Source organism: Aedes albopictus, chromosome 1 (genome assembly GCF_035046485.1).
Source record: "Aedes albopictus strain Foshan chromosome 1, AalbF5, whole genome shotgun sequence".
NCBI classification, from domain to species: Eukaryota; Metazoa; Arthropoda; class Insecta; order Diptera; family Culicidae; genus Aedes; species Aedes albopictus.
Genome location: NC_085136.1, coordinates 25,912,073 through 26,055,573, shown reverse-complemented (window position 1 = coordinate 26,055,573; position 143,501 = coordinate 25,912,073). Strand labels below are relative to the sequence as shown.

The window sequence follows — 143,501 nt, the reverse complement described above, 5'->3', positions numbered from 1 at the left end:
CTCTCAGGATTTGGAGATGAATTCTCTCAAGATTCGGAGACGAATCCTCTCAGAATTCCGAGACGAATCCTCTCAGGATTCGGAGACGAATCCTCTCAGGATACGGAGACAAATACTCTCAGGATTCGGTGTCGAACTCTCTCAGAATTCAAAGTCGAATCCTCTCAGGATTCGGAGACAAATCCGCTCAGGATTCTGAGACAAAACCTCTCAGGATTCGGAATCGAATTCTCTCTAGATTCGGAGTCGAATTCTCTCAGGATTCGGAGACAAAACCTCTCAGAATTCGGAATCGAATTCTCTCTAGATTCGGAGTGGAATTCTCTCAGGATTCGGAGACGAATCCTCTTAGGATTCGGAGACGAATTTTCTCAGGATTCACTCGCAAATTAATTTAAAAAAATCGTACACATTGAAACCAAAAATGCCTATGCTCAATTTACAGAAATTATCATTTCGATTTTTTTTTTCAAACCTATGAGGTGTGTGAACACACCTTGAAAACCCCGGTCCATAGCCGCAAACGCAGCAATGGGGAAATGTGTGCTGCTGCAGAGAGTTCACGGCAAAATCGAACCGAACAAAAAAATCGGATAGACGGAACCAGTTTCTATTTGGGCGGCTGCCCGCGTAGTTACACGGCTATACAACTTATGCGAGTACTGTGCAAGCCGCTGTTTTTTCTCATATTTCGGCGGATGACCGCAACCTAGTTAAAAACGCACAACGACTTGGTAGATATCTCTTTCGTCGGCTTGTCGAATCTTGTGGCTTGTCCATGATGATGGAGCGGACGAGGTAGGCCGGTTACGGCAGATTTTCAGTCGTCGTGTCGTCGCCACACTACCATGTCCACTATCGTCCACCAACACCCGATTATGCTCAAGGACAGTTGGAGCAACGACGACGACGCGATGGACGGACGACAATCGATGGACAAACGAAGGAAAAAACTTGAATTTTAATCTAACGTATAAAATAAACATTGGCTTGTCACACGCCGCACCGGGCCGTCATGGCGGAACCTGCAGGCCGCCAACCAAACTGGTCAACGATGTGTGACATTGGTTCGAATTTGAGTGCTAAAAAATGATGATCTTTTTTGCTGCTGCTGCTGCTAAGTGTCAAGTGTCGAACCGATCAACCGACCGATGTTCTTCAATGATCTTTATCGGCGGATGAATATTCAAACTGAAACATGAGCGTGAGCTCGTGTGTGCTATTTTCGGGCCAAGAAAATCGGAAATCGGCGGAGCCTTGAAGGGTTATTGTGATCGGGCGATACTACTCCCGTTTTTGGGAAAAATCCAGTGGCCATCGATAACCTGACCAATCAATGTCAATGCTATAGCGATAGCGGTTGCTTCCTGTTTTGGTCTGAGTTTTTGAATCGATTCAGAAAAATGGGGTATAAATTCTTTAGTGTGATACTAACGTGCACTTTAATGGCGCAGGTGTCGCCACACATTGTTGGGGCTGGGGTATCGAATTTATTAAAAGCCCGCAGGGAACCTGTTCTAGAATAACTACTTCGAAGTTAGTTCGTCTGATGGTCCCAAAGTAGTCAAACATTATTTGCTTTAGATGTTTCATGTAGATCTATCGAGAATAACGGTCTCCAGTTAGCCTAGTGGTTAAGGCTATGGATCGCCAATCCGGAGAGGGCGGGTTCGATTCCCGTTCCGGTCGGGAATTTTTTTTCTTTTTAATAATTTCAAGTTTAGTCGCACTTTTTTCGAAGCTCATCGTATGAGTCATAAACGCTCAAAATTTCATTGCATTCGGATCATTGAATCTGGAGATATAACAGTTCAAAGTTGGATATCGTATAATTATGACTTTTTCTAGAATCTATATTAGGGAATCGCGCTACTTGGGCGGTGGCTTCTATATTCGTCTGTTTTCCACTATAACTCAGTCAATCTTGAACCAATTGACACAATTCTTGGAATGCGGTGAGATAGGTATAGTATCTACCCGTGTACAAAATTTCAAGTCAATCGGTTCAAAATTGACCGAGTTACAGTGGAAAACAGACGAAAATAACAGACGAAGAAAACCACCGCCCAAGTAGCGCGATACCCTACTTCATGTAGAATAGCCCGATCTTTCCCAAATTTTGACCATTGATACACAACTAGTTGATCAACTTCCAGTAAAAATTTTAGATTTTTGTTTGAAAGTAAATTGGTAAGATTTAGTGTGAAAGTAAATTGGTGAGCTCGTTCCACATTATTATTTGTAGAAATCGAACAGCTTTCCATGTTTCAAATTAAAAATTATTTAAGGCGAAGAGCTCATACTCGAAAAGGAAAGTAATAAGCCGCAACTTGAGAATGAAGCCAAGTTTTGAAAAGATTCTAGAAGTATGACAGACATCGTGTGTACTGATTTTCTAGTAGATTGGGCAAAGTTTTTTAATGAAAATGTGACTCAAACGTTGATAGAACGGCTACCAAAACAAGAAAGTAATCAAACCCGACAAGAAAAAAAACTCAGCCTGCTGCATCGTCATGCAGGGATCGGGGGGGGGCATCCCTTCCTTTACATGATGTAGACAACTGTTGAATGAGTCCTAACTCCTAACTCAAAGTGTCATACCCGGAAGACGTTTGCGAAAGGGCAAAATCTGGGTTCAAACTTTTTCTTTCAAACACTTGAAAAAAAAACAGATGAAAGCTGGAAACAATTTAATTAAAAGTGGGTGATGACTCCTTTTAAAGTTTAAAATACACATAAGTAAAAACAAAAAAAACTGGAAATTATGAACAAAAGACTCAATTGATGATGAGAAATCAGTCAGTGCAGTTACGCTCATATGACAATAAACACAAGAAATTGTTCCAGAAATATCGACAAAATGTCTTTTATAATCTTTGCTCTACAATCTTCTAACACATCTTCGAAGAGCTCTGTTATAGAAATCTGGAGTCATTTAAATATTTGAGAGTTTATATCTATCGACGAGTACAAGATACACAATTCTACTAGAGCAGTGTTGCCAGTTGATTGAATATGACTACTTCTTGTAACGATAGATGACATTTGACGACCTATTTAGCTTAACATACCATGATAGGGTTACCTTACCACACGGAACCAGAAATCAACCCAAATATAGCTTCTTTTCACTCATATCGGCTCTTCCGTGCGAGAACCCAAATTTGGCTATACCGCGTTAAAGCTCTGAGTGGGTAGTTTCCGTTTAATGCCGGCAGAAAATTGCAACCCATCGCAAAGTTCTTTCTACCTAGCGTTAACTTTCGAAGTTCCCTAGTGGGTTGAAATAAACCCACTTTTGGGTAAACGGCAAAAAACCCAAATTTGGCTTCTCGCACGGACATTATCGGCTAGGTAGCTGCTTCTCGCTTTGTTTTTGACAACAATGCGAGCGGGAGAGCGAGGAAACAACCCACTGCTGGGTAAAAAGTTCAAGCGGTATACTTATTTTTGCGTTCTTTAAACGTATTTTTTAGGTAATCTGTTTTTTCCGTGCATAGAACCCTAATACAGCGGGGACTCGCTGCAGCTGACAAAACCGTGTGATCTTGATGAAATAAATCTCAATAGAGTTGATTCGCTCGTTGAGGACTTGCTGTTCCGGAAATCTTGATACTTGGGTATTTGCTGGTTGCTGTATGACCCAACTAAAATGTTTTCGAATGCCAATATCCGATGGCAATGACCGTTGTTGTCGCAAAGAACTGGCCGTCACAATGGCTGCCTTACAAATATCGAAATCTCAGATCTCGCTATCCAAACCATAGAGAACTGGAAATGCTACACGATGTTTGCTCACTCATAGTGAACATAGAGTAGTGTTTTCAGCTTCGTGCGTATTGTGGATGACAAGATCCGTGTTCTTGGAAATCCCTTGTGACCTATACATTAACCTCCTTAAGGCTCAAGCATTCGTCATCATATTTCGGAAAATAAAAAGCAGTTTTCTCGCTGTAAATCAAAACGTTGACCATGAAAATATATTCACTGCATTCTATTCCTCATGTAGAGTACAGTGAATATATTTTCTTAGCATAGACCTTTGTTTTGAACGCAAAAACTGCTTTCAAATGTTTGATGATGACGATGATTTCAATGACGAATTGTTGAACGTTAACCCCATGTCTCCACTAAACAGAAATGTCTCGTCATTTTGCAGCCAGAAAGAGAAAACATTACAGAAATATTCAACACCGTTGCTCTTCTTGCAAACAGCGAGAGAACATGACAACTGACTCATGACACATCTGTCCGAAAAACGGCATTTGGTACCCACTCAAACCACTTAAACTGTGTTGAACATCGTTTCCGTTATTATTCAATTCAATTATTCAAAATTGTAATTATATTCTGAACAGACTCGATTCGAGAGACCACAATGTTGTGATGGGGATCCCATACTATCGACGCGGTTTCTACAAGAGACGAACGAGTATTAGGTCCAGAGACGAACTATTTGGGGATGCTGAGTTTCATCTGGTTTGCTTGACATCAACTTGCAAACATCTCAAGCAAAATTTGGAGCCTGTTTTCTAGCAGTATGGAGTGATCTACCTTGTTGTATGTTGCCTTCAAATCGGTGTATATGGCGTCTATTTTCCGACCTTTCCGATGTTGCACAGACAAAAAGATACAAATTCGCACACATTCTTCGAGATACTTCTTCCAAGGAAAATCCATACTGGCTCGTAGAAATGTAATGCTTTGTCTGGCAAAACAAGCACTCTGAAACAATAGTTTTTTAACCCTCGAGCGATCGCGCTGTTGTATTTTGTACAACACGTTGAAAAAATCTCGCTTTTTGTGCTCAGCATTAGCGGGGTGCTGACGGATGTGGCCAGCCGCGCGAGTTACGGAACACAGATCGAAAAGATAGTGTAAATTTCTGTGACATATAATGCACATGTTTGGAGCGTGGGATTTCACAGAAGTTTACATGACATGTAATGTAAATCTCATAAAATATCATGTAAACTTCCGTTATATGTTATGTAATTCAGCATGACTCAGAGTTTTTACATGACATATAACACAAATTTACATGATATGTCATGTAAATCACCATAACAGGAAGTTTACATGACCATAATGAAGTTTACATGACGTGTAAACCCCATTATTTTTATCTGTGAAGGTTAAAAAAAAAGTTTTAAAGTCACAAAGCGTTGTGATTCCTCGGTTACTTCGCACGTCATTTTAGCTGCTTCTGTTAGGTACCGGGAACTTGTACGATGTTTTCCAGCGCGTAGAGTAGGCAGAGTTGCTCAAAGAAAGGTTGAGCATGTATTGGAGAGATTGAAATAACGTCCACACATCCAGCAGGAGTACGTTCCAGCACAGCCTCAGTACTGTTGGCTTGGCACTACAGGAGCTCGAATCGAACACTGAACTTAAGGACGAAGCGAAAAGTTCGCACTTTTTTATCTCACAACGTATAGGCCCGTTTTACCCTTCTTACACCCATAAGAAGGGTATAAATATCGCTCGAAAAACCGACTTTCGATCCGAGGCCCGGAGGGCCGAGTCTCATATACCAATGAACTCAGCTCGACGACTTGAGCAAATATCTGTATGTGTGTGTGTATGTGTGTGTGTGTATGTGTGTGTGTATGTGCGTTACAAAAAAAGTCACGCACGTTTCTCAGCCGTCTGTCAACCGATTTGAGTTCTCTTGGAAGCAAATGAAAGCTATAACATCCTAGTAAAACGCTATTGATTTTTTTTCGATTGGACGTTTGGTTACCGAGACATCTCTCGAAGAGTACTTATGAGTCATACATCTAAACTTTTTAAGATTTTTGACCAAGTGTATCATAATAAATGTTTCGGCCGTTTGTCAATCGATTTGGGTTCTCTTGGCACCAAATGAAAGCTACAGCATCCTAGTAGATCGCCCAGAAATTTTATTTCGATTGGACATTTGGTTACAGAGATATCTTTCGAAGAGTACTTAGGATTTATACAACTAAACAGTTTGAGATTTTTTCCAAGTGTATCATAATAAATATCTTAGCCGTCTGTCAACAGAATTCGGTTCTCCTGGCACCAAATGAAAGCTACAACATTCTAATAGAACCCTATACAATTTCATTAGGATTGGACATTTGGTTACCGAGATATCTTTCAAAGAGTACTTGGGAGTAATACAGGTTAACTTGAGAGATTTTTGACCAAGGGTACCATAATAAATATATCAGCCGTCTGTCAACCAATTTGCGTTCTTTAAGCACCAAATAAAAGCTACAATATCCTTGTAAAAGGCCCTGAAATTTTATTTCGATTCGACATTTGATTACTGAAATATCTTACGAAGAGTATTTCAATAAATTCTTTTTTTTTATTTTTATATTCACTTGTTATCTTGCATTAGTTTATGACCAGTCTATGGGAATTTATTTTTCAATAAATAATGCTGACCTCATACAAAGTGTTTACTAGCAGGTTATTGTTTTCAACAAAATTATAAATAACAAATTACAAATACACAGGAATTCTATGAAAATTAACAATATGTTAAATGAAAGCTTTGAATCTATATATTGTGGGAAAAATGCAAGAACCGGGCAGCCAAAATAACTAGCTAATGCCAAAACTGATTAACTTAGTAGATATATCATTTTTGTCCTTTCTACACCATAACCATGAATACCAAGTACTTCGGACCTAATTTAATCGACTGATTAAGAGATATTAGACAAAGTGTATCTTGCTGACTTTCTTACCCATTTGTTAATCGATTCAAGATCTTTTGGCAGTTAACGAAATATACAATACTCCAGAATATGTGAGTTATTTTTTAAGAATTCCATACAGGGTTCTAGGAGATGCTTGGCATTTCTGGCAGTTTAGTCCATGGTCCATGATGATATTTTGGAAACCAATCCACTAGATGCCAAATCCACAATATTTTCTAGAACTTTTGGTCAATTACACAAAATAAATATGTTAAATACAAATATTACAACAATAATTTTATTAAGTGTAAGAAGGGTTCTGTTCACCATAGGTGGATTAAATCGGGTTTTTTTTAATCAATAGATGACAGCAGTCCAGTCTCTTTACGTTCAGACTTCACGAAGTTCCAGTAGCTTTTTTAGGGTTATATGTTAGATTACGATGCTCTTTCTTTATAGATGGCATGTCGACGATACAATCTGCTATTAAAGCTCCAATATTGGCGGCTAGCAAACTGGAACGATAACTTGTTCGTTGCTGTGCGATTCCTGCAATAGGTTCTTCTTGCTGTATTACAGTGCCTTCTCAGGCGATGTTGTTCAATATTAGACCAAGGTGGATTTTGAAAAGACGTCGCGATAAAACAAACGAAGTAAAAGCATTTTGAAGTATACTCGTGAAGTTCTCAACGGCATCGCCCAGATTCGTACACTACTCTGTCCTAGTTGACCAATCAATCAGTGACAAGCGCCGACGCAATCCATCGAAATCTTTTGTTATGTGTTCAATGCAACGGCATTCGACTCGTCAATATATTTTCAAGCAGAGGAGGCACACGAGAAAGGCTGATGACAGACGCCGATTGGAAAGATAGGTGCTACAACATCTTCATTTGTGGATTCATCCACCAGATCTTCATTGACGAATAACAAATCCAACGTATTTTCAGAGCGATTCTTCATGTGGTTCAATTGACGCATGTTGTTCGAACCCATGCCGTCAACCAATAATGCCGCGTTTGATTGTGTCGAGAATAAAGCTCCACAAAACAGGAGTGCTCCTAATTTGTTATCCAACGAAGCCCTGGTCGGCTGTAGTCACCAAACACAGCAACCGCGTTATATCCGAGATAAGGAGAAGAGATAACAGATTCCATGCTGGAGTACATTCGACACTGTGGAGTTTGGTATTTCACTGGGATGGAATCACCCCTCACGTGCAGCACACACAACTTACCCAGGCTGACGTCGGTTCGCAAGTGGCAAGAGTGAACGCGGTTGGGTGACGCCTGGAGTTGTTGCTACGCAAGCAGGGATGCTAACATTGTCCGCTTGACAGTTCGCATCATATTCAAATGCGCTATATCGCCTGCTGTGATCAATCTCCTTTCCACAGCTTTATGCAGTACATCTTATATCTCACAGACACGTTATCTGATGGAACATACACGGCTCCAATAGCAATAGAACACATTGCGTCATGCTCAAGAACACCCAAATGTGCTCGATGCCGTCTTCATTACTCGGGTTCCCAACACACGTTTATTCAGCACGCCTTAAAAAGCAGGCTTAAACTCAGTTGGAACGTTACGTCAGAATGACGAAAAGGTTTATCAAGCGAAGCTAAAACCATTAAAAAATTGTGGATTAAACAGAACTTCACTGAATATTTAGTTTTCTGACGCACATTTTGCATTTTTTTTATAAATTTTATATTCTAGCTATAAGGGCCCATATAGCCGAGGCGGTAAACGCACGGGTATTCAGCATGACCATGCTGAGGGTGACGGGTTCGATTCCCGGTCGGTCCAGGATCTTTTCGTTAAGGAAATTTCCTTGACTTCCTTGGGCATAGAGTATCTTCGTGCCTGCCACACGATATACACATGCAAAAAAGGTCATTGGCAGAGGAAGCTCTCAGTTAAAAACTGTGGAAGTGCTCATTGAACACTAAGCTGAGAAGCAGGCTCTGTCCCAGTGAGGACGTTACGCCAAGAAGAAGAAGATATTCTAGCTGAAATGATCAGAACCCAGCCAGCAATTTGGTTGCTATATCGAAATTGCAACTGAAATAGTCACACATATATAGCACCAAAGAAATCGTATTCAATGCACGAAACAGGCATATACATACTAAAGTGGAGGCCATATCGAAACATATATACGATTACTGCGATTTCGTCCAACATAATTTACGATTTCTCGAAAAATTTCTACGATTTCGCCGATTTTATCCGTCTAAATATACGATTATGCATGATCTTATTACGATTGAGAGTACCAATATACGACTCAAGATTTTCAAATAAAAAAAACAATTGGTGTTCAGTGGGAATCGAACTTAGGTCCTTTGATTGAGAACTGCGCGTTATCTCTATTGGCTATATTGCCAAGTTGAAAATAGAGAGTTCAAAGTGAATGGCATGAAACGAATGAAAATTAGCATGATACGGTGCGAGACTTGTGGTGGGAGCGTTGTTGTTATGCATTGAGTGGCACCAAAAGTGGTGCCGTGCAAGAGGCCCGGAATTTACATCGGTGTTGGGATCTATACATCACTTATTGTAAGTCATCTGCTAGTATGAAAACCCATAAATTTGATTGAAATTATTGCTACCATGGTTAGAATGTATCAACAACAACAAAAATACAAATTTGTCATGAATACCAATTTTTCTTTTTCCCCATCATACAAATATGTAAACAAAACCATATACGATTTCCGAGATTAAGATTCAACTATTGAAAGTGCAGTAACAATCATATGCGACTGTAAAAATGAATATACGATTTCTACGATTTCATTCACTTCGTATACGACGCAAGTGTGACGCAAACGATCAATATACAACATTGTTATAGTTGTATACGATTTCACCGATTTTCATCATACCTTTAGGTAGCAAGCTCGATTTAGCAGATTCATATACGATGTGAAGCGACGATTTCCACGATTCAACGAAATCATATATACGATGCTAGCGAACTTGCAGCTTGACACTAAGAATGTATGTTGTTTTTCACGATTCTATCCGATTCTGTGCGATCCTACCGATAGTATCTCGCACCTTTTATGATCGGAGACGACTATATGAAACAAAATCGCAAATGAAATTTAATTTGGCATGAAATGCGATTATACGCAATCATTGTCAACAAATATACATATTAATATACAATTCTGATTCAATATATGAAAATATACGATTTTTTCCACACAATGATTTACGATATGTGGTTGGCTGGGAAACCGTTTCCCGGTCGGTCAAGGATCTTTTCGTTTAGGCCTGTCTAAAAACTACGTAAACGTTGTATGGACAAAAGTCTTCGAAAGGGGAGGGGGTTTGATATGACCAAAAAAGGGTCTCCGTAGTTTATGGACAGCGACTAATGGAAATGTTACTGACTTTCTCGGGGATGGAGTATCTTAGTATCAGCCACACGATAAACAAACCCAAGTAACAAAATTAATTTTATAATGCTTTTGAAGTATTCTTCAACACCTGTGCTTTAAAACCATGCATGAACCAAATTGCTCTACAAAACAACATCAACTCAACCATAAACCTACCATAAGACCAAAGAGGCCCATCCTAAGACGCTCTTGGAGAGTTGTTTTTAAATTTCTCTTGAAACTTGTTGTACTTTCCAAGTTGTCCTCAGGGCGAATTGCTCTCTCCTTGTAGAATTCTTCAAGTGCACGATAAAACGATAATAAATTTGTCAGTGTTGATGCAGCTTTTATGTCGACAGAAAAGTTTGATGAAATAAATTGAAAAAAAACAATGAAAATGCCACATTATTGTAATTGGGATTAATTTATAACATAAATTGGAAATATTTCCGTGGTGTAACAAGGATGCCAAATGCCAAGCAAAATTCATCGTATATATGTTGCAAGATACTTCCAAAAATTGCAACGCGCTTCCATTATAATGCACTAATAAAATATTTAAACATATTATTCCTGGTCATGAGAACATTGTTCATGAGCTTTCTCAACATGGCTTCCATTGAAATCTAGGCCGGTGGTCGGTCCAATATCGATGGTTTTAATCAACATCACCATAAGATCGTCTTAAACTTCTTTCAACTCATGCCAGAGCTAAAAGCATAACTCAAGAATACTAGGATTTATAGCGTTCTCAATGCAGCCTGGTTGGTCTCCATCAAGAATGTCTTAAATTTATTTCATCTTATGCAAGGTTAAGAAGTATTACTCAAGAGTACTCAGGTTTATAACGTTCTTGATGTAGGTTTATGCAAACTCCGCCGAGAACGTAATAAATCATGTACGCCACATTGTAAACAAACAATAAATTATCGCACCGCGGTGGATTTTGTGAATCTCGTCCGATGATTTTAATCATCAGCCCGGAACCGTTGCCAACCAGGCAGACCTTTTTCGATAACCGGCCTTGATGCGGTACGGTGCATCATTCCTCCGGTCAGCATTTCCAACACGTAAGTAGGTAGTTGTTGATTTTAAAGATCGATGATTGGAACCCGAATTGCACGGGAATCGACGTCCTGGATGACCAAACCCACCTCATTTCGGATGCTGCAACCGGAGGAACTTGGCACTGCACCGCACCGCGTCGCGGTTGGGTTTCCGGGAAGGTGTTCTTGATTGGCAACAATAATGGAACGATGAGAATCAAAATCTGATGCTTGAGTTTTTTATTGTATTTTTCATGTACCAAACTGTTCTTATGCGAGAACAGTTGCTGTTGATCAAGAACGGATGATTGAAGTTAACTACAAGAGCCTTATAAAACTGAAAAGAAGTTCAACAGTTCTTGTTGTGTTTATGGTTTTATGAACTGAACCTCAAGTATTCTTGGAGGTGTTTTTAAAACCTCATATTGACGAAGAATAGTTGTGCTCAGCTGAAACTCCGATAAGATCAACTAGAATATGCAATGTTCCGATAAAACTATCATAAAAACAAATAAAACCAAATAGAATCAAGATTGTTACTTGGGAATGCTAAACTAAACTGATCAATAGGAGACAATCAATGAAGTACTAGATTTGTAGTAATGAACTGAATTTTTGTATGGTGAGAAGGTTAGTTCTTCGTTTCTGCAATGAAATGATGCAACAACCGTGGGTGTTATGATTTCTTGTCTAATTTGATGCTGTTTGAGCAAAACTTTGGATAACTATGTTGTTTACGTTACAAGAAATGGAGAAAACAACAATACAGTTACAAAAGCTTTGTTCAAACAGCATTAAATTAGGCTAGGAATCATATAATACCCACGCATTTTGCATCATTTCATTTCAGCAACGGAGAACTAACCTTCTCACCATACAAAAATTCAGCTCATTACTACAAATCTAGTACTGGCAAATTAAGCCTTCAGTGGAGCGCCTTTGTATTGGGTTTCTCATTAATGTTTAGACCACTGTGATAATTTGAGAATCCACTGAATCATCATTTCCCAGCGAAATTTCACACTAATCAAACTTATTTTGTTTACCTGTTGTGCATCCGACGCCCTGTCTTGAACTCAACCGAACTTGTGCATGCCAGCCGCTGCGAAGTCGTGTGCGAAATTCGACTGTGATGATAATGAATTTCGGCCGAGTCTAAATGGGTGCAAATGTCGTAATAATACATGTATCGCATCCCTGTGAACGAACTGTGGCCTTTTCGGGCTCGTTTGGCAGTTAACCATCCAATGTTAACTTCTTTTCCCGGTCAGCCTAGATAGCTGTGTAGTGTCGGTAGCGGTTGTCTCAATTGGCTAAGAATAACACTACGGACCGCCTGATCCAGTGGTAAGAGTCCACTAAATAGGTGACCTCTAATTCATGGTGTTATGCGGCTTTATGCGTACCGTGCCAAGGAATGAATGGTTAGGGGGGGTCTAATAAAAACCTAACCACAAACGGAGCCTGTGTAGAATCCACAGTATTACGCCCTTACTGCGCTAACCGGAGCACTAGTGCAGTGGACCTTGCGTTTCTCCGAGACAATCAGTTGCCCTTCTTAAGTCTCAAATTTGAGGCTAAATAAGGGCGGGATTATTCAAGTGCTGTAAATTAGCTTACATTACTACCTATATGGGTTCGCTTAATGCGTTTTCGCCATTGGCGTTTTTAAATTGACACCGATTTGGTTTGTCGTTGATGATTCCTTTTTGAGCTGTGATTGTGAAGAGTGTAATCCTGTCTAGTTTGGGTAGTGGCTACGGCTAGGAAACCTCATATCAATTTTCAGCGTAAAAAGCGTGCGTAGCCCAAGTGGCTGTACTTCAAAAAGTTAATTATCGTAGGGTAACTTCTGTATAGGTTACCTTGTGAACTCAGTTTTGCGTTTTTCATTATAAATGAAGTGTCGTGCCTCGAGCATGCTATATCTTAGAATAACGTTAACAGTATGTTTCAACCTTTCCTTATGGGTGCCTTCAAGCAAACTCTTGTATTCAGCATCTTTTCGCTGATATTTGGCAGTATTGCTACAATGATTACATCATCTGAAGTAGCTCAAACATTAATTTGAGATGCTTCAGTTTGATGGATTACTTAGGTAGTACAGTTCATGGATAACTTAACATAGAATTGCACCTAACCCAACTATGCATGAGAAGAATTTGTCATGAATTGACTGATTAGCATGTGTCAGATGAGGAGTCTTCATTTGACCTTCTTTGCACTTTTAAGTGTTCCTTCACATACTTTGCGTATCCAGGCGTCCCTGCTAAAAAATGGGGGAACCTGTACTATTGCTTTGAAAGAAGCTTGTCCTCTGCGGTCTTTGCGGATCACAAGAGGTATTCCTGAATGGAACTATGATCTGTTAGTTCAAAATTTCTTCGGATAAACCATTCTGTTGTATAGTTACGAATCTCTAGCATCCGCCCGGCAGTTATAGCTATATAATCGACTTAGTGGGCCCTAAAAAGCTCTGCTTACATCAAATCTCCAGGAGCAAATGGGGGTTTGTCCTATTTTTCTCCAAAAGGATTTGAGTATTTCAAACATGTTTTGAACTCTTGTAGTTTTCTATTGGGTATTTTCATGGCGTGAAATTGCTTGATAGTTTTTTTACCCCGAAAGGGTGCGTGCGATGTATAAAGAAGGGATGAGTTCCTGATTACCTCGTTTGTTCTAAAATGTTTGAAACGCATTGTCGATAATCACATCTGTAATGTTCGTCTGGCTGACATGCCTATTCATGTGAACTCACACGCCTCCTAATTTGGGATGTCCACAGTGACTCTTTTACACAAAGTTGTATACGTTTTCAAGAAAGTACTCGCTCAAACGTAGTTTTTGCATGGGTGATTTCTTGAATATTGAGGATGCTTTCGATGACGTGCCTTTCAATGTTATATTGAAAGTTGCATGGCGTCACAAGCTACCTCCAATCAGCTATAGGCTCTCTTTACGCTTATGCGTTTTACAGTGTCCTTTTCAAGGCACTGATTAAACCCGTTGTGGACACATTCCACGCACTTCTACACCGCGGTTTTTGAACTTCGTTGCACGATATTTCAGCGCTCCAGCTGTCAATTTTGATTCTTTTTGCACCAAAATGAAGATAATTACTTATATTATTCGAATAGTATTTAAAACTTTGAAAAATGTTTCGTGAAAGTAGCTAATTTCTTGGCGTTAAGCTAAAATTTGTCGTTTTTTACGATGGTGTCCCGTTACGCTCTATTTATCGATATTTCTTTAAGTTAAATGTTCAAATTTTCATTTACAATGCATGAAATGAATCTTCTAATCAAATCTGATCGTTTGATATACTGGTTGGCATGTATTTAACAACATAACCATTTTTGGAAGCAAAAGTTTGATTCTCGCGCAAAACGTAACGCGTGGAATGTGTCTGTGGTATGGGCTATGAGCTCTCGTTGCGCTTATGCGTTCATTCCCTCTTCTAGGGCACCCCTTCCTATTTCATCACTTTTCCCTTTCCTAATCCTATTCCATCCCTTGTCCCATTCTTCCTCAGGTAAATGATGAAATAGGCTTTTATGTATGGCGATGGCACAATTGTCCCAAATGGAGGATAACGTGCCTCTGGAGCCGGCCTTCTGATACCTGATAACCTTCTCACCATACAAAAATTCAGCTCATTACTACAAATCTAGTACTGGCAAATTAAGCCTTCAGTGGAGCGCCTTAATTGTTACACATGTATCGCATCCCTGTGAACGCACTGTAATGAGAAACATCACACCTCACACCAGCCAAATTCGGCAATCATCAGCTCTCTTTGCCTGCGTGATTCGACCCAGTAAGAGCTTCCCCACCTTTCTCCAAGTGCGAGAAAACCAGCCAGCGATAATGGCACTAAGCATCCCCGCGCGTGTAGTGTAAGAGGCCCCCCTAAAGAAGGGGCTTCCACAGATACACTCACACCCAAGCCAAATCCTGACATCAGTGGCTCAGCCAGTCGGTGCCAGTGGTTTGTTGTTATTCTCCTCCGCCGATCAATCCGATCGATCGATGATCGCCTTGCCTCGCCTCGCGGTATTGACCGGTGCGTTTCTTCGGGGCCGCCGCAGCAACAACCAGGAAAAAAAGTTGCTTATTGAGGTCACGCCACCTAGTTTTTAGAGTTTGATTTTTCACTCCTCGCTTCTCTGCGGCAGCAGCACCCTGATCTCTGCTTGGTCGCTCGCTATCGCTCGACTCGACGACGCAGCAGCAGCAACAAGCAACGATTTCTCACCTCTTCGGGCGACGGCCACGCAGCGCTGCACCCCACCCAGCAACCTAACCCGCTATTTCGCGCTTGACCATCGCAACGCTCTCTCTTTCTCTTATTGGCGTAACGTCCTCATTGGGACAAAGCCTGCTTCTCAGCTTAGTGTTCTATGAGCACTTCCACAGTTATTAACTGAGAGCTTCCTCTGCCAATGACCATTTTGCATGCGTATATCGTGTGGCAGGCACGAAGATACTCTATGCCCAAGGAAGTCAAGGAAATTTCCTTTACGAAAAGATCCTGGAACGCAACGCGCAACCCCAAAAAGTGAGATTGCTGCGCTGCTGAGTTGCGGGTCGATCGGTTGTTCCGCAGTCGCGGCCGTCTCTCCCTATCGTCGTTGCTGTGGCTGGCTGCTACGGGGTTTTATCAGTGTCGTCTATTAGGTTGAGTGGTTCTCAGAAATATTGGGTACGGATCATTTGAATATGATCCGTAAATATCTTGTTTATGAGGTTCTCTCTCATACGGTGGTTAAGTTAGTCTAATAATGATTTCATGATAAGACAATATTTAAAAGTATTTGTCGGATTTCAAGATATCTTTTTCCTTCTCTAAAACTTCTTTCAGTTTTTGACGGTTTTTGTACACAATCTTTGATATTGGGATTTTCATTCGAAATTCCTTTAGTTTTTTCTATGAACTTGTTGTTTATCTGATGTAAATTCAACTGGAATTCTTATTTATGAAATCTAAAGATATTCGTCACAGTTCTTTAAACATCGTAATATAGAATGTGTAAAAAGATTGGTAAAATTTAATTTGAGAAATCCCCCTGGAATCTCTATCAGGGATCACTAAATCTCTTACGGGGATTCCTCGAACAAATCCTTCCGGAGACTCTAGGAGAAATTGGTTTTGGCATTTTCCCAGAAAGTTCTTATGAAATTCGTTCACATATTCATTCAAGTATTCCTCCAGAAGTTCTGTCCAGGATTCCTTCGTGAACTTCTTCTGGGATTCCTCTAGAATTTTCTTCATGGATGCCGTCAAGTGTTCTTGCAGAGGTTAGCTCTAGAAAAGTTTCTTGGCACGACAGAAAATAGGGTAACCAACATAATTTGGACCCCCATATATGTTGGTGGGTCGTATTATCATAACTTTCTCAGATTTAATGAGGAGATGACGAAAATGTTTAGAATCATACGCTCAATTAGATCGCTCTGCACGAGCAGCAATCATTTCCTCACTGGAAACATCAATGTTTGCCTTGAAATTACTTTTTGTCAATCCTGTCATCCATGTAAGTGTCGCAACATGTTTACGAAAAGAGAATGTGGTGCTGGGGAAACTTGCAGATGTAAACAAAAACGTTTATCATTCTAGCGCATTAATTTCGCAATGTTCGTCTAATCAGCCATTGTCAATCAAGTGATTAGGATGTGATCCAGCATATCCAAGTGACAGATTCTTCAAAAATTATTTTACATATAAAATATTGTACTATGTATGACGTAAAACGATAATTTCAAAAAATATGGTAACATACGTTTACTAAAGTTCAAACTTTTCCTTATTTTCACGCACCTCAACATATACATATAACCCTTTAACTCGACTTGAGTCGATGCAAGCACATAGTTGGAGTTAAACGGAACAATATGCAACTACATTTTTATTTACTTACATATCACGCCCAGGTTTGCTCCTCCTAATCTTAAGGTGAAGCTCCCTGCAAATCATAACAAACATTCTGTCTCCCTTCGAATCACCCTCCCAACCACCCACTCAAGCAAAACAAACCAAGCGGTGCACAGGTAGTGTAGGGTGGCCAAAAACACGAAAGAGAATCTCGGCTAAATTCATTTTGATCAATTACCTAATATTTATTTTTTATATTAGATGTTTTACGTACGTTATATTGACTTCGTGGGCTCATTTGCATAACTGATCACGACCGGGTTCACAAAAATATTTTCTAATTTTTGTTGTGGTCCAGTATTCAACGCACTTTATCGCACTGTGCGCCGTTTTATTTACATGTTTTGACAATCCTGATTTCTCTCTTGCTGCGTTTCTCTCGAACCGTTCTACCGTGATACGGGGGGATATTGATCAATGCAAAAATTAATGCACAAACAGCAAACTAACTGTTCTTCTCCAATTTTACAACGTGCTCGCGTGTACTTTGAACGTAATATTCAAAATACATGCAATCATTGGCAAAAATAGCTGTTTTATCTGAAATACGTTGACATCGAACGGATACATTTCATGCAGCGTTGAACAACGACACTTAGTTCTACGGTACGCTTTTCAGTTCGCTCGTGTTGCTTTTCTTACCGCGATCGAAATGGAATTGGTTTTCGACCACGAAAGTGAAAAAATAACCGATTTCGGGCGACAAATTGTATGTCAAATGAAAAAGGAAAGAGTTTTCAGTATTCCATTAGTTTCTTTAAGTGCTAGTGTATTTAGAAGTGCATTTAAGCATCATTTGAATCAAATGCAGTACGCGCCCGTGGGCGAAAATAGTGCTTTGAGTGCTACGTTTCTACACGAATCTGTGAAATAATAGTTAATATTGAAATGAAGATTTACTTATTGAAGAAGAAAATTATTTATATACCACCAGTAGCAATTGCATTGCATTTTATACAGGTAAGTTCAGGGTTGTTACGAGAAGCGTGGAAAAAAATCCGCGCCAAATCCGCGCGAGCAAAATTTGAATCCGCGCCAAATCCGCGCGATTGTGAAATTAAATTCGCGCCAAATCCGCGAGAGTGTGGAAGTAAAGTTTCATTTTTCTACATTACGTATATATTGAACATAAAATTTGAACAATCTACAATAGTGTATAAAGGAAAGGCACTTTCAACTTGAATGGATTAATTGAGTGCCGGTGGGAGTTGAACTGTTGATTCGTAAATTAACGCAGTTCATCTTAAATGTTCTAAGCTTTCTGCAAATTGAAGAAGTTTTGTCACAACTCTATTTCATGTTTTTTTTTTCAGCAATATTCCTTCAGTAACTTTTAGTAAAATCGCTGTAGCAATCTACAGAGCGTTCTTAAAGATATCTGCCAGAGTCCGACATTCAGAAGAATATACCAAAAGATTTGTGAAGAAATTTCTAGCAAAGAAAATATTGGAAAAATTTAAAAAATAATCATGGAGCTATCCCTTAAAAATCCTTGAAAAAACCTGAATGAAACGAAAGGAATTTCTGAAGTTTTTATTAACAGTACCTAATACAAACATTTTCGAGAAATTCTTAAAATAATGAGCATGAATTTGAGTAGGACAATGTGAGGGTAATTCTAAGAAATTTGAAAAAATAGGAATGTCTGGAGAATCCCAATGAGACATTATAGAAAGAAACTTAAACTTTAGATAAGTATTGTCCAGGGAGAATACGTTAGAGCTCGTCAACGAATTATTGTAGACTGTTAGGAAGCGGAGGTGGCCTGGTCAAAATCTACGCTTCATACTAATTTCGAAAGTTTTGTATGGACAGGACAAAGTCTATGAGGGTGGTTCTGAAATGATCAAAAATAAGTCTACGTAGTTTATGAACAGCGTCTAGAGGAAATACTGAAGAAATTTCAAATGAACACATGGGGAGATGCTTGTACAAACAGAAAATACCTTCCTCCGCAGTTAAAATACTAAAAAATCCCTACTGAAATCATTGGAGGAAATTCTGGGAAAATTCCTGAAAGACATTTTTTAAAGATTTTCTTGCTGGTTTAAAATTCCTTCAGGATTTTTTCTAAATTTTTTCCAGGTACTTGTCCAGTTATTTATCCTTGAATTCCTTTAAAGATTCCCCAGGGTTTTTCTCCAAAGTTTTCATTATTAATTCTCATAGGGATTTATATGTTTTTTTATAAATTTCCTTCATAGTGCCACGACAGTTGTTCTAAAATGATCGAAAGATTTCTACTACAAATAGCGTTATGCTGGGGCCCGTGGCGTAGTTGGTCACACGTTCGCTTCATATGCGGATGGTCATGGGTTTGATTCCCAGCCCCGGCACTTGCAATTTTTCGTCAGTTGCTTTTCCCCGAGAGCAACTGACACTGACCCTCTTCTGAGCCCCATGGCTCAAACGGACCCGGATACCTGGACATCGGCGAACTGCTACTCATAATGGACCCCCAATCGGACTGGAAAGGAACAACGTCCATCCATCATCATCCTTGTGCTCATCATTCTACTAGGAATAAAGTAGAAAAAGTGAAAGCAGCAGAAAGGCATCCAGTTCGATAAAGTAGAATAGAATCTAGGCGCTGTACAAAAATGTAAGTGCAGCTGTCAATTGAAATTGCTCACGTAGTGCCCCGGTGGACAATAGAGCTGTAAATTAGGTTAAGTGATGAAGAATAAAAAAAAAATAGCGTTATAACTATGCGGTGTACCACTCTGAAAATTCCAACGGTAAATCTATTGTTACGGGAGCTCTCTAGTGGATGGATGGATGGATTACTCCAGCCATGGATTCCTGAGAAATATTTGTAATGAAATTCCTAGAATCATTTTTCAAAAGATCAACCAATCCATGCGCGTAGGGAATTTGTCCCCTCTGTTCCAATGCCGTGCGCGCTTGTTATACACTACAGCCAGCGTGCACGACTTTGGAACTAAAAAGTCTTACAGTTGTGTCAGAAACTCTTTCGAGAATAATCTTCTTTCGATATTTTTAAAGGATTTATTTACAGAAAAAAATCAGGCATTGCGAAACAAATCACTCGAGAATTTTATAGATGAAGCTGAATCTTTAACCCAAAAAAAAATCATTCAAAAAGATCAACAAGAAAGGAAAAATATCAGAAAAGATCTATAGAGGAATTCCGTGGATACACCTGATTACTTGGATTTTGTTATAGAATTTCTAGGAAGTATTCGGAGTAGAGCTCGAAGTTTAGTTTATTCATCTAAATCCAATAGATAATATGTTGTGTCGGATGATCATTTTTAAAGATGAGAGAGTGCTAGCATGTTTTACTTAAATACCTATGTTGTAATAACTAATTATGCAAAATGAAGATAATTGCTACGACAATAAACTACATAGATGTAATGTAACTAACCTAGTTTAGTTCAGACTTCAGAGCTTTCTAGACCATTTTCGTATTGAATTATTTATGAAACATACTGTCCAAAGGCTCTAGGATTCATACCAACGGGAATTAAAGTTTTTATAAGCACTAAAAGGGCTTAACTATCAGTATTTTCATATACAAGATTCACAGAATAATGTTCGTCGAAGGGATTCGTCAAGCGCTGGTTGATAGATCAAAAGAAGGCAATCTCACACAAAAAACTATGATGCAAATCAGAGTAAAATCATGTACAAAATTTGCATGACGGAACAGCAAAACCAATTCCGCGCCAAATCCGCGCGAGGGCCGAATTCCAGGGGAAAATCCGCGCCAAATCCGCGAAAATCGCGAAATCCGCGCTGTTGTAACAACCCTGTAAGTTAGCTGAATCTAATGCATTTGTTCATCGACATCCGTACTCGTTCAAGGTTAGGGCTAGGGGAAGAAGGAAGGCAGGAGCAAGTGGGCGCCATACCGCCTGCCATTTTGTAACTCTAGCAACCTCGTCCTTAAACAATCTGTGAATTCTATCAACGGTTACGTAAGGGTTTATGGGAGAAAGGGGAAGGGGGGTTGAAAATCTTAGGCCCAATAAGAAGTCTTTCTGGAGAATGGTATCGAGAAATCAAGAAAATTACTGTATACGTAATAAATGGACAGTCCTATCCGTTCTGAATCATAACAAAGCTCTTCTCCTGACGTCCCTCTCAGCTGCGAAGCACGTGTTCTCACGGGGTCTCAACTAACAGGAACACAACCACCCACCACCCACTTTTGGTCGCTCGCAAACAAACGTTCTGTTCTGACAGACGCTGCAGACGGGAGAACCTCCCGTCGTCATCGACGTTGGAAAAAGAGAACGCGCACCCGCGTTCTCGTTCTCATTCAATCATCGATGCAGTGAAAGGCACTCACTGACGGACTAACTGCGAGGTGAGATTTGACAATCCATTTCGTTCTCACGTCCTCGCATACGGACGGGGTGCAATCAGCTGATTTTGACAAATTCAGCTGTTTACCGCCGCCGCTCTCTCTCGCATACACTGAATGTGATTACGCCATCATTACCCTGTGGATTAACTTTGGTTATCCAAAGGTTCTAACCGACGCGACGCCACCATCATTCGAATGCGGAAACTTTTGCGGTTCCATTTAAAACGAAATACCGTGCCAGACAAAATTACTTCCTCTCTTGCCCCGCGACCACGCGTATGTTTTGTAGAAACAACTCTCGCTTTTCGTGGCCCCGGGGCACACACCGCACAACCCCGAAAACTCGCCCCCGGATAGCCGCCGAAAGGGGTCCGGTCCGGTTCGGTTAGAGGTCCAGTCTTCAACAGTCGTCAGTCCGTCGGTCGATCGGTGGCAAACCAAACACCCGTCCGTCCCTACGATCAGGTTGTTGTTGCGTACCAAACCAACCGACCGCACGCCGCACACACTTGCAATCAGCAGCGTGCTGTCCGCTGGTGGTAAGTGGCCAAGTGGCCACCACACACCACAGAGGTCTCGCACTCGCACACACCACCACCAGTGCCGACGAAGGCATGTTTTCTGTTTTCTCGTTTGCCCATTTATTAATTTTCAATGAAAGTTGATTAAACAAGTTATTCGCTCTGGCCTGTGCCAGTGGCACTTTCTGGCACTGCGCAGCGCTGCCGAGTGCCGGACTGTGGGACTGGACTGGTATGGTGGTTGTCGATCGGCATTAGACTGGTTCAAATTTTCCAATTTGCGATCAGAAAAACGGTTCGCTTCAATTTCACTGCGAAAGATTGGCTTTAGTCCAAGAACCTTACTTTGGTAAAAGGAATTTCTATCTAAGTAACCTGTGGACCCCGTGTTTGCTACTTTCAGTAAAAAAAAACTGGAAAACTCGCGTTTTATGCCTCGAGCATGTGTATTTGTCAATAACGTAATCTTTCCTTTTTTCGTCTGGGGCTGTCCATAAACTACGTAGACTTATTTTTGGCCCCAAACTCTCCTCTTGTCCCTCGTAGATTTTTGTACTTTACATTTTTTTGAAATTTGTATGGAACGTAGACTTTGACCAATCACCCCTTTTTCCCATGGAAATTCATTCCAATCTAGTTTTCCAAGTTATAATTTAACGACTTCCACCTCAAAACTTTAAATTTGTTCGAAGATACACATCTGTTCTGTGCTAAGAGTCTACTTTGTTTATGGATAAACCCTCTCAAAGAAGTATGTGCTGTAATAATTGATGTATACCGTATTACACCGCTAATTCGACACTGACTGTTGTAAGCATTTAAGTCGACAAACTGATCACCCTACACCACGTTGCTCTTTGAAATTTGGCAACTCTATTTTTGTTTTTGTTTTGATTTCCGGATTTGTTATGAAACGCAATTTTAACAGATATTGCAGTGGTGCGAATGAAATGCTCGTTCTTTCTACGATGGTTGCCTTTCGCAGTTCATTCCGGTTGGTCTCCACAATTTCCAGGCGGTTTGAGTGTCGAATAGCACCAACTCAGAACTGCCGGAATTAGAACTTCCGGAACTGCTGCGAGTGCGAGTATAAGCCCAATATTAAACTGTTTTGCATTTACAGTGTACACCGCTGTGACATTTGAATACTTTTAATTCGACATACGTCAAATAAGCGGGGTACGAATTAAAAAGTGTCATATTAAAACACGTCGAACCAGCGGGGTACGACGGTATGTTGGAAACCTCAAGATAAAACACGTCTATTGTTCCATGGTGAATCACTCCATGGGGCACTGCATGCCGCGGTTGCTAAGGTAAATAATTATTCTTCTGAGTCTTTGACGTTTCGTGACCTAGTTGTTTGCGATGCCGACTTAGAGAAATTTGGTTCGCGCTCTCTGAGAAGTGGGCTAATTTATAAGTTATGACGTGCTGATGAGACTCCTCCGTTCTATTGAACTCATCCACATAGATCGAAAAAATAGTGTAAATTTCTGTGACATATAATGCACATAATTGGAGCATGAGATTTCACAGAAGTTTACATGTGTATTGACGCAATAGTTGTTGACAACAATCAAGCCAGTTGTCAACATGCAAGATGGCCACTTGCACAGTTCGTCCAGTTTGTGCCGTGAATGTTTATATTTCATTTTATGTACAATTTTAATCTATAAATATGAATAGTGTAAATAAATCGTTTTAGCATGTTCGTTTGTAATTCGTATATTACGCGTTTTGCAAGTATGCAACACTTTAGGATTTCGGAATGGTTCCATGAATTCCTCTAGGTTTCTTCTGGGAACTTTCAAGGAGTCCCTTCTAGGATTTCTCGAAAAATTCTTTCTGCATCCAAGAAATTTTGTATTCATGAAATTTTTCCGGAATTCCTTCAAAAGCTTCTTCCGGGATTCCTCCGTTAACTCCTTCCAGGATGCTTCCAGGCAGTGGCGTCTCGTAACCTCATTTTTTACCTGTTCAACGATCCTAAAACTAGAATTTACAGAGGATTCAGTATCAGAACCAAATTGCACAAAATTGTCATTTTCTACAAACTATAAGCCAATTTGTTGACAAAATCCAAGTATTTACATTCGTTGAACAGGTAGATTTCAGGAACTCTTTCACGGGTTTCTCCCATAGACTTCAGAAGACGTTTCTTCTGAGATTACTCCAGGAATTTCACCGCGATTTCTTCCGGGATCCCTCCAGAAGTTGCTTCCGCAATTTGTCCAGAGGTTTGCTTCTGGAGGGGATTGTTTCAATAATTCTTTACGGTGCTTCTTAAGGAATTCTCTAGCAGTTCCATCTGAGATTCCTCCAAGAACACCGTGTGGGGTTCCTCCAGGAGCCGCTTTCAGGTTTCCTTAATCAGCTTACGGAATTCAGTATCAGGCAGATATTCCCAATGGAAACTTTCCGGAATTGATTGCGAAATCTTTCGAAAAGGTTTTTTTTAAGGAATTCATTTCGAAATTATTCCAGGAAATGCGTATGAAATTATTCCATAAGCTCCTTATAAAATTCCTGCAGGAGTTCTTTGAGCCATCCCTCTTAAAATTTCTTAAGGAATTCTGGGTTTTCTCAAAAAGTTCCTTCGGGAATAACATTTCCCCAGGAATTCCTTGTGGGAATCTCAGGAAGAACAACTGCTAAAGACATTCCAAAACGAGAACTTGAAGAATCTTAGAATATACTCCAACAGACATCCCTGAAGTAACTCCTGGAAGAATCTAGGAAAAAGTTTCTGGAAAAAACTCGTAACAAAAACCCGGAGAATATAGGAATCTGGAAACTCCCGGAGGAATCCCAGAAGGAATCTCTGTAGGAACTCCATGAGGAAGCGCTGCAGAAATCTTGGAAAGCACTATTGGAAGAATCTCAGACGGAACCCCTTTCGGTATCTTATCAACGAAACTTCTGAAGGAATCCCAAACAAACCTCTGGACGAATCTCGGAAGAAGCACCCTGAGAAAACCCAGAAAAATCTCCTGTAGGAATCCTGTGATAAATTTCTGGAGAAAACACGGAAGAGTCCTGAACTCTTGGGGGTATTCAAGATGGAGTTCTTGGAGGACTCCTGGAAAGAACTGTTGGAGGAACCTCAGTTGGAACCATTTTAAGGAATCTCAGAAGAGGCAGAATCTCGAGGGAACTTTTGAAGGAATCCTAAGGGAGATCAGAGGAAACTAATGGAGGAATTCAGGAAAACATTTTTGGCGAAATCGCAAATGGAATTCCTGACAGAACCTTAAAATAAATTTCAGAAGAAATACATATCTCCACCATACATATTAAATCGCACTACCTATGGAATTGGAAACAATAAGGTCATAAACGTCAGACCTTAGTCATTGAAGAACAACGAAAATAACAGCAGTCCTAAATTGCCCCCCTGCGGTACGCCGGAAGTTGGAAGAAACGGAATTGATTCGGCAGCTCTCGCTTTCACACAAAGATTTCGATTGCTCAGATAAGATTTAAGCCAATCACACATTCTCGCTTACACAGCAAGTCGAAGGAGTTTAACAAGTAGGATATCGAGGTTGAGAGTATCAAAAGCAGCCTTGATATCGATGTATACCCTTATCAATTTGCGCTTGCCCATAGTTGTCCGTTGTCCATTGACGCAAGTCAATATAAATTTGCAAAGATTGCTTTCAACCAAACGCTTTGGACGCTAAGAATCCGAATTAGTTGAGTAAGACTAATATAGGAGCAACTTGAAGCGAACATGACACTGTTCACAATAGTCTTCAAACATTTGGAGCCTGCTGAAAAGGAGGTTATTCCGCGGTAGTTGACAATGTGCGTCTTGTCCTCCTTTTTGTAGACAGGCTGCATTTTCCCTGGAGCAAGGGCCGACATTTTTCAGATGGTTGGAAACTTTTGTTGCTGCGGCAATTGGTTGAAAATAGCTGTAAGTGGAGCTACTAGTACATGACCATAGGACATCTTAAGCTTATGGAGTACATCACTTACGGCTGCATCGGTTTCATCTACCGTTGTTGGACAAAAATCCATCCTCCGCACTGCTTGCTGTAATATCTTTCAGATGCAGACCATTCTCCATTGTCTTTGAATTCACAAAATTCGAAAAAAAAAATTCAGGTTTCGGCGTATATTATCCTGTTGTCTGTTGTGCTTTTGTTGCGTCTCTTTTTCCGCAAATCCGGCTCTGAGAGCTCCCATTACTTCATTGTTAAGCTTCGGATTTATTCCTTGGCTGCAATTCAGCACAAATAACACTGGAATAATTTGGAAACATGTCGCCAAACAAAACTGTATTGTACTGAACCATCTGTTTTGATGGAAACTAATCTCTTTAAGCAGTCAAAGCTGGTCAAAGCAACTTCTTATCATTTGATATGGAACTGTTTCCGAGTACTTGATCAACGCTTATTAAGCAAAACTGTCTGTAGAATCCTGAATCTTCAGTATATTATGTTGATCTTATCTAGCTGTGTTAAGGAACTATGCTCTTTTCACACTTTATGCGTAAAGGTACAGCTAGATTTGAGTTTAGGGAATCTCCAATGACACTTACATATTTTGTATATGTATATATTTGTCTATGCTCGAGAACTTCTCTCGATTTCCTGAATACATTGTATCATTATGTTTGCCACAAAAGATACAAACCCTTGTAGGCAAATCAAAGCCACTGGTACAGCTACTCATAAGAACACTTGATAACAGAAGCCAAGTTTCCCAGAAAAGTGATCCAAACGCAATCGACTAAGAAAATCAATGTCACTGTCCTTAGATAAGACATTGTCGACCTTGAGATTACAACGACACAACCACCTGTTGCCGCCACATTCTCCTGGACCAGTCTAGTGCGCCCCTAGTGCTCCACAACAGTTGTGTGTCTTTCGTTTTCTTTCGAGCGCGGCGAACCCCGCTCGTCGGTTGTTGCTTTTTCGCTGCGCGCGAGTGTGATGGCTCTTTTCGTGTTTCGCTCGTTTCTCTTTTTTCGAACCAAATCACATATACACTTTTATTACGTCTCCTCGACTTTCTAAGTTAGTTTTTTTTACTACTTTTTTCAGTTTTCGTAATGATTTTTCAATCATTCCCCGCTCGCGCACAACGGTATGCAGCCAGGGCCAGGCCAGGCCAGACCAGACCAGGCGCGCGCGCGATTCAACACTATACGCGGCAGCATTTTTTGGAGTTCGACTCTTCTCTCCTCGCACTCACGCTGCTGATTTCCCCCGTGCGTGCGCTGCGCTGCATTCGCCACCCGATAACCGAAAAATGGGTTAACGGGACACGACGGTGGTTCCCTCTTCAGCAGCAGCGGTCAGTCCAGTCAGTCGAACGAATGAATGAACAAAAATCCTTCCGTTCGCCTGCTTTCTGGCTCTTATTTTTGCTTTCTTCGGTGTGGCGAGCCAGCCATCAGAGCAGGCTCGTCGCTGCTGAATTTCTCTTTCGGAAAGGTCACCGCCTGCTTCGTTCGACGACGCACACTGTCATTCTTCAATCCATCCCGTTGGGATTGGGGTTTTTAATCCTGCGCATCACAATGTCATTTCAGCACTGTCGTCGCTCCAGCGTTGACTCGACCACTATCAGTCAGAGTAGGCTGTTGTGTGCGAGGTGTGTGTTAAGAGCAGAGGTAATTGCGCGAAAATGACGAACACAAAAAAATACCTCAAAGTGAGAGCCACCCCGAATTATGTAACCCTCGCGCGCGCGCCCAGCTCGAAAGTGAGCTTCACTATCTTTGAAAAATTTCTCTTTTACCGTCCGACGTCGTTGTCGTCACACATAAGTAATACGGCACAGCACACCACACCAACCACTTGTTGCAACACACAAGCACGCAATTTCGCGCATCATCAATGCCACATCGAATGCTACCCCAGGTCTCCAGGGTCTCTTGCTGTGTAGTCTCGTTGTCGGAGGTCGTCATCTAGTAGTCCATTGTTCCAATATGCACAAAAATCCTGTAGAAATCGTTCTATTCAGTCGATTTTTTCACTATAGTTTTGTTTTCACGAACTTTTCAGTCATTTTGATTGCGATTCACAAAACACATTGTTACAGTCAGGTCAAAGCACGCTTATTTCACCCACGTTTCCTCGATCTACTTATTTTCGAAACAACAATCATTTTTAACAACGTATCATTTCATTTATCAAACGATGCACGATTTCACTAATTATTGATGTTTAAGATCCTGAAAACGATGCGATCTAATGGTTCACCGACCGAATGATGTCATTATAAAATTGGATGTCAGTCATATGAAAATGGTATGCCGCCCATATGATAGTGCAACCTTTTTTTTCTAGCGATTGATAACTAAAACTTTATCACTATCCTTTTTAACAAGGTGCAACACTGGAAAAGGAATTACCTGCAAAAACCTGCGAAACCAGTACGAGAATGTTTGGCTTTGAATCTGTTATTTTTTTTACAAAGGAAACGCTTTTCTCAGTGTTTTATTCCTACACTGAAAAAAATGGACTTCATGATCGACAGTTCAGTCCTTTTATGAATCTCAAAATCTGTTTTTGATAGGGCCTTTTTAAAGGCAGTTAAGTCCAAAATAAGTGTTAATATTCAGTAGTTTAAGTAGATATTAAAAGGAGTACTAGAAAATCAGGTCGGTTTCCATTTTGCAGATAAGTCCATTTCAAATGTTGCTCCTCTACTGACGAAACTTACCTGATTCTTTTTGAAGAGATTGCGTACCAGAGATGAGCTGTAGAAATTGCGAACACTACCGACACCGTTGATCATCGCCATCATCGACGACGACGAACCACCGAACATTCCGACACTTGGTCCATATTTCATAGCTGCTGCTTCCACACTACCCCCGCCGCCACCGCCGAACGACCCAACACCAACACCGGATTTCAACGCCGCAGTAAACAACGGACCGGAACTGCCACCGCCGCCAACGACCGTTTTCTTGCCAACAACACCATTTCCGACACTTTTCCCAGCCGCAGCAGCAGAACTACCGGATCCAGTTCCGGTTCCAACACCTGCTGCTACTGTGGCACCAGCCGCCACCACCTTTGGCTGCTGCTGCTGTTGCTGATGGTGATAATTTTTGCCAACAACAAACTGACACAGTTTTTCCTGCACAACGCGGGCGCAGACCCGATTCGACGAACTTAAACACGCCATAGTCAAAAGAATTGTGAGCCGATCGGTCGGCAGCATTACGCTGGAAACCCCCCTCGAGAGCTTTCGAGCTCTTTTCGTCGGATCTTCGCCCGATCCGAGGATCTTGTGGAAGATTCGGAGGCCTTAACCGACCACCACCAGTAGCAGCAACACGAACGGGGCCACGATGATCACCATGTATCGTGTGGACGGCGAGCAGTGAGTGTGTTCTCTCTCTATCTCTGGCTGGAGAGTGAGAGTCCGGGGGCAGGTGAGTGTGAGTGCTCTTCTCAGCGCACACCTGGGAGAAAGCGTACACACCTGTGACGAAAAAGACAGAGAAGAAAAGGAAAATGTTATTCTGAGTGCTTATCACTGCTTATCAATGGATACACTGGAGCAAAATGTTGTCATGTTTATAATTCAAATTATTTTTTAGTTGCCCAGACCGCATTCGTCGGCGGACCTACACATAACGCCATATTGCCGGTGGAGCAAAGGTCGCCGAGTTAGTTTAGCACGTGCGTACGTGGTGCGAAATACATACAACCCATTACATCGGTACAGATCATAGGAACTGCGGTCATTAGACATTAGCGTGGGACACGGTTATACATATGGTTATATAAAAAATGAAAAAACTCTCGTTCTTGCATAGCGCATTTAGTTCACCACTGGACTTTCGCACGAGTTTTTTACAGTGCGAAAACGTAAATAAAATTGCGTGATTGCAACAAATCAACTTGATGTTTTCAGAGCACTTATTCAGCATAAATCAAAGAAATAGTGCGCCAAAGACATCAACTGGATTTGATGCAATCGCGCACTTTTATTTACATTTTCGCTCTTAGGAAGACTGAGTGCGCAGTCCAGTGGTGAACTGAATGCGCAATATACTTTTTGAGTTCCATTTTGCCCCCATTTCAACTGTGCAAAATTTCAGCTCGATCAAAGAAACTATATTTTAACGCTCGCCTTTTTTTTTTGATTTTCATACGATTTAGTATGAGGAAAATTTAAAAAATACACTACGTCTTCAGCCAGAGGCTGCACAGACTGAACATTACATACACAACCCGCATAAAAATGAATCATTGAATCTGTTTTAAAAACTGTAGACTACCAATAAATTCTTATGTTAACAATATTTTCTATTGTATATGTATTGTTGATCACATTTGGAAATTTCATTCGTTTCATTAAATTTATTACTGAATTAGAACTATATTTGGCATATGGACGTTATGAAAGGTCTTTTTATATACGTTCGCTCTTTAAGACTGGAACACATATCATAAGTGTAACTCAATCGGTGCAAATTTATGCTATGGGCTCCAGGCTTTAGTCTAACGGGTCTCTTCATTGCCAGGACAATGGTCAAGCATGCTGTAATGTTACTTTTGTAGGGTCTGGGACCATTTGGGCAGGAGCACCTATTTTGGGCACTCAGTCAATTTCAAACCGATTGACTTGAATTTTTTAACATAGCTAGATACTGCGCATTACTGATCGTGTTTAAAAAATCAAGTGAATCGCTTCAAAATTGATTGAGTTATAGCAGCAAGTGCCCAAAATAGGTGCTCCTGCCCAAATGGTCCCAGACCCTACCTCATCACCCACTAAATGCAACTACATTAGTGGACTAATAACATTTAGCGCGCTATAGTGTAGCAACATATAGTGTTTAGTTTGCTAAACCCAGTTATCTGGCTGGTGGTGGGGCATGGAAGCCTAAGCAACGACCATTAATGCAATTAAACGTTACTTCAGACATGAGTGATTCGAATATTTGAAGAACTTTTAAAGCTATATAAGCTTTTGTAGACAAAATTTAATCTGTACAATCACTTGTGTTTTATTTTGGGGAAACATGTCTCAAAATAACACACAAATGTATCATAGTATTAGATTCTTCTTTTGCATTTGAACGCTTCGAACAAATCTTCTAATATAGTTTCAAGTTGTAGGAAATCGAGTATATTTAAGTGCAACAATAATGGTGAGCATACGCGCCAACTTGTGACGTAGTTGGGGGGGGCGAGGCCTCTCAAAATCAACCAAATTCGTAAAATTTCGACGCAGTTCATCTAGTTTAGGCATATTTACGTGAAAACTAGTGCATTGAGCTAAAAAAAGTTGAATTTTGCCCAATTTTGGAGAGCTTCGCCCCCCCAACTACGTCACAAGTTGGCGCCTATGATGGTGAGGCACGCTGTAATGCTATTTTTGTACCTCATCAGTCATCACCCACTAAATGCAACTACATTAGTGGTCTAATAACAATTGGGTTCTTTAGGGGTATCAGCATTATTTCATAACCGGATTCTCCGCCCAAAAATCAGTCGAAATCCAAAATTTCATACTTTTTGGAGTCCGGGAACTATTTTTAAAATTCATTTAAAGTTTGCATGGAGGATTTTTTTTTGTTCGGGTCAAACTGACACTCTATCGATTGAACTGTCATTCTATCCACGAAAATTAAAACTGATTTGTTACTTTAACCATCAAAGCAAAGGTATTAAAATCCAATAAAATCACGTTATACTCACGTTATAATGAGCTCTTTCGATTAGGCTATAGAAAATAGCAGTGCTTTATTCACTAAACAACCCAATTGGCGCGCTGGGCACGGTTCCATCATGCCGATTATAGTGTTGCCACATATAATGCTAAGTCTGCTAAACCCTGTTATCTGGCCAGTGGGGCATGGGAGCCTAAGCTTCAATCATTAATACAATTAAACATTACTCGATTTACGACTTGATTGATTCAAATATTAGATAATTATTTGATCTGTGTTCTTAAAATGTAGCCCCGAATGTACAATAAAATATACAAGCTTCTAGTCCAAATGCATAAAGATAGTTCAGTTGCAGATTTTTTTCAAGCAATCAGTAACAAAAATAAAAAGCAGAAATAGATCAAACCAATCCAAAATGTTCATATTCGTTTTTTAAAATCAAACTATTCCAAAACATTAGAATTTTCTGTTTCACAATAGAAAACAAATCCCAAACAATTGGATAGGGCAAAACAGTATGTTCCGTAATCACAATTGAAAGCAATTCCAAAACAATAGAATCTACTGTGTAATTAAGTCACTGCTCAAAGAACAATATGAGAATCTTCTGTATCACAATGGAAAACAATTCCCAAACCATTGAATCAAATGTGAAACCAGTAATAAAATTACTACTCGAAACAATACGTTTACCGTGCAATTCACTATTTGAAACAATTCGAAAACATAAGAATCTTCTCTATCACAATACAAAACGATACCCAAACCATTGAATTCAATGTAAACACAGTACAAACAGTATGTTCTGTTTCACAATAGAAAACAATTCCAAAACAATTGAATCAAATGTGGAACCATAAATAAAATCACTACCCAAAACAATACGTTTACTGAGCATTTAATTAGGTGAAACAATTCGAAAACATAAGAATCTTCTGTTTCACAATAGAAAATCATCCACAAACCATTGAATCTAATGTAAAATCACAGTTCAAACCAGACAGTTCTCGGCATAACAGTTCAAAACAATACAAATACATAAAATTCTACGGTACATTTGATTACATGTATATGTATTAACAACATTTAATTTACATTAGAATCTTCTGTTTTGCAAAAACAATTTGGATTGTATGGAAAAAAGTTCTTTTTTGTATTGTTATGATACTTAACAACCTATACAATTCAATGTAAAATGCTCATTCACATTTGATTCTATTGTTAGAAACATTTCGACAATGATTTTTCATAAGGGCCTAACTGACATGATTGATTTCTCTTCGTCGACTCTATCTTTCGCTAATAACTTGATCAAAACAAACAAAAACATTGTTCTTTTGGTTTCTATAGCAACATGTAGTCGTCTTCTTCGCATTTCAACCAAAAAATCTTTGGAAAACTCAATACACATTCTGTGATAACACAAACAGAGGATGGATGAAGAGAATTCGAAAATGTCAGTTAGGCCCAAATGAAAAATCAGTATCGATTTGATTCTATAGGCTAATTCGGATTACCTCCAATTGTAGAGGCGCTTGGTGAGATAAGGAGAAAATCGTTTGTTTACAAAAAGTGGTCAATTTTTTGTCGTCAAATTTTACTCATTTTTTGCAAGTTGTTGCAAGAAGTTGCAATTTTCCATTTGCAATGACTTCCATTATCATCATTCTTGATGCCCACGCCGACAGATACCGAATTGGCCAGCCAACGAAAAATCCGGAAGATCGCCCGCCGGAGGCATAGAAAGAGCACCTCAAATTAATCACATAAATTGTTCGTAAGTACCTACCGGATCTAAGCGCATCTGACACATTCCACGCACTTCTACGCCAAGGGTGTGAAATTTCAAAGTGATTGTTTTGCTCCAAGCTTTCCAGCATATGAAAAAGGGTAGATTTAATCTTAGGAAAACCATTTGTTTTACTTAAAATTTGACTGGCAACGTATTTAAATAGTTAGGTGAAGTAATAGCATTTTATGTAAGAAAAATGAAATTTTTCATTGATATGTTTCAAATATGCCTGCTTGCATATGAAAGTTCAAAAACATTATACCTATTTTTTGTAAATGTAGTATAATAATGTATATTTTATACACCCAAAGGCAACTTTTCATAAAAATGGGTTTAGATATGTTTTATGCACTTTTTGCAATAGCCGCAATTTAATGGTGTCCCATTACGAAAATAGCACATTTGTTGTAATAACTAATTTATTACGAACTTTAGACAAATGATTTTCCGGATTCTCTTAGTATTAGTGGAGACCTTTCTTCCAACATATAGGTTACCTTGATCGACGCTTTATCTTTAGGCGTTACAATGGGTATGTAGACATGGTGTCCCGTTACGAAAATTTTAAAGACACTCATAAGCGGATAAATAAGTTTGGTTTGATCAAATATTTAGCCAAAAAACTGTAACCATGATGAAATGATATTGTAGATGGTATATATTTACATTATCCTTCTTGGTGTAACGGCCCTACTGGAACAAAGCCCGCTTCTCAGCTACGTAAAGAAATGGCAGGTATTCTGATGGATCAGTATAACAAGTGATATTTTATTAAGTTTTGTTGTGACAGCGTACTCTTTGAATGCTATAACCTTTTCAACATGTCCTTTGATTTACCAGCATGATGTTTAAAAAGGCTTATACACCCGATTCTTTTTTTTGCACGGGTCTGGTTTTTGTTATAACTTAGTCAATTTTCAACCGATTTTCATGAAGTTTTGTACACTGGTAGTACCAGTCGTGCCTACATGTGTACAAAATTTCATGAGAATCGGTTGAGAATTGACTGAGTTATAGCAAAAACCAGACCCGTGCATCACGAAAATGGCATTGCATTACTTTTTGTGACTACATAAATTAGTAGTGATGTACCGAATAGTAATATTTCAAATTTTATTATTCGGAGAACTGCTGCTAAATTCTCGTGAAATTATTATAGAAGACGGCTTCGCTTTCAAGAAAGTGCAATTTGAAAGCCACCTTCTTCACAAACGTTTTTACATCACATAAATGGTAACTTTTTGCCAATATATACTCTGAAAATCTACTTTACAATTTATTGAATTTTTAATTTAGCGTGTTGTTGCTATGTTAAGTCATTATTCGTCCTATTCGGTACATTCGGCCGAATAATACATTTAATATTCGGCTAAATGAATATTCGGCAAAACCGAAAATAAGCTGATATTCGGCCCGAATATTCAGTCGACCGAATATTCGGTACATCACTATAAATTAGTAACCATTGATTAAAAGTCTAACGACCTCTCTCTTGTCGTTTTTGTTGTCAACCTTTTTTTCTTCTCGATATCCGTTTGTTTGTATTGTTACTGGTTGTCGTTAGCTAAATATCAACGGAAAGCCCCCATAATCCCATCGCTTCCAAAATAAAACATTGTTTCCCCTAACCTCGACCAAACCGCGAGTTTAACGGTTTCCCAAAACTAACACAATATAAAAGAAAAATCCCCTTTAAAATGTAAAATTTATTTCAAATAAAATTGGTTCCTTTATTCCCAAGGCGCATGAGCCTTCAAATAAAGGATTAAAGCAACATGCGACATATGCTTGAAAAGACTGTGTTGGAAGAATGTACTATAGACATCATTAAATCTTCTTCGGATCATTATAATGTAGAAAATCGCGAAGATAGATACGTCGCACAACCATAGTTTTGGAGACACAATTTAACTTCACGTACCCGACTCCCGATAACTCATTTCCAAAATACTGGCATTTCGTCAATTTTCATTCGATTTTTTTTTTTGAAGTCGCTCTGGATCGATCATAAATTGGTGCTTATTTATTACACTCAAGTGGCCATGTTTTATCCGGAACCATTTCGGAGACATTCCGGGTTGTACTGTGGTCAGGGGGGTGCGGAAGGGATCTGTTTTGCCAAATGGCTAAAAGTGATTATTTCGTGTGTTTTTATTGTGTTTTAGAGGCTCCCGCGGAACCTGCTCCAGGTGTTACGGAGCGGCCATATTAGTTGATACATACTTAAGTCATTTTTTCTATCCCATTCTTTCGAAATCATGAAGATTGACACGTCGCTCAGCATGTTTTGGTTGCCAACTAGAAATGTCCCCGATGACATCCCTGTGGAACCTGTGCTATATGTTCCGGAGTGGCCAAATTAGTTGACACATACTTCAGTCTATCGTTTCTGACTCAGTCATTCGAAATCATGGAGATTGATATGTCGCACGGCATGTTTAGGTTGAAATCCAGAAGTGTCCCCAATGAGGCCCCGCGGAATCTGTCACGGGGATTCGGATGGGCCAACTTGTTCCAATCTGGTTACAGTAGCTGTGTTTCACTGTTCGCAACAAAAATTTAGCTGAAAATCGATGGTTCAAACACAACAACTCTCGAAATAATCACTCTTAGCGATTTTGACAACCCCCTGACCCCTGCACAATCCGGAATATCGCCGGAATGGTTCCGAATATTGTACGGCCACTTGAGTATAATAAACTCGCACCAATTTATGATCAATTGAGGGCGACTTCAAAAAAATCGGATTTGAAAATGAGTTGTCGGGAATCGGATACGTGAAGGTTAAATAATCCTCGAAACAGGTTCCCCAGGGCCCATTCCGATGGCCACCATAGGGCCAGAGCGATTTTAAAGGCCTATTTGTGTCCTGTCGGACAGCTACCGTCTGCCTGAAAAATATTGCCGGAGACTGCAACAATCTATCTAGTAAAGCATTTGATCTACAACTAGATGTCTTTAGCCGTAACGGGACACCATTAGCAAAACACTGTTTTCACGCGAGCGTAACGCTGCGCTCCCAAAACTAAATCAAGAATATTTCCGAAACTATACATTTCTCAGTAAAACTCACTTCGGCAATCTTGTTCACATCAATCCAAAGAAGAAATGTCTAGAAGACTCTATTATTCGAAACCTCATAACAGAGCTGATATACGCATTTCAGTTTGAAAATTTTAAAAAGAAGATTTCTGCGATGGTGTCCCGTTACGAAATGTAACATGTTATATTATGTAAATTGGAACCAAAACCCCATAGAACAAGTATTGCATCAGGAAGTACATCTAATAAGCTTGTTATAAAACCTGTTAAACCATATGGTCATGAACATTGCATTCGATTGCAGACGTCATTTGTTCACGAAAGTTAGTTCCTCGCAGTGTCCCGTTACGCTGGAATGTGTCATCTGAAAAAGAATTAAATTTTCGTTCCAAAAAGTGCTCGTTTGTTTCTCTACGATGCGGAATTCGATACGAAAAAGTGAAAAAAGTGCACATTGCCTAATGCTGCGTCATGGCAATTTTTGGCGAAGTCACGTTTTTCGTAGGGTTTTCATTCCTGCCACCAGATGCGGAGGGATCGTTAGCTTTCGTCAGATTTGCCTATTGTTTTTCTATTGTTAATTTAATATTGAATTATATTGTGAGAGCATGGTTTTCAATGGTACTGTTAAGTTAGAGTCCTATGTTTTTCTATTGTATTTTTTATCCTGGGAGACAACGGACAACATATACAGGGTGTTAGGCAGGGATGCCAGATGATTTTTTGAAAAATTTGTATCGCACTTTTCAAAAATCTGTATCCCATACAAAATTTGGGTGAAAAATCTGTATCCCATATAAAAAAAAATTGGCCCCTCTAGCTCAAAAATCTGTATTTCATATAAAACGAAATCTGTATAGATGCTCAAAAATCTGTATAATACAGATAAATCTGTACATATGGCATCCCTGGTGTTAGGTTCATGACTTTTTAAAAGGTGATAGAGGATCAAAAATTGTTCTACGCATATAAGCAAATCCAAAGCAAGCTAACGATCTCTCCGCATCTGGTGGCAGGCAGGGATGGGGATACTCACTTGCAAAGAGTTACACTCACTTGCTGTTTTCTCAGCTCAGAGGCTTGCAATCAAGAAACGTTGTATGGACGACTTTTGCCTTGTGGTTTTGTCTAAAAGTTTGCCGAATAGTGTAAGGGTCGCACACGCATACTAAAGTCGTGACAGAGCTGTAAAAGCGACTCTCCATAAGGTGAGTGTAATTTACGTTCTCCTCGTGGAGAGTTGCCTTCGCAGCTCCCTCGCGACTTCGGCATGCGTATGCGACCCCTACTCTATTCGGCAAACTTTTAGACAAAATCACAAGGCAAAAGACGTCCATACATCGTTTCTTGATTGCAAGCTTCTGAGCTGAGAAAACAGCAAGTGAGTGTAACTCTTTGCAAGTGAGTGTTCCCATCCTTGGTGGCAGATATGAGAAACCTATGAAAAGAGTGACTCCGCCAAAATTTGCCATGGCGCAGCATAGGCAAACTGCACTTTTTTCACTTTTTCATATCGAATTCCGCATCGTAGAGAAACAAACGAGCACTTTTTGAAAAGAAAATCTAATTCTCTTATCCGGTAGGTACTTACGAACAACTTATGTGATTAATTTGAGGAACTCTTGCTATGCCTCCGGCGGGCAATCTTCCGGATTTTTTGTTAGCTGGCCAATCCGGTGTCTGTCGCCGGGGGCATCGAGATTGATGATAATAGAAGCCATTACCAATTGAAAATAGCAACCACCAAGGCAAAATATGAGTTAATTTTGAAAACGAAAAATTGAATTTTTGATGTAAACAAACGATTTTCACCTTATCTCACTTAGCGCCTCTACAATTGGGGGTCATCCGAATTTACCTATGGTCAAATTTCAACCGTTACGTAGTTATATACCTTCCAAGTTTTTGGTTATTATTGCCTTCACTAGCTATAATTTTAAAATTTTCAAACTTATCGCAGTTTCTTTTACCCTTATTCGAAAGATTATGAAATTTTCTATCAAATGGCATTTTTGAATCGATTGGTTTAGGTAAATAACTAAGTTTTCTAGAACAAAATAGCTAAAAATAATGTGTTTTAATTTGTTTTTGTCAATTATCTTTGAAACATGCGTAATGAATTAAAATTCTTTCTTTGGCAAAGTTTTGGCTCCTGTTCTACTCTACAATTCGTTCTTTGACACCAAACTTCTAACTCTTATAGTTTTCTTGCAATTTCAATTTAAATGAGCGGCACAGTGCGCAACAAAGTGCTTACCATGACAGTTGCAAATTTATGGTCTGAAACGCGATGTTTAAATCAAAATTGCAAGAAAACGGTAAGAGATATAAGTTTGATGTCAAAAAACGAATTGTAGAGTGGAATAGGGGCCACAACTTTGCCAAAGAAAGAATTTTAATTCATTACGCATGTTTCAAAGATAATTGACAAAAACAAATTAAAACTCACTATTTTTAGCTATTTTGCTCTAGAAAACTTAGTTATTTAACTAAACCAATCGATTCAAAGATGCCATTTGATATAAAATTAAATAATCTTTCGAATGAGGGTAAAAAAAACTGCGATAAATTTGACCATTTTCAAGTTATAGCCAGTTAAGGCAATAAGAATCAAAAACATGGGAAGTTCAATAACTACGTAACGGTTGAGATTTGACCATATGCGTTGAACAATTGGTTTGCGAAACACAGCGTGATTAGCATTGGACAATTATACTTTTGTGACGATGATTTTAATCGCACTTTGTTCCAAGTGATACGTCTGTTTGTCTGTGGTTTGGGTTTGTTCATAAACCACGTAGAACAAATTTTGGCTTTCTCATACCTCTCGTAGACTTTCGTCCAAACAAATCAGGCCAAACATGTCTAAAGGTCCTATCTGCAGAAGAGAGGTTCTCTTTGGTTTCCCTCTCTTTCGTTAATATATCAGCTGTTTATTTGTATTATGATTGTCTCCTTGCATTGAACGATAGTCAAAACAATCGTCTTTTGATTTGTACTTAAAAAATAGTTGAAAAGTGTACCATTACATTGCAATAATTCAAAGAGTAAGTGAATAAAGAGAGCCTCTCAAATGCAGATAGGACCTATTGAAATGTTTGGCCTGAAATATTTTAAAATTTGTGTAGAGCGTAGACTTTGGCCAGACTACCAGCCGCCCATCCCCCCAAAGTCTACGTGGTATATGAACGGCCCCTTTGCTAATTTTACACTCAGTGCAATATGTAGGAAAGACATAGACCCTGTTGCGCAATCTTGGTCAGGCATTTTGATTAGAATATCATGCTGTTTTTACGATCAGAGCTATTTTCAGCTACACAGGAGTCCACTAGTGGTTAAAATACCCTATCTAGATTGAGTTTAAATAAGGGCGAAAGTAACATGAGAGAGTTCTCTTCATCGACTCTCTCTTCTGCAAATTAAAGTAACAAGATGCAAATTCAATCAAACTTTTTTACACTTAGACGCTAGATTGCATCGCAACCTAGCGATTTATGACCAAAAAGTGCAACCATACTTGCATCTTGTCACTTTAATTTGCAGAAGAGAGAGTCGATGAAGAGAACTCTCTCATGTTACTTTCGCCCTTATTTAAACTCAATCTAGCTATATCATTTCGTTTGTGAAAATAATAATCCAGTTTCCCTCTTCAAATTTATTTCAGTGCGTTCTAACTCTTTCCCGTTACCTGATGGCTGCTCTCACACAAAATAGATCGCGGATCTCAACAGCACTCACCCAACACACGGTGAGAAGCTCCACGCGCCGCGATGATGACAAGTTCACAGAGCGAGTCGTCGGTCGAAATTGCTGACCCTCACCAAAATCTCACCGCGAGCGAGCGGGAGCGAGCGACTTCGCGAACCCGCGCCGTCACACTTCGGTTCAGGTTTTCTTCCACCACCCCACCGCACACACTCTCCTCGTTCGTTCTCTTCGTCAGACGACTTTGCCCACTCTTCTCCGTTCGTAATCGTCGTACCTAGCAGCAGCAGCAGGCCCCGACCGACCGATGAACGGTCAATCGAATCGGGCTTTTTGCGTTCGGAACCACGATAAATTCCACCGCGCGCACAATCACCAACAACTCCACTCACTTCGGCGGCAATTTTCTCCAGCAAATCTGGCCCACAACTCCGCGAAACTCTGCGATGGACCACCGACTCGAAAAATCCAACACACCGACCGACCGATTGCGAAACACTTCTCTCAGCTCACACGGTTTTGATTGTCTTTTCTTGATGGGTGAGTTGAGTGAGCGCGAGTGCGGTTTGAGGATTTGACGGCTCTCTGTTGATTTCGATGATGCCCGCGACCGCGAAAGACCTTCAACGGGCGTTCGAATGGGATGGACGAGTTTAGGGACGACGGAATGCGCGGTCTCCTTTCCTCCGCCTGGTAAGGGCGCGATAAGTACCTCGCGAACGAGGAAACAAACACATTTTGGGAGCTCAACTCACTCATTCGAGTGCGAGTTTATAGAATTTGACATGCGCCCGCTGACCATTTCGACTGACGGAGTAGAAAATAAATAAAAATCGCGATGACGGTCGTCATTGTTTTCCAGAGAGCTCAAAGAGACAATGGGGTACGTTTGGTGTAGTACTAGATTTGTAGTAATGAGCTGAATTTTAGTATGGTGAGAAGGTCAGTTCTCTGTTTCTGCAATGAAATGGTACAAAAAGCGTGGGTATTATGATTCCTTGCCTAATTTGATGCAGTTTGAGCAAAAATTTGAATAACTATGTTCTTTATGTTGCGAGAAATGGAGAAAACAACAACACTGTTGCCCAAAGTTTTGCTCAAACAGCATCAAATTAGGCAAGGAATCTTAACCCACGCTTTTTGCACCATTTCATTGCAGAAACGGAGAATTGACCTTCTCACCATACTAAAATTCAGCTCATTACTACAAATCTAGTACTTCGCCGATCTGTCCTATTTAGCGGCTGCGAGGTGCAGAGTGCGCACGTGCACGCACGTGGAGATGCATCTTTTGACGTTTTGTTCAAAAGGTGCAAAGTAATTCTATCTGTCAGGTAACATCATAACTGTTCTTTTTCTCAGCTAGAGTACACGTACTAATTATGCATTAAATATTTATGGATTTACGTTTTTGCTTTACTTCTATTTGTTCTAAATTTACAGCGCTTTTGTCCACTCACCACGTCCTCCTCCTCCTCTTCTTGGTAAACGTCCTGCTTCTAATCCTGCTTCTCATTTTGTGTTCTTTGAGAAATTCCAGGATTTCCTGGAAGAGCCCTTGGAGGAATTTCTGGAGGAATCTCTGGGAATATTCCTGGGCATACTCGAGGGGAAATCTCTGGAGGAACCTCCGGATGAATGTCTGGAGGAATCCCTGAAAATATTGAAAGTATTCCTGGAGAATTTCCGGGAAATTCTCTGAATCTCCGAAGAAATCCCTAGAAGATTGCCTGAAAAAATCCTAATAGGAAGCAATCAGTGAAGTACTAGATTGAAAGTAGTGAGCTGGATTTTTGTATGGTGAGATGATCAATTCTCCGTTACCGCAAAGAAATGCTGCAAACAGCGTGGGTTATATGATTTCTTGCCTAATTTGATGCTGTTTGAGCAAAACTTTGGGTAACTGTGTTGTTGAAGTTGCAAGAAATAAATAATACAACAACACAGTTACCCAAAGTTTTGCTCAAACAGCATCAAATTAGACAAGAAATCATATAACCCACGCTGTTTGCAGCATTTCTTTGCAGAAACGGAGAATTGATCATCTCAGCATACAAAAATCCAGCTCACTACTATCAATCTAGTACTTCACTGATTGCTTCCTATAGGAGGCAATCAGTGAAGTACTAGATTGAAAGTAGTGAGCTGGATGTTTGTATGGTGAGATGATCAGTTCTCCATTTCTGCAATGAAATGGTGCAAACAGCGTGGGTTATATGATTTCTTGACTAATTTGATGCTGTTTGAGCAAAAGTTTGGATAACCGTGTTGTTAAAGTTGCAAGAAATAAATAATACAACAACACAGTTACCCAAACTTTTGCTCAAATAGCATCAAATTAGTCAAGAAATCATATAACCCACGCTGTTTGTACCATTTCATTACAGAAATGGAGAACTGATCATCTCACCATACAAAAATCCAGCTCACTACTTTCAATCTAGTACTTCAATGATTGCTACCTAATCCTGATATAATTTCTGAAGGATGTCCAGAAGCAATTCCTGGAGAAAATCCTGAAGAAATTTCTGGGGTATTTCCTGGAGGAATTCCTGAAGGAGTTCCTGAAGAAATTCCTGTGTAAAATCCTGGAAGAATTCCTAGAGGTATTCCTGTAGGAATTGCTTGAGGAATCTCTAGAGGAAATCTTGAAAGAATTACTGGATGAATTTCTAGAGGAATCACCAGATCAATTTTGGGAGATTGCTATTTCTACTATTATTCCAACTCCAGATATCTATGAAGTGGGCCAAGTTCTTGGACATATTCTGAGTAGATATCTAATCAACATTTCCTCCCCATCCCCGCTGATCGTGAGGACCTGGCCAGGTGTCGAGAGTTCGTTAAATGAAAGGTTTTTCAAGTCCCAGGCAACTTTTCTGACGCATTAAACGTCTCTATCGACAGCTACCCCAGGATGTGTACGGTCGGCTATGCTATGCTATGCTATTATTATGTCTATTATTTTCCTTTTTCTGAAAAAAAAAATCCCTTGATACATCCTCGAGGGAATTCCTGAAACAATCCTTGAAGAAATCTGTGGAGAAATCCCTGGAGGAATACCAGGAGAAATCCTTCCTAGAGGATTTCCTGGAAGAACTTCTAGAGGATTTACTGGAGGAATCTTCGAAGCATCCTTGGAAAAATTCTGGAGAAATTTCTGGAGAAATCCTTTAAGCTATTCCTGATAGAATCTATGGAGAAATTCCTGGACAAATACCTGGGAGTAATCCCTAGAGGAATAGGACAGATCGGTGTAGTACTAGATTTGTAGTAATGAGCTGAATTTTAGTATGGTGAGAAGGTCAATTCTCCGTTTCTGCAATAAAATGATGCAAAAAGCGTGGGTATTATGATTTCTTGCCTAATTTGGTGCTGTTTGAGCAAAACTTTGGCCAACAGTGTTGTTGTTTTCTCCATTTCTTGCTACATAAACAACATAATTATCCAAAGTTTTGGTCAAACAGCATCAAATTAGGCAAGGAATCATAACACCCGCGCTTTTTGTACCATTTCATTGTAGAAACAGAGAACTGACCTTCTCACCATATTAAAATTCAGCTCATTACTACAAATCTAGTACTACACCGAACGTGCCCCATTGCTGACAAAATTGCTGAAGGATGCCCAGGAGCAACTACTGGAGAAATAGTTGAAGGAATTGTGGAAAAATCCTTGATAAAATTCCAGGCAATGCCTGGAGGAATACCTAAGGTATTCCTATGGGAAATGCTGGAGGAATCCATGATGTAATAGGAGGCAATCAGTGAAGTACTAGATTGAAAGTAGTGAGCTGGATTTTTGTATGGTGAGATGATCGATTCTCCATTTCTGCAATGAAATGGTGCAAACAGCATGGGTTATATGATTTCTTGCCTAATTTGATGCTGTTTGAGCAAAAGTTTGGGTAACTGTGTTGTTGAATTGCAAGAAATATATAATACAACAACACAGTTATCCAAACTTTTGCTCAAACAGCATCAAATTAAACAAGAAATCATATAACCCACGTTGTTTGCACCATTTCATTGCAGAAATGGAGAACTGATCATCTCACCATACAAAAATTCAGCTCACTACTTTCAATCTAGTACTTCACTGATTGCGTCCTATTCCTGGTGGAATCTTTAGAGGAATTTTTGAAAGAATTACTGGATAACTTTCTAGTGGAATCTCCAGAATTTCCTAAAAAAATACTGAAGGTATTCCTGGAGAATTTCCTGAGAGGAATACCTGAAGCAATTCATGAAGGAATCTCAGGAGAAATTCTTGGAGAAATGCCTGGAGGAATCCCTGAAAAATTCCTGAGGATATTCTAGGAGAATTTCCTAGAAGAATTTCTGAAAAAATCCCCAGAACATTTTCTGAAGAAAATCCTGGAGAATTTGCTGACTTAATTTTTGAAGGATGTCCAGGAGCAATCCCTGAATAAATTCCTAGAAGAATTCCTGGAGGAATAGGACAGATCGGTGAAGTACTAGAATTGTAGTAATGAGCTGAATTTTAGTATGGTGAGAAGGTTAATTCTCCGTTTCTGCAATGAAATGGTGCAAAAAGCGTGGGTATTATGATTCCTTGTCTAATTTGATGCTGTTTGAGCAAAACTTTGGGCAACAGTGTTGTTGTTTTCTTCATTTCTTGCAACATAAACAACATAGTTATCCAAAGTTTTGCTCAAACAGCATCAAATTAGGCAAGGAATCATTATACCCACGAATTTTGCACCATTTCATTGCAGAAACGGAGAATTGACCTTCTCACCATACTAAAATTCAGCTCATTACTACAAATCTAGTACTACACCGAACGTGCCCCATTCCTGAATAAATTCTTGGGGTAATTTCTCGAGAATTTCCCGGAGGAGTTCCTGGAGAAATTCCTGAATGAAATCTTGGAGGAATGTCTGGAGGAATTTCTGGAGGTTTTCCTTTGGGAATTGCTGGAGGAATCTTTGAACGAATTCCTGGAGGAATTCTTACAACAATTACTGAATAAATTTATGCGGGAATCTTTCGAGGAACCCTGGGATAAATTTCTGAAAAAATCCCCTGAGAAATTACTAAAAGAATTTCTAGTGAAATTTCAGGTGAAATTTCTGGAGAAATCCTCGAATGAATTTCTGAAGGAATCCCTGGGGAATCATTGAAGGAATTCGTAGAGAAATCCCTGGAAAAATCCCTAAAGAAGTTGTTGGGTGAATTTTTAGCGAAATTCCTGGAGGAATTCTTGCAGAAGTTGCTGGAGGAATTTTTAGCGGAAATCCTGGAAGAGTCCATGCAGCAATTCCTGGAAGAAGATCTGGAAGAATTCTTGGAGGAATTCCTGGAAAAAATCCAAAAGGTATTCTTAGACAAAATCCTGGAAGAATTTATGGAGGAATCCAGGAGAAATTCCTGGCTGAACCGCTGACATAATTTATTAGGAAATACCTTAATTAATTCCTGGAGGAATTCCTGCATTAACTTCTGGAGAAATCTTAAAAAGAATTCCTGAAGCAATCCCAGGAGTCCCTGAGGCAATTCCTGGAAGAATATCTGGTGGAATTCCAGGAGGAATCGCTGAAAAAATGCTAGAGAAATCTCTGCAAAAATCCAAGGTGGAATCCCTGGAAGAATGCCTGGAAATTTTCTCGGAAGAATGCCTAGGAGAATTCCTGATGGAATTCTTGGATGATTCTCTGAAGTATTTCCTGGAGAAATCTTTAAAGGAATTCTCGTACGAGTCTCTGGAAAAGTCCTTGAAGAAATCCCTTAAAAATTCCTGGATAAATTTCTGTAGGAATTCCAGTTGGAATTCAAAGAACAACCCCGGAAGCAATTTCTGGAGAAATCTCTGGAGGAATTCATGAAGGAATGCATTGAGGAAACCTTGGAGGATTTCTTGAAGGAATTTCTGAAAAAAAAACAATTGTAGGAATTCTCGGAGGGATCCATGGAGGATATCCTAGAGGAATACCTGTAGGAATTCCTGAAGGAATCTCCAGAGGAACTCCTGGAGAAATCTCTAGAGCAATTTCTGGAGGAATCTCTAGATGAATTCCTGGAGGAATTTTTAGGGAAATCCCTACAGGAATTCCCAGAGGAATTTTGGAGAAATTTTGGAGGAATCCTTTTAACAGTTCCTGAAGAAACTCCAGAAGGAACCCCGGAAACAATTTCAAGAGGAGTAAGGGAATCCCTAAACAGGTCCTGGAGGAAGTACTGAAATTATTCCTGGAGGAGATCCTTAAAGAACACAAGGAGGAATTCATGAAGCAATATTAAGAAGAGTTCATGGGAGAATCTTTGGAGGAATTAAATTAAATAAAATTATTCCAGAAAGAATCACGAGTTAAGCCCTGCAGAAAATCTTGGAGGAATCCCTGCAGGATATCTTACAGGACTGCCTGTAGGGATTAACGAAGGAATCTCTAGAAAACGCCTGGAGAAACATCTAGAAGAATTTCTGGAGAAATCTCAAGAGGCATTTCTGAAGAAATTCTTGGATGAATTTTTAGGGGAATCCTTGCAGCAATTCCCAGAGGAATAATTCCTGGAGGAATCTCTGAAGAAATTCGTGGAAAAATCCCTTGAGGAATTCCTGGAGAAATACCAGAAAGAATTTCTGAAGAAATTGTAGATGGAATCCTTAGACAAATCCTGAAGGAATTCTAAGAAGAGTTTGCGGAAACTCCTTGAGGAATCCCTGCAGGAGTTCCTGAATCCCGGAAGCAGTCCCATGAGTACTTCCTTTGGAAATCCCAGGAAAGCTTTCTTAATAAATTCCTGTAAGAATTTCTGTAGGAAAAAAATATGAAGGAATCTAGGTCTGCAATAATTCTTGGATGAATTATTATTGGAATCTTTGGATGGACTCCCAAAACAATGTCTTGTACAATGTTTCAAGAAACTCCTGGATTAATTTTTAGCTAGTCTCTGGTAAAATTTCCTGTAAGGGTTTCTAGAAGATATCGCTGCTGAAATACTTCGAATTATTCCAGATTGAATTATTGGGGAAATCTCTAGTGGAATTCTTGAAGGTATATATGGAGAAATCCCTGAAGAAATCTCTGAAAGAATACTTGCAGAAATAACTAAAAGAATTTCTGCTGACATTCCTTTTAAAATCCCTGGAGGAATGTCTGGTGAAACCCATGGAGGAATTCTTGAAAAATTCTCTGGAGCAATCCATGATAGCATCACTGAAGGAAGCTATGAAAAAATCAAGGAGGAATTATTATTATTATTATTATTATTATTATTATTATTATTAGCTTTATTTACGAGGCTTTCAGCCCTAGGCTGGTTCGCTTCGGAAGATCAAGGAGGAATTCGTCGATGCATTCTTGCAGAAATATCTGTAAAAAATTTTGAAGGAATTCTGGGAGGAATTCTTGAAGCATTTCTTGGAACAAACCCTAAAAAAATCACTATCGGATCGGAACCCTGCAAGATACTCATGGAAGAATTTGAATAAATGCCTAAAGGAATTTCTAAAGGTGTCCTTGAAAGAAATCGTAAAGAAATCCCAGGTATTTTGCTCTTAGCATGACGTTTGTTTGAATTGAATACTAGTGAGATACGTGTATCAGTAGCACATAACTACACTCTATAGCAGCATATGGTCCTTCTTTTCCTTTCCCTACCGGAACTAGTTCGGGCATATCTGGAAATTTTACCATGCTGTTTATGTATTCCGTGAATGAACAAAATTCAGCTATTCAACCAAGCTTGTTATTTTTTTTAAATTCTATGATAAGATTGAAGTGGTTCTCTCGAAGAAATACTTGGCGAAATTTCCTATGGTTCTCGAGTTAAAAAGGTTCGGTAAGTGTGTTGGCCGAATCAACTACAGAAAATTAAGAAACCCTCGAAAACATGATAAAAATATTTTTGTCCGCTTGCTTGTATGGGAATCTCTTATAGTGCGGTGGTTCTACGTCGGCCACAGGCGCTTCCACAGGAGCGTAACCGATCATGATGACTTCTTGACTCTTGGCATCTAATTTCTTGTGGAGTTGAACTGGTACTCACGCATAGGCTTTGCATCCAAAAAACGCGCAGCTTCGATAACTCCGGTTTGGATCCGATCCAACATGGATCCGCCGGATTACATAGTCCTCAGTTTTTCCACTAGCGTCCGCTTGACACGCTCAGCTACACCTTTCTGTAGCGGCATGTAAGCGACTGTGGGTTCAACCTGGATGCCCTTTCGTTTGTAGAAGCTCTTCTGCGCGGTCGAACCATACTACGGACTCTGTTGTTTGAAGCTTGCTTCTTGAGATTTGTGCGTCTGAAGTTCTGATGCACTGTTGAAGCGGGATGTCAAGACGTTTGTCCTTAATACTCCTCGAACCTCTCGAATACTTCAAACTTCCTATTCATCGTGTAGATCATGGTGAAGTGCGTCTTATCGTATATGAACGAGACAAAATATCCTGATCCACTGACAATCTATCTTGATTGACTTATTTTCATTCTTGTCTTCATATTTCCAACATCTTGATTGTAATCGATCTTCAATTCAAGGAATTGTTTCAGCTCAGTGAGCGATATGGCATTTCAAATTTCTTTGACAGCTTCCGTTTGATGCAGTCAATTTCTTCGAGATTGTTTGAAATTAGCAAGATGTCATCAACATACAGCAATGCAGACCGTTGGAAACCCAGGCAAAGTATGAAATTGTCGAATTCTTCGTTCCAGCTTCGCGGAGCCTGTTTCAATCCATAAAACGACTTTCTTAATTGGCGAACCATATTGGGTCCTCCTTCTTCAAAACACAGCCAACAGGATTCTGATCGTAGATATTCCTGCAACTGTTATTTGCTTCCGAAGTCCAGGTTCCATTTTAGAGTAGAATTAGTTTGTTAGTTAAAATACACATTGAAAAAAAATAAAGAAAAAAAAGGTTCCATTTTTTCTTAACGATGATAATTCCAACTCAATAGCTCCTGTCTAAAATCTCCAGTTGCTTTTTTTATCAGCTCATCAATGTTATTAGGGATCTCGTCTATAGATGTTTTAGCACTGAGAGCGTGCACTAACGTTGATTCTGCATTATATATGACAATCGTTGAACCAAGATGGCGCATTTATCGCTACCTGGATGATTACTGAACGTTTCATCGGCTGGACCACCTCGTTTCCATATTGGACCTTCCTCAATGTCAAGAACTTCACTTGCCGGTCTTGAAAATTATTTATCCTTGAACTGGTAATGTACTTGCTGGCGACTTTAATATCAATTGGTGTGACAATCCGAATTCGCTGTTCTAACTGACGTCTTGAAAACCTGTACCAATCAACTAGTCGAAAATAAAGTTGTTACATTAAAAAATACGAACAGCTGGTACAATTTGGATCTACTGCGTCTTAAACGCAAAAGAGACAAATTGTACAAAAAATGGCGTAGAAATGAAAATTTTAGAAATTGGCAAAGGTACAAGGTCGCGCGCAATAAATACTCGCAATTGGTTAAACAAACTCGTTGCGAGTATGTTCAGAGTAAAATTGATCAGCATCAAAACAACAGCAAAGAGTTATGGAAAATTTTAAAGTTATTGTTAAAACCATCTAAACCGCGGTCCATAACCTTCAATGGCACATTAGAAGAGTCTGAACAAGTTATAGCGAGTAGATTTAATGAATATTTCGTCGATAGTGTTTTATCTATTAATCAATCAATTGAATTAGTAGATAAGCCTGACGAAATACAACAGCCGATTAGCATCAATAGTATATTTGAATCTTTTCACCCAATAACTTTGGAAGAACTAAAAAATATTTGCTTTTCTATGGGCAAAACGTCTGGCGTAGATAATGTAAATGCGAGAGTAATACAGGATTGCTTTGATGTCATTGGATACAATCTGCTGGACCTGATTAATGAATCGTTACAAACTGGGCACGTGCCGCACGTTTGGAAGGAATCCATAGTGATTCCAATTCAAAAAGTTGCTGAAATGATTAAAGCCGAAGAGTTTCGTCCCATCAATATGTTGCACACATTAGAAAAAATTTTGGAACTTGTTGTAAAAGACCAGCTGTTAGCATATCTAAATAGTAATAATTTGCTAATACCCAGAGCAATCGGGATATCGGGAAGGTCATTCCTGTGAAACCGCATTGAACTTGATGCTAGCGAAATGGAAAGAAAATGTAGAGCGTAAAGATACTATTGTTGCTGTTTTTTTGGATCTGAAACGCGCTTTTGAAACGATTTCTCGGCCCTTGTTGTTGGAAACAATGAAGCGCTTTGGAATTTCGGGTTCTGCATACAGATGGTTCGAAAGCTATTTATCTGACAGAACTCAACGGACTGTTTTTAATGATTCGATTTCGAGCCCCGTGGTTAACAGCCTAGGCGTGCCACAGGGGAGTGTATTAGGGCCCGTTTTATTCATTATGTACATCAATGACATGCGACGAGTCTTACGGTTTTGCGATATTAATGTTTTTGCCGATGATACCGTGATATTCATTGCAGCAAAAGATTTGAGGGAAGCCGTTTCACATATGAATGCAGATTTACGTTCTCTGAGTAAATGGTTGAAGTACAAACAGCTGAAATTGAACATTAGTAAAACTAAATTCATGGTCATTTCGCGGAGTCGAGTTAACTCTGAAGTCTCTGTAGAAATTGATGGTGAGACAATTGATCGCGTGCGCGAAATTAAATATCTTGGCGTGATTATTGATGACAGACTAAAGTTTGACGCTCACATCGACAATGTCATCAAGAAAATAGCCAAAAAGTATGGTATTCTATGTCGATTAAAAAACGATTTGACTATTGCTAGTAAAATACAGTTGTACAAATCAATCATTTCTCCACACATTGAGTTCTGCCCGTCCATTTTGTTTTTAGCTAATGAAACACAAATATCAAGGCTACAGCGTTTGCAAAATAAAATAATGCGGTTGATTTTGAGATGTAACAGATTCACTTCCTCAACTTTTTTGTTGGACGCCGTTCAGTGGTTGTCAGTGAAGCAAAGAATTGTGTATTTAACGTTGGTGTTCATTTTAAATTAAATAATGGTATGCTGCCTAGATATTTGTGTGACCGAATTGAAAGAGGAATTGACATTCATAGTTATAACACTAGAAACGCGGATCAAATACGAACACCCCACTTTTTGCATGGTGCTTCACAAAATTCCTTGTACTATAAAGGTATAAATGTTTTCAATTCGATGCCTGACCACATCACGAATGCAGCAACTCTATCACAGTTTAAGAGACTATGTATTTCACACGTAAAAGCTGCTTTTTGAACAGCTACTCTGTTGACTTTTTATTCTTGACTAGATTTTGTATCTTGACGAAGTTTATCAACGGATATTTTTGTGGACAATTTATATTTTGTAATAGGAGGCACGAACAAACTATAATGGTCGCCCCGATGATGATGATGGATTTTATATTTGTTGACGTAGTATTATTAACTGAACTTATTTTGTGTAGTCTACAAAAGTTTGAGTCTCGCGCGCGGTGACAGGTATAAATGACATTTTTGTATTTATTTATCATATGGAATATTTGTACTATTGAAGGATTCTGTAGATTAGTAATGAGTTGTCTAGTTGAACGTCGGGAATTTCTTGAGAATGAGAATATTGCCGACTGTTTTGACATCGCGCGAACGTTATCAATCCTCGCAATATTTTTGATTTTCTGATCTTCCATGATCACTAGTAACGCTTGCAAACATCTGTAGTTGAGAGCAGCAGTATTTTGAAATTTATGTTTTTGCTGTATAGTATGACAAATTATAATGTTGTTATGTGTTGACCGTATTTAGTTTGCAAATCTGATTTCATTGATCATTATTAATAATTATCTTAACGATATATCGTCTAGCACAAACCTTTGTAGGGGTATGTGGCGGGACCATCATCATCCTCCTATTGCACCTCTTCCAGACAATTCTCCAAACGGTTTCCGAGGCTGTTTGTCTTCCATACATACTTCACAGATGCTAGTTTCCACTAATTCAGGTAGCTTCGAATTTCATTTCGCCACAACATCTTCAAGTTCGCTTCTCCGAGATGTCCGTAACGTCTATGCCGCAGATCGAAAACTGCGCTGTTCACAACATGCGCCTCGGCTTCACGCTTGAATTCTAAGTGCACTTCCGCGTTCAGCTTATACAATCTTCCGTATTTACTTTCAGTGACAATGCGACTAACCGAAAACAAATTTAAGTGAAGTCCTGGTACATAGCCCGTTATACGATTCCGGTAGCGTTAACAACAGCTGCGCGATCGCATCGTCCTCTTCTCTATGTTTGCTCCTGCCGTGATCAATCCCCGAAGAAGCTTGTCGAATTCCAGAAGATGGTTCTGCATGCTCACTCCACTCTTCAGCTTCATCATCGCAGGTCTTCCACGGTAAAAGAGTTGATTTGCCAATCCAGGGCTGGTAGCGATCAATCATGACAAAAAAAGTTTTTTTTAGTGACCACGAGGTGGAAAAAAGTGACCAAAAAAAGACTTTTGATTATAAAAAAAAGTGACTAAAAAGTGACTCAATTTTGAAAATGTAATCAAGAATTCTTTTATAGTAAAACATTTATACAATTCAGTACCAAAATGTCTATTTTATATGACTTATTTTGGTATCATAATAGTCACTTTTTCCGAACTAATTAATTATGCAACTGAAATAAGTTGCATAATGACAAATAGTTGCATAATGTTCAAAATGGAACTCATTTCAGTTGCATTGTGAACATTATGCAACTCAAATGAGTTGTATAATGAAAAAAAACCATTGCATAAAATTTTGTATGGACTCGTTACAAAATTTGTTTTTTTTTTTCAGCACTTCTCGTATTTATCCAATAAATGTACGGCTCGTGCTGAAAAAATATACTTTTTTGCAACTCGTCACATAAATAACTATTATACGATTCAAGTTGATTAGCAAAATCGTTATGCCAATCTACAAAGCGTTCTTGGAGAAATCAGTCAGAACCCGTCATCCAGGAAAATACACCAAAAGTGAAGAAATTTCTAGCGAAGAAACCTATGAAAAAAAAAAACTATTTAAAAATCAAAGAAAGAACCTGAATGAAACGGAAATAATTTCTGAAGTTTTTAAATACAGTACCCGATACAAACTTTTTTGGAGAATATGAAAATGATGAGCATAAATTTTAGTAGAATATTGTGAGGGCAAGTCTTAGAAATTAACTTTGAGATTTTTTTTAGTAATGTCTGGAGAAACCCAGTGAGACATTCCAGAAAGAAACTTTAGATAAGTATTTTCCAGGGAAATGTTCATGGACAGCTCCTTAATCTTGAAAAATCTTGAAGAAATGCCAAGAGGAACACAATAGCCATACAGCAATCGTTGGAGGAAGCTCTGAGAAAGTTCCTGAAAGATAGTTTTCCTTTTTTAGATTTTCTCAAATTTTTACTAATTTTCCTCCAGGAACTTCTCCAACTCTAATCGTGTTTTGGTTACGCGCATAACCATATCCGTATTTGATATCTTGGGAAAGTTATTGCAGAATTTCTCCAAATAAATATTTTGTGGAGTTATATCCAATTTTATAAGGGATTCCAGTAATTCAGAAGTGCTTTACCTGACTATTTACTAAAAATTCCTATTGTTTTGTCAGAACCTTTCGAGAATATTCTTTATCTTTAGTAATTAATTTCGATATTTCTACAGGATATTTTGACAGAAAATTCACAGGCATTAAGAAACAAATTACCGTGGAGGGCCCATATTCTGCGCACCTAAGACTTTTTCAATTTCAATCAGCTGTAACAAATTCTAAATCGAACCAATTTGGGTGAATTTTTGACCGCACATAGTTATTAACTTTGTAAATAAGAGAAAAACATAATTCTCATACAAATCACTCAATTTATATGTAAAATTATGAAAATTCTAAAGTGTGTCTTTGTTCCTAATTCTGCGCACCCATTTTTGGAATGTTCCTTTTCTGCGCACATGAGAAAAACTCTAAAAAGATAACATATTGTAATGAGAACATGATTCATAGATTAAATTCAATTGAATTCTTCATTTTCAACTTTTATACGACATTACGACCATATTGGAACTTTGCATGTCCCCAACATTGATACTACCTACTTTGATTATTGAGCAAAGGGAATTTCAATCATAATACACAAAAGGATTTTGTAGCATTAGCATTATCGAATACTTCTACGTAAAGTTTTTTAGTTATCCGCATATGCACATATTAGTAAAATTTACTTTCATTTCTAAAGGCATTATAAACTTTTTCGGGTTTTTTGCTCTGCTTGTCGTGGTTTCGTTCGCGCTCGAAAGTTTTTTTTTCGCGATTCTGCTGCCGGTTTGGCCGGTGCTACGCCATCCGGATGGCTCTTCCGCGGGTGAGAAAATGTGAATGATTGATTTTGGGAAGATTTGTGAGTGATTCGGCGGGTGCTACGCCTCAAGTTTTGAAAATTTCGACTCCAGTGCATGTTTTAACCCTTTGGAGCCGAAGGGGTCATATATGACCCAGGCAATGAAACCGAGTATAAGAAACGTGTTCGAGGCTAGCGAGGATGCAGCAGCAGAGGCAAAACAATCCGGCTCCAAAGGGTTAAGGTAGAAAGTGCAAAGGATTGTGAGTGCGAAAATAAAAGTGTGCGCTAATAAAAAGTTTTCTCCGATGCACTTTTTCCGCTATTCCGCTCGTGGCGTGACAGCCGGTACTACGTGTTCCGGAGAGTTCAGTAGTTTGGTGTCATAGAATTGGTCGAGACTGGGAAAAGTCAAAAATGCTCAAACTCGTCGTTGTTCTCGCGTTTTGTCGTGCGTATTGTCGTGTGCCGCTACCACTATCAATTGCCCGACAGAAGCAGATGGGAAATTTAAAATCACGAGGATCATCAAGAATTACTTCGGACCGCACAGGCCAAATGGGTGAGAACTTTCCAATATTCACCATATACCATTCAGTATCATTATTTACACACACCTATATTTCTCAACTATATTTAACACATATTAGGAGCGTTTGGTACGGTATGTCCACGCATCCCTCCTCCCCCTGCAGATTCTAGAATTGCTTCGACGGAAAACAATCGTTTAAACTCGAGACAGTTCGAAGAATCATCTTTGCGGTAAATACAACGCAGTAGGCCTGGCCGCTTTGACGCTTGCACCATATTAATGATATTCTTTATTACACCAACGAACCTAACCTCAAAATGACTGACAATTCTCAGGTCATTTTGACAGATGTAACATGAGCATGAAAAGGACGGCAACAAGATCGATAAAGTAGAATATATTATCTGTCTTTTACGTGCATTAGTGTGGTCTGTCAAAATGACCTGTGAATTGTCAAGCTTTTTCATGGCTAGCTTAGTTGGTGTAATGAAGAATGCTGCAAGCCTCAATATTGACAAGAAAGGGAACGTTCAAAAATTACGTCCATCATTTGGGGGAGGGGGGGGGGGGTGTCTATAAAAGTGTGACAGTACGTGTATTGGGTATAGGAAAAGTGCATGACAGAGGGGGGAGGGGGGGTCTAGAAATCCCGAAAAACGATGGACGTAATATTTGAATCTTCCCAAAAGTAATTGGGTCTAATCTAACCTGATTACTTTCCAGGATGCTTTCTCGTACTGGCTGCGTTTGTATTAGATTAGATTAGATTAGATTAGATTAGATTAGATAAAGGCATTATAAACTTTTTCGCCATGACAAGGTGGCACAATTTTTGTTTGCAAACTGAGACTTCTTTCTTGTCTAACTCCAGGGTTTCCATTGTTTAAGAAAATTCCATGTAAACTCACATCATATATCGCATTTTACGAATGCTTGCATGATTACATAAAATTTCCCCAGAGATTGATAACAAATGTTTAAAATAAGTGGTTAGTCCGGTCACAAACTATCAGATCAAAAATGCAAGAATCGTAAATTAGCCTTCAAAGTTTATAAACTAACTTGTTGAGACGTAATTACATTCACCGGATTGCTAGAAACATAGAATATACTAGTTATAACTATATTGGCATTTATATGATGTTTGTTAATTAATTATATGTTCAAAACTTAGTGTTGAAATGTCTGCGCTGAATTAGGACCACTATTTAATACTGGTTCCTAATTCTGCGCACCTAAGAAGAACAAGAAGATTAAGCAAGGAAGAAGAAAACTCAATTGTTTTTTGCCGATTCTGATTCCTCGAAGACAGCAGTACAGGATGCGCATTGAAAAGCAGACATTCTCTTCATTATTTATGTTGCAAAATGCTTCAGCTCATGAGGCAACTTTTTAGCTGCTTCGCTAACGGACACAGATTTCAGACAATTTCCAGTACTTGTAACATCATTTTATTTTTTTTACAAAATAATGGTCGTTGATTTCAAAAATTTTTCTTCACAAACTTTTTCATTACTATTGAAATAATATTCAAAAAATATATTTGAAGATAATATTAAACTAGCGCCCATGATTTTGTGGTATATTCGCGAAAGTGCGCCGAATTAGGGACTGCGCAGAATTAGGGCCGGTCACGGTACTTGTGAAATTTTAAGATTAATAGAGATTAGTATTTTTTTTAAAAACAATGTAAAAACTAATTATGCAAAATGAAGTTAATTGCTACGACAATAAACTACATAGGGTAAGTGTTCCATCATTAATCTCACGCTCCCATATTCATCCTATTCGAAAACAAGCGATTACGGCACCGATTGATTCCGTTCTTGTTGTTTTCATGGGTGCTCACTTATAACAAAAAATACAAAAATAAGAAACAAAACAAACAACGCTTCAATCCTTTGTTTTTCGTAGGGTGAAAATGGGAGCCACATGCTTAAGAAGGGAACCAATACCCTAGATGTACCTAAGCAGGTTTATTTCAAAACTTTGTAGATCAATTGTATTGAATTATTACTGAAATATATTACCAAAGTTCCAAAGGCTTCATATCAACAGGAATAGAAGTTATTTTAAGCACAAAAATGGCTTAACTCTTAGTATTATCACATGCAAGATTCACAAAACAAAGTACGTCGAAGGGATTCGTCAATCGCCGGTTGGTAGATAAAAAGAAGGCAGTCTCACACAACAAAACTATGATACAAATCAGAGTAAAATCATTTACACTCAACAAAATTTACATGACGGAACAGCAACACCAATTCCGCGCCAAATACGCGCGAGGGCTGAATTCTAGGGGCATATCCGCGAGTGCAGATTTTTTTATTTATTTATTTTTATTTGTGAATTTTAATTTAGGCTAGTTCTTCACACGTCAAAAGGGGAAAGGCCCAGAGAAGACCTTTCTGAAGTTAATGCCCTTCGAGCTAGGAGCAAGACACTGTGAAATCCGGAGCAACTCTGAGCAATCCTGAGTAACTCTTTTTGTTCGAATCCATTCAGAAACGTCGCTACGAAGCGGGAAATCAGGCAAGACTGCTCGATTTTTCACTGGTATCAGGCAACACTTCGGGAAAACTAAAGTGATCCAGAGCAATCCAGAGGAATTCTGAGCAACACTTCGATAACAGAGTTGTTCTTGCTGTACCTGTCTTGCCCCTAGCCTTCGAGCCCAATCTTAGGAGTGCAGAGATGCGGTTCCAGAACACTAGTCATCTCTTTAATTTGCTAACGTCCTTATGAGCTAGTTTCCTTCAACTAGAGCCTCAAGCAAATCAGTTCGAGCTGTTTGAGTGAACGGGATACATACTGGCACTGACAGGTGGTGCGAGCGACGGACGAGAAAAATAATGTGTTTATAGCTTGTTTCGCTTTCTCGCTCTGTTTTAAAAATACAATGAATGTAAAGCGCATCACAGGCATATGTAACACACTGAAAATAAAAAACTTGGATATTTTTCAAACTGTATTTTTTTTTTCAATTTCACAAAAAAAAGTTGAAAAAAGTGACTTTTCAGGTGAAAATAGTGACTTTAGTGACCTGACCTTGAAAAAAGAGACTTTTTAGTGACCAATCCAAAAAAAGTGACTACGTCACTAAAAAGTGACTTGCTACCAGCCCTCGTCGTTGAAAGGGGTCCGAAGACTTTCCCAGCATTCCTTTGGCGGTTACTTTTCCCATCACGACCTCCAAATGGCTATCAGCGATACGATGGATGATCAGGCTCTTACACTTGCGATCGTCCTTCCGGCGTTGCTCGAGTGTGCGTTTGCTTCTTTGCTTTCACTTCAGGAGTGTCTCCATCAGCTTCAGCGAAGTATTCTTCTTCCTCGATGTTCCGCTCGATGCATTCCATAAGGCCTTTGTCCTCCAGAAGTACCGTCACGCGATAAGACCATTGGTCGTAATTGTGACCGTCAAAGATCCAACGCTTTTCGCCTTCCATCTTTCTTTTCTTAACGGTTCATGCGAGGTATGCACTTCAAACGTTCAGTGCATTATTTTTCCGTGACCGGAATGGTCAAGAAATTTAACAAAGCAAGCCCCATTTGATTTGACGTTTCGTTTCAGCTCCGTACTAGGAATAAAGCGAGGCTTCCATATTTCTTAAGCGATTCCTTGCCTGAATTTTCCACGCATCGAGATAGGGCCAAGAAATTTCTTGCGATCTGTGTAATACCACAGAGAACAGACATCCAGGCTAGAACAAATTTCATTCGGAAGGTTGTGTAAGGATTTGAATCTTTACTTGAGTAAGGTTGCAAACCAATACACGATGACAACACTAACGCCACCAAACACCATATTGCCACAGTCAGTGGTGAATTGAAACATTTCAAGTGGTGAATTGAATTAGTATGGGAAATTAACCGATTGTAGCGCCACGCTATTGCCACTTGTGTTGCCGATTTCAAATGGCCGTTAAATTCCTTACACAATTTCGGAACAGGACTTGGATGTCTGTTCTCTGTGGTAATACCCATCAGGGCCAATAACCTATTGAAATTCAGTGGTTCTCAACTTTATGTTGAGATTGAAACAGTAATGAAAGGAATTTTCTTTGACGTTATACCTAACTTGACACTACAGTCCAGTGGTTGCTGTGATCCACAAACGCGGTCTCCGATTACTATGGTCAACATAATCAAATGGTTTGCCTCCATAACGTAATTTACCTAAATTACCAAAAATGAAACCAACCAAGGGACCTTTCTAATATGAATTGGTGAGTTCGTTTCATGCTATTTTTCGAATTGTGCATATTAAAAAAAAACGACTATCATGGAAAGTTCGGACAATATTTCTTACTGCGACAATCAGGAAGGATTCAATCTAGTTGTGATGCTTTATCGGAGTCATTCAAAAATCGACTTTTATAAATTTCCCAAGACGTCACTTCTGATGATGATGACTGATTTTTGATGGAACATAATTAAAATGTCAATTAGCGAATCAAACCCCTGCTAAGTTCCAACGCACGCACAAACTTCTCCGCGAACTCCAAAGAACCTACCTAGAAATTAAATCCACAAGTCGATCCGGCATTTTATAGCCCGCCATTAGCATATTTTAGCAACCTCGTCAGAGGAGGGAGAAATTGGCGCTCATCGCCGCAACCATAACATGTGGTGCAGAGAACAAAGCGGAACGCAAGAATCTGCCAATCTCTCGCACCTTTGAGACTGCTGCTAGCTGCGTTGGACAATTTTTATATTAAATTTGCATGATAATGACACGACGCGAAGCAGCGGAGCGATGTTTTACCGCCCAAGTCTTTGACTTCCGCGTTCTCCACCATCTCCACCAGATGATGCTATCATCGCGAACTGAAAAGAAAACGGGTCTTCGTCGTTGGACCGCTGCTAGCTGGACGTCATCATCGACCAAAGCGAGAGAGAGGGAAATCGATACGCGCGCGCACGCACGCCACTCTATCTACTTAATAGTGATTTTTGACAAATTTATTCGCACAGGGTCGTGAATGTGAAATGCTTATTCCTGTTCTCCTCCGACGGTTTTTAGCTTCTTTTCTCGCATATTTGGCATGATTCTGTCTATACAACAGGACTTTCAGCTCTGCGCGCGCAACGTTCAGTACGATCTGCCCAAGGCCACGTTGATAAGTGTGTCTAGTCTGTATGTGTATGTGTGTGGATTTAGGAAATATGTTTTCAGTAGAGATTATGTTAAAGACTGTTCTTGGGATCATCATATATTACTATCAAGGGCTAAAATTATCTGGGTGACACTACCGGTTGATGAAAAATACACTGAAATAAATTTTGTTGTGGAAACTACCGATTCCATAGTAAAATTACTAACCGTACCTATGATTCTCAACCGACAACAATTTCCAGTTAATTCCACTAAAACACTGTCAACTTAACTAGCAGTGCAGTTAACATAACCAAAAATAATCTTAATTTAACAAATGAGCATTGTATTTTTAACCATACTGTGTTGTAAAATACGAGTCCTGGAAAAATTAACAATGTTTTGTTGTTAAGACGACTATGCTTTTAGTTGAATTTACTACAATACATTGTAATTTCAAGCATATTTCAGTTACCTTAACAGATTTTGTTGTCGGTTGAGAATCATAGGTACGGTTAGTAATTTTACTATGGAATCGGTAGTTTCCACAACAAAATTTATTTCAGTGTAGTTTCCCTAATCTGATTTCAACCGGAACGGTGTCACCCAATGGGTGTGCTTAAAAAGTTTCAACAACGATATATGTATTCTGTAAACTAATGCACTGAGGAAAAAGTAGACTCAAAATCGCAACTTTCAAAAGCCAATAATTTGGAACAACCCTAAACACCTGTCAAATATGACAGGGAATCGAATGGCGATGGCCTTGCCTTGCTCAGCTCACTACAAGTGTCCCACTTTTGCCCTTTTGTGACCTGTATTCATACGAAACTTAACCTTGTAACGGAAAAGATGGACGTGGCCGGTAATAGAAGTTTTCATGCTTTTTCTACTCTAACCTCGAATCTGCACTCCAGTTGATCTACATTTTGGCCAGTTCAAACTGCCCTAACACTTCTCGTAGTTTGGAGAACACAATACCACTACAGATTTATTTTTTGTCAGTTTTTCTACACAATACTGTGGGGTGTGAATATAGTTTACTGTTATTCCCCTTGCGAGTCCGTCCCCTAGCAAGCATCAGTGACAGCCAGCACCATGATGACGTTGTCATTGTGAAGCTATCTCATTGAGGAGAGGAGCATTGACGGAGCAAGCCTTCACCGTGTGGTTCCGGATTATACCAAGTGAATCTACTGAAGTTTGCTAAGATGGCGGGGAACGTATTGATCCAATGAGTTACGCAATATTCAAAGTCCTTCCAAAGCAACGGATTTCGAAAATTTCGATTTCGGGTCCGTTTTTTCTCGCTGTGCAATGTATTTTCGTATAAGTGTACGTGCTAAGTCGACTGTGCAGGTGTTTCCTCTACTCTCTGCTATCCCACAAAGATTCACATCTACCAGGTGTGAGCCAACGTCACTGCTTTTTCGATAATCTATTCCAAAATCTGCAACATTGATGATTATTTTTTAGCGCCATATATCTTCTATACTATTCCGGCTGGAGCCGGTTCTCGGTGAACAGCTATTTCGGCCTTTACCATTCTCATTCAAATTTTAAAAGCATATATTTTTAACAAAGAACGAACAAGAATACTGCATCCAATCGAATGTCGTTGCCATAATAAACTTTCGATAAATAAGCACCTTTAGGTATATAAGTTAAAAATAAAATCTTCTACACGGAAAAATACCTTCATCACATTATTGCCGCTCATCATTTTCTAGCCCAACTTAACCTAGGAACAAACGAAAACTCTCTTACCAAGAATGTAGGAAACGGATACTCTAAAGTAGTAGAAAACGATACAAACAGCGGAAATGCTCAATTTAGCTGTTCAACGACAGTAACTCCTAGGTGTACGGCGTACGCTGGCTAACGCTGTTGATACCGGAGGTACTGAAAGATAAAAAAACACCATTACTATCGAATCACACACCTTTCCCATCATCAACAGCTCTTACTTTTTGCTACACTTGATATGAATCACCAGCAGGACAATTCCCAACAGAAGGCACACGCTGCCCACGATGATGTAGGCAAATCCCAGGAAGGGATTCTTCCCGCCCAGCAGCGAAGTCGTCGACAGAATGATCTTCTTGGTTCCGTCGAACTCGCTGACGGAGTAGGCTGAAATGCGTGATCATCAAAATGAGTTATCATTCAATCAAGCTTCCAAGAGCGACAAATGTTCCTCCCACTTACAGTAGTTGATTTTTAGCGTGTAGTTGCCCTTGCCGAGCCCGTTCTCGAAGTACTTTTTGTTGTGGTCGATGCGGCGATGCAGCTTGCGGAAGCTGGGCAGAGCGGCCGTACGCATCCAAACGATGAGGTCCTCGTTCTGCAAGAAGAAAATGTGGAGTGGAATCATTATTGAGCTTGAAGTTAGCCCTGAAAGTCCTGAACTCCAGGACATTTTGAATACCTTACAATGTTGTATAACCTCAGAAAAAAAAAACCTCGTAACGTTTCGGAGTACCATAGATAACAATGACCGATAACCGCTAACGTAGATTCAATGGCCATTGTGGTAGATTTTGTAGATCTTGAAAGTCCTGAACTCCAGGACATTTTGCAAACCTGGAAATGTCCTGAAACCGTAAACAGTACTTCTCGCTCAATTGCAAAGCAACTTGGAACATAACGGCCAAAAGCCGCAAAGTTATATTGCATTGGAGCAGCGGTAGATCCTGTTGACCATGTAAGTCTTAACTCCAGAATAGTTTGGATACCCTAGAACAAACCGAAAACAGCTGCCCGCTTATGTCTTGAGTCTCAAAGAGTATTCTGCATAATTCTCTCTTCTTGGCGTAACGTCCACATTGGGACAAAGCCTGCTTCTCAGCTTAGTGTTCTATGAGCACTTCCACAGTTATTAACTGAGAGCTTCCTCTGCCAATGACCATTTTGCATGCGTATATCGTGTGGCAGGCACGAAGATACTCTATGCCCAAGGAAGTCAAGGAAATTTCCTTTACGAAAAGATCCTGGACCGACCGGGAATCGAACCCGTCACGCTCAGCATGGTCATGCTGAATACCCGTGCGTTTACCGCCTCGGCTATATGGGCCCCATTATTCTGCATAATTGTCCCACGGATTTATTGCATTGATTACATTCAGGCGCTTACAGAGCATATGACTTAAATTCCATAAGGTATTGGAGGCCTTGAGGTGATGTAGGTTTATTGGACGTGATCACCAAAGTAAATCAGACATCAAGCATCTCCGTAACCTTTTTTTCAATGACGAAAACATGAATGTCAACAATTTCACGGAACATTTCCGAAAAATATGGAAGAAAGCCACCTATTCAACACCCCACCAAGAGGGAGGAGGGTGTAGGGGGATGTCCATCAATACATCTTATAGTACAACTTTTTCCATTGATGCATACAAAATTTCAGCTTAAAAGCTTGAAAAAACATTGAAATCTCGATTTTTGATAAACTTTAGACCATCTTGACTTTTTAAGGGTTAAGATCCCAGTATACAGGATCAAACATTTGTGTAAGAAGCCTGCTTCTTAGCTTCCAGCACTTTCAGAGTTATCTGAGCCGAGAGCTTCCTCTGCCAATGACCATTTTGCTCCTGTCTATCGTGTAACAGGCTCTATGCCCAAGAAAGTCTAGGAAATTTCCTTTACGAAAAGTTCCTGGATCGTCCGAGAATCGAACCCAGCTTTTATGAGAGATAAGTTTCAGAAGGGTTTTGGGCGATGTTTTAGAGAAGTTTCGAAGACGTATCAATGCATATCAGGAGAGTTCTGGAAGGGTTTCCGGAGGATTCAGGAGATTTAAGGGGGATTTCAAGGAGGTTTCAGGGGATTGAAAACGGGGGTTCAAGTCGCTAGTTGTTGAACCGTTCTCTGGTGGTCAAAATTGTTAAATTATCTGTTAAAAATTTGCCATATTTTCAACTTTCATGAAAGAAAAGTTTCAGAAGGATTTCGGAGGGGGCTTCCAAGGGGGTTGAGCGATGATTCAGAAGAGTTTCAAGGCGTATCAAGGCATTTCAGAAGGGTTTCGGAAGGGCTTCTCGGAGGATTCAGGAGATTTAAGGGGGATTTCAAGAAAGTTTCAGGTGATTGAAAACGGGGGTTCAAATCGTTTCAGGAGGTATCAGAGGGTTTGGAAGTGGTTTGTTGAGGCTTCAGGATGCTTTCAAGGTGGTTTCAGGGAAGTTTCAAGACAGACGAGCTTGGTGGTCTAGCGGCAACCGATTCTGATTCGTATGCAGAAGGTCCTGGGTTCAATCCCTGGCTCGTCCCTTTCATCCTACTTTGTATCTTTCTATCTACTTTCTCTCTTCTATACATATACATCTCATGTATAAACGTATGTTCATAGCCATCGCTAGAACCAGAAACGGGTTGAAAAATCCGTTTCCCTTCTTTCCAATTTTCACAGCACAGTGTAAATCTATCATATGAATAACGCCTACAAGTTATGCAACCGAACGAACTGTGCCGCTTTCTAGTATCCTAGTGTTCCCACAATCCATCACTTTACGCCTGGCACCACGTACCAATGCGTGAACCCTTTGCCAAAAATATACATTTCCCAACAACACTCCGACATCCGCATGAACTTGTGCAGATGCAGTGAACTCTCAGTGAAACTCAGAAACCAATTCCAAATCCTGAACCACCCAGAACGCCTTCAGCTGCCTTGAAATCCCCCTAGAAATCCATTGAAACTCACTTGAAGGTTCCCTAAAATTCCCTTAAACCTCCTGAAACGCTTTGAAATCCTTCTGAAACATTGCGGAAACCTTGAACGCATCATAAAACACCCGGAAACCACTTTCAAATCCGTTACAATCCTCTGATACCACCATGATACTCTGAAATCCGTAAAACGTATTAAAATGACTTGAAACTTCGTCTCAAATCCCCTGAAGCTCCCCGTCTGAAATCCCCCGAATATCTTTCCAAAGCCCTCCTGACACCCCAACTAACATTTTCAGCGCTATAAGCTTCAGTCATTTGCTTTCTGTAGTGTAACCATCGAGTAAAAGCAGTCAACGCTGAATAAAAGGAAAGCTAGTCAAATATAAATCATAAGCTAGTACACGACTGCAAAACAAGCACCATACAGCTACCAAACTCGGTTTTCAGAAATCCATTACTTTTCACTGGGGCTGCCTTTACTCCACCCTATTCCAACTCCGGGAGATTTCCCGGAAGATGTGAAAACTTGAACACATCGAATAGGAGTCCCCACTAACAAAACAGCTGCTACTATACAGTACAATTTATTATACTGACAAATCCCCAAACCAGCAGCGCTTTAAAGGCCGTTATGCGATTTCATTACGGCTAGAAGTTGTAATAAAGAAACTGTTGGTTTACCAACACGGCTTGTCGGATATAAAAATTATTATCACAACAAACTTTAAGCGGGATATATAGCTACTACACAAATTCTTTACAGCTATCCATGTATGTGCTGTGAAATTATTTGGGTTGCTTTTATTGCACTTTAATTCAATGCCGGAAGATTTGCCGGAAGATGTGCAAATCGAGTAAGAGTCCCAGCCACTACAACAGCTGCTTTTATACAGTACGTTTTGTAATGTTGCCAAAACACAAAACAACAGCGCTTCGTAGCCGTTTAAACAACACTCTTTCAGCTAGAAGCTGTGAAGAAGAATCTGTTGGCGCAACCACACAGCTTGTTCAATGTAAACATTATTGCGTTTGACGTTTCACAAGCTTTTACAGCAAGATGAAGTTGGGTAAGGTTTCTTGTGGCACAATTATGAAGCCTTGTCTGGAGTAAAACAAAACGGGCTATTTTCTATGTTATTTATATATAGCAATGTGGCAGCGAGGATATCATCGGGACCATAGTGGATACGGAGATCGGGAGTTCGATTCCAAGTAGCGGCAATTAGTACTTTAATTATTCAATTTTAAAAATGATAATTCCAGTTCCACATGTATTGCATCACGGTATCCATAACCTAATTATATTTAATCGTTTAATTTGGGGATGCCGTAAAACTATTATTCAACAACTGCGAAAAGGCTGAAAAAGCGCCTTCTCAAGATGTTATTCAGTTAGTGGTTACATAGGAGCCGAGAAAAGAGCTATGACCAGGTGGCATAAAAGCTGATCGCACAGCATGTACAAGCTGATTAAGTTCGCCAGATTCATTGGTATAGGGCTTGCATAGAAGCTTCCGTCCATATGTACAAAACAGTAACTCAGCATCAAGCCGTATTAAGGACGCTTTGTTGACGTTTACATTCGCAATAAATGTTAGTTGGGACGCCCTGAGTTCCATAGGGTTTTAAAGGGCTTTTTGATTATAAGGGATTACTGAGCGTTTCTATGTTCCGAGTTCTACGAGAGTTTCAAGAGGTTTTAAGAGGAATATCAAGGCGTTTCAAGTCGTTCACATGGTATTTAAGACGTTTTAAAGGGTTAAAGGGTGTTAGGTTCATGAGTGCAAACTTTTTAAAGGGTGATAGAGGACCATAAATGGTGAAAAAAATTGTTCTACGCATATGGTCAAATCTCAACCGTTACGTTGTTATTGAACTCCCCATGTTTTTGACTGTTATTGCCTTAACTGGCTATAACTTTAAAATGGTCAAACTTATCACTGTTTTTTTTACCCTTATTCGCAAGATTATTGAATTTTCTATCAAATGGCCTCTTTCAACCGATTGGTTAAGTTAAATAACTAAGTTTTCTAGAGCAAAAAAGCTAAAAATAGCGTGTTTTAATTTGTTTTTGTCGATTATCTTTGAAAAATGCGTAATAAATTAAAATTCTTTCTTTGGCAAAGTTGTGGCCCCTGTTCCGCTCTACAATTCGTTTTTTGATGCCAAACTTCTTACTCTTATCATTTTCTTGCAATTTTGATTTAAATGTGCGGCACAGTGCGCAAAAAAGTGCTTACCATGACGATTGCAAATTTATGATTTGAAATGCGACGTTTAAATCGAAATTGTAAGAAAACGATAAGAGATAGAAGTTTGACGTCAAAGAACGAATTGTAGAGTGGAACAGGGGCCACAACTTTGCCAAAGAAAGAATTTTAATTTATTACGCATTTTTCAAAGATAATTGACAAAAACAAATTAAAACACACAATTTTAAGGCTATTTGCTCTAGAAAACTTAGTTATTTAACTTAACCAATCGGTTGAAAGATGCCATTTGATAGAAAATTCAATAATCTTTCGAATAAGGGTTCATTCATTTATTTAGTTAACATCAAATTCATGATAATACTGAATCAACAATTTGCCGCCATAATACTCGATTTGCAGCTGCAGCTCTCCAACGTCGGTCACGCCCAACACTCGCCAGATCACGCTCCACCTGGTCCGCCCATCGTGCTCTCTGCGCTCCACGCCTTCTTGTACCAACCGGTTGGTTAGCAAACACCAACTTTGCAGGGTTGTTGTCCGGCATTCTTGCAACATGCCCTGCCCACCGTATCCTTCCGGCTTTGGCTACCTTCTGGATGCTGGGTTCGCCATAAAGTGCAGCGAGCTCGTGGTTCATCCTTCTCCGCCACACACCGTTCTCCTGCACACCGCCGAAGATCGTCCTTAGCACCCGTCGCTCGAAAACTCCGAGTGCTTGCAGGTCCTCCTCGAGCATCGTCCACGTCTCGTGCCCGTAGAGGATCACCGGTCTTATTAACGTCTTGTACATGGTACATTTGGTGCGGGGGTGAATCTTTTTTGACCGCAGTTTCTTCTGGAGCCCATAGTAGGCACGACTTCCACTGATGATGCGCCTTCGTATTTCACGGCTCACGTTATTGTCAGCCGTTAGCAAGGAACCGAGGTAGACGAATTCTTCTACCACCTCGAAAGTGTCCCCGTCTATCGTAACATTGCTGCCAAGGCTTGTCCTGTCTCGCTCAGTCCCACCTACCAGCATGTACTTTGTCTTAGCCGCATTCACCACCAGTCCGACCTTTGCTGCTTCACGTTTCAGGCGGGTGTACTGTTCTGCCACCGTTCCAAATGTCCTAGCAATAATATCCATGTCATCCGCAAAACATACAAATTGGCTGGATTTCGTGAAGATCGTACCCCGGCTGTTGAGCCCGGCTCGTCGCATAACACCTTCCAGGGCGATGTTGAATAGTAGGCAGGAAAGTCCATCACCTTGTCGTAGTCCCCGTCGAGATTCAAATGAACTGGATAGTTCACCCGAAATCCTTACGCTGTTCTGCACACCGTCCATCGTTGCTCTTATCAGTCTTGTCAGCTTCCCGGGAAAGCTGTTCTCGTCCATAATTTTCCATAGCTCTGTGCGGTCGATACTGTCGTATGCCGCTTTGAAGTCGATGAACAGGTGATGCGTTGGGACCTGGTATTCACGGCATTTCTGGAGGATTTGCCGTACGGTGAAGATCTGGTCCGTTGTCGACCGGCCGTCGATGAAACCGGCTTGGTAACTTCCCACGAACTCATTTACTTTAGGTGAAAGACGACGGAAGATGATCTGGGATAGCACTTTGTAGGCGGCATTCAAAATGGTGATCGCTCGAAAGTTCTCACACATTAAGGGCGGACGGGACGGTCGGGTAAATATCCGCCATTGCTCTGTTGCTACTAAGATGGTAATCTCAGATTCTACTTCATATTTTGCAACAAAAACCTATCATTGTGTATGCTCACTTGCACTGCACATGCTGATTGTTTTTCATCATCTTCAGTGCAATAGAACTCGAGATTACCATCTTCAAAATCGCGAGGCAAATTGTTAGAAAGAGAGGCAAGATAGGAAAAATAACACGGCGTCCCGTTTCACCTTAACTTGTCGCCTTTCTTGTGGATGGGACAGATTATCCCTTCCTTCCACTCCTCCGGTAGCTGTTCGGTTTCCCAGATCTTGACAACTAACTGGTGCAGACAGGTGGCCAACTTTTCCGGGCCCATCTTGATGAGTTCCGCTGCGATACCGTCCTTACCAGCCGCTTTGTTGTTTTTGAGCTGGTGGATGGCATCCTTAACTTCCCTCAGCGTGGGAGTTGGTTCGTTCCCGTCCTCTGTTGCACCAACATAGTCATTTCCTCCGCTGCCTTGGTCCTCCGTGCCTACATTCTCTTCGCCATTCGGGTGCTCGTCGAAGTGCTGCTTCCACTTTTCGATCACCTCACGTTTGTCCGTCAGGAGGCTCCCGTCCTTATCCCTGCAGATTTCGGCTTGCGGCACGTAGCCTTTGCGGGATGCGTTGAGCTTCTGGTAGAACTTGCGTGTTTCCTGTGAACGGCACAGCAGTTCCATTTCCTCGCACTCCGCTTCTTCCAGGCGGCGCTTTTTCTCCCGCTTCCGCTTCTGTCTGTATCGCTCCACATTCTGTCGGGTTCCATGCTGCAGCATTACCGCCCGCGCTGCATCCTTCTCCTCCAGAACCGCTCTGCACTCCTCGTCGAACCAATCGTTTCGTCGACTCCGTTCTACGTACCCGATAGTGCTCTCGGCTGCGTTGTTGATGGCTGCTTTGATTGTACTGCAGCAGTCCTCTAGAGGGGCCACATCGAGCACACCCTCGTCCGGCAACGCTGCCTCGAGATTCTGCGCGTATGCGGTGGCGACATTCGGTTGCTTCAGTCGCTCTAGATCGTACCGGGGCGGCCGCCGGTAATGTACGTCGTTAATAACGGAGAGTTTTGGGCGCAGTTTAACCATCACCAGGTAGTGATCGGAGTCGATATTAGCGCCACGATAGGTCCTGACGTCGATAATGTCGGAGAAGTGCCGTCCATCAATCAGAACGTGGTCGATTTGCGATTCCGTTTGTTGTGGTGATCTCCAGGTGTAACGATACGGGAGGCTGTGCTGGAAGAAGGTGCTACGAATGGCCATGTTCTTGGAGGCGGCGAAATCGATGAGGCGTAGGCCATTTTCGTTCGTCAGCTGGTGGGCGCTGAACTTTCCAATCGTCGGTCTGAATTCCTCCTCCTGGCCTACCTGAGCGTTTAGATCCCCTATGATGATCTTGACGTCGTGGTTTGGGCAGCGGTCGTACTCGCGTTCGAGCTGCGCGTAAAATGCGTCTTTGTCATCATCAGTGCTTCCGGAGTGAGGGCTGTGCACGTTTATTATGCTAATGTTGAAGAATCGGCCCTTGATCCTCAACCTGCACATTCTTTCGTCGATCGGCCACCAACCGATCACGCGCCTCTGCATGTCGCCCATCACTATAAAAGCTGTTCCCAGCTCACGTGTGTTGCCGCAACTCTGGTAGATGGTATGATTACCTCTAAACGTTCGCACCATAGATCCTGTCCAACACACCTCCTGCAGCGCTACGATTCCGAACCCGCGGTCCTTCAGTATATCGGCGAGTATGCGGGTGCTCCCGATGAAGTTGAGAGATCTGCAGTTCCACGTACCGAGCTTCCAATCGCAAGTCCCTTTTCGTCGCTGTGGTCGTCGCCATTGATATCGGTTCGCATTCTTCTCTTGTTGATTTTCCGGTGCTAGTCTTTTTTACGGCTGGCTCGCAGGGCCTGACACCAATCCACTAACCCAGGGAGCTGGGCTTACCTTCCCGGAAGCTACGGGTTCTGCATTGGCATTTCCTCCAACTACAGTGCTAAATAGCTACCCGAATAAAAAATACAGTAGAAAAACCGAACGTTATATTGTAACAGTACTATTTAGAACCATATTTTTACAATAGACACCACTGTAAAAATAAAAATACAAAAACAATAAGATGTAATGTAGGATACCATACCGTGAATTGTAAATAAGATTTTTACAATATACTATACGGGTTGTTAAGTATCGTAACAATATAAAAAAATATTTTTCTCCATATATATTTTTTTGCAAAACCATACATTTTATTGTTAATGAATTGTTCAAAATACTGATACGTGGGTTTAAATATACCGTACATTGTATGGTACATGAATAGTTTCAAACAATAAAATGTACCGTAAATAAATTGTTTTTAATTGTAATTTCACTACTGGTTATACATTTAATCAAATGGTTTTGGAATGGTTCTTTTTTGTTGTGTTGTATTGTTTTACATTACATAAACCATATATTGTTATATTATCTTGCCATTTTCCTCCTGTTAATGGCATCTTAGGCTTATTAGATTTATTAGAATGCGCTTTGGGAATTCCCAGAGCATTTTGGATAACCCTTCATATATAGGATCGCTCACGTCTAAGTCTGAGTAGTCTCTGATTGCATTAACAGTTGAAGCTTAGGCTCCCATTCCCCACCAGCCAGATAACCGGGTTTCGCAAACTAAGCATTATTTGTGGCAACACTTTGAGCGGCATGATGGAACTATGCCGAGCGCGCTAAGTGTTATTAGACCACTAATGTAGTTGCATGAAGTGGGTGACGAGGTACATAAGTATCATTACAGCGTGCTTAACCGTTATTGCAATATTGAGGCACCAGTTTGACTAAAGTTTGAAATACTTAACAACTCATGAGATAACTGTCAAGTTCGATTCAAATATAAGTTAGGTTAAAAAGCGAACCCGCAGACGAACCTATATTAAAAGTCATTTCAGTGTTCAGTCCAGTCCATATGTTAAAGATGGCTCTACGTCAAAGATAAAGTTTGTCAACCGCATTTGATTCCCCAAGTAACCACTAAGCACTAGTGTAAGCGGTCTAAAGGTCATACAGCAGCTTTTTCGTGTCAATAGGCTCAGTAGGAAATTTTCAAATGCTCTCAGGCATTATAAATAGTAAGCACTGAAATGAGCCGTATATTAGTATATGACGCTATGCTATAGTGCTTGTAAACCCAGTGTCTATCAGCCGAATAAGAAGCCTGACAGTGCTGTTAAAAGGCTTGGCGTGCATGACGTTTACATCAATCAAAGCTGATTTCAAGCAAAACAAAACTGAACCGAAGCAAAACAATAAAATCTCCTCGGAAATTTCGTACGATCGATGGCGGTGGAAGCTTGTCGTCGGACACTTCAAGCATTAAATGGAAACAGAAAATGTATAGCTGCTTCCTCGATTATGATATAAATGCATCGGATGTCTCGTCGGATGTTTACCTGTGGAGTTTCAATCGTTTTTCCTACAGACGAACACCAAAACTAATCGATGGGCCCCATTTTTATTCCTCTAGTCACGGAACCTCTTCAACCTCCCAAACTTCCCTATAGCTGCATCTCCTGCAGATCTCTCCACCCTCCATAAAACCATTTTATACATTTCCAATGCGGCCACATTGTGCCCGATTTCAGATCCGAACATCGGATCATCCGGAACATTCGGATCAAAACATCAATGCTGTCCCAACTTGTTGCCTTCTTTTCCTTAAATACGGTGCTGAGCAAACCGATCTCTTGGTGCATCGATGGAGCAGATGAGAAACGTGACGACATCCACTTAAGACTAACAACCCCGAGGACATCAGATCGAATCTGGATCAGGCCGTAAAAATCGAAGAAAAGTAGACTTCGATGGAAAACATTCGGAGAAAAAAATAAAGAAAGTAAATAACTTTTTTTTTCTTTTTTCTTGACCCATTTTTGACAACTCTTTCACCAGAGACTCGGTACGCAGATTGAAGCTGGCCGTATATCAGCCGAATATTTCGCCAAAATTGGCTTTTAAGCAGATCTATTATAGGATGTAGTTCTAATGAGCTCTGTTAACATTGCTCTTCATGTGGATATAGAACCAACTTGGTTCCAATTTTTACGGCTTAGTGGTTACTTGGGTCGATTGTGGTCGAAGGCAAGTTCACATGAGAGAAGAGGCTCGAGAGATCTCTTGGACCCCTGCTTGGACCTGCAGTTCTTAGGACATCTGGTTTACCACTGATTTAAACATGTTATTGGCATTAACCCTTTGGAGCCGGAGGGGTCATATATGACCCCGGCGATGAAACCGTGCATAACAAACGTGTTCGACACCAGCGAGGTTGCGTCAACAGCGGCGAAAAAAATCGATTCCAAAAGGTTAAATTGATGTTTCAACTTATTCACTTTTTTCTTTCCTTTCCTTTGCATCAAAAAAGTCACAAACATCAACAAAACAAAGCACGGAAAAAATCTTAAACTGAATAAATCTGGTGTTCGATTTGAATAGGTCGAATCTGCATAGGAATCACAGCAAACATACGATCTATTCAAATCGAACAACAGAAATAATTAAAAATTCACGGAAAAATAATGTTTCGGAAAAGTGAATGGTTCAAACGTAAGAAAAACAGTATAATATATTGTTACATTAAAAGCCAATGTAAATCTATAGTATAGCGAACCATTTCATTACAATACACTTTATTGTAGCTGGTACACTGTATGGTGCAGGAATGGTTTTCACCATACACCCTATGGTTAATTTTTATCCGGGTAGGCTCGAGCGCCAGTCTTCGCCGGGGGTGGTGTTCGAATAAGGGTAAAAAACAGCGATAAGTTTGACCATTTTAAAGTTATAGCCAGTTAAGGCAATAAGAGTCAAAAAAACATGGGGATTTCAATAACTACGTAACGGTTAAGATTTGACTATATGCGTAGAACAATTGTTTTCACCATTTATGGTCCTCTATCGCCCTTTAAAAAATTTGCACTCAGGAACCTAACACCCTGTATATATAGTTATGATATGAAAGTCATTCACCATCGAGCTACATTGTCACTGCAGTTGTCTCATTCAGGCAATAATCAACTTTTTCTTGCATACATTACATACATGAGGAAATGAACCCAAATCTGGAACTTTTATTAATACCCTAGGCCTAGGCCCTGAATAAAAACAAACAATTCTGATACTTCAGCCCGACTCAACTTAATGTCTCCCATCTGACAATCAACCACTGCGTTGAAAAATCCTGAAGCGACTCTTCTTCTGGCAATTTACCAGCAAGACTATCGACTCGATGTAAAGTCCGCCGCGTTTTTCCACTTTGTTACATGATCAGTAGGACCATGCTCGTGTGTTATGTCCGAAGCAAAGACATAGCAGAAGGTTGTTTACGAAGGTTTCAGGATGCTTACAAAGAGAGTGGTTTCAGGGAACTTCCGAAAGTGTTTCAAGGGGTTTTCAGAGTGGTATCAAGACATTTCAATGCGTTTTGGCAGCCGTTCTAAATGATATCACGAATAGTTTTAAGCGGTTTGAAGGTAAAATAATGCTTTTCGGAGCTTTGGAGAAGTTTCTGGGGTTTCATCTGATTTTAGTGTGGGCTCTCAAGAAAGCATCAGGAAGTTTCAAAAGTGTTTCAGTACGTTTCAGAGGAAAATTGTGGATAATACAACTACATCACCAGAAACGATGTAGATCCGATGACCTGATTCACCGGAGTTCTTGGATATCCTTAAAAAATTCAATAAAATCCCCGTGCTTCTATAACCCAGGACCTCCAGCTAGCTAGCAGCTAGATCTTAAAATCGTCACAATTGGCAATCTATTGACGTCAGCACCAAACTGCGCCACGACATCGAATCGGGTAATGGCATCAGCGTATGCCGTAATTGTCGAATCTGCATTTTGCTTATAGGGTAAGCCACAAGCCAATGCCTTCCAGATACCTGCTTGGCAGCGTTCCAGTGCTTTTCTCCGGGGGTTTTCATTGAACCAACATAAAACTTTAACGCCATGATGGTGTTCAGCAAACACCAGGACGTCATCGTGGCCGAAATTCATCGTAGAAACATATTGAGTCTCAAAGTCATACAGCAAAAGAATGAGGGCCCATCGCTGCAGTCTATTAGCAGTGTAAACTGGGATGCCCTTTTTTGATTAAAAAATCTTGAGGAGGGGTTGGTGGTCAGTTTGCAAAATGAAGCATTTCCGTATAGCATCTTGTGAAATTTCGTGACCGCAAAAATCAGCGCCAGAGCCTCCTTCCCCACTTGGCCGTAGTTGGTTTCTGATGGCGTCAATGAACGAGACGCATGTGCGATGGCCTTGACCTTTCCTATTGGGAAACGATATCTTATAACGACTCCCAATTCGTATTTGGAAGCGCAGTCGGCAACAATGATCTCCTTGGAAGGGTCAAAATGGATTAGCAGCAGGTCCGATTGAAGAATGGTTTTGAACCGGTCGAAAGATTGTTGACATTCTTCCGACAAAATCCATTGAGCATCCTTCTTGAGCAGGTTGTCCATGGGCGATCTGAGCTCCTTCATTTCATTTGCTTGACCCGAGTGACTGGATCTCCGGAAAAACGGCACTTCCAGATTTTCAGGTGAAACCATACTCACGTATTCGTTCCAGAAATACTTGAAGTGACCTGTCGCGTTCTTTCTTGGTTCGGCCAGCAAGACGGTTGTACTGGAAAAGTCCTTGAACTTTCTTCGACCTCAACTTGCAGGTAGGCGTCTGACAAATCCAGATGGTTGAAGTAACGGCAACCAGCTAACTCTGCGAAAATATCGTCTGGATGGGGCAGCGGATGACAGTCGGACTGCAACGTTTCATTCAGGCCGACGGAATAGTCTCCACAAATGCGAACCGAGATGTTGTCTGCTTTCCGTACGACGACTATTGGTGCTGCCCAGTCAGAAAATTGAACAGGAGAAATTATGCCGTTGTCTTCGAGACGCTTGAGCTCCGCTTCTACTTTCGGTACTGCGGCGTAGGCTACAGGACGCTTCGGACAGTGCTTCTGGCTTGACGTAAAGCTTCACCTGCGCCTTGGTGCATCGGCCGAGGGTGCTTTGGAAAACTTCAGGAAAATGTCGCTTGAGCTGCTCCACGGAATTTCCTGGCCGTTGGGTGACTGCATTTACAAGATTGTTGATCGGAATGGACCAGAGGTCGAACAGGTCCATTGTTATCAGCAACAAAAAATCTTCCTCTCTTGGTAGCGTCTCCGATCGTGATGTCCGTACAGATTTCCGTGAGAAGTTTGAGATTATCACCGGATGCTGATACCGCTAGCTCTTCAGTGGCGAAAGCTGTTGGCCTTTCGATGTTGTTCCATGTCTGCTCCGAGATGATGGTAATGTCAGATGCGGAATCGTGTTGGAGCTGAATCTTGACCCCGTTGAGATGAACTGGAACGAATTTGCGCTTGCTGCTGATGTTACGTACCATGTGGATGCTCCTGGACTTCAATTGTTCCTTCGGTTTTGGATTCGTGGGCTTCTTCGAGGTGGGAGGCTTGTCGCTGGGACAGTAACCTTCCTTGTGACCTTGACGTTCGCACTTCCCACAAGTGTGATCGATGAAAGGGCAATCACGAATTTCCAGCAAAAGGTTTTGGGAATCCTCTTCACAGGCTTTTTTAGGTTTCGAACGATGGCGTTGACACATCGGGTATCCTTGCTTTCCACCATCTGCGTATCCTGTTTAAGATTCACCATCCGATGGCACTCTTCCACTAGATTCTCCAACGTGACTTTGCTTGCCGTTCCTTCTGTTGCGGTCGGTATCTCGTCTGCTTCTATTCATCTGGCACGGATGTCTGCGTCTCTCGGCGATTGGAGTCCACAGATGAATCGCAAAGCCTTGAATTGATCGCTTGAGAGCTTCGAGAGTTGAAATGTTTCACAATGCTTGTTCACCATTGCTGCATACGAAGTGAAATCGTCCGCTTCGCTCTTGAAGTATTGAAGGCAGTGATACCGGGCGTGGAAAACGGATTTCTATCGGCCCAAGAGCTTCTTGAGCTTGAACACCGTCTCGTTCAGCTTGTAGTCACGAAGATGCTTTGGAAGTATACTGTTGACGTATTTTCCGTGCACCGGACCACTTAGCTTGCGAAGAAGTAGCCGGACCTTAGCCGCGTCGTCGAGGCGCCGTCCATCCTCTTTAAAAACGTCTTCATACCTTGTGTACCAGTCGTTGAAGAAGATTGGTCCATCCGGGTCGAAATCGAACTCTTGAATTCTGCTGGCCAGTGACTCAATGATTTTCTCGCTTCCGTCAGTCGTTCCGTTCGTCCGTTGAAGGGCGGAAATTTGTTGCTGCTGGTGGGAAATCAGTTGGGTCAGGTGCAGAATAGCGTTCTTGAGGTCGTCGTTGGACATTTTCAGGCTGACTTGGTTGAAAAGTGCTTGAAAATTATGAGGGTTTTGCGAGGGTTTCTTTCTTCTCGTCGCCAACTGTTATGTTCTGTCTTTATAGTAACCTTCAATCTCAAATCTAGACTTGAATTTCACTGACATTTTATTGTGGATACACGATAGATGTTCGCTCCTGTCAGATGCATTAGGTGGGATTAGGGTTGCCACATGCGTGGGCATAACGCAATCCATATCATCGTGACCATCATTGGCTGTCGTCGGTTTGCTCTCAGCTTCACTTCATCATCGCGCTTCATACTTGCTGCCCCTTGACACGCTGCTGACCTTCATTCGTCAATGAATGTCACATCTCTGGATTCAAATACGGTTCAGGTTTTCATATTGTAGAGTCGGTGTGCCTTGATTTCTTCATCAAAACCGATCAAGATAACTTCTGCCTTTGCATCCCGTTTGCGCCGTCTTTCTTCGCAATACGCGACATCGTTGCTGATTCGAAAATCCTCAGATTGGACTGATCCAGTTTTTGGACCGACCAGGCGTCTTCGGAAGCGTACGAATTTCTGTCTACGGTGAACGGCTGATGCACCAAAACGTTTTTCACAAATTGGCTTCGTGCAACATGCATCGCTGCCATACAAGTCTTCTTGGGTGAATACTTTACAGCTTCTCGAGCTTCTCGAATCCACTGTTTTTGAATTCCTCTCTATTGTCAGTCCTTCAACTTCTTACCTGCCTGTTTTGGCCCGTTTGGCCATAGCGTAGAATTTCGTGAACACTTCAGCTACTTCGTTTTCGGCTTTGGTGCGCAAGATACACACGAAAATCCTGTTAGTTTTGTCTTCGATGAAGGTTGTTCTAGTCACTTCCTCTGATGCAAGCCTATATCGGATCAACCCGGCGAAAAAGAATCTTCGTTGCTCCTCACCTTCCCTTGCTGAACGGCAATCGGAGCTGCAAATCGCGAAGCGTAGATCTTGCAGTTATCAGTTTCCGACATAACGACGAAATCAACACCTAGTGCTAGACTGTTTTTAAGTTGCTTTCAGGGCCCTGATGAGCAGATGTGCCAACGACGTCGTTAATTGACACGCCAGTGTCTTCGAGGATTGCTGATCGCCGTCCCTCTCGATGGATCACTCCTGAATTGATCTATATTGCAACCTTGCTGCGCACAAATAATCGTGTAACCCGGAATCAGCTGTACTTGCTTGACGTGAATCGGTAGTTCTTCCGAACACGCTGAATACAATGCGACGGTTCCTTACGCGAATATCTTCATTATACACCCTTTGTCATAGCGAAAATGTTTCCGGCGCGATTAATGTTGCTTAGACAAAAAAATGGTCACTGTTATGGACATGTATGTTCGAATCACGTTGACTTATGCTGTTTTAGTATCACGCGTTCCTTAGTTGGATCACTAGGGTCAATGGGCTTTAGTTAGAAGATATGAAATACGAACATCAGTCCACTCTGATACGTACTCAAGCTCAGTTGTGTTTTAGTATATTTAGGATCTACACTCATTGATGACTACTGATTCTTGTAATAACATCGTTTTTTTCGGTTATCGCATCTCCGGAGTTCTCCAACGCCATGACCATGGACTTGTATGAATCCGGCAGTCCAGCAAAAATAAGCATTTTCATTTATCCTTCGTTAATACTGAAGCCCACGCCATTCAGTTGATGAGCTGTATCAATCATATTTGTCCGTCACATAGGCTTTCATCGATCCACAGCTACCCAAGTTGGTTATCGGCTTGTGGAGAACTTGGTGGAGAAGTCTCCATTTTCACTTTCTTGAAATACCTTTTTCTGCTTCTGACAGCTGATTGTCTTCGACCAGCTTTGGCAGCGTTGACTGTGGTCAAATTTCAAACTTCACCCGGAGTAGATTCCACGGCATCCCGAAGCTCTTCGACTTTTGTAAGTGCGAAGCGCAAACTTCCCGGTGTGCCAGTTTGCTTTGGATTATAAGTGTTGACAATAGATCAGTTTTCTTTGTTGAATTCTTCAGCGGTTTGTAAATTTTTCGTGACAGTAATTGTTGAGCTAAGGTGTCCTAGACGTTCCTAACTGGCGAACTAGTACTTGAGACACGTTTCATTTGTCAGTTTCATAAGGACAACCGTGTACGACTCGGGACAACTCGAGCTATGTTACACACTCCGACCCATTTTCTAGTACTCCCCTTTTCTGATTTAGTAGGCCCCAAGTAATGTGTAACCAACCCCCCATACAACAACACTCACCTGAAATCCGTTATTTTCGGCATTGTGTGGATCCAAGTTCCACAGGTCTGTCCGCCAGTCTCTCGGTCGCGAAAACCCTTTCAGCGCCTCCTGCAGATCTCCCTCCGGATTGCGGAACTTGATCTTCCGATCCGACGGCCAGGCAATCTCGGTCCTCAGCAGCGGCACCGGGCCGTACTTCTCCGACGACAGCTCGAACGTATCGCTGAACAGTGAATTGGCAATCGCACCGCACGGCGCCACCGGCCGGTTCGGATCGTCATCCACATAGGCAAACGGGGCACAATCGCTCGATGGGGTCATCGAAAGCCGACCCAACAGCTGATCGTCATCCCGTGATTTTACGTACCGCCGGTGGTTCTGGTAGTAGTTGGTCAGCCCGTAGTACATGTAAACCTTGCCGATGAAATCCTTCTCCAGCGTGAAGTTTACCACGCATTCGCAGTCGTCAGCCTCCTTGGCACTGATCACCTCCGAACAGGTGCGATTTAGGGACCCATACTGGACACAGTTGGTGTAATCGTACACGAACTCTGTGATCTGGAGAAGAAAGGAAATTCATTAGAACACAGTAAATCAGTGGACAAAGAATTTAGTTACTCACGGCGTTAGAGAAGTAGAGCAGCGCCACTCCAACCGGAATAAATGCAATGCCAATGACGAAGAAGGCTGGGAGGACGGTTCCAGCAGTTAGGACGGGCTGCCATGCCGGAAGTCGTTGCTGTTTGAAGGCAGAGTCTGTCGAAGATGATAAATTATCAAACAATAGAAAGATGTGTTTGTAGTAAATGGTGGAATACTTTGAACAATACATAGTGGCTTATTCTACTATTTCCGGAGATACGTCTAAGAAAATATCTGCTATCAAAAAAACTAAGAAAATCATCCCAAATACTTAAACTTGGTACCGAGTGGAGTTCAAGGCTATGAGTCATACGAGGTCAAATCGATTACCTAAGCCCAAACTGACGACTTTGCCAACTCGAGTCTACCATCTAGATATCTTATCTGCTACTCCTAAATATTTAAGTATCAACGGTATTGAATTACCACTTTACATCATGCAAATTGCTTAATCAACGGAGTTGCATTCCTGCGAAAAATCAATAAACCACTTCCTTGTTTGCCTCTTTTTATTGCTTCGCAATCAAGGGACAACACACCAGAGCAGAACGCAAGAATCTCACCTGAAGGTCGTTTGGATTTGGGAATGTCCCCACCGTCCACCGTGTCTGGCATCGCGAGCCCTGCTGCTGGAGCACTTCCAGGAGCCTAATCAAGGGGAAATTGGGAATTTTCACGCACTAAACTTTACAATGTTTTTCGTTTTTCACTCTCGCTCGAATTTGCTTTTGTGATGCCCTCAGCTGCTTCGCAGGAAAAAAAGTGACGAAAGTGAGTCAGAAAAATCGATACATTTGACAGCGAATTTGAGCAAAACAAAATCAACAAAATAGAATAAAGGCCTTTTGAATGACGCAGGGCTGAACTGTGGGAACCAAGATGTTTAGGTGTGCCGATGAAGGTAGGAACGTAGGAACTTCTTTCCATCCCTATCAATGCATTGGAATCATGGTAGACAGGATGTCCTGGGCGCTAGTAAATAGCGCCCACTGTTAAATGCGAAAACAACAACAATTTTTTGTTTAACACCCAAAAGGCCAACGTCATTTTTGGCATCCAATTTTCACATTGAAAAATTCATAACTCTGTTGAATTTCAACCAATCGAAATGAAATTTTGTGACAAGATCCAGTTTTTATTCTAGTTTTGATAAAATGGGACAAACAATTCAAAATCCGGATTGTTCCGGAATTATTCCGAATTCCCTTGGGGTACCAACGTTATGCCATTTGGGGTATTTGTATCAAAACTATTTTTCTCTCTACGAAACTACTTTGAAACATTGAGAAAAACTAAAACCTTATCGAAGCTGATTCGATCAGTACATTTTTTGAATATTTGGAGTTCCTCTGGATGTTCCTAGACTCTCTGGAAGGTCCCCGGGGGAACCTGTAGTAGAGGCCACTTGCAATTTCACTCCAAATCATATCATGCGACAGCTCTTTCTTCATGATTTTCCGTGAATAGGCCACTCATGGCTATAAAAAGTTTCATCGACCACTTTGGCCACTTCCGGAACATCCGGGGTGCCCTGGCGGAACCTGTAGTAGAGGACACATACATTTTTACTCCGAAATATACCGTGCGACAGCTCTTTCTTCATGATTTTCCGTAAATAGGACATCCATGGCTATGAAAAGGGTTATCGATCACTTTGGCCACTTCCGGAACCTCCGGGGTGCCCTGGCGGAACCTGTAGTGGAGGGCACATGCATTTTTACTCCGAAATATGCCGTGCGACAGCTCTTTCTTCATGATTTTCCGTGAATAGGACATCCATGGCTATAAAAAGGTTCATCGACCACTTTGGCCACTTCCGGAACCTCCGGGGTGCCCTGGCGGAACCTGTAGTGGGGGGCGCATGAATTTTTACTCCGAAATACACCGTGCGACAGCTCTTTCTTCATGATTTTCCGTGAATAGGACATCCATGGCTGTAAAAAGGGTCATTGGCCACTTTGGTCACTTCCGGAACCTCCGGGGCGCCCTGGCGGAACCTGCAGTAGAGGACACATGCATTTTTTTCTACAAAATATAGGGTGCGACAGCTCCTTCTTCATGATTTTCGGTGATTGAAATTCTGATATCTATGAAAAGGGTCATCGACCACGTTGGCACCTTCCGGAACCTCCAGAATGCCCTGGCGGAACCTGTAGTAGAAGACATGCATTTATACACCTAAATATACCGTGCGGCAGCTCTTTCTTCGGGAATTTCCCTGAATAGGATTCTCATGACTATAACAAAGACCATTGGTCACATTGCCCACTTTCGGAACCTCTGGGGTGTCCAGGCGTAGGCTCCGGTAGAGGACACTTGCATTTTTACTTCAAAATATACCGTTCGGTAGCTCTTTCATCCTCATTTTCGGTGATTGGGATTCTCATAGCTATAGAGTAGTCTACTGCTCTGGCGAAACCTGTAGTAGAGGACACATGTATGTTATCTTCAAGATATACCGTACAACAGCTCTTTCATCAAAAAAAAAAAAATCTTTCATCATGGTTCTCTGTGAATATGATTTCCATAGCTATGGAAGATGTTCTGGTGGAACATGTTGTAGATGACATTTGTTTTTGTTTCAATATATACCGTGCAACAACTCTTTCTTCCAGGTTTTTGTGCATAGGATTCCCATGACTATAAAAAGCATCATTGATTACTTAGACCACATTCAGAACCTCCAGGGTGCCTTGGCGTACCCTGGCGTACCTGTAGTAGAGAACACTATAGTGTCTTCTGGAGTCTATAATAGGCACGACTTCCACTGATGATGATACCGTAAATATTTCGTGATCACATGTAAACCAAAGTACATTATGAGTAGGTATCAAGATGAATCTGACTCTCTACATCTTTATTTTGAAGGAACCTACGAGATAGGGAGATATTGAAATGGAAGACGACTTTGTTATGTACACTAGAATGAAAACGCCTCCAACACCAGGAAAATCCGTTAGCAAATATATGTGAATACATTCCACAAATCGATAGAGAAAAAACTTAACATGTAACCAAGGCGGAAACTGTTCAAATAACATGTGAAAATATTTCTTGCTCTTTCACAGGAAAGCTACATTTCAATTTATATATACTGCTATTATTTTGAACGATTTCACATAGTGTTTAACTTTTTACCACGACCTTCGAAAATTCTCAGATTTTGTACATAGATTGATAACAATTCACAGATCATGTAAACTTCCATCATATGTCATGTAATTCAGCATGACTCTGAGAGTTTACATGACATATAACACAAATTTACATGATATATCATGTAAACCATCATAACACTAAGTTTACATGACGAAAATGAAGTTTACATGACGTGTAAACCTCATTATTTTTATCTGTGAACATTCACTATATTCGCTCATAGGAGAACAAAGACACAACATGTCAAAGCTGGCTATGTTGTATGAAGAACGTCTATCACTGCTATTTTTATGAACAACGTTGTATGTATTGTATGTATTATATGTACATGTTATCATAATTATTTATAGGAAAAGTCAAAAGTACTTGTGAGAAGAAACAAGGAAGAAGAGTAGTACTACAAATGGTGGAAAAGTACTCAAATAAAGGATATCAAGTGTTCTTTGATAACTTTTTACGTCTGTTGAGCTTTGTGAAAATTATTAGCACACTAAGGGCTAATAAGCGTGAGATTCCTATAATAGGAGTGTAAGGGGCATCATGCAGATCTACAAAAAGCACCTTCTTGTCCAATTATGATCAACTTTATGGCAAGTGTCACGTGTGTCAGTCTAGTGCATCTCTTGTTACATGCTGAGATTGCACTCAATTAGTTTGTATCAAACAGGGAAAAGGATTGTGTATCGCTGCAATGATTGTCCTGAAGACCAAACCAAAACCATCAGTCTCACTTCAAAAAAACAGCGATGCAGTTTGTGTGTTCGAAGCAAAGACCGTAAAACAACGGTTCATTGATATCAGTGTAACCGATGCATCTGTTCAAACCATGTGCGTTGTGAAGAAAATGTCGAATTTTGCTGAAATTGTATGAATAGATGATCGGATAACATTTGATTACATCTTTTGAATTCAAGATTCCAAAGTTATCAAAACAAGCAGCAGAATTTGCTTGCAAAAGCATTTTATCCAGTTTATATTTCACTATTTATGCACAATAAATAAATAATCATAAAAAAACAGTTCAAATCGTATCGTTGGGATACCATTTCATTCATTCCGGATATTCTTAAAAACTTGCGGAACCAGCTTTCGTTATCAAAGTAAACACAAAGACCCTGCAAACATCTTCATACGTTGTACTTGTAAGGAGGAAACTAAAACGAAAACTTGTCCTGCATAAATACAACGAAAATTCCTTAGTTCTCAATTGAATTCGGTTCCAGCCATAGTCATCGCATGCGAATCATCCGATGGAACCAAACTGTTACACGATGGAACCAAACTGTTGCTATCCAGGAAAACTATAGAGTAATAGCTGTGGATATAAGAATTCCGCAGGCCGAAAATAATGAAAAAAGAGCTGCCACATGATATGTTTAGGTGTATAAATGCATGTGTCCTCTACTACAGGTTCCGCCAGGGCACTGTGGAGGTTCCGGAAGTGGCCAACGTGGTCGATGACTCTTTTCATAGATATGAGAATCTCAATCGCCGAAAATCATGAAGAAAGAGCTGTCGCACGGTATATTTTGCAGAAAAAATGCATGTGTCCTCTACTGCAGGTTTCACCAGGGCACCCCGGAGGTTCCGGAAGAGGCCGAAGAGATCGATTACCCTTTTTATAGCCATGGATTCACGGAAAATCATGAAGCAGCTCTTTCTTTCGGTATATTTCGGAGTAAAAATTCATGTGTCCTCTACAACAGGTTCTGCCAGGGCACCCCGGAGGTTCCGGAAGTGGCCAAAGTTGTCGATGACTCTTTCTATAGCCATGGGTATCCTATTTATGGAAAATCATGAAGAAAGAACAGTCGCACGTTATATTTCTGAGTAAAAATGCATGTGTCCTCTACTACAGGTTCCGCCAGGGCACCCCGGATGTTCCGGAAGTGGCCAACGTGGTCGATGACCCTTTTCATAGCCATGGATGTCCTATTCACGGAAAATCATGAAGAAAGAGCTGTCGCACGGCACATTTCGGAGTGAAAATGCATGTGCCCTCCACTACAGGTTCCGCCAGGGCACCCCGGAGGTTCCGGAAGTGGCCAAAGTGGTCGATGACCCTTTTATAGCCATGTATGTTCTATTTACGGAAAATCATGAAGAAAGAGCTGTCGCACGGTATATTTCGGAGTAAAAATGTATGTGTCCTCTACTACAGGTTCCACCAGGGCACCCCGGAGGTTCCGGAAGTGGCCAAAAAGGTCGATGACCCTTTTTATAGCCATGAGTGGCCTATTCACGGAAAATCATGAAGAAAGAGCTGTCGCATGATATGATTTGGAGTGAAATTGCAAGTGGCCTCTACTACAGGTTCCCCCGGGGACCTTCCAGAGAGTCTAGGAACATCCAGAGGAACTCCAAATATTCAAAAAATGTACTGATCGAATCAGCTTCGATAAGGTTTTAATTTTTCTCAATGTTTCAAAGTAGTTTCGTAGAGAGAAAAATAGTTTTGATACAAATACCCCAAATGGCATAACGTTGGTACCCCAAGGGAATCCGGAATAATTCCGGAACAATCCGGATTTTGAATTGTTTGTCCCATTTTATCAAAACTAGAATAAAAACTGGATCTTGTCACAAAATTTCATTACGATTGGTTGAAATTCAACAGAGTTATGAATTTTCCAATGTGAAAACTTGATGCCAAAAATGACGTTGGCCTTTTGGGTGTTAACGTTTATTTTGGTTTGTTGATCAGTTTTTGGAATCATTTTTTTCACCTCTTATGATCACAAAACACTTCAAACTCGCTTGAATATTAATGTAAAGAGGAGCATGCGATTAGTTGAATAAAGCGGTCCTCTCACTTTACCGGGCCGGGACCGTGCCGAGCCCGCATTGTGAATGTGATTTCGTGTGTGGCTCACAACATCAAACAAAAGCTGCGTTTGTTGATTACACGCTCGTTTCAATTTGCACGAATATGAGTATAAGGCAGATAGATGATGGCTACGATAAATTTCATTGCTGCCAGGGGCCTGTAATAGGAGGCAATCAGTGAAGTACTAGATTGAAAGTAGTGAGCTGAATTTTAGTATGGTGAGATGATCAATTCTCCATTTCTGCAATGAAATGAAGCAAACAGCGTGGGTTATATGATTTCATGTCCAATTTTATGCTGTTTGAGCAAAAGTTTGGGTAACTGTGTTGTTGAAGTTGCAAGAAATAAATAATACAACATCACAGTTACCCAAACTTTTGCTCAAATAGCATCAAATTAGTCAAGAAATCATATAACCCACGCTGTTTGCTCCATTTCATTGCAGAAATGGAGAATTGATCATCTCACCATACTAAAATTCAGCTCACTACTTTCAATCTAGTACTTCACTGATTGCCTCCTATGGGGCACGTTCGGTGTAGTAGTAGATTTGTAGTAATGAGCTGAATTTTAGTATGGTGAGAAGGTCAATTCTCCGTTTCTGCAATGAAATGGTGCAACAAGCGTTGGTATTATGATTCCTTTCCTAATTTGATGCCGTTTGAGCTAAACTTTGGATAACTATGTTGTTTATGTTGCAAGAAATGAAGAAAACAACAACACTGTTGTCCAAAGTTGTGCTCAAATATCATCAAATTAGGCAAGGAATCATAATACCCACGATTTTTGCACCATTTCATTGCAGAAACGGAGAATTGACCTTCTCACCATACTAAAATTCAGCTCATTACTACAAATCTAGTACTTCACCGATCTGTCCTATTGCCGGCTAGGTATGTAAAAATTAAATTTTGATAAAATTTCAGTTGAGTTAATTCTTTGCGAAACTCAAGCCTTCCAATACAAATGAGCTTAAATACCCTTTAGAGCCATACAAGTAATTAATGCATTAAATGATCAGCAAGATTTTCGAACAGTTCAATTTTTCCTCATGGTGGCTATGTTCCTGTTCATATAACACTAGTTTACAAAATAAAACGAAAGTCGTGAACTTCTGTCAACGACCAAAATTTTTGAAGTACAATTTAGTGCTGATTTCGAAACCGACCTTCAAAAAATTTTAAGTAGAACAGTTTTTGAGTTTTAGCTCAATATCGAGTTTTACAACTTTTCAAAATATGTAATTTACTAAAATTCAAATATATTGCGTTTTGTTCAACCAATGTTAAGTCTTTTTCCATATATTAATAGCTGAATACAATACCATTCGATCATCTGAATACAGGTTTTGCGTCAGATTGAAGAAATTCAAGATATTGCCGAGTTTTAAGGAGCATTTCCTTAAATTTTAGCAAAATTCCCAATTTTTTTTGAAGAAATGTATTTTTTTCAATTAGAAAAACCCGATTTAAAAATTCTTTCTCGACGTTTATTTGACATATCATATGTAGGCGAGTTACAGTAAAAATTACAGCTCAATCGGAGCATTGATTACGAAGAATGATATAATTGAAGTGAGCAACTTTGCTTAAAAATAGAACAAAAATCGATTTCATATCATCACCCTTGTATGGAAAGTCGAAAAAAAATCCGCTCTACTGTAATTTTTTTCTTTCGCGTTTTCGAACTCAGGGCATGATTCTACACCAAAAATGATCATCAGCTTACCGAGTTCAAAAATGCTGTAAACTAGTGTAATAGAACAAGTTAAGAAAATTAACAAAAACAATAGAAAAACTGTGTCGTAGTGAAACATCCACAATTATTTAAAATGCGGGCAGTACAAGGTTTGCCGGGTCAGCTAGAATAATAAAATGCACTATTGTTTGAAGCTTGCTTCTTGAGATTTGTGCGTCTGAAGTTCTGATTCACTGTTGAAGTGGGATTTCAAAACGTTTGTTCTTAAATAAGTTTGTAGTTCCGGTTATACCCTGGGTGCTAGGGTGCTATGTTCCATATATGGCCTATAGGCCGTGTCAGGGGCCTGAGCAATTACGAACTCGAAATATGTTTTCAACCAATAACTGCCAAACAAATTATGCGAAATATGGCCCTTTTAACCGAATGATAGCATTTTATAATCGCCACTGTGAAACTATTGACTTTTAAATGTCTCGGAAAAAATTAAACAACACTTAAAGTCAATATGAAACCAAAACAATTTAAATTTAAGTTAATTTAATATTGGGCAGAGAATAGGAAACACGTCTTGTCTCGTGTGTGGACGGTACTAAAGTAATGATTTATTTCTAATGTCTAATTCTAGTTACAGGTCATAGGTTGCTTCGATACGTTCTTCAACACTCCTCCTCAACCTAGTGACTCTGGATTCCCATAGCGACTCGCTGTAGCTCGATCTTCGGTTTTGCGAGCGGCTTCGTCAAACAGTCCGCCAGTTGTTTCTCGGTACTGACGTAGACAACATCGACGTCGCCGCGTTGAACAGCCTCCCTGATGAAGCAATGACGGATGTCAATATGCTTAGTCCTTGGATAGTATCCACCGTTTTTGGCGACTGCGATAGTGCTTTGGTTGTCGCAATTGATCTGGACCGCTTCATCAACATCAAACGTTGCACGCAGGCGCTTCCACCAAAGCGCTTCTTGCACGGCTGCCGAGAGTGCCATGTACTCGGCTTCACAAGTCGAAAGCGCTACAGTCTGTTGACGTTTGCAGCACCAGGAAATCGCACCACCCTGCGCGATGAAAACGAATCCTGTAATGGACTTCCGGTCCTCACTGCTCGAAGCCCAATCCGCGTCAGCGTACCCTGTAATCGTCGAGTCGGCGTCCTTCCTGTACGTTAGTCGAAACTTCGAGGTGCCTCTTAGGTATCTCAGCAGATGTTTGACGGCGTTCCAATGCTTTTCTCCGGGGTTTTCATTGAACCGGCACAAAACGTTGACAGCGTGGCATATGTCCGGACGTGTGCACTGCGCCAGGTACATGAGACATCCTACGGCCTCCTTGTACGGAACACGCTTCATTCGTTCGGCCTCTTCATCGTCGGTTGGTTGCATATCCTTCGTAAGCTTGTCGTTCGGGTTTAACGGTGTCGCCACCGGGTTGCTCTTGGCCATTTGGAAACGCTCCAGGATGGTCTCCACATACGCTTCTTGGTCGATGGAAATCTTACCTTGGCTTCTCGTGATACGCATCCCCAAAACGTGCTTGGCTGGACCGATGTTTTTCATCAGGAACTCCCGTGCCAGATCATCCTTCAGCTGCTTCCGCCATCGACGACAGTTCGTAAAAATGAGCACATCATCGACGTAGATCGCCACAAACATAATTTTGCTGCCGGCGATCTTGTAGTATACGCAGGGGTCGTAGTCCGTTGAAACCAGTCCAAACTTCTTCAGTGCGGTATCCAGCTTTTGGTTCCACACGCGGCTCGATTGCTTCAATCCGTAGAGAGCCTTGTTCAGCTTGCAGACCTTGGTCCTGTTCTGAGGGTCTTCGAAGTAAGGCGGTTGTTCCATATATATCTCCTCCGAGAGTTCTCCTTGGAGGAAGGCTGTAACCGCATCCATTTGATCGATGTCGAGATTCAAACGGGCTGCCGTCGCAAAGAGATATCGCAGGGAACTATGACGTACAACAGGGGAGTATGTTTCTTCATAGTCTACCCCCTTTCGCTGCGAGTATCCTTTGATTACCAGCCTAGCCTTGTGACGAGCTGGTCTTCCTTCCGCGTCGAGTTTGGTTTTGTAAACCCATTTACAACGAATGGCCTTCCTTCCTGCCGGGAGATCCGTGAGAGTCCAGGTTCCATTTCGCATCTGCGCCTCATACTCCTCCTGCATCGCGGACTTCCATAGCCGGGCGTCGTCGCGCGATAATGCGTCTTCGGGAGTAGCGGGATCGTCGGAAATGTGCTGCGGGGAATCATAACCGGTGGAACTGCCTTCAGGGATGGTATTACAATACTTGCCTTGGGGAAAGCGTCCCCTATCGCTGAGCATCAACCCTTGTTGAACATCATCAACTGGCCTTTGATTGGAGTACGACGGGGACGCAGAGTGCTGAGCAGATTCCGAACTGTTGGCCAAACTACCGGTGACCTCACCAGTCGTATCGTCGCTCGTTCGGCATGGACCATCTGAAAACGTCGAAGCGGGTAGACCTTTGCATCGAATACTATATTGTTTATACTTGCCGGGGATGAAGCGCTCCCTACCGCTTCGCCTCGACGCCTCGTGTGACACGGGCGGATTTGAAACTGTTCGCGATGGGAGCGCAGTGGGGTTCGTCACAATGTTGTCAGCAGGGATCGTCACAGAGTCGTCTGCGCTATCGTAGTTGTCCTCGGAGCTGCTATCGTCATCTTGTTCGGGTGGATTCGTACGGTTCACTTCCAGCACTTCACGGGTTTCATCTGGCACATCGCAATCCTCGAAATCCAACCGGACCATCGTTGGTTGTCGTCGCTTCGCTCTCAGGTTCACTTCATCATCACGCTTCTGAATCACTAACTCTTGACACGCTGCTGACCTTCCTTCGTCAATGAATGTCACATCTCTTGATTTGAAAACGGTTCTGGTTTTCTTGTTGTAGAGCCGGTATGCCTTGCTTTCCTCATCGAAGCCGATCAGGATACATTCTTCTGCCTTCGCATCCCATTTGCGCCGCCGTTGCTTCGGAATATGCGACATCGTTGTTGTCCCGAAAATCCTCAGGTTGGACAGATCCGGTTTCTGTCCCGACCAGGCTTCTTCGGGAGTCATGAGAATTCCTGTCGACGGTGAAAGGTTGATAATGTACACAGCGGTAGCAGTCGCTTCCGCCCAAAATCTCTTCGGCATGTTGGCTTCGTATAACATGCAACGGGCTCTCTCCACTATTGTCCGGTTGGCCCGTTCTGCCATCCCATTCTGCTCGGGTGTATACTCCACAGTTGTCTGATGGCAGATTCCTAGACGTTCCAGGAGCTTCTCGAATCCACGGTTCTTGAATTCCTTTCCGTTGTCGGTCCTCAAGGTCTTCAACTTCTTGCCAGTCTGTCGCTCGGCCATGGTGTAGAAATTCTTGAACGCTTCGGTTACCTCTTCTTCGGATTTTGTGCGCAAGAAGTACACGAAAATCCTGCGGGTTTTGTCGTCGATGAATGTAACGTAATAGCGGCTGCCTCCGATGGAAACCTCCTCCATGGGGCCGCATATATCGGAGTGGACCAGCTCGAGGATCTCCGTGGCCCTTCTTCCTTCCTTGCTGAACGGCAACCGGGTCTGCCGTCCCAAAGCGCAAACCTTGCAGTCACCAGTTTCCGATTTGACGAAATCCACGCCTGACGCTAATCCGTTCTTCAATTGTTTCAGGCCCTTGATGGACAGATGTCCCGTTCGCTTGTGCCACAAATCGATCGACTTCGTTGGTTGACACGCCAGTGCCTTCGAGGGTTGCTGATCCAGCTTGAAAAGCCCATTCGATCGATGTCCGGTGGCGATTCTCCGTCCCTCTGGGTTGATCACCTCGCAACCTTGCTGCCTGAAAATGACCGTGTGACCTCTATCGACGATTTTACTCACCGAAAGCAAATTTGCAGCCAGTCCCGGTATCAGCTGCACTTCGCTGACGTCAATCGGTGTTCCTTTCGAACATGCGGGATGCAATGCGACGGTGCCTTCCGCGACTACCTTCATCACACCCTTGTTCGCAGCGAAAATTTGTCCATCGGCGTTGTGTACGTCGCTTAGCAACGACTCGTTCCTCGTGAGATGACGACAGGACCCCGAATCGAAATACCAGTCTTCGGCTTCATCCATCGCAGCAACCGATAAAATGGTGCAAAAAGCGTCGCCCTTTTTGACACTTTTCTTCGCTGGTTCCTTGGAGGGACAAAATCGAGCGATATGTCCAAATCTTCCACAGCTACGGCATTTCGGACCCTTCGACGGAAACTTTTCCACACCGTTTGGCTTGCTTCTTCCTGGACCTCTGGACAAGAACGCCGGATCGACACTCGTTGACGACTGCTGAACCTCCTGGAGTAGCTTCGTTTTCACTACGTCTCCGGTTATCGCAGCTCCGAGTTCTCCAATGCCATGACCATGGGCTTGTAGGACTCGGGCAGTCCAGCGAGAAGCAGCATTCCCAGCCACTCTTCGTCTATCTTCAAGCCGACGCCATTCAGTTGGTGAGCCGTACCAACCATCCTCGTCACATACGCTTCCATCGACCCACAGCTGTCCAGGTTGGTCGTTATCAGCTTATGGAGAAGTCCCCATTTCCGCGTGAGGCCGCTGTCTTCGAATACCTTCTCCAGCTTCTTCCAAGCTTCCCTGGCAGTCTTGGTGTCTTGAACGTGGACGTACAGCGTCGGATCCAGCCCAAGAATGATTTTTCCACGAGCTTTCCGGTCCTTGGCGGCGTTGACTTCAGGCAAATTCCCAACTTCGTCCGGAGTAGGTTCCACGGCTTCCCACAGCTCTTCGACTTCCAAAAACGTGCGAAGCGCAAACTTCCAGGTGTGCCAGTTTTCACGACCGACGAGCCGCTCGATCGCTGGCAGTCCGGGGGAAGCGAGTCCGTTACCACCTCCGTTCATCTTCTTTTGCTTCTTTTGAAAAAATCTTGAGATCCGGAACTTTCTAATTTTCTTCTACGTACCACTACTGGGCCCATAACCTATTGGGCAGAGAATAGGAAACACGTCTTGTCTCGTGTGTGGACGGTACTAAAGTAATGATTTATTTCTAATGTCTAATTCTAGTTACAGGTCATAGGTTGCTTCGATACGTTCTTCAACATTTAAGTAATTTGTTTATTTATATGTAATGTTCACATGTCTTCATTGTTTGACGGAATAAATAAATAAATAAAGAAGGGTGCATTTCGATTATGAGTCGATTCAAATATGACGTCCATCATTTTTCCGGATTTTTAGACCCCCCCCCTCCCCCCACTGTTACGCTTTTTTGTATACCTTGGCGTGTCACACTTTCTCAGACCCCCCCCCCCTCCCCCTTAAATGATGGACGTCATATTTGAACGACCCCTATGATAAATGGCCATTATGCCAAGTGGCCTTATGCCAAACGACCTTATGCCAAATGACTTTATGTCAAATGTCCCACTCCCCCTCAAAAATATTGCATCACCCTAAAATGTGAGGATTTCAGGTCTTTGAGACACTAATCACTTATTAGAGATCTTGGAGGTTCATTATGCGAAAACGACCAATCGGACCATAAAACCCTGTACCCTACCGTTGCTTCAACACCTTCAACACAAGATTGAGCATCCCCAATGCATGCAAGCGAGCGCGCCTGATGTTGAGTGCCGTGAGAGTGAGAGCCCACCCAGAGAAGTGAGAAAAGCCCAAGACGCAAAAATCAGTCGCCGCTCCTCAATCTATCCATCCAGTCAGAAAGTTCAATCTTGTTGTGGTTCTTTGTAGTGTTGTACGTCGCACAATATTTTTCCTCCATCTGCAGCCCAGGTAAAGTTGCAGGTGATTATCGATTATTTCCAAAATACGGCCAGGATTATAGCATCCTTGGATTTTGTCGGGTACAGAAGATTCACAAAATCGAAGGTAAGCCCGAGCGTTCCCTGTGTTACACGTCGAACAATGGTGCAGTTACAATATAACATAATGACCGTCGTCATCCATCCTCCATTGCAGAAGTGCTTCAACAATGAAATTCCATCTGCTCATTGTGGGACTGACGGCCGGACTTGCTCTGGTCAACGGAGCTGTCAGCGGTACCGGATCCTGCTCCGTCGATAAAGGTAAGGATCGAGTTGCAGTGGCAAATGACGGAATTTTACGTTCAAATTTTTAAAGCTTGCTATGACAAAAGAATGATTCAGCCCTTTCCTCACTCAGCTGGTAGTCACTAGGGTGTCCCAAAAAATGCACATTTTAAAAATATGTTAGGGGGCTAACCCACCAAATGATAACAAGCAAGGGTGTTAAAACAAAATCAGAGTCTACTTAGAATAATGCCAATCAACTAATAATTGCCAATACTAATGCGATTTTAATTACTTTCCAACAGGAACATGTACTTCTCTGTTCTCCGGGTTTCCGCACCTTCAAACCGACATGAACAAGTACACCAAACAGATGCTGGACAAGTCGTACGACTTCTTGCTTCTGTCATCGGTATTTGACGTGTACAGCCTGGATCGCCCGGGCTTCGAGAAGCTCTATCGTAAGACGTCGGACAAGGCGTGGGAGGACACCATCGAGCTGATCAAGTACCAGAGCCGCCGCGGTGCCTACGTCCAGCTGAGCGAGGAAGGCTCCAACGGAGTTCACGATGTGGCCAGTTTGCTCCAGAGCAACGAGACGTCGTCGTTGGAGTTGGCCCTAGAATATGAGAAACTGTTGGCCACCGAGGCGCACCGTATGCACAAGAAGATCTCCCATGCCGACAGCACCAAGCACTACGATCCGGACGTGGCCCACTTCCTGGACGAGAAGCTGATCGAGTACCAGAGCGGACAGATCCGCAAGCTGTCCGGCTACATTACCAATTTGAACGATATCATCCGAGAGGCTAACACGAAGGCGTTGGGCGTTCAGCTGTTCGACGAATATCTCGTCAAGGTGGAGTAGGCTGTGGAAAATGCATGACCCGAGTAGTGCTGACTGTAGATCTTAAAAATTTGGACGGGTTGAATAACAAAATAAGATGTGTATGTTTAGATTACTTGGCTTTTACGATTGGCAGCAGTAGATTGGAATTTTAGTAGTCAAATTTATGTCTTTCTTATTTCAATGCATATGAAGCCATTTTAGTAATAAAATAATCATTGGTTAAGTACAGTAGAACCTTTTCGAAAGGAGCTAGTACCGAAAAAATCCTGTTTGTTTTTATTTTTATCCAATGACTCCACCCACTGCTTACCACCACCCCCTTTGTGGGTGGTCAAGTCAGTGACGCTGTCATCTGTGCCCGAGAGAGGAAGAGCCACCAGGAAGACGTCGCTCAGACTCTCACCATAGGAATCTTGGTATCTCACTGGCGCAACGTTGCCATAACCGAAGAACACGAATATATGTAGGAGACGGCGCTGTGCAGATTTTTGCCCTCGATTAGCAATTTTAGATGTTTTGTATTAGCTCATATTCCTTTTGGTATTAAATATCTATTGAGTTAAAGCTTGCTTTTCAGTGTTTGCTAATTGTTCTATAGACCTAATAAGGACATTTTTCCAACATTGGCACAGATAAGTAACTTATAACTGTTATACATTGACGAAAGTAAGCACCCTGCCCTACTTATCGGCAACACTGCAGTGTACCGCTCGCGAACTCGCGCGCAGGTGCGCGATGATGTCATTCGCTGTCAAAATCTACACGACGCAGTGAGTTACCCTCTTATCGAGCGTCGCGACGCCTCTCGAGTTCTGAAAACAAACCAGCAGCAGAGCGACTTCTCGAGCGAACGCACGACGCGTACGCCACCGCCCGCGGCTACAGTTTAGTGAGCGAACAGCAAGAGGGCTTTGATGGCTAGCAGCAAGCAGCACGGTACCATTCGCGACGCCCCTAGTGTTGTATGCTGGCAAGTTTGTTCCACTGGATCGCAGGTTTGGCACTGATTTTATTTACGATCCATTATCTGTACTATATCGTGACGGCGCTACGGTCACCACTGTCGTCCAGTAGTGGCACCAGCAGCAGAACCCACGGCGCTGGCCATCATCAAATGCAGTCCGAGGACGCAAAATATATCAAAAAGTGAGTAAACCCCACGGTGGCCCCAAAGCAGTGGAAAATTCAAGACGATTATGAAATATTTTCCTATGGCTTGGCCCCAGCCAGTAGCTCTCGTCGTACAGCAACTAGAGTTCCAGTTATTGATTTTTCCGTGCTTGTTTTTTTTTTTCTTCGTTTCGTTTGATGTGCTCTTGTGGAACAAAAACGCCTTGCGCCACACAGACGATGGAAGGGTGGAACCATCGAGCCACATCCGACGGAGAAAGCCCTCATCGTGAACTACAAACTGGAGGCGGCCGTTTTCGGGGAGCCCGGAGATCCTATGCTAGAAGACAGGAAGGTGAGTCATTATGATGGGTGCCAAGGCAAAAGTGCAATCGAAAGGAGGCGTTTTTTTTTAATTTGGGTCTGTGGGCGGAGTGGGGAAGAAGAGACGAAAGTAATAACATACACATAGAGTGCCATGGAGCAGGAAGGTGACGGCGTTGTGATGATTTTTTTTCGCAAACAACTTCACAACCAGGGCGCTGTCCATAAACTACGTAGACTTTTTTTCGGCCATCTCAGACCCCCCCTCCCCCCTCGTAGACTTTTGTTCATACAAAATTTTCGAAATTTGTATGGAGCGTAGACTTTGGCCAGACCCCCCCGTCCCCCCCTTAGAGTCTACGTAGTTTATGGACCGGCCCCAGTGCACTGCGACGACGACGAAGACGGCGGCGACAGCAGACGAACAGCAGTTAGTGGTGTGATTGTGCTGTATCAAGGGCACCGCGACGCGAGATGTTGAGTTGAGACGACGAGAGTTACTAATAAGGAAGTCGCGGTCTTTCGTGGAGTGCCGAACAGGTATTATGTGCCATGTGTTGGGAACTGTTAAGTGTTGGTGACCTATGTTGATGCTCGTTCCGAGGTCACAATGGCTTTGGCCTGGATTTGATAGATGATCGCTTCTTAAAAACTGATCAAAATTTTGACCATTTCATTGGACATCTCACTCATGTTATTATTATTTGTAACTTACTTAATATTTGATGGGCTACAACTCGTAGCGGTGAGTCTACGCCGAATGAAGCATTCGCCTTCACTGGTCTCGGTCCTGGATCAAGCTCTTCCAGTCACTCTGAAAGTTTAGAGCCCTTAGGTCCTCCTTAACTGCAAAAGGCCACCGTGTGCGCGGCCTACCACAAAGCCGACGGCCCATTCCTGGTTCTCTGCAGAATATGGTTTTAGCTTGTTGTTCCTCCGGCATACGAGCTACGTGCCCAGCCCACCGCAACTTGCCGTGTTTTATTCGCTTCGCTATAATATTCATCTCTTTATATACTTGGTACAATTCGTGGTTCATGCGACGCCGCCAGTACTAATTTACATATCGATGAATGATTAAGCTTAACAAAGCTCAACGCATCCCACAACGGCTTGGTTACGTACCGCGAGCCGAAATCTGCAGGGATAAAGATAGAAGGTGAGGTGATTGAAAGGTGGAAGCAATACTTCGATGAGCACCTGAACGGCGCGGATAACATAGGCACGGGAGATCAGATAAAACGACTTTCTCAGTGCAGTAGAGTATGGAAATGATCCAATTCCCAGCCTGTGGGAAGTTAAGGATGTTATTCATCAGCTGAAACCAAACAGAGCAAATGGTGAAGATGGTATCGCTGCTGAACTCATCAAGATGGGCCCAGAAAAGTTGGCCACGTGCCAGTTTTGGATCTGAGAAATCGAACAGCTACCGAAGAAGTGGAAGACAGGGGGTAATCTGCCTCATTTATAAGGAAGGGAATCACATAGTAAATGAAAACTTCAGAGTCATCGCCATTTTGTAGGCCGCCTACAAAGTCCTATCCCAGATAAAAAATATTTTCCGTCATCTGTCACCTGAAACGAACGAGTTCGTGAGAAGTTATCAAGCCAGAACTTCATATACGGTCGGTCGATAACGGATCAGATCTCAACGAACGAACACGATTCGCTAATCGGGGCGCAGTCGTGACCCAACGAGCGAATCCTCACTGTAGTCGATACCGAGCACGACAGGATTCGTCTAGAAAGCGTTGCGAGCGATAGACAGGGATACCTTTGAGGTAGTGGAGGAACTCGTCTATCTTTTATCCTCAATGATGGCTGACAACAATAATGTGAATCATGTCAAATCGAACGCGCATCATTAGTGGAAGACGTGCTCATAAAACCGGAGCTCGTTGCATTTTACAATGAACCTAACTCCTGAAGGTGATCAAAGCCAGAGGGATACGGTAGGCAGGACATCTGTTGCAAGAATATTGGAAAACTACCCTGCAAAGTTGGTGTTCGCTTCGCTACTGATCCGGTTGGCACAAGAAGGCATGAAACGCAGAGAGCACGTGCACGAAAGCGACGGAGAACTACGAGCGGCGGTCGTTTGCAGTCATCCAGTAGTCGTGCAAGCGATGATCGACTCGACGCAGAAAGATTTTCGAAATTTGAACGGTTACGGAATAGCTCGGCATACGTTTACCGCTTCATTAACAATCTGTGTACCTCTAGCATGGAATCAGCTGGCACGATTGGTGTGACCAGCAAGGAACTACAGATGGCGGTAAACTTGTGGCGGATGGCACAATCTCAAGTGGCAATTTTGAAACGGAAGCAGGATGAATAGAATTCGTCAACGAAATAAATCCCTACATCAAGCGGACTTTTGAAGCTTTCACCATTCGTCGATGCGCAAGTATTAGCCTACGATACGAAGTTTCCCATTATCCCGCCAAGAAAGCATTGTATCACGGAGTTGCTATTGGATCTCTATCATCGTAATTACGGTCATGCCAATGACGAGACCGTTGTGCCAATAGAACCGTTTGTGCGCCCGATCACCTACGTGGGCGTGGACATCTTTGGTCCGTGTTCAGCGAAGGTCGGACGATGCACGGTTAAGCGGTGGGTTTGCTTGTTCACTTGCCTTACCGTTAGAGCCTGGAGGTAGTTGCCAGTTTGACCTGCAAGAAGGCGATTCGACGGTTCATCACGCGACCTGGTTCCCCTCAGGAAATATACTCCGACAATGGGAAAAACTTCTTGGGAGCTAGCCGAGAATTGCAGAGAGAAACCAACAGGATTCGCACTGACCTGGGTACATAGTACCTTCACAAATGCCCAGACTCAGTGAAAGATCAATCCTCCAGCCGCGCCTCCCATGAGGGGGTTGCTGGGAGAGAATGGTTCGAGCTGTGAAAGCTGCACTTGGGTCCATTCCGGTCGTGGTGAAATTGGATGACGAATCATTCGCAACGATGCTAACGGAACTCGAGGCAACTGACGTTCATCCCGTTGGAGACTGCCGACCAGGAACCCTTAACGCCAAACCATTTCCTGTTGCTCAGTTCGAACGGCGTTCGGGAAGCGGAGAATTTCCCACGGACGAAGGCAAGACATTGAGGAGTAATTGGAACCTGGTGAAGCACACCCTGGACAAGTTCTGGCGTCGTTGGGTTGTGGAATATCTGCCGACGATTATACGACGGACGAAATGGTTCCAGGATGTACGACCAGAATCATCATCGGAGAGTTGGTACTAGTGGTGGATGCGAATATCCGACATCGATGGTTGCGAGGACGAGTAATCAGCAATTTTCCGGGGAAAGACTCGGCTGGGATCTTGAAGAGGCCATGTACGAAGTTAGCTGTGCTGGACGTAGAAGGATCTAGTGACGCCCATCTGGAAGCTAAGGCGACACGCCGCACAGCCCATTGTCGGTAACTCCGACGTACAACGGGCGAACCGGGAAGCCCGTTTAATAAATTCAAATAATTTAATAATATTTTTTGCTTATTGAACTACATTAGGATACTTACGAGTTAAACTTACAGGTTATAATAAAAGCTTTATACGCCAAGTAAATTTGAGATAGATTAGACAGAAATAACACCTACGGACACACAATTTTAAGTACACACGAACATTATGACTAGACTACTAAATTTAGTTACCATCCTATTAGCATATTACCGCCTTAAATTGGGCTAATTATTTGCTACGAAGAACTTCGTAAAATCTATCCCAACACACTTCATTGTCAGAGTCGTAATCGTTAAGTTGTTGTTATCCAGAAGCAACGCTTTCTTACCTTCCAACGTTCGGATGCGTCTTGGGCCTGTGCATCTTGATGGGTGCCCGTCGTGTGTACAGATCTTCAATCTTTGCTGAAATCCTGCTTTCGTCAACAATACCCCCAAGTAAGCGTTTTTGCTCGAGTATCGTTGGCGTCTCGACGTCAAAAAAGATTATCATGCGATAGCAGCCATTGCAGCGATCACACCAAACATCATCGTCGGAGTTTCATCGTTTACATCGGTAAATAATTCTTCGCTCTTGTCCTTCTTTGGTTCTTTGTCCTGAATAACATCAACCGAACTTCAAAAAGAAAGACACGGACACTGTCTTTAGCCAGCGGCTATACAGACTGAACGAAACTAGGCACTAGACAACGGACACACGGATCATGCATCCTTGCATGCACCAGTGGATACGAAGAAGAAACTATTCTCACGACGAAAAGTTTCATCGTCCGGAGCGGGAACCAAAACCTCACCTGATAGCATGGTGCGATTAGAAGCTTGGTGACCCTAAGCGCACGGCTACGAGGCTCCACCTGAACTGGAAAACACTCACCTTCTTTGATAAAGTTGGTTGAATTCCTGAATGATGCTTTTCAGCTTCAGGCTTTTGGTTTCCTTGTCGAAGCCCGTCAGAACGCATTCCTCGGCCATAGCATTCCACTTCATGCGTTTCTGCTTTGGAACGAAGATCATGGCACGAATTCCGAAAATCCGAACATGGAACAGATTCGACTCTTTCTCAGACCAGGCTTCTTGCGGGGTGACTTCAGGGTATTTAAGCTTTCGTCCAGATTGTCGTTCTTCCGCCATTGCATGGAACTCCAGGAAAGTTTTGAGAATTTTCTGACTTCTGAATCGATTTCAAGAAATACGTCCATTCCATATTCTGAGTGACTTGTCGTTAACGAAAAAGATGTAAAATTGACTTCCCATATGCGATTTAACATCCATCGGCCTGCAGATGTCGGAATGAACTCCGTAGAGTATACTTCGTCCTCGCGAGATGCTTGCTTGGAACACGGATGCCGACTGTGTGTTTACCCATTGGACATAGGGTCTTGTACCATTTGTCTTGTACCATTTGTACCTATTTTGGGCACTTGCCGCTATAACTATGTCAATTTCAAACCGATTGATTTGAAATTTTGTATAGGGTTAGTCACGTACAGTATCTAACTCTGTACAAAAAATCAAATCAATCGGTTTGAAATTAACTTAGTTATAGCGGCAAGTGCCCAAAATAGGTACACCTGCCCAAATGGTACAATACCCTATTTTGCAATCAGCCATGCTATCTCCGACGATGTTAACGCCAGTCACCAGTCTATTGGATGCGCACGCCGTCGCTATTTAAGTATCCCACTAGGCGGTGCCAAGCTTCCTACTTCAAGCTTCTTGCTGATGCTTGAGCGATAGTGGCTTCCAGTAGTAATCACGTAACCGTCCTGGTCGTCCGGTTGATCACCTAGCATCCATCGTTGCAGAAGATGACAATGTATGACCCTTCTTCACGATCTGATTTACCATCAGGAGATTTGCAGCCAGATGCGGTAGATCTATGGATCTGCTGTTTCTGGTGAACTATCCAGTTTATTCGAATGTTTTCGGGGACTACGGCAAGATAAAGGACTTTCATGAGCCTGACAATCGGGGAACGATTTTCTCGAAACCCGGTCTGTTTGTCTGCTAAACTTCCCTTACCCTCTATTGCTGTAAACACAGTTTATTTTATGCTCATTCGTAATTACTTCAAACAAATCCTAACATACAAATACAAAACTCAAACGATCGAACTTTCCGTCTCTTTTCCAGGATTGCCAACGGATCATCCGCCTGAAGTCGCTGAACGCCAAAACGGACCCGGCCGTCCTGGCTCGGGAAGTGGTAGACAAATGCGACCTCATCCACAAGTCGCAGCTGTCCGACATCGAGCAGATCATCTACTACCTAAAGAATCGTAAAAATGTGGAAAGTCCAGCTACGGCCACCGGTCAGCGGTCGTCGGCATCTCGCATTACCACGGGTACGGCCGGAGGTGCCGGCGGGATCAGTGGAGGCGCGTCCGGCAAGGGCGGTGCAAGTGATGCGGAAAAGGCGACCATTCGCAACATTGACGAGTACATCGAGCTGCTGTACGAAGATCTGCCGGAGAAGATCAAGGGATCGCGGCTGATTCTGCAGTTGGCGCGCGATCCCGACAATCTGGGCGAACTGGAGAAAAACGGTGAGTCGGAAGTGGGCACAATAAGGAAGTGCAATACCGATGTACGCGTTCGCTGCATTTGGTGGATGCGTTATGCACGTGCGATTAGCATTTTACATCGCTTCTTATCGCTGCGATCGATCATTGCGATCGGTGTGTGAAGGAACCGTTGATGGGGGTAACATTGATCACTGTGTTGAATCTAATCGGAAATTTATTGTTTTACATATTGAAACGCGATCATTGCATTTCAATAGTGTAGTGGCAATTGACTATTTTGCATTCGTATATCGTGTGGTAAGCACGATTTGCTCCATGTCCAAAAAAAGTCAGCTATTTCCATTATTAAAACATCCTGAACTGACCGCGGATCAGACCTGTCACACTCAGCTTGGTATTGCTGGAATATCCGCGCATTTACCACTTCGGCTGTATGGTCCAATGTAAAATTAAACTTTAATTTCAACAATTTTATAGGAAACATCAAGTTGATCGATGTTACTCCAACCCACGGTACCTAGGGTCCAAACACGAAAAGAGAAAGGTACCGCAAAAGAGAGCGATAAAAAGGCGCCAGAGTCGGCTAGCTTATGGTTGCGCGCGAATTTGCTGGAATGCCGGGTTCTCTTCTTCTTCTTCTTATTTCTGGCGAGCCGACACCGTTCGGCATCAGCTCTAGTTTAACGTCCGCCTATTTCTGGTACTAAGCCTAAACACGGACGGTCAGGGAGACATCCACACACACCTGACACCCTACATATCGAACCCATCAACACATGGGCCGGGACCTACGGCTTTACTTCCTATCCGAGGGAAGGCGTGATCAGATATTTTTGTCTCAGAAATACCGACGGCGTCGACTAGGATTGAACCTAGACCGACTGGGGTGAGAGGCAACCACGCTTACCACTACACCACCGACGCCGCTGAATGCCGGGTTACATGATCTGATGCTCGCTGCATCCAAACAACAGATCGATCAAAACAGCGGGGCGAAGGTGCCTCTCGCCCTCGCGTCATGCTGACGACGATGATGTGTGGCAATTAAAGAGAGCGATACGCGCGAATTGCGTTTTGCCCAGAGATTTAGAAGACGAAGAAGGGGTGAATGGCCACCACAACGACGAAACAAACCCATCAATAACGACAATGAATTGAAAGCAGCGGTGGGTTTTTCTGGGTTGGCAAAGAGCATTATGAGCGAAAAACTGCGGGGCGCGATCGATGCACACATCTCGCTCGATGCATGTGATCTTGACCTAGTTACCCAATGATCAAGTGATTGATCGATTGGGGGTCTTTTGTTTTCTCCGATCGATTTGATTGGTAATAATGGGTGTTTGTCATTTGGCATAAAGTCGTTTTGGAGGACAATGGTCATTTTTGTATAATGGACACTTAGCATAAAAAGAAAGGTGCGCTTCGATTATGGAAAATTACTATTATGCTAAATGAAGATTATGTCAAATTTATGTATGCTGATTGACCTTATGTCAATGTCAAATGTCACGCCTCTGGTAGTAATAGCTGCCCGCTTTCCCTTTTTTCCACAGAAGCCGTTCTGAGCGCCCTTTCACGGGTGCTTCGCGAAGACTGGCGACGATCGTTGGATCTTTCGACCAACATAATCTACATATTTTTCTGCTTCTCGACGTATACCAATTTCCACTCGGTGATCGTCAACTACAAGGTAGGTTGATTGGTAGGACTAAGAAATCTCAGTTACTCGTTACTGTGCTTGATTTTCTAGATTGGTTCCTTGTGCATGGACGTGATCGATTACGAGCTGCGTCGGTACGATCAAATGAAGAACGATTTGGATGCGAGGAAGGGCAGCAGTGCGGGAAGTGATAAGGGGAAAGATAAGGAAAAGGAGGTCAATAAGAGTGCAGAGTATTTGGACACGATCATTGATCAAGAGAAGCCAAAAGAGATGGAACCTCCACGAAGAAGGATACCAGAGCTGAAGCAACGACCCAAATCGGGCAATTGGGCAAGCTATCATGGAAGTATGAGTTCCTCACTGGTCAAAGCACACAACATGAATAATAGTTATCACGAGCAATTAAACAAGGAAACCACAGCTTCCAACGATAGTCTCAACAATCAGTCACCCGATAGCGAGAAACCCGATCCAAAGAAGCAGAAAGATGATTATGACAAGATCAACAAGCAGTTCAAGATCTTCGCCAAGAAACAGGAACAGCTTTTACGAGTGGCATTTTACCTGCTTCTCAACATAGCAGAGAACGTGAAGTTAGAGGAGAAGATGCGCAAGAAGAACATCGTAAAGATGTTGCTGAAGGCGTTGGAACGACAGAACTTTGACCTTCTGGTCCTAGTAGTGACGTTCCTGAAGAAACTTTCGATCGTCCGCGACAACAAGGACGAAATGTACGAACTGAACATTGTGGAGAAGCTCCCACGTCTTCTGCAGTCACAGAAAGACCTGGTGCAGGTGACGCTCAAACTCCTGTTCAATCTGTCTTTCGACGCCCGGCTGCGAGCCAAGATGATACGAGTCGGTTTCCTACCGAAGCTGGTCACCTTCTTGAGCGATGACAAACATCACGAGATCGTGACCAAGATCCTGTACCACATGAGTCTGGACGACAAGATCAAGTCGATGTTCACCTACACGGACTGCGTTCCGGTCGTGACGGACATGCTACTGTTGAATCTGAACCAGAAGTCCGATCCGGATCTGATCGCGCTGGGGATCAATTTGGCGCTGAACAAGCGCAATGCCGCCATGATGATCGAGAACAACCGGCTGCACAACCTGATGTCCCGGGCGTTCAAGTACCAGGACACGCTAATGATGAAACTGATCCGGAACATTTCGCTGCATGAGTCGCTGAGGATGCACTTTGTGGTGAGTTTGTTGCGAGTTGTGTCTATAATTCTTGATCCTAGCTTTCTTTCGGATTTTTACAGGACTTCGTTGGAGATTTAGCGAAAATTTTAACCGAATGTGACGATGAGGAGTTCACCGTCGAATGTCTGGGCATGCTGGGTAATTTGGCGTTGCCCGACTTGGACTACTCACAAATCATCCACAACTTCAATCTTATTCCACTGATCAGAAATATGCTGGTGCCAGGTAGAGTGTTCAAATCTTCTCTCCAACATTAAATTTAGATCATCAAGTCTCTTTTCCAAAATATCTCTAGGCAAATACAAGGACGATCTGGTGCTGGAAACGGTGGTCTTCCTCGGCACCTGCGCGTCGGACGAATCCTGCGCTATGCTGCTGTGCAAAGCGGACGTGATTCTGTCGCTGATCGAGCTGCTCAAGGCGAAGCAGGAAGACGACGAGATGGTCCTGCAGATAGTGTTCGTGTTTCAGCAGGTGCTGCGCAACGAGAGCACCCGGGTGTACATGATCAAGGAGACGGAGTCGCCGGCCTACCTGATCGATCTGATGCACGACAAGAATGCCGAGATCCGGAAGGTGTGCGATTTCTGTCTGGACATCATTGCCATTACGGACAACGAGTGGGCCTCGCGAATCAAGGTACGGTTCAAGATCATCCGATGAGTCGTAGACTTATAGGTAACCTACTTTAAACTATTACAGTTGGAGAAATTCCGAAACCACAACTCCCAGTGGTTAAGTATGGTGGAAACGCAGGAGGAAACGGACGACATCCAGGACTATGGACCGATGGACGATGACGACGGTGATTTGCCGGCGTACTTGACGGCGGACTATCTGGACCAGTGCATGCTGTACCAGTCGGGGGAGTCGAACGATGACGGAGAGGGTAACAACCGGTCCACGTCGGCGATGTCCAACTACAGCAGACCGATGAGTCGGTGAGTTTAGGGGGCGAAGGTTTATTAAGGTTAAGTGCTACCTGAGGAAGCGTTTACCGGACGAAGACCAATATGGCTCATATACGCGTATTTGAATCGAAATTACGTACCAGAAAAAAGTGAGAAGCAAGACCCAAAGTCTGGGAGTAGGAAGTATTACCGGAAAAGTGGATGGAAGGTATCGTGTGTCCCACCTACAAAAAGGGCGACAAGTTGGATTGCTACTGAGCGCTGCCTACAAGATACTCTCTCAAATTTTATGCCGCCGTCTATCACCGATTGCAAGAGAGTTCGTGTGACAATATATGGCTGGATTCATGGGTAAACGAGTTACAACGGACCAGATGTTCGCCATCCGCCAGGTGTTGTAGAAATACCGCGAATACAACGTGCCCACACATCACTTGTTCATCGATTTCAAATCAGCGTATGATAAATCGATCGAGAACAGCTATGGCAGATGATGCACGAATACGGATTCCCGGATAAACTGATACGATTAATCAAGGCTATGATGGATCGAGTGATGTGCATAGTTCGAATATCAGAGACACTTCCGAGTCCCTTCGAATCTCGCAGAGGTTTACGGCAAGGTGATGGTCTTTCGTACATGCTGTTCAACATTGCGTTAGGGGTTGTAATAAGGAGAGCGGGGATAGACACGAGTGGGACGATTTTCACGTAGTCCGTTCAGCTGCTTGGTTTTGCTGATGCTATTGATATTATTGCTCGTGAATTTGAGACGATGGCGGAAACGTACATCCGACTAAAGAGTGAAGCCAGGCGAATCGGATTAATGGTAACCGCCGACAACGACACTAGCAGAGAAATTCAGAGAAGCATTGTGGCAAGAAATCGAGCTTACTTTGGATTCCGCAGAACACTACGATCGAACAAAGTTCGCCGTCACATGAAGTTAACTATCTAAAAAACGCTGATTAGATCGGTCGTCCTCTATGGGCACGAAACATGGACCCTACGTACAGAGGACCAATGCGCCCTTTGGAGTTTTCGAACGGAAGGTGTTGCGTACCATCTACGGCGGAGTACAGATGGAAGACGGGACTTGGAGAAGGCGAATGAACCACGAGCTGCATCAGCTGCTGAGAGAACCAACCGTCGTCCACACCGTGAAACTCGGGAGACTACGGTGGACGGGTAACGTCATCAGGATGTCGGATAACAACCCGACTAAAATGGTCCTCGAGAGTCATCCAACCGGTACAAGAAGACGTGATGCGCAGCGAGCTAGGAGGGTCAACTCAGTCCGTAGCCTGACCGGTAAGGCACGGTATTGCTCAGGATGGGCCAACGAAGGACTGAGGCAATAAAGCCAAGAGCAACCTTGTCTACAAGTCCAGAGCTAAGTGGTCCTGATCTCGGCGAGCGTGTATCGCTTCAGAGCGTAGAAGAAGTAAAAATAATCTGTAACTAATCCTCGACTCGTGATATCGCATATGAATGAATATTAATCAATTGACCAGATTCAAAGTAAAAACTATCTGATGTATTTCGAAATTCTCCCATTTCAGCTACAGCCGGGACCTTGAGGACTTCGAGGTGGTATCCTAATCAGTTAGAAACTAAAAAGAGCAACGGTCCATGATCCGGTCTGCTCTGCCATTCGAAACGCATTCATCTGTCCTTCTGGCTGGTAGAGAAATGTGACCGCTAACAACCATAGGCAAACTAAACCACAGCATGACAAACTCAAATACAAAACTAACGATACAAATCAATGCAAAGGGGGAAAAACACTGTGTTGGATATAGCCAACGAGGCTGCTTAGAAGATGGTAGAGAACTTAGGTAGAAAGAGCTTTCTCGCGAGCTAATGGGCTCCAATTATAAAGAAGTTGGTATTATTAGATTCCTATGAGCGATAAAGATAAGGTGTTTTAATATAAAAGCAGAAAGTATTTATAGTCACGCCCATCAAATCCGCTACAATTATAGTGCTCAGCCTTAGAACGTGTCTATATCAGAATAATAGGATTAGATAGCTTTCTCCCCTATCATTCGCGCAAACCCTGTCTATCGAAAACCAACCACACCAAAGCTGAATCTCCCCTTTTCGAATGCAATGCAAGAATACTTAGGACTCTTAGGAGCAACAACAATTATTGTAGTTAGCGTGTTTGTCGCAGCACCCTTTTCCAGTTTCCCGCAAAGTTTGTGTACGCAAAAAATACGCTTGAAAGTTTGATGCTTCAAATTCTAAACTAACTAGAACTATCCTTTTATGCATCACCAGTGTTGTTGGATGACCACCTGATCGATTTACTACTATAAGCGCGGAAAAGAGATGTAAACAATAGTGTGCAAACTGTCATACAAAACCATTATGTCTAGTCTTCTTTTAATTTGTGATAAAGAGATTCCAGTGTTTAAGTTATGATCTTAATTTGGAAACTTATTTTGTTTGGATTATGTTAACTTTCGTTAGAGTTCATGTAATCTGGAACGAATCCGATGTACGCTTTTTGAAATTATTATGGTTCAATATTATGTATGTAGTTACATAGCTTTCCTTTGCAATAGTTTGTAAAAAAAATCTTTGAACCCCAATTTTAACTCTTAGTTTATGTGCGTTAGTGAATCTGTCAAATATGTACGAATTCAAAGACAAAGGAAAAACCAAAAATGCGACAAAAATAGAGTATATCATAAATGATTTTATCGATTTCTGATTTGCTAATTATATTTGGACGTAGGCAATATCACAGCCATGGATTCTAGGGAAACAATTACAGATGGTTTCGCTGATTCGCCATCAACTTTAAAGAATGTCATTACCTACAGTGGTTATTCGGTTTTATCCTCGGTTTTATCACTAGTCGTATCTGCAAGAATAAGGTCAGGAACCTCTTGGCGAAAGGATGTGAGATGATTGAAAAATGGAAGCAGCACTTCGATGCGTATCTATATAGCGAGGAGAACGTAGGCATGGGAGATCATCAAGACAGGCCCAGAATAGTTGACCATCTGCTTGTACCAATTCATAGTCAGGATATATGGAAACCGAACAGTTACCGGAGGAGTGGAAGGAAGGAATGATCTGCCCATTAACCAGAAAGGCGATCAGTTGGAATATAAGAACTTCCGAGCAATCACTATTTTGAATGCCGCTTACAAAGTGCTATCCCTGATCAGCTTCTGTCGTCTTTCACCTAAAACGAATATGTTTGTGGGAAGTTATCAAACCGACTTCATCGACGACCGCTCGACAACGGACCTTATTTTCATCGTACGGCAAATCCTCCAGAATTACCGTGAATACCAGTTCTCAACGCTTCAGCTCTTTATCAATTTCAAGGCGGCATACGACGGTATGGACTGCACAGTGCTATGGAAAATCAACGAAGAAAACGGTTTTCCTGGTAAGCCGACTAGACTGATCAAAGCAACGATGGCCGCACCCCCGCATCAAATGTAGTATGTACGCTTTGAAGGAGACGTTCATACATCACGTAGACTTTAAGGGATGATGAGGGGTTGTATCTGACAAAAGCCTATGCTCCACATAAATATGAAAAACTGTGTATGGACAAAAGTTCACAAGGATGGGGAGCGGGTTTCTTAGATATCCAAAATTTGGTCTACATGGTTTATGAATGGCCTATAAGACCGGTGGTCCTCTATCGACACGAAACATGGATCATCCTCAAGGTTAACCTGCAAACACTCGGAGTTTTCGAGCGAAGGATGCTAAGGACTAACTTCATCAGAAGCTCAGAAGTGTAGGAGTACGGTGTGTGGCGGCGAAGGATGAACCACGAGCACGCTGCATTCTACGGCTAACGCAGCATCCAGAAGGTAACCAAAGCCGAAAGGATGCGTAACAATGTGTGTAACAATGCCGAACAACAACCCTGTAAAGATGGTGTTTGTTACTAGTCCGGTTAGCACAAGAAGGTGCGATGGGCAGAGAGTACGATGCAGCGTGACCAGGGATAGAGAGCGGCAACCGCAAACCGAGTATTGTGGCGTATCGTTTCAAAAACGGTCAAAATCTTGACTTTGTTAAGCTGGTACTCAGTTGTTTGTCATTGAAACCAGTTTCCAATTGTAGTTTGCGACAAACAAACTAATCTATCTATAACGTCTTTTCACTTTTAATCAGCAATTCAAAACGATAAGACGAGCCGTGCCTTCGCAGATGTGTGCCTTATCGGACGTTGTCATTCCACATAATTTATGAGATGGGACAACAGCACGAACATCTCAAGATTAAGCCAAAATGTGCCTGTGTGTTTAACTATTTTCAAATCTTCACTTGATTAGTATGAGTGCGATCATTCGTCTTATTTTGAACAAGACAAGAAACATTCTCCAGTTCTAAGTTATCGCTCCTCTCTTCAACACACATCTTCTTCGACTTCTTCAAGCGTAAGAATCTCACGCGTTTCTTCCCGAAGAAATATGTCGCCCCGCAAAGTGATCGTAGACGTCGATGTTGGCACGGATGATGCCTGGGCTTTGCTTCTTCTTCTAAAGTGTGAAAGCAAGTTCAATTTCAAGGTTGAGGCCATCACCTGCACTCATGGAAACACCGACGTACACAACGCAACCAGAAACGTCATCCGGATCTTGACCGCCATTGGCCGTACGGATGTACCGGTGTACAAGGGAGCCGTAGAACCGTTGATCACGCCCGTTCCGGACCGTGAACGGCATTTCCACGGAGTGGACGGATTCGGAGATATGAACTTTGAAGAACCGGATGAGACGCTGGTGCAGCCAGGACACGCCGTGAATGAACTGGCCCGCAGGTTGAACGCAGATCCCGGTAACATTTCGCTGATTTTTGTGGGACCGCTGACAAATCTGGCGTTATGCTTGAAGTTGTACCCGGAAGTGCGCGAGAAGATCAAGGACCTGTACGTGATGGGCGGCAACCGCCATGGAGTAGGCAACGTGACGAAGAGCGCCGAATTCAACTTTTGGGCCGATCCAGAAGCCGCGCACATCATCTTCAACAATCTGACCTGTCCGATCACGCTTCTTCCATGGGAAACTTGCGTGTCCGAGCATCGGGAGTTGGAAATGACCTGGCGAATGGACGTTGTAGGCAAGACGGCCAACAAGGCTGTGCTGATGCTGAACGAGGTGGAAACCAAATGCTACGGACATTGGCAGAACTGGATGCCCTGTGATGCGTTTGTAGTGGCCGTTTTCATCAAGCCGGACATTGTGGTCCACTCGGAACATTGGCACGTGGACATTGAGCTGACGGGAACACTGACAAGAGGCCAAGCGGTACTGGATCACAAAAAGCGAACCAAGGAGAATACAAGAATCGTTGACAGGATCGACACGCACTACTTCAAGCACATGATGATGTATGCTGCTGATCACGATGTTGAACATCATTTATAATTGAATTTTTAATAAATATCAAGTTTTAAACCATCAACACAAATACATTTATTTACAACAACCTATGACCTATAACCCTATAACAAATACTTTCTTCAAACTTGAGGGAATGAATCGTTACGTAAACTCAATGTTCCATGGCATCTTCGGAGGCGGCTTCCGGTTCTGGGCCGCTACCGCTACCGCCTCCTTCAGTCCGCTTGGCATTCTCCGCTTGCATGGATTGACGGATTTCTCGATTGGACTGCAGCAGGCTCAGCAGCTGCTCCTTGAGATCGTCATTGCGTTGCTCGATCGCATCCAGGGCCGAATTGAGCGAATCCAGGTACGAATTGACCGAGTCGAAGTCTAAAATGGGAAGACCCCCATGGGCGGGTTACTTGGTTTACAAACATTAGATTTACATCAGCATAGGAAGATTCGCGGTACCATCCAGGGAAACATCGATTTCCTCGTCATCGTATTCCTCTCCGGACCCTGTCGCCTGCTGGTCGTCTCCACTGCCACCGGACTCCTCCGAAGGGCCCGGTTTGAGCTTGTTTTCCTTCGGATTGGGAGTCATTTCGGAGTTTTTCTGCTCCAGTTTTAAGCACCACGGAACGAAAACTGTGCCGTTCAGATTGTCACCTGATCGGTCACATTAGCGAATTTTGTTTTGTTTTGGTTCGCTGCAAGTAGTGACATGTTTTGACCGATTTGACAGAATGGATGAATGTGACAGGTTGTGAGGTATAGTTACGTTTGATTGTGTGGAGGAATGATGGAGGTTTGATGACATCACAAATTATCCCAAGTAACACAGAAAACATCTTTGGATATCAACATTTTTAAAGATGTTTTTTAAGCGTATTATAAGCGACATAAAATACATCTTGTGTTGTTACCTGGTTGTAAATATGCTATGCAAAAACAAACAGCACCGAAAAATATCATGTACGGTACCACGCATAAAATACTTCGAAATTACAACTAAACAACAGAAGAATCTAGCAAACAAATAACTTTAATCAAGTCAAAATGTAAAACAAGAAGCAACCAATGCTTATAATGGAATATAATATTTTTAGGATGTTGTTGCCAATGGATTATCCGTTTCACGGGCGTATAGACGGCGAGGGATTAAAGACAGCTTCTTTCAAGTACCAGTGAGTTTTCAATAATGGCCACAAATATGTTGTGCGTTATTCTATTTTGACCAGTGATTGCGTCTTGGTCGAGCCACCATCAATGTTCAGTTTATCACATAACCTGTCACCCCAAACAGAGAATGATTATGATGGTTCCGCCACATATAATCACAAAGAAAATATAGTTAAATCTGGCCAGCATACGCAAAGACAAAACAACATCCTGAGTCTAACTGGCCTCTCCAGTAATATCGACGTAGGTTGAATGGATAATCTTCCAAAAATAAACAATAAACTGTGCTGCAGAATAATTTTGCTGATCCAGTTTTAATCAATCGATGGAAACCAATTTCTGACACCTCCGGCGCTGTTATCAGCTGATTTACATGGTTACACACTCGACCACTGGCTGACATGAAAACCTCCGGGACCCTGTCTTAGGGATACGGTTTGCTGAGTAGTTTTTTGATAGTTACGACCACCTAGAATCCTCCGGCAATTATAAACTTCCGTCGGGCCACCGAGACCAACAAGCAACGCTAGTGAGATTGGCAATGTTTTGATATTTTGACAGCTGCTGCTCTGTTAAGCATATAGTTCTATATAAGTTATTTTTACGTTTTGAAGATTTCCACAAAACAGAAATATGGCTAATGACTCTGATCTGTTGAAGAGATGTTTTTTATATGTATTTTCAATGTTCTTAAAACGGTCTTGGACAATATGTTGTAGAGTTGTTATCGGAGTGTAATTTTATCGTAATTTCAACATTTCTAAATGCAAACACTGGAATTGTTGAGATATGTTTTGATTATTTTATAAAGACTACAATACCGGTCAAAAGTATGGTTACGCAAATAGAACAAAATACAAATTGGAACGTTTTGATGAGGTTTTTGAAAAATTTAAAACTTAAATTATTATTTTTTTGACTAGATATTTTTAATCTTACTTGAGTCAAAGCGAGTAGTGAACTATTGGCACATTTATAATTTTGTTAGAAATTTAAATTGATCTTAACATTTTTGAACGACACTGTAAGCGGCATTGAAGAGATGCCATATTGCTTTTCTTGTGGATTGAGGAAAATATCCCATCAAACCGCACCATTTAGTCGGTTCAACTTACAATTTTCAATTAAATTCAATGGCGATTGAATTATGGATGAGTAGAAACAACTGTTTCACCATAAATCTCAAACCGCAAGTGGAACACCACACTACTGACGAGTGTTGGAAATGTCATGAATTTTATAGTAATTATTTACAAAATGTCATGTGTAATCATCGCAATTTATCACTTGGACTTATTTTTTTTTCCAAATTGCTAGAATACATCCCATTAACTTTTTGGCGGTTGCAACTTAGCGTACGCATTAATAAATTTTCTATTCGTATCAGTTTGTTTAATAAATGGTATCCGTAGGTTGTGTGACCTACAAATAGCCTAAATTCAACCTTAACATATGATATGTAATATAAAAGATGCGCATCAGTTATATAACTTTGAAATAACTTAATTTCGACCAATGAAAATAATTGTACCATTTAAGTATTTAACAAGTTTTTTTTATTGACACATAACTTAATTTGAGCTAATCAATGAACGAAAGCTGGGTGGAACGCTATTATTAGTACTATAAGTATATTGGAAAACATCTTATACAACCTGAAAGATGTTTTATAAGCCGCCATTTTTTGCGCTGTTTTAAATATATAAGTGCTCAAAACTAAGTAAATAATACAAGAAAAATACAACAGAGCTTGTACGAAAAGTGTATTTTAAACTATTATATAGCAAGCTGTGTTACTTGGGATATTTTGTTAGTTTTTTATACCGCATTTAGTTCGCCACTGGACTGCGCACTGAGTATTCATAAGTGCGAAAACGCAAATAAAACTGCGCGATTGCATCAAATCAAATTGATGTCTCCGGCGCACTATTTCTTCGAAGTATGCTGAATAAGTGCTATGAAGACACCTAGCCGATCTCGTGCTCGTGCATAGTTGTCAGCTCTAATGTTTTGTTCCGTTGCAGCTATAATCCAATCTTGCGACGGCTAAGATTCAACTCGAGGTTTTGATTTTGGTACTTCGGAGCGCTTTGAGTTGGGATGTGCAAGTTTTCCGCAGTTTTGGCAGGGGACAGGCTTTTTCTGGTACGTAACAGTTGTCCTCTCATTTTTCATTTAAATGTAGGAAGGGATATGATGGTCTACTAATTCTATGCGCACAACCCGAACTTTGTTTGATGTCCCAGGAAAGAACGCCTTCCAAACTTCTCGTAATACAGATTTTATCTTGCCGTATTGCTTTATGTGCTCAGCTACTTCCGCGTTGAGCATCTCTGGCGGTAGATCGTGCACTCGAATGTGGATTGCTGTGCCCTCCAGAGAGCCAGGAATGATATTTTCTTTATTCTCGACCACAATTGCGTTCTTCAAATGATGTGTACTGCCCCCACTCGCATAACAGTCCCATTTGACTTTTCATCACTTTTGAGTTAACGTTATGAATAATCATTTTTTGATGTACTTCCAAAAACAACAATAAAAATTACGAATTTTTATGTCAATGTGTGAAAAAAAATACCAAGTTATGAGCGTCCCATATCAAAAGCACCCGCATAACAGTCCCATCATGGATGTTTGTGTTACGTAACACAAAACTGAACAACTTTGTAGTGATTGTAATATTTTTTACAGTTATATATTCATGTGCAAAGCAATCTGTGAAAGTTTCGAGATGATCGAAATATTTTTCAAATTTTGGCGATTTTTTCAAAGTTTTATATGGAAACAAGTCTTCAAACTTCAAATGCCGTTTTCTCAATTCCTACTTTTTGCAAATGGGACTGTTATGCGAATGGGGGCAGTGTAGCGGCTAGATGTTGTGCCACCTCAAGGCTACACAACTCAATAAGAACATTCCTACGGATGTTATGCAGCTAAAAAGTTTTCACTGTTTTCATGTCTAACTTGATTTCGTTGATTAAGTAAGAACATTTCTTCTGCATAGGTCGAATTGGCAATACACTAAAATCAACGACCAGCATTGTGGGACCCTAATATACTACTTATATCTACCCCTGAGACAAATATCATGGTGTTTTGATAGGCCATGATGTTTGGGTTAAACCCGTGTAATGTATTGGATTTTCGGATTCACTACTAATAGAGCGCGATGTTGTAGGTTTAAGCACGAGATCAAAACTGAAGCGTTTATTGCTAATAACTATTCGATTGCCCTCGGGGCACTCATCTCCACTAATGAACTTCGAGAATACAAATGTAAAAGGAATTCGCACTGAGGTCGAATTCATGGATACTATAGTTCTTTCCCCTAAAGTAACTATAACATAAAATTCATTAACAATTCAATTTTGCACTAATTCATAATTTACATAAGACAATTCGACAGAAAACTAATTCACAATTCACTACTAATTAATACTACTAATTCAAATTAAAATTCATGCATGATTCGAGTTTGGTTTTACATGTACACAAAATCTTCGTTCACTTTTCTTCGTTTCGTTCTCGATGATCGTCGTAGCGCTGGAAGGATTGCTTCTGGATCGATTGGATGCTTCGAATTCGTCTGTTCAGGTTGGAACGATCCTGATGTTGTTGAAGCTTCTTCCTCCGCCACCGTTACCACCCGGTTTCTCTTCGTGGAAGTAACCGGGACCATTACGTTCATGGTGGGAGTTTCAGCCTTCGAAATCTTCAATTGGTTTCGATGAGCGTTTGTGATTACGTTTCCAATTGCCACCTGAGGAATCATCGCCAGATTCGTCACTCATCTCCATTTTCAAGCGGTTCATTGCTTGCTTTAAGGTGTACTGTACGCCCTCCGAAGGAACTACTACGCTTTGTACCTTGCCTGTATAATTGGTTTTTGAATTTGCGCCTTCTTTACTTCGGCATTGACGTTTGATATGGCCCTTCTTACCACAATTGTTGCAATAATAGTTCGCATAATGGTTCTGTTGATCCCGTTTCCTTCCTTCGTCACCCCATGTTACCCTCCTCCGGAAGCTTGCACTTCTGCTACGGGTGCGGTCTCTTCTATTATAGTAGCCGTTGTTTCGATTATTGTCATAAGCTGCTCTTCTCCCCAAGCGCTCCCGTACTGATGCTACCTGTTGACCTTCCGAGTTGATTGCAGCAGCGCGCGTATTCGCAAGTTCGTAGTTTGTAATTATCCTCTCAGCGTCCGTTAGTGTAAGTTTCTCTTCTTTCAACAATTGTTTTTGCAAGTTTTTATCATACACACCTACTAAAATCCGGTCTCTTATCGCTTTATCTTTATACGTACCAAAATCGCAAAGAGATGCTTGCAATTTAAGGTCCAGTATGAAACTTTCGTCTGATCTTTGCATGCGTGTATTGAACTTAAAACATTGAATCACGTCAGAATCAATCTTGTCGTAGCGAGATTTTAATTTTTGAATTATTTCAGTGTAAGATAATTCTTTAACCCTTTTCCCTGGTAATAATAACTTGATCTCAGAGTAAATTGCTGGGCCACTAAGCGTGCAGAATGTGGACCTTTTTTGTTGTCATCGATTTGATTGAATTCAAAAAATTCTTCAAATCGTTCTGCATATTCGGTAAAAGAATTGCCGACGACATATGGTTCAATAACACCAACCAAATTAGTGGTAGTCATGTCTATGTAGTAAAAACACAAACGAGGAATCAAAACAAAATAAAACTATTGAATTTGGTAACAATGTAGCGACTCACCGATTTTGTAGTTTACCTCTCACACCAACAATAAGGATGACAAACCAGTTTCGCTCACCAATGAGATACTCCACCAGCTATCACTTCTCACTGGATTACTTGCCGCTCTCGCTGAAATGCTTCCGTTTTCTGCTCTCTCTCAGCAGACTCGCTCTTCTCACAGCACACCAGAGCGTAATTCTCACTCTCACCGCAACGGACTCTGCACTTGTATTTCTCTTATTTTTTTTAACACTCACTCTCTTCTTCGTACTGGTTTTCTCACACTTCTTGGGCACCGAAGTAGCTGGATCTCATTTTAAAAAAACTGCTCGATTTTTCTTATCAGCACTCTTGCCTTTGCTCAGCTGTACACTTTCAAGATGAAACTGGAAATTAGCACGACACACTAAATTTTCTCTTAATCCAAAGAACTGATGTCATAAACAATATCAGTTACAATCTTCGGATATAGAGATTGCTAACCTTTACGGGGTCAGTGATCTTCTTTTGTAATTTCCTAACGTGGGAATAACCTTTTGTCACAATTGCAACAATTGCCTCTTCAAAATGGCTTTCCACGGTACATTAGGCTTTTATTTCACCACAAAAATGGCACTTTTCGTGGAATTACACTCCTGTGGATCAATTCCACAGTGATACTTATGGAGTAGATTTCACTTAATTTCTTAATCTTCTCTATTTCTCACGCGATTTGGAAAAAAAATCCTTTACCTCGTCGACACTTGTAATGTATTGGATTTTCGGATTCACTACTAATAGAGCGCGATGTTGTAGGTTTAAGCACGAGATCAAAACTGAAAAGTTTATTGCTTAATAACTATTCGATTGCCCTCGGGGCACTCATCTCCACTAATGAACTTCGAGAATACAAATGTAAAAGGAATTCGCACTGAGGTCGAATTCATGGATACTATAACCCGGTTGTTAGGAGTTCGATCTCGGATAACCTTGATCGCAACCAGTAGTGAGCGTTTCAATGCATTGCAACAAGCGAGTGTCTATTTCCAATTCGACATGTAGTGCTGATTTTCTCTGGTTCTCGGTAACAGCCCCCCTTTCCAATCCGGTAGGTACCAGTTGTCTTTTATTACTATGTATAGGAGTTCAGTATTGATTAGCTTCCATTAACGTCGTGTCAGGTTAGGAGCGCGCTATTTCCAGTGTCGAGAATAACCCAACCAACTTGTTAAAGTCGCTTAGAAATATTCCCTAAATCCCGTTCGAGATAAGTGATCGTTTTTCCATTACCTCCGTTACTTCCATTAGCAGGTAACGCAACATAACGTCTACCGATGACTCATGTCTCATTGGCAAGCATATTCATTCCTACACCAACGTTTTTGATGATTTTGGGGCTTTCTTCTGCATTTTGCCCAAGGGTAGTCCCTTAGAAGACTTGTATTCATCAGCTACTACGCTTTTGTTGGGGACGGTGTACGTTTAGAGTACTTTCTGATATCAGTTCTGGATCTCTAAAGCCGCATTCATGTTTGAAGTGGTGGTTACATTAAAATAGTTTCTTAAAATTCGCATTTATTTCACTGCCTCATTTGCTAGCTTCTGGGAAGAAAATCAATAGATAATAGAATTAATAGGAAACAACAATGCTAAAAAATGGTAATCTTATTTTCAGAAATTCTGATTACTTACTACAGTACTGATTATCGTATCTTTAGGATCGTCAAGCAACGTCGGTTAATCATTGCATAGGGAGTTCTCTATAGATTCCGAAGATCCAGAATACTCGTCCAATCCATCCACTTTTACTTTGGCATTTTATTGTTCCCTACAACCTGATACCACAGATAGTTTCCTTTGCGATTCATCACAACCGCGTAGCAGTTCTCTCCATCCGTATGGAAATAGTTTTCCCTCATCTTGAACCCTATCGGGCTATCGGAGAATCCCTGGACGTACATACCCATCCAAGGAACGTGATCCTGCAGTTCCAGGGACCGCCTCATAGCATTGTGCACAGCTTCAACCTGATCCGGTGTGAAGAACCCATTCCAGTGCATTACTTTGGCGTTGCCGATCTCCACTCGTTCCCCACAGAAGTCGTACGAGTTCAGGTACTCTTCTTCCTCTGTATTGCACGACAACGCCAGCATTCCCATGTATTCAATCAACTCACCTGCGCTGCAGTACTCCTTACCATCGTCGCCTTCGTCTACCTTGAACACTGGCACGTTCAATCCGCACTCCTGGTGCGTCTTGATCATCGTTGGCATCAGTTCAACCTTGAGGTCCTTATCGAACTGGGCCAGATCGGCAAAGTATTGGGCAATCGATGAAGGACAAATGGGAGCTCCATTGAAGGGTACCGTCGGAGGTGTCCATGCGACCTGTAGATCGAAGCGACCCAAACATTCGCGACCGAGGCATTCCCGAACACGCTTGAAGAACTTGGTTTCCGGTTGAAGCGCGTGAAGATCGATGCGAACCACTGTCAATGAAACATGGGATCGGGAAATTCGGGTTACACCTTTATTCAAGCAAAAATAACATTTCTTATATGCAAATAACGAATAAATAAATTACGATATCTCTAAAAAAATCTCAATCGTTTATCACTCCTGATTTCCATAGTTCCTAAGGGGTGCCGTATGGACGGCATAGTTCTGTTCCTTGATCATCTGCCGCAGCTGAACCAGTTCATAATCCCGCACCTTTTGCCAGCACTCAAGCTCGTTGAGCAACAGCAAACTCGGGCAGTTCTCGACGAACCGGTAGGCTGTTTCGATGGTCAGCTCCGAGGAGTGAATTATCCGAACATCTTCCAGATATTGGAAGGGGTTGCGCAGGAAGATTCGCTCGAACATCTCATCGCTCGTGTAGGCTTGCGTTCCCACCTGGAGGAATCGAAGTTTGAGGGCTGTTGTCAGGATGAATTCTAGGTGGTTGAAAGGGCATTCGCAGACGAAGCCCAACCGTTCGAGGTTCATGAACGGAGGAATCGCGTACTTCCGGAGAAAGACCGACGTCGAAGGGATCATGACGCAGTTGTATAACGCTAGGGTTTTCAAGTCCGGACAGTACTGACTGATGTAGATCAGAGCGTTCATATCCATCTGCTCGACATGCTCCAAGTGAAGATAAGTCAGGTTGCAACCTTTGACTTGGAGGACGTCTCGGACTTGATCAGCGAAGAAGTCACATGACAGAAGGTAGAGTTCCTCGAGGTTGTTGACACCGATCAGCGCCATCAAATCCATAAGAAGCATATTGTGAAAGATGGATACATAGCGTATGTCTGGACACATTTCTGCCAGGAGTTGGATGTGACGCGTTGTAGCGAAGCGAGTTTCAAATCTTTGCAGTTTCAAACTAAGAATTTGAGGATAGTTCTGTTCGATGAACTCCAAGCAACGACCAAGATCATCGTAGCGTCCGATGTCAGTTAGATTCTTCGCTTTGACGAGAAGTTCGATCATTCCTGCGATGGTAACTTGAGTTCGCATCAGGATCACTACCTTCAACTTCTTGAGCTTCGTAATGATGTCAATGCTGTCGTTTGTCACGTATTTCGAGTTTGAAATATCTAGATACTCCAGATTAGGACAGTTTTTGATCAGTGATCGAAGAATAGTGTTGGTGCAGTCATAGTTTAGGGTCAATGCTGTCAAATTCTTCATGGTGCCCAAACCATTTAGGATTGTCTTCTCCATATCCTCGGTTTTCCAGCCTCCACTCATCGATCCCAAGCTCAAGTACCGCAGACCCTTCATTTCGTTCATCTTTGAGTAGAATATGTGACGCATTGTTTTGGGCAGCTCTTCGATCTTCATAACTCGAAGTTTCCTCGAGAGCAGAACCTCCGACATGGCTATGGCAACGTTCATCTGACATAGAAACTTCGACATGGACGCCCTCAGGTCCAGAGCCTTTTTAACTCTTTCGATCAGCAGATTTATTTGAGTAATCAACATCTTGGCCATGTCATCGTACAGATGTCCTGGAATACAGTGATCATACTCGTCCCTCAAGTCCAGAACAATAGACTTCAGACATTTTTGGGCCTCATTGTTGCCCTGCTTGCTCAAGACTAGCATTGTCGGCATTAACAGTTCAGCAATATGACACAACCAAACGGTTGTGCCTTTCAGGGCAAGTGTCTCAAGCCTAACCGGTTGATTCAGCCTGGGCATGATCGTTCAAGCTACGGACGATTACGGAACTCAATCAGTACTTGGAGCATGTCTGATGCGTATCGAGGAGTTCAAACGGAAGGTTCGGGAGTCTGACCCTGTCGAAAGCTCCGATTTTCAATGTTGAGACTATCTATATCTACCTACATATCCCAACCTAAAATACAATTTTGATTCTACTTGATCATCTACTCCACCACCGTCTCCATCTTTGAACCCCTCCTCAATCGCTTCATCGTTCAACACTCACCGTATTTACTGCCCCGCTTTCGAGCAAATTCCGACACCTGGCCCTCGAGACCCAACGATTGGAAGGTTTCCTTGTTCAAATGCAGTACCAGCGTTCCCGGATGTACTACCGCCACACAATCGTCCGTGTCCAACCGGGTACGAAAAGATACTGCGTAGAATTTTCCTGAAAGCCCCCAAAGCAGATAGACAGACAATCACATCGAAGTAAAAATCGAGATCTAAGCTATCCTCCTACCTTGCTTGACGAATCCTTCGATAAACATCCGGTTGATGAACGCCTGCAAGGATACGTTACGCACCAGATAGTGATCGCTATCGGCCAAAGCGGTTTCCAATTCGATCGGTATACTGCTCACGTCCGGCAGGACGACTGTTATCTACGGGGAAAATTTGTTCGAAAATGAAACTAGAAAACTAGACGATTCCTCTCACTTTGCTCAAAGTCAAAAGGCAATGTGTATACTAATGTTAGGAGAAGAGATGCACGGCTTTCGGTGAGCCGCGCGATATTGCGCAATGGTGGTCGTTTGCCTATACGATCGGCTTTACGCCGCGCCGCCAGAGAGTGAGATGTATGTTTCCATTTCACAGACAGACAGCAAGCTCATAACGTTTGCGCCGTGAGCCGGTGGCGGTTTGTTTTCAACGGATAAAAATAGATTCGGTGGTTCTTCAGATGCTGTTGTCGATTGCGGGATCGGTGGTAATGGTTATGGTGATTGCAAGAACTTTAATGACAATGATGATGAAAATGAAACCCCGCTAACACAATGTCGTATATGATGTTGAATAGGATATGTACATTAGGGTGGCCCACACTTATATGAAAAACATAATATTCGAAAAATGCCATGTCTTACTCCTGAATTAGTTTTTTTGGAGTTGTTTTCCAGAAGCTACACAACAAGATGCACTCGGAAAACGCCGGCACCGCCGTTGAAAGCAGATATGTATACTGAATCTTTGTAAAATGCGGCGTTTGTTAGCCTTATAGCCCGCAGGGGATTCCCGTTGGAAGATGAAATCAAGAAAATCCACACCGATCTGGATAGCACATTTAGAGAAGGCCACACTCAGTGAAGTGAAAACTTGTTATTTGATTATCTTCTTTTCAGTGAGGTACAAGTAAACAAAAGGAAATGGATTATGTTTTTCGAACGACTAGGTTCAATTATAATTATAGTACAAATAATGTTATTATCGATGAGAAAAATAGGGATTTATACAGCAAATACATGAAAATACAACTCTTGCTACTGAACATGATGAGCTGAGAAGGGTTGCGATAAACTTTGATAATAATATTACAAAATCATAGAGCTTGCTGACGTTTATTCACCTCTCTCTTCATGCATGCAGGCGGGATAGGATTTTTTTTCATCGGGAAACCTTTCCTGATGACAACAAATTCTATTTCGCCTGCATGTTTGAAAGAAGGTGAATAAACGTCAGCATGCTCTATTGAGTTCAAAATTCAGAAAATTGGGTAGAAATCAAGGTATAGATTTGGTTTTCACTGTCAACCTTAGTCATTATTAGGATCTACAAAAGATAATACCACAGACAAACAGACGTAACACTTGTGAAATTTCCATCGATCACGCTTTTAACGATCATTTTAAATTTTCATAGTTGTGGCTTTCACAACCAGAGGCGCGCTCATCGTTTTTCTATGCGTTTGACGTTTCACACTAGCGCCTTCTGTTGAAGATATTGCACAACACAGTGATTCGTGCAACTTTTCCACCAGTTGATGGTAGTGTGAACTGGGCGATGGATTTCCATGAAAATCGTTCAAGGTGTTACGTCTGTTTGTCTGTGATAATACACTAAATCCTTTTTTTACACGACTTTTTTTTTACGCGATTTTATTTTACACGTTTTTTTACGCGATTTTCTCGAAGTTACGCGACTTTTTTTTTACGCGATTTAGGTCATTTGCGGAGGGCAAATCGCGTAAAAAAAATTCCTTTGGATTTTTTTTACGCGATTTCTCGAAGTTACGCGAACTTTTTTACACGATCTTTTTTTGCGCGCGCGCATCCATCGCGTAAAAACAGGATTTAGTGTATATGGTAAGTGGGGGCAGGATGGGTCACCTAAGAAATGGATCCCTATAACTTTCTGAATATAAATCGCATTTCCTAGTCAGCTATGATATAAGAGTATAAAAAGGTAATAAAGTTTGAAACCTGCTTCTTGACAAACAATTTTCAAAACATGACCCATCTTGCCCCACCTCATTTTAACGGGGGCAAGATGGGTCAGCTATAAGAAAACTCGATTTTCCTCCAACAAAAAATACTATATCTTCTAGTTTTTCTTTATACATCTAAGCTGCATAGACGTACAGATTACACGAAGAAAGTGTTGAAACATATCGGTAGATTATTCTCAGAACTAGAAGATTTTTGTTCGGGTAGCCATAAACGGACTTTGAAAACCTATATTTTTTGAAGGAAAATTTAAAAAATATGTTCTCAAATTTTCAGTGCTCTCATCGCTTCGATAATGTAGGTCACAGAATAGTCTTTCCATGAAAAATAAAACATTTTCAAAAACTATGCAAACATACCGAAAAATTAGGGTGACCCATTTTGCCCCGTCTACACAATACACGTAGTTATATGGAATGTATAGCATAAGGAGTATAACGAAAAAATATTTTATTTATTTCTGTGCGAGGAACGTATAGAATTTTCAAAACAATATACCGTGGGGTGCCCTAATTTCGCGCGGCGCCAAACTTCGTCAATCACCGGATTAAAAAGATATTTTTTGCCAATACTTAGGCGCAGTGGCGTCGCGTAACCTCACTTTTTACCTGTGCACCGACCCTAAAACATGCAATTGCAGGGGATTTATGATCAAAATCGAAATAGAAATGAGTGATAGCAGCTATTCTCGTCATTTTCTTATTACTACAAGCAAATTTGTTTAAAAAATTCAAGAATTTATACTTGGTGCACAGGTAAAAAGTGAGGTTACGCGACGCCACTGCTTAGGCGTTTTTGTTACAATTTCGATATTACTACAAACTTTCAATATTCGCGAACTCTTTCTCATCCAAAACTTAAAAGAAAAAAACTAGGAAAACATCAAACAAAAATTTTGAAAACAATGAGCATCTGTCAAACGCCATGTTTGCCTGTCTTGCAGCAGCAGCACCAAAGTTGTCGCGCGCAGCGAAATTAGCGTTTCTTCGTAAAAAAGTGAAATTATTGCAGAAAAACATCACCAACTTCAACAACCAGGTACGTAACAGTGACAAAACTATAATATGGTGTGATAAAACTTTATTTTTTGAAATAATGGACGCGTAATTGTTTTGCACGAAATTTGGAGCCTGGAAATTTGGTGGAGCCTATTTTCGATCATTGCTTTTGTTTACTTTTCAGGATGCCACCGAAGAAGCATATGCAGCATAATCCGGAAAAAGTTTCGGCTGCGCTGAAAATGATCCGTACTGGACATTCGGTACGCCATGCCGCCTTTTTCTATGGAGTGCCGGCCAGTACCCTAAGGGACAAGTTTAGGCTCAGTCATCCTCGATCTAAACCAGGAGCTCCTACGGTGTTGAACGAAAAAGTCGAAGATCATGCTGTTGCTTGGATATTGGATATGGCAAAAGCTGGTGAGTACACGAACGCTGAGGGCTAGCGTAGCGTACTATGTAAAAAAGCGCGGAGTACCCAACACCTTCAAGGATGGAGTTCCCGGTAAGAAATGGACCAGGCTTTTCCTCCGACGTCATCCCAGCATTAGTCGTCGAGTTCCCAGTCTGCTTCCAAAATATCGGGCTGTTGTTACGGAAGGGCAAATCCGATCTTGGTTCGCGGAAATTACTAAGTATATTGAATCGGAAGGTCATCATCAAATATTGCAAGATCCAAGCAGAATTTTCAATATGGACGAAACAGCGGTATCCACCGTTCCAACTAAAGAAGTAGTCCTAGCGGGTGTCGGAAGCCGATACGTGCATGCCCGAGTTGGGAATTCAGATAAGGAATCGTATACAGCCTTATTTGGTGCAAGCGCATCAGGAGTATTAGTGCCGCCTCTCATGATTTTTCCATATAAACAAAGGATTCCACGTGATATCTTCCAGATGCTACCAGAAGGTTGGGCTGCTGGTAGAACCCAGTCGGGATGGATGGACCGCGATACATTTTATGAGTACCTTCGAGATGTGTTTGTTCCTTGGCTGCAGAACCAGGAAGCCGAATTACCAGTGATCCTATTCGTTGACGGACACAAATCTCATGTATCACACCTTTCCATGGAAGTATGCAAGAAATCTGGCATAATATTGATTTGTCTACCAGCCAATACAACCCAAATTACTCAACCTCTGGATGTGTGTTTTTTTCGACCTCTGAAAGAGTACTGGAACCAGATTCTCGTAGACTGGAGAATAGACCACCGTGGCGGTCAGCTTCCGAAATGTGAAATTGCTCCACTGTTGTGAACTACTCTTCGTTGACATCCGAAAACACTGCTGTACCAGAGCCCAGTCCTGTAGAAGTGGAATCACTTGTAACGCAGTCGGATGGCGGAATTCGAGAATCTACTATGGAGTATTTTGAATCTTACTTGTCACCGCAACAAATGAAATGCTTCAAGGATAACTTGAAAATGAGAAACTGGACTGGACCAACAGAAGATACAGGTTTGTTTGCTGTATGGAAGAGAATGAGAGACAATAGCTGTGGCTCCTCGGATAATGCCATCATTGAAGCAGCTGGTCATCTGTCGGAAGAAGAAGAACCATTATTCTTGGGGTTTCCGGAGGCTGCTCATACCCTTGATATGGTCGATTATCAAGGTAAAACAAAAGTACTAAAATTCTTCAAATAGCTAACACTTTTTATAATGTTTTGTAGATGAAAATCGTCGCCCCATGCAGCAGGAAACTCATACTACCGTTGATGTTTTGAGCGAGGCATTTCTGAAGCCACATGCAACACCGAGCACGAAACCGAAGAAGACTAAAATTCGTCCCTCTGCTGTGGCCACCGGAAAAGCATATGAAAAGTTCATTGAAAAAATTGAGAAGCAAAAAAAGGAAGAAGAAATGGCTAAGCAGAGGAAGAAATTGGAAAAGCAACTGAGAAACCCTGATAAAAATATACAATAAAATCGCCATAAACTTCCATTGAATAATGATAAAGTTGGTTGTTCAACAACAAATCATATTGTGTACGTATTTTCCTGCTGAAAATTATGTATTGGAACTACAATATGTGCACAATAAAATGAATGGCACTAGAGATTTCAATAATAAAAACACCTTAAATTGAATGGTAGTTGACTTGAATTTGCTCCAGAAAATTTGGGTTTTTTTTTTATGGTAAAGATACATAACAACCCCCATTTTCTATTGTAAAAGTGACATTTACAATACATGCTATGGTGGAAAACCATAGGGTCTGTTGTTACTCTATCGTTTCAAACAATTGAAATCATGGTAACTACCATTCATTTCAGCGTGTTGTAACAATACATTCTGTTGTATTTCTATGATCTTTTTTATCAGGGATTGCCGGTAACAACTATTTGAGGACAGTCAAAACGCGCGATGTATTCGTGCAATGTTCTGGTGGTCATTATTACCGTTGAACTGGTAGTAGCGAATATTTCAGGCCATTTTGAATGGTCCAGCGTAATACAAATGTAGTCTGGTCCACGGTTGAGAACCCGGCTGAGAATGTATAGGTCGCGATGATAGAGTAGTCTTCACTGGAGCTTTTTATGCTGCTGCCCAGTCACTACACTTGCGTGTGCGTAGTCCTCACATCGATGCTAGGCCATGCGATACAGGAACATGAGGCATCCGTCTGCTTCGCACAACGATTCGCGCCATTTGAAGAAACATTGTAGTTCATTGGCTTCCGGTGGTGTGGTTCAATTGTTCCGAAGATGTCGTATGACGGATTGTAGAGTTTCATCCTGCTTGGTTTTTTGCTGAATCATCTGGTAGGTTACTGGAAGAACTGCTGCAGATTGGGCTCGCATACTTTTATGTCTGCTTTCCGCTGAACACAAGCTATGTGTAGTCTTCTCCAGGCTTGGAATGTTCACCAATCAATCGTGACAGGACATCAGTATACCCAAAACTGTCAGTAGCCTTGAATTCCAGCTTGAAATCGCACTGAAAAAGAGTTAACGTCCACCATTGTAGTCTGTTTGCTGTATGAACTGCTATTCCTTTTCTTGATCTAAATATTCCTGATAGTGGCTTGTGGTACGTGTGTAGTGTGAATCGCCGTCCAAATATCATGCGATTGAGCTTGGTGCGGGCAAACACAAGGGCCAAGTTCTTCTTTTTCACCTTGTGCGTAATTACTTACCTTACCGATCAGGCTAAGGCCGGGGTGGCCTCTGCTGTACATAGTAGCCGTCTCCATTCCACTCGGTCCATGGCTGTTTGTCTCCAGTTCCGCACTCTGCGTAGGGTCCGCAGATCGTCCTCCACTTGGTCGACCCACCTAGCTCGCTGCGCTCTGCGTCTTCTTATACCGGTCAGAGTCATCCGAGAACCATTTTTGGTCGGGTTGCTATCCGACATCCTGATGACGTGACCCGCCCACTGTAGCCTCCCGATTTTCGCGGTATGGACGATGGTTGGTTCTCTCAGCAGCTGATGCAGCTCGTGGTTCATTCGCCTTCTGTAAGTCCCAGCTTCCATCTGCACTCCGCCTTAGATGGTACGCAACACCTTCCGTTCGAAAACTCCAAGGGCGCGTTGGTTCTCTGCACGTAGGGTCCATGTTTCGTGCCCATAGAGGACGACTGGTCTAATCAGCGTTTTGTAGGTACGCAACACCTTCCGTTCGAAAACTTCAAGGGCGCGTTGGTTCTCTGCACGTTGGGTCCATGTTTCGTGCCCATAGAGGACGACTGGTTTAATCAGCGTTTTGTAGATAGTTAACTTCGTTTTGCGGCGAACTTTATTCGATCGTAGAGTTCTTTGGAGTCCAAAGTAAGCACGATTTCCTGCCACAATGCGTCTCTGAATTTCTCTGCTGGTGTTGTTGTCGGCGGTCACCAGTGAGCCCAAGTACACGAATTTTTCAACCGCCTCGATTTCATCACCGTCGATATAAATTCGGGGTGGCGGGCGCGGTGATTCCTCCCTGGAGCCCTTTGCCATCATGTACTTTGTCTTCGACACATTAATGACTAATCCGATGCGCCTGGCTTCACTGTTTAGCCGGATGTACGTTTCCGCCATCGTCTCAGATTTATGAGCAATAATATAGCGCATTTAGTTCACCACTGGACTATCGCACTAGTTTTCACGAGTGCGAAAACGCTAATAAAAGTGCGCGATTGCATCAAATCAACTCGGTGTCTTCAGAGCACTTGTTTTCCATAGATTGAAGAAATAGTGCGCCGAAGACATCAACCAGATTTGATGCATTGATTGATTGATTTGTCTTTATTAGAGAGACTTTCAGCCCTTGGAGATTTGATGCAATCGCGCACTTTTATTTACGTTTTCGCACTTATAATGTCGCAGTTCGCAGTCCAGTAGTGAACTAAATGCGGTATATCAATATCATCAGCAAAACCAAGCAACTGAACGGACTTCGTGAAAATCGTTCCACTCGCTGTTATCCCCGCTCTCCTTTATTCCACCCTATAAAGCAATGTTAAACAGCAAGCACGAGTGACCATCCCCTTTCCGTAACCCTCTGCAAGATTCGAAGGGACTCGAGAGTGTCCCTGATACTCGAACTACGCACATCACTCGATCCATCGTCGCCTTGATCAATCGTATCAGTTTATCCGGGAATCCGTATTCGTTCATAATCTGCCATAGCTGTTCTCGATCGATTGTATCATACGCCGTTTTGAGATCGATGAACAAGTGATGTGTGGGCACGTTGTATTCGCAACATTTCTGCAACACCTGGCGGATGGCGAACATCTGGTCCGTTGTAGCGCGTTCACCCATAAATCCAGCCTGATATTGCCCCACGAACTCTCTTGCAATCGGTGATAAACGGTGGCATAAAATTTGAGAGAGTATCTTGTGGGACACACGATACCTTCCATCCATTCCTCCGGTAATACTTCCTCCTCCCAAATCTTGGTAATGACCCAGTGTAGTGCTCTCACCGTATTTTAGAAGCTCGCTTGGTAGTTGATCTGCTCCAGCGGCTTTGTTGTTTTTCAACCGGCCAACCTCCTCCTCAATATCTTGGAGGTCAGGGGCCGGAAGTCTTTCGTCTTGTGCACATCCTCCTAGATCTGTTACCACCCACCTTCGGTACTTGCAACATCGCCATTGAGGTGCTCATCGTAATGCTGCCGCCACCTCTCGACCACCTCACGCTCGCTCGTGAGAATATTCCCGTGGTTATATTGGCACATGTGGCACAAAGCCTCTGCGCGAGCGGTTCAGCTTCTCGTAGAACTTTCGTGTGTTCTTAGCGCGGTACGGCTCTTCCATCGCTTCGCGATCTTGTTCTTCCTGCTGGCGCTTCTTCATCCGGAACACTGAGTTCCGCACCTGTCTGTAACGTGCTTCATTTGCTCTCGTACGGTGTTGCAACATTCTCGCCCATGCTGCATTCTTCTCGTTTTTCAACTGTTCACATTCGCCGTCGTACCAGTCGTTTCTGTGATTCGGAGTCGCGAAGCCCAGTGCTGTAGCCGAGGTACTACCTATGGCGGATCGGAAGTCCCTCCAGCCATCTTCATTTAGGAAGTAGGACTTGGTATTTTTCGAAATTTTTGCTTTTCATATAAGTGTGGGCCACCTTAAGATGACGACTACAATACTTCTAAATCCTAATTAACTACTTTGTGCATCAACCGAAAGGCAGACTCATCGCTTTTTGGTGAGCGAGCAGTATAGGGAAAGAATGCTGAGCTGATCATTGGTTCCCAACATTTACTATTGAAACAAGTAGTTAATAGTTGGGTTAACCTTATGAGGTTACATTCATATTTTAAAAATTATTGCATCTAATTCCGTTGGGCCCAAGTTCGTCGAAAATCGATAGTGCTCTAGAGCAACCATGGGAAGTAGAGGGTTAAGAACACTATGACTGCTTTGGTTGAATGGTATAAAATAACCTATTCTATCATTTCGACAATGATTTATCCACAGACAAACAGACGTAACACTTACGAAATTTCTATCGACCACGCTTTTAACGATCATTTTAAATTTTCATAGTTGTGACTTTCACAACCAGAGGCGCGCGCATCGTTTTTCTATGCGTTTGACGTTTCACACTAGCGCCTTCTGTTGACGATATTGCACAACACAGTGATTCGTGCAACTTTTCCACCAGGTGATGTTAGTGTGAACTGGGAATAGAGTAAATAAACTATAGAGGACGAATGTCGCTGGCGTCGCCGCCGCAACATCTCTTGCTGGCGGAGATAGGGAGGGATATAAGTGTCAAAGCGAAAAAGTATGCAGTTTGACAGGTAGATACCCGGCATGTTTGCGAACGAGAACAAAGGGAACAGCAGCGACATTCGTCTATTAACTCTATTGAACTGGGCGATGGATTTCCATGAAAATCGTTCAAGGTGTTACGTCTGTTTGTCTGTGATTTATCGGTCACTAATAACTTGAAAGGTGAAAGGTGTGTATGTGTAATGTCAAGCATGTAGATAGGTACCCAAATTGCGTCCCACCACCCTAAAAAAGCTTCCTACTCACCGATTGATTGAAAGGATGCGCGCGAATCCCACTTCGGATGGGATCTTTCCCCTTCGATTGCAACTCCACGGTACCGGTTTTCTGCACAATTTCATGAGACGGCGCCGGAAAGCGCCACACTTCCGGACACAACATCACAACTGGATTTACGTTTTAAAAATTAAATTCTGATAAAAGATTAAGAGCCAATTTTTATTTCGGCGACTGCTTTGAATACGACAAAGAGAAACTTGTTTCGAAGCTCGACCAAGCACGCTAATTTTTGTAAACAATAAAAACAAAGCACACGTGCGACGCCCAACGCCGGCAGATTGAGCTACCGCGTGAGACCCGCGCGACGCTGCGCTTGGTGAGCTTTTGATGTTAAGGTGAATCGGACACCGTTCGATGTTTCGACTGGCTTTTATTATCGTATCTCTGTAACCTGCTCAAATTTTACATTCTAATTCAAGTAACAGTCCCTTTATAAGAATTTTGATGATATTGATGTGGAATATTCTAAAGAGAATGGGATTTTCGCGGAATATTAACTCGTTGAAAGTATCGCTTGAACATAAACGCCAACAGACACTCAGGCACTCACCTCTTCGGTTGAGGGGATAGGAATCTCGAACGTCAAACATCGTTTTTCTTCATCAACTTCATCAAGCTTCGTCTTTGTTTACGCGTGGGTGCGCGGACGAAGTTTAGTCATCATCATCATTATCGCCGATCATTCAATCGCGAAAAGAAACGCCGGAAAGTCAAGTCTGCTGTTGCTGCGGAAGAACATCTGTGATTTTTAAGCTCCGTTTCCGTAAATTGAGTGATATTTGGTACCGAAATGTCCGATCTATCCGTGGTGAGCGGTTCGGATGTGGTGAAGATCAACATCTCCAACTCGCACAACGATGCCGTTTCGTTCGAGCGGAAGTACAGCAAGTCGCTCAAGATTTCCGAATTCAAGGTAGGCTGTTGATGGAGTTAGTTCTGACCAAATAAACTAAAATGTTAATGATTATCAGGCAAAACTGGAACCGATAACCGGTGGATCGGCAGCGACCATGAAGCTGGAGCTGTACAGCGGAGATCGGCTGATTAGCCGATTGGACGATGACGACAAGATGCTGGGATTCTACTCGGTGGAGGACGGCATGAGGGTTCATGTGATAGACAGCTTTGCCTTCGTGCAGGAAAACGTCCAAAAGTTCGAGCTCAGTCAGGACGAGTACGATAAGAAGCAGGACAGTCTGCGGAACTATCTGAAGCGAAACAAGCTGGGCAAGTACAACGAGGAGGAGATGGCCAAGCTGGAGGAGGAGCGTCGGAAGCAGGAAGAGGAAGATGCCAAGAAGTTAGAACAGGCAACCATCGGGGCGCGCTGTAAGGTAATGACCAAGGGACACCCCACTCGTTTGGGGACAGTCATGTACCGAGGAGAGATTGAAGGTAAGCCAGGGGTTTTCATTGGAGTGAAGTTCGACGAGCCGCTGGGAGTCAACGACGGCACGGCTAACGGAAAACGGTACTTCGAGTGTCCTCCCAAATATGGTAGCTTTGTGGCAGCTAAAGCAGTTGAAATTGGGGATTTCCCTCCTGAGAAAGATGAGTTGGATGATGAACTGTAGAGATCGTAGTATGCATTCCAAATGACAATCTCCTTTCTTTTTATTCTGTCCTCTATTTTTTCACCATTACCAGTCACTAATTATTAGTACTCCTCGAAACTTTGTGAGTTGCGCCCTGCTTCGCATTTGTGCAAAATAACTAGCTTAAGCAATCTTCAAATTCTCAAATAATCATTGATCCGAAAGCCGGCATCAGCCTATTTTTATTATTCACTAATATGATATTCAACAAAGTCTACTTAATCATAGCATCCTCCCTCTAGTACATACAACCCTCGCATCCCCGCCAAGCAAAGCCTACTTGTCCTCTTTCTGCTTGATTTGTTTTTCGAGCTTCGTAAACTCCGTCTCCGTCACTTCGTCCACCTTGTCGAAGACCTGCTCCACGGCGACCACTTCCGGGATGTAGAACTGCAGCATATTCTGCACCCCATTCTTCAGCGTCACGATCGAGCTCGGACAGGACGAGCAGCTGCCCTGCATCTTCAGCTTCACCACTCCGTCCTCAAAGGCCATAAAGATGATGTCTCCTCCGTCCTCCTGCACCGTCGGTCGGATCTTCGAGTCCAGCAGTTCCTTGATCATCTGGACCGTTTCGTCATCGTCCTCGTTGATCGGGGTGTCCCCCATCGGCTTGACATCCGTCACCACCGGCAATCCAGACGCGAAGAAGTCCATAATCACGGCAAACACTTCCGGCTTAATCAAACGCCATTCGGCTTCCTCCTGCTTGGAGATTGTAACAAAATCCGCCCCGAAGAACACCGACCGGACGCCCTCGATGCGGAAAAGTAACTTTGCCAGTGGACTGCACAGCGCCGCCGCCTGTGTGGGGAAATCCATGGTTTGACCTTTCTCGAGGACCGCCACGCCAGGCAGGAACTTCAAACTGTCCGGGTTGGGGGTGTCTTGCGTTTGGATGAACATGGTCCTTACATGACTTAGTGCTGCTGGATGCGTATCGGTTAGAATCCTTCTGGGAGCCGTGGTTGTTCTCGAGAGTGTACCGATAGAAGCATGCGATCTGTAGAAAATCAAACGTGATTCGACTGTTTCAACTACTTCTATCGCACAAGCAATTCACTTACGTAACTTTGGTCGTTCCGAAAAGCAGAGCCCTCAGGTGGGATCCGCTTCGGACGGTGTTCCGGAACATTTTTGCACTATTCCGTTGTAGATTCCAGAAAATGGTCCGAGCGAGATGTTTATGTCACTCCGATCCCAGTTCGCTACTGACATCTACAAACGGAATAAACAAAAGGCTTTTTTTCGTAGGGAAGCATGAGCCTCTGCACGAATTTGCCCTGTCCTGCTCACTACCACAGAAAATTTTGAAAACAGCGCGACTGTTTTCAAGTTTTCTGTGGGAGTGAGCAGTACACGGAGAAAAAAAAATACCCAAAAAATAAGTATAAAAAACTCAAAATTAAGTATATTGATTATAGTGCCATTTTGGGTAAAAATAAAAATGTCAATTATGTCAATTTTGCTTAATTTTTGAGTATATCGACCTTTACCCAAAATTAGGTTAAAATGGACTTTGGTCATATTGAACATGTTTGTAAGACATAAAATATCTAAAAAGAAAAGTCAAATAAACATTTATGCATACATAATAGGAAGAACGATTTATTGTTAAAGCATATAAACAGCTCGTAATTTTTCGATTTATTTTTGTTTAGTTGCATTATAAAAAGTTAGAAGTTCAAAACTACCCAAATTGAACTATATCGATTATTCTTCAAATTAGGTGAAAAATACTTAATTTTGGTTGAAAATTCTCTCAGTGTTTTCAGCTTGGTCACGACGCTGCCATTATAGTTTTTGTTTTCAAACCAAGTGGATCGCGAGTGTTTGCCGCGGCGTTTTTTCGGCAATAAATATAAAAAAAAACAACTTGGGAACCGGTTCGTATTTGATCGGTCCGGCGTTTCGGTTATAATTCTTCGGGAGTCGATTCCGATCTGGGACTAGCTAGGAGAACAGGACAGGAATCGCCAAGTCGCCGGTGTTTTCGGAGCTTCCATGAGCTGCCGACGAGCAACCTCAGCCTGTCTCCGCTGAATTCGATTCTCCGTCAGCAACAACAATCCGCTGAAGTACGGATCCTTCGTCACCGTCACCGCCACGAAGCAAACAGGCCCAGCTTTGTTGTCTCCGGTGTTATCGGGGTGTATGTAACCTTGACAAAAGCCAATATCATCACGTCCAATAGCGCTGGTCATTCAGATCCGTCACGGCTTCCATCTACACCAAGCAACCCCAGGCTGGTCTCGGCGTGACTCATCAAACATATCTTATTTAGCAGGTAAGTCAAATCCCTCTAAGGCTAATTCAGGTCACAACTGATTTTTTATCCGTTAATCTGCCAGCAGCAACAACCAACGGCCAAATCTGCCTCGGCTCCTCCGTCCTCGTCACTACTGATTGAGCAGACGACACATTGTACTCTCCGGCGTGTCCTTGGCATCCAGCTGCTGTTGCTTCCGAATAAAAAGTCGTCCGCTCAGCCCTTTCCGGCATTGAGGGCGTCCATCAGCTGCCGGCGAGTAGCCTCATCCTGTATCCACCGAATTATACGAACCTCCATCAGGAACCATCACCGCTGATCAAGCGAAGCGAGCAGGTCCGGCTTTGAGGGGCCCGGTACCATCGGGGTCAGCCACTGCAGACAACCTCAACAGTAGTCAATATCAGCCGGCAAAAGAATCATCTCCACCATCGTGCTTCCGGAAAAAAGTCATCCGCTTAGCCCGGTTATTATCGGTCACTACAAGCAGCCGTAGAGTGGTACCAGCCTGACTCTGCAGGGTCTTCCCCTGTTTTACATTACCAGGTTAGTCATGTCATCATTGTGTTAATACCTGTAATGCCATTTCAATGATCAAATACTGTTTTTTGTTTTCTTTTTTAGCTTCAGCTACACTGCGTGTCGATATTTGCGACCGGTGCACATCTGCTAGTGATTTTCCAATAGGACAGATCGATGAAGTACTAGATTTGTAGTAATGAGCTGAATTTTAGTATGGTGAGAAGGTCAATTCTCCGTTTCTGCAATGAAATGGTGCAAAATGCGTGGGTATTATGATTCCTTGCCTAATTTAATGCTGTTTGAGCAAAACTTTGAGCAACAATGTTGTTATTTTCTCCATTTCTTGCAACATAAATAACATAGTTATCAAAAGTTTTGCTCAAACAGCATCAAATTAGGCAAGGAATCATAATACCCACGCTTTTTGCACCATTTTATTGCAGAAACGGAGAATTGACCTTCTCACCATACTAAAATTCAGCTCATTACTACAAATCTAGTACTACACCGAACGTGCCCCATACCGGACTGAAAGTATCACCGTATCACCATACAAAATGGATCGACTTAAAAAAAAATTGGATAGTGGAACTTACGCAAAACTCACAGGTAACTGTTATTAATTACCTTATAATTTCTACAATCATGGTGCAATATATGATTATGGTGCAAAATAGAATCATAGTGTTACATGCAATATGAATTGGCTTCTTTAATTGAAGCCTGGGAACCTATTTAAAACCCATTTTGAAGTTTGTATGGGAACGATTTGATGAATCACCCCTTGACGGATTTTGTACTGGGAGGTGCTGTCAAACATTTGCCCGTCTATCAAATGTTTGACAGCAAAATTTCTTCAAAATTGATTTTAGGTATCAAAATGAAGTTCTAAAAATCTGAAAAAAATCATAGTGGCTCGGAAAACGGTGCTCTTTTGTATAAAATTAAAAAAAATCAATAAGTTTTTCAAAATTTAAAAACTCAATTCAGAAGAACAAGGTTTCAACATGCTATGGTGCTAACACCGCCTAGTACTTCATATTGGGATTCTGGAGAAGGCTTCGGATGATGACATTTCAAGGCAATGCGAAACTTTAATATCATTATCTCGACTCTTATTGATTGATTGATTTATCTTTATTTGAGAGACTTTCGACCCTTGGCTGGTTCATCTCTTTTCTCTCGACTCTTATAAAATTTTATAAACGTATCAAATACAATGGAAAAAAAATCGAGAAAATTATCAATTATATATTATCTATTATACGTTGTGAAAGAACTTCAATCTTGGACAATTAGTGATGCTAGAGTTAGAGAAGACTGCTTAGATTGGGCAGAATTCCTAGATAGAAGATTTCGAATCCTTGTTGCAATCTACAGAGATTCCTTCAAGGATTTGTGCATGAATTCCTCCAAGACGCCAAAAATTCTTCGAAGAATTCCTCCAGAAATTTATCCAAGATGCCTCCAGGGGTTTCCAAAAACTCCTCTACGTATTCCTTCAGAAAATCCTAAAGAAATTTCTCCCGGAACCCTTCCTAGAATTCGTCGAAGAATTCCGCGAGGAATTCCTCTAGGGATTCCTCCAGGAATTTCTCCAGATTTTTTTCCAGGAATTTCTTCACGATTTCCTCCAGGGATTCATTAACGAATTTCATCAGAAATTCCTTTAAAAAATCCTCCAGAAATTCCTCAAGGAATACCTTCGAAGAGTTCCTTCAGATATTTATCCAGAAATTTCTCCAATAACTCCCCGAGGAATTTCTCCAGTAAATACTCCAGGAACTTCTTCAGAATTACCTCCAGAGATTCCTCCTCAAATTTCTTCTAAGAAAAAACCTCTAGGAATGTCTTCCAGAAGTTCCCCAAAATTTCATCCAGGAATTGCTCCACGGGTTCCTCCAGAAAATACTAAAGGAATTTCTCCCGGAACTCTTCCAAGAATTCCTCTTGGAATTCATCGAGAAATTTCTCCAAGGATTCCTTATGAAAATCCTCTAAGAATTTCTGCCAGAATTGCTCTAGAGAATCCTGAAGGAATTTCTTCCGAAACTCTTCCAAGAAATCCTCCAAGGATACCTCCATGGATTCCTCCAGGAATTTTTCCAGGAATCTCTCAAGGAATTTCTCCAGGGATTCCTGCAGGAATTACTACACGGATTCCTCCAGAAAACCATAAAGGAATTTCTCCAGGAACTTTTCCTGGAATTCCTCGATGAATTCTTCCAGGGATTTCTCCATGGATTCGTCCAGGAATTTCTTCGAAAATTCCTCCAGGGGTTCATCCATGCGTTTCTTCAGAAATTCCTTTAAAAAAATACCTCAGAAATACCCCGAGGAGTTTTTCCAGACATTCCTCCAGGAAGCTTCAAATATTTGCCCAGAATTTCCTTGAAGAATTCCTCCAGGAATTCCTCTAGTTATTCCTCCAAGAATTCACCATTAAATTTCTCTATGAGTTCCTCCAAACATTTCTTCAGTATTTTTTCCAGAAATTCCTTCCGGGATTTCTCCAAGAATTTCTCTAAGGATTTCTTAAGGAATTCTTAAAGTATTCCTCCGCGGATTTCACCAGGAATTCCTTCTGGAAGCCTAAAATGTTTCTCCAAAAATACTTCAAAGAATTCCTTCGGGAATACATCCAGGAATTCCTCCAAAAATCCTTCAAAATTTCTTTTTGAAATACCTTCTGGAATTTCTACAGGGATTCCTAAAGGAATTCCAAAGAAATTTCTAGGAATTCTAAAGAAATTTCTAGCGGCACTCTTCCAGGAATTACTCCAGGTATTCATCGAGAAATTCCTCCAGGAATTCCTCCATGGAATTCCACAGGTATTTTTTCAGGATGTTTTTTTTTTTTTAATTTCACCAGCAATTTCTCCTGGGATAACTCCAGGAATTTCTTTAGGTATACCTCCAGAAAATCTTACCTTAATAATTTTTCTTAGCACTTCTGCCATTACTTAAAATATACGAACTTGTGTTTTGTTTCAATTTTATATCTTTTTAGACAACCTCGTCAATGATATCTCGTTGTGGGATTTAAGCGCAGAAGACCTCACGATGATGGATATAACAGAAGTTGGCCCACGCCGGGTCATCCTTAATTTTATTGATCGTAACCGTGAGTTTGCTGAAAGCCAGGACGAGAATGTTGCGAATAACGATCAAAACGAGTCTCTGCACGAGTTAAGAGCGGAATCAGTTCGATCTGTTCTTGAAAAAAATGGAAAATTCCTGAAGACTCTGACGAAAGAGCTGGACTGTGGATCGGTTCCTAACTCTAAGAAGCTGCTTCAGATGAACCGCATACTAACCGATCATTTCTTTGGTGATATGATATTTCACGGAAAGAGGTAGGTTTGCGATAAAAAATTAGAATTACCAAAGCACGGCACTTCAATGGTCATATGATTGCAAATTTGTGTCGAAATCTTTGAAAAACTAAGTAAAATCATGCGGAAACAGTTGTATTGTTTTCTAAGAATTAACTAAAAATATTAATTTAGGCTGGGGGTCGTTCCCCCCTTTCCAACCTGAAATATCCCATAGCTATTGTGGGTTTTATCGTGTTTTTTAGTCTTTTTGCGTTTTTTTTATATTTTGGCTTGGTAAAACTAGTATCGCCACTCCTGAATTCAGTTTTTTTTTTTAATTTCATGTGGCCAAATTTTGAGATAAAAGTTGCCATTAAGCTTCAATAGCATTGTTTCGCAAACAAATAAATGGTTTGATTTAAGGTATCCCTCGCGCCAGGAAAAGCAGCAGCTGGCTGTACGAATCCTGGAAGAATTTCCCCATTTGAAAAACACTCGTGTTTCGGAAAATGCAGTATATAATAATATAATGAGCATATATAAATATATTATTATTTCAGTCATACTTCTTTTGGATTCACGGCGGATTGGTCACCGGCTGTCACACAGGACTGATCGAAACAAGGGTAGCAAATATGCGTAAAGACGTACCATCCGAGGACCGCAAGTTTCGACGCGGGAAGAAAAAGCACATAGTCGTTACTGATGACCACATCAATATTGCCGCCCATATTTCTGCTCTGAGTCCAACTCCTACAAATGCTAAGGCAATCGCTGATGGCATGGCTCAAGTCCACGATTTGCATGAGTCAATGCTGCAAAAAAAGGCTGAAAGCAAATTCCATAACATCATCAAGACGTTGCCACACTTTCTCTCTTATGAGGGTGAAATGGTAAGTATAATTTTCGCATATTATAGGCATCCCAATTTAATAATTCGTTTCTATAGATCCTTCAGGCCTACAATCGGCTCAACGAGGAACCAGCGGATGGACCTTCTTTAAACACGGTGCTTCGCATGGGGTTATTGTGCGACAAGACTAGCTGTTCCGAGGTCGAAGATGGTAAGCAATGTAAAAGCAATGAAGTATGTAGTATTATTGTTTACTTTTAATATTTCTCCTATGTAGATGTTATCAGAGGAGCATTGAGGCTTCTGAAGGTGTTGTCGAACAAGGGCGTGAAACGATCTTCGTCTTTACAAAATGCTACCCTCGGAGAACTGGCTGCAGAACCCCTAATTAGGTGGATCACCTTCACTGAGACGCAACCAGGATTCGACGAGCTGCTGGCGGTTAAGCAGTCGCAAACAGTATCTGGAGAACCGCATATGATCTGCGTTGCCGAACGCTTCAAGAAGGGAAATTATTATTTCGTTATTGACAGAACTGTTGTGCCCTGCGGAAACTCGTCCGTTAGAGCAGTTGAAATCTTTTTCAAATCATTTCGTGTCTTCGGAGTGAAAGTACCAGTTTTGTTGCGCAACGGACAAAATCTTCGTCTCCCCGGGGAGCACCGTGCAACTTCCGGAAACACTAACTTCCAGCGAACAAGGTTTTCTTCGTCCTCCCGAGAGGCGCTACGCAGCTCGCAACTCCGTTAAGGCCTAAAGCCCGGTGGCCGGAAGCCTTTTTCGTCCCTCCGGAGGGCTCTATGGCAAAACGAATCACTAAAACACTAAAACCTTGTTCTTCCGGAAGCTCTTCGTCGCCCCGGGGCGCACTACGGTGCCTTCGACCGAAAAAACCTTCGGCCCGGTTGGCCGAAAGTCAAGTTCCTCCACCAGAAAAGTTAAACAACGAAACACTCCGTAAAGGCCTAGAGCCCGAATGGCCGGAAGCCTGCTTCGTTCCCCCGGGGGACTCTGTGACGCTCGCTTGTGACCAGTAAAATCTTTCTCACTAAAAACACACCGTAAAGGCCTAAAGCCCGAGTGGCCGGCAGCCTTTTTCGTTCTCCCGGGAGACTCTGTGGAGCAGCGCTTGTGGAATGATTTTTTCCCTCACCGATCCCCACCAAAATAACCCGATCCGCCTCGATGCAATGACCGGAGACCGTCTTTCCATCCTCGGTTACCCGCATTGCAGGTGCCAAGAGGAATTCCGGCGGCCGCCGAATCATCCGCCCACGAGGTTTCCGCTGATGGTAATTAACCACCACCAGCGTCGTCGAAGTCGTCCAGCCGCTGCAAAACGAAAGAAAAAACTGATAGACTACCACTGCCGGTTCGTGACAAGCAAAGGAGGAAGCAAAACAAACGTCAAGATCTTGCCCGCCTGTCAAAGCGCCTCCAAACGGGGTGCCCCAACCCACTGGGCACCAAAGTTGAAACACGGAAAAATTTTCTTTTTTCAAAGTTTAAATTGAATTGAATTAGTTTTCTCTTTTAAAATGTTTTGTTTTAGTTTCAAATGTTTGTCAATTGCTTGTTATTCCTGTACTTTTAAAGAAAGTTTTGTTAGTAATTTTGTTCTGTCAAAAGCATTACTGTTAGTTTTAAGAGCAATCCGGCGAGACCCCTCTGGTTGGGCTCGAAGGGGGCCCCCTCTGGGCTACCCTCCCTAGTATTAATTTTAGAAAAGGTCCTCTCTTGGCCTTTTCGACTTGACGTGTGAAGAATTAGCAATAAGTTAAAATTCACAAATAAAAAAAAAAAAAAAAAAAAAAAAAAAAAGTTTTGTTGCGAAAACTTGATTCAATCATCGCAACAAATGTATGGCGAACCGCAAACAGCAGCAAATACAAAGCTGTTACAGATTTGACCCAGCGGTTTGAGGAATTTCTCAATAATCCCGAAACTTAAATTGAAACATGAGGGACATTTTCATTGTTATAATGAATTTTTTGTTTTGTTACTATTTTCAACTGACTGATCAAAACTTATGTTGTTAATGCATTTGTACTCAATGGTATTGAAACTGTAAAATAAACATAAAAACAAAAACAATAATCCGTCTACCTAGTATGTAAGATATTTCAAATTATGTCTTTTATTTTCAATAAGGAAACCTGTATGAAACTGTGATGGCTATAGCTAATAATGCTGTTGATTGATTTACGAAGTCGTTTGCCTTATAAATGGATGTACACAAGATTAGGTCAATTTGTAGAAAATTATATGAGTTATAGTGGAAAAGTGCCACCAAAAAATAAATGCTGCCCAACTGGTCGTATACCAGTTGAGCCATTTTTTTTCATTAAAGATTCAATGCCAACTCAAAATTCCCGAGAATAGGGGCTACACAACTTTCTAATCTACAATAAACACCGTATCCCACTTCCAAAACCTGCTCGAGTTTTATAAAGCTCTTCCGAATTCACTCTTAGTGAAGCTTGTTAAACTACACGCAACACTTTACTAAACGATAAATCATTTATTCCATTAGATTTTGACAAAAATGATGAAAACATGCATTTTTCTTGGTGGATAAATTTTACCCAAAGGTAGGTATATTTTACTATCTTTAAACTTTTTTTCGAGCGATCAAATTTACCCATCGGAGACTATCGGCAATTTACTCAAAATTAGGTAAACCCACTTATACCCAAAATTGGCTTATTGGGCCGTAGTGCGGTGCTGGGTCAAAACAACCCAAAATTGAGTAAAATCGGTTTTCCGTATACGCCAGATTCGTGCAGAGGCTCATAGGATACTGCAAGATGACGTCACGAAGCCGTGCACTGACAGTTCAGCGAGCTTGTTTACATGGACTTAGTCTCTGGCGGAGATCCGGCAAAATTGTTTTTCGATACAAATTCAGTAGAACGGTAGTTAGGCGATTGATTTTGTGCTGGTAGAGTTGAATATAGTCCATATTTCCGTATCCCAATGGTTTCGGGACGGAAAACGTAAATTTATTTTTCGCCACTCGTTTAAAATTCTAACACCTTGTAAACAAGCTCGCTGAACTGTCAGACAATGTGAGGTTAGATCAGGTGCTTGCAGTATCCTATGGGGTTCAGTTGAGTTTTGATTTCAATCAAGATTTGTAAAAAAAGAAAGGAATTAGACTACATACTTGTGCTCGTTCTGCGAATAGGCCTTTTCATGTGACAGATCCGTGCATGCATTTGTTTACAAAGCTTGAACAACAGCTGCTAACAAGAACGTGTCATCTTCATAGAAGAACTGTCAAACGCCCGAACAATCAGCTGATTTAAGACGTCAAATGAAAAGGCCCATAGAGCGACACGACAAAATTGGGTTCATTCACATATGTCATAACGCCAAAATTGGCCTTTTTTGACACCCACCCACCCCTTCGTAACATTGTTTATATGGGAAGAAAAAAAATTCGGGCTGTAACACCATGAAGTACAACCGCCCACCCACTCCAGCGTTATGACATTTGTGAACAAGCCCTTTCAGGGCGCTGTTTGAACCCATTGTGGTATGCTTGTGCGTTAGTACCCTCCTCCAGGGTATTTTTCCTATTTCCCTACCTGTCCCTATCCCCATCCAAATCCTTTTTCCTTCCTTTTCCCTCAGGTAGATGATGAAATAGGCTGTTATTTTGGCGATGGCACAAATGTCCCAAATGGAGGATAACGTGCCTCTGGAGCCGGCCTTCTGATACCTGATACCTGTCTCCTTCGTTGGCTGTTGGAGGCAGTCCCCACACTACTTCCACTCGGGTGTCTATAGAACTGATTATCCCCCTTGGCTTAGAGATGAACACATAAGGACTG

The 143,501-nt window shown here is 41.8% G+C and overlaps 10 protein-coding genes across 15 annotated transcripts in view; 5 read left to right on the top strand and 5 right to left on the bottom strand.

The window, feature by feature from the left end:
* Window positions 1-40,741, bottom strand: part of LOC109415190 (all trans-polyprenyl-diphosphate synthase PDSS1) — a 288,054-nt gene extending 247,313 nt beyond the window's left edge. Inside the window, exons 1-2 of one of the 3 annotated variants that reach the window (XM_029855102.2) lie at window positions 40,078-40,741; window positions 28,585-29,355 (exon numbers count right to left, since the gene is read on the bottom strand). In XM_029855102.2, the coding sequence (XP_029710962.1) occupies window positions 28,585-29,091 (507 nt within the window). In that variant the 5' untranslated portion in view covers window positions 29,092-29,355; window positions 40,078-40,741. The remainder of the gene's footprint in view (window positions 1-28,584; window positions 29,356-40,077) is intronic. The other 2 variants (XM_029855103.2, XM_029855104.2) reach the window with 2 other exon arrangements.
* Window positions 40,742-59,891: 19,150 nt separating this feature from the next.
* LOC109428405 (cell cycle control protein 50A) lies at window positions 59,892-80,657 on the bottom strand. 2 transcript variants are annotated; one of them, XR_003892860.2, is made up of 7 exons: window positions 80,452-80,657; window positions 79,869-80,002; window positions 79,265-79,804; window positions 62,262-62,397; window positions 62,021-62,186; window positions 61,821-61,955; window positions 59,892-60,093 (listed from the first exon to the last, which is right to left on the bottom strand). XR_003892860.2 is itself a non-coding variant. In XM_019704131.3 (6 exons), the coding sequence occupies exons 1-6, from the start codon at window positions 80,501-80,503 to the stop codon at window positions 61,910-61,912; spliced, it is 1,074 nt and encodes a 357-aa protein (XP_019559676.1). In that variant the 5' UTR covers window positions 80,504-80,657; the 3' UTR covers window positions 59,892-61,909. The 2 variants fall into 2 exon arrangements, 1 of the variants encoding a protein (XP_019559676.1); XM_019704131.3 differs by having other exon boundaries at window positions 59,892-61,955.
* A 12,618-nt stretch (window positions 80,658-93,275) lies between these two features.
* Window positions 93,276-94,716, top strand: LOC109415200 (ferritin light chain). Of its 2 annotated transcripts, none has more exons than XM_029855037.2 (3): window positions 93,276-93,471; window positions 93,562-93,668; window positions 93,938-94,716. In XM_029855037.2, exons 2-3 carry the CDS (start codon window positions 93,575-93,577, stop codon window positions 94,498-94,500), a joined length of 657 nt encoding a protein of 218 aa, XP_029710897.1. In that variant the 5' UTR covers window positions 93,276-93,471; window positions 93,562-93,574; the 3' UTR covers window positions 94,501-94,716. The 2 variants fall into 2 exon arrangements, with proteins under 2 accessions (XP_029710897.1, XP_029710898.1); XM_029855038.1 differs by having other exon boundaries at window positions 93,281-93,387.
* Window positions 94,717-95,319: 603 nt separating this feature from the next.
* On the top strand, window positions 95,320-108,415 carry LOC109415199 (kinesin-associated protein 3). The gene is made up of 9 exons (XM_019689082.3): window positions 95,320-95,628; window positions 95,830-95,947; window positions 101,524-101,935; window positions 103,468-103,604; window positions 103,665-104,789; window positions 104,852-105,017; window positions 105,088-105,431; window positions 105,495-105,733; window positions 107,266-108,415. The coding sequence occupies exons 1-9, from the start codon at window positions 95,447-95,449 to the stop codon at window positions 107,303-107,305; spliced, it is 2,763 nt and encodes a 920-aa protein (XP_019544627.2). The 5' UTR covers window positions 95,320-95,446; the 3' UTR covers window positions 107,306-108,415.
* A 1,635-nt stretch (window positions 108,416-110,050) lies between these two features.
* LOC109415196 (nucleoside hydrolase) lies at window positions 110,051-111,176 on the top strand. The gene has a single exon (XM_019689080.3). It carries the CDS (start codon window positions 110,155-110,157, stop codon window positions 111,109-111,111), a length of 957 nt encoding a protein of 318 aa, XP_019544625.2. The 5' UTR covers window positions 110,051-110,154; the 3' UTR covers window positions 111,112-111,176.
* On the bottom strand, window positions 111,135-111,775 carry LOC109415197 (UPF0184 protein AAEL002161). Its single transcript, XM_029855775.2, has 2 exons — window positions 111,541-111,775; window positions 111,135-111,459 (listed from the first exon to the last, which is right to left on the bottom strand). Exons 1-2 carry the CDS (start codon window positions 111,671-111,673, stop codon window positions 111,239-111,241), a joined length of 354 nt encoding a protein of 117 aa, XP_029711635.1. The 5' UTR covers window positions 111,674-111,775; the 3' UTR covers window positions 111,135-111,238.
* Window positions 111,776-118,747: 6,972 nt separating this feature from the next.
* On the bottom strand, window positions 118,748-131,339 carry LOC109428399 (ribonuclease P protein subunit p40). 2 transcript variants are annotated; one of them, XM_019704123.3, is made up of 4 exons: window positions 131,077-131,339; window positions 121,627-121,768; window positions 121,390-121,554; window positions 118,748-119,437 (listed from the first exon to the last, which is right to left on the bottom strand). In XM_019704123.3, exons 1-4 carry the CDS (start codon window positions 131,209-131,211, stop codon window positions 118,755-118,757), a joined length of 1,125 nt encoding a protein of 374 aa, XP_019559668.2. In that variant the 5' UTR covers window positions 131,212-131,339; the 3' UTR covers window positions 118,748-118,754. The 2 variants fall into 2 exon arrangements, with proteins under 2 accessions (XP_019559668.2, XP_029710755.1); XM_029854895.2 differs by lacking the exons at window positions 118,748-119,437; window positions 121,627-121,768; window positions 131,077-131,339 and adding an exon at window positions 119,465-121,150 and having other exon boundaries at window positions 121,390-121,529.
* A 423-nt stretch (window positions 131,340-131,762) lies between these two features.
* LOC109415195 (tubulin-folding cofactor B) lies at window positions 131,763-132,843 on the top strand. Its single transcript, XM_019689079.3, has 2 exons — window positions 131,763-132,022; window positions 132,081-132,843. The coding sequence occupies exons 1-2, from the start codon at window positions 131,900-131,902 to the stop codon at window positions 132,681-132,683; spliced, it is 726 nt and encodes a 241-aa protein (XP_019544624.2). The 5' UTR covers window positions 131,763-131,899; the 3' UTR covers window positions 132,684-132,843.
* An 8-nt stretch (window positions 132,844-132,851) lies between these two features.
* Window positions 132,852-133,946, bottom strand: LOC109428400 (NFU1 iron-sulfur cluster scaffold homolog, mitochondrial). Its single transcript, XM_019704124.3, has 2 exons — window positions 133,772-133,946; window positions 132,852-133,707 (listed from the first exon to the last, which is right to left on the bottom strand). The coding sequence occupies exons 1-2, from the start codon at window positions 133,837-133,839 to the stop codon at window positions 132,981-132,983; spliced, it is 795 nt and encodes a 264-aa protein (XP_019559669.2). The 5' UTR covers window positions 133,840-133,946; the 3' UTR covers window positions 132,852-132,980.
* A 112-nt stretch (window positions 133,947-134,058) lies between these two features.
* Window positions 134,059-143,007, top strand: LOC115256636 (uncharacterized). Its single transcript, XM_062844247.1, has 7 exons — window positions 134,059-136,104; window positions 138,506-138,851; window positions 139,236-139,326; window positions 139,373-139,705; window positions 139,762-139,876; window positions 139,943-140,293; window positions 141,488-143,007. Exons 1-7 carry the CDS (start codon window positions 136,053-136,055, stop codon window positions 141,613-141,615), a joined length of 1,416 nt encoding a protein of 471 aa, XP_062700231.1. The 5' UTR covers window positions 134,059-136,052; the 3' UTR covers window positions 141,616-143,007.
* Window positions 143,008-143,501: the final 494 nt, after the last annotated feature.

Excerpts from the sequence above, each read along its gene's own strand:
- LOC109428399 (XM_029854895.2), bottom strand. The coding sequence starts at position 121,139 with ATGCCCAGGCTGAATCAACCGGTTAGGCTTGAGACACTTGCCCTGAAA.
- LOC109428405 (XM_019704131.3), bottom strand. The coding sequence starts at position 80,503 with ATGCCAGACACGGTGGACGGTGGGGACATTCCCAAATCCAAACGACCT. Across the intron at positions 62,398-79,264 it reads CCGAAAATAACGGATTTCAG|AACGAGGACCTCATCGTTTG; the intron begins GTGAGTGTTGTT and ends TTCTTCTTGCAG. Across the intron at positions 62,187-62,261 it reads CACGCTAAAAATCAACTACT|CCTACTCCGTCAGCGAGTTC; the intron begins GTAAGTGGGAGG and ends CACGCATTTCAG.
- LOC109428400 (XM_019704124.3), bottom strand. The coding sequence starts at position 133,839 with ATGTTCCGGAACACCGTCCGAAGCGGATCCCACCTGAGGGCTCTGCTT. Across the intron at positions 133,708-133,771 it reads TTCGGAACGACCAAAGTTAC|ATCGCATGCTTCTATCGGTA; the intron begins GTAAGTGAATTG and ends GATTTTCTACAG.
- LOC109415197 (XM_029855775.2), bottom strand. The coding sequence starts at position 111,673 with ATGACTCCCAATCCGAAGGAAAACAAGCTCAAACCGGGCCCTTCGGAG. Across the intron at positions 111,460-111,540 it reads AATCGATGTTTCCCTGGATG|ACTTCGACTCGGTCAATTCG; the intron begins GTACCGCGAATC and ends TTCCCATTTTAG.
- LOC109415196 (XM_019689080.3), top strand. The coding sequence starts at position 110,155 with ATGTCGCCCCGCAAAGTGATCGTAGACGTCGATGTTGGCACGGATGAT.
- LOC115256636 (XM_062844247.1), top strand. The coding sequence starts at position 136,053 with ATGGATCGACTTAAAAAAAAATTGGATAGTGGAACTTACGCAAAACTC. Across the intron at positions 139,877-139,942 it reads CTGTTCCGAGGTCGAAGATG|ATGTTATCAGAGGAGCATTG; the intron begins GTAAGCAATGTA and ends TCTCCTATGTAG. Across the intron at positions 140,294-141,487 it reads GAAAGTACCAGTTTTGTTGC|TTTTGTTGCGAAAACTTGAT; the intron begins GCAACGGACAAA and ends AAAAAAAAAAAG.
- LOC109415200 (XM_029855037.2), top strand. The coding sequence starts at position 93,575 with ATGAAATTCCATCTGCTCATTGTGGGACTGACGGCCGGACTTGCTCTG. Across the intron at positions 93,669-93,937 it reads ATCCTGCTCCGTCGATAAAG|GAACATGTACTTCTCTGTTC; the intron begins GTAAGGATCGAG and ends ACTTTCCAACAG.
- LOC109415199 (XM_019689082.3), top strand. The coding sequence starts at position 95,447 with ATGCTGGCAAGTTTGTTCCACTGGATCGCAGGTTTGGCACTGATTTTA. Across the intron at positions 101,936-103,467 it reads GGGCGAACTGGAGAAAAACG|AAGCCGTTCTGAGCGCCCTT; the intron begins GTGAGTCGGAAG and ends TTTTTTCCACAG. Across the intron at positions 105,432-105,494 it reads AGTGGGCCTCGCGAATCAAG|TTGGAGAAATTCCGAAACCA; the intron begins GTACGGTTCAAG and ends AAACTATTACAG.
- LOC109415195 (XM_019689079.3), top strand. The coding sequence starts at position 131,900 with ATGTCCGATCTATCCGTGGTGAGCGGTTCGGATGTGGTGAAGATCAAC. Across the intron at positions 132,023-132,080 it reads TCAAGATTTCCGAATTCAAG|GCAAAACTGGAACCGATAAC; the intron begins GTAGGCTGTTGA and ends AATGATTATCAG.